At 39.7% G+C, this 125820-nt stretch overlaps 2 protein-coding genes across 2 annotated transcripts; both read left to right on the forward strand.

Moving 5' to 3' along the window:
• The first annotated feature begins 36804 nt into the window (after positions 1-36804).
• Positions 36805-40394, forward strand: LOC131976092 (mucin-2-like). The gene is made up of 2 exons (XM_059339005.1): positions 36805-40333; positions 40380-40394. The coding sequence occupies exons 1-2, from the start codon at positions 37232-37234 to the stop codon at positions 40392-40394; spliced, it is 3117 nt and encodes a 1038-aa protein (XP_059194988.1). The 5' UTR covers positions 36805-37231.
• A 115-nt stretch (positions 40395-40509) lies between these two features.
• LOC131976470 (plectin-like) lies at positions 40510-114517 on the forward strand. Its single transcript, XM_059339521.1, has 36 exons — positions 40510-42833; positions 69589-69650; positions 74158-74196; positions 75158-75247; positions 76571-76606; positions 77392-77469; positions 77573-77665; positions 79335-79501; positions 82870-82985; positions 83161-83264; positions 84826-84945; positions 86199-86294; positions 86388-86515; positions 87940-88033; positions 88617-88771; positions 88857-89169; positions 89254-89331; positions 89440-89601; positions 89689-89793; positions 89890-89985; positions 90113-90238; positions 91115-91267; positions 91369-91523; positions 91897-92023; positions 92995-93178; positions 95009-95166; positions 96005-96183; positions 96281-96419; positions 97282-97638; positions 97752-97835; positions 97955-98059; positions 98539-98637; positions 100551-103904; positions 106153-113259; positions 113453-113563; positions 113730-114517. Exons 1-34 carry the CDS (start codon positions 40556-40558, stop codon positions 112312-112314), a joined length of 15792 nt encoding a protein of 5263 aa, XP_059195504.1. The 5' UTR covers positions 40510-40555; the 3' UTR covers positions 112315-113259; positions 113453-113563; positions 113730-114517.
• The last annotated feature ends 11303 nt before the right edge of the window (positions 114518-125820 follow it).

Consider the following 125820-nt stretch of genomic DNA (forward strand, 5'->3'; position numbering starts at 1 on the left):
ACAACATTAACAGGCAACCAAATAAAATGGATCATTGGGTTTGAACATTGCTAAAAAATTTGGGATAACGTAAGTACACAACTCAACACAACGTAGGCCTATAACATAAGTTGTAGGTCTAGTCACTTTTAGACATTTGAATGCGGAAATGTTGTATATTACACCTTGAATATAATCTGATGTAACCGAACTGTAAACTTTTATTTTGCAACACATTTCTGTGTTGAATGTTTGTTTTATTGTGCAAACATGTTATGTCAGTTATTGTCACAGAAAAACCCTTGTTGCCTACAGTGAGATGATAAGATGCTCACAACTGGTAAATGTGTAATTAGCGCTAAGCTAGCTTGGTTAGGACTTACAGCGAGAGCTGTTATATCTCCCCATATGTATGTGGTCGCTCTGTGTAAGCAGCAGGCTCATCCTGGGAATTACAGCAGGGATCTGGGTGTGGCACTGGGATTCTGTTTCTCTGCGTGAACACACACACACACACACACACACGCACACACAGAGGGACACACACACACACACAGACTATGATCTTTTTCTGGGTATTTTTCTCAACACATCTCTCAAACACTCTGCATTCTATTTGTCTGTATTTAAAGACTCCATCCTAATGTCATCCTCAGAGAGAGCAGAGAGATCTATAGGTCTCTCTTTATCCTGATTGGCTGGTTTTGGGCAAAGCAGGTAGCTGTCTGACAGAGTGACCGGCTGTGCTTGTGCTTTAGTAGCTGACTGAAAAGCCAGTTTTAGGTGAAAGAGGAGGAGGAGGAGGAAGAAGAGGAGGGGTCAAGGGAGGAGCTTTGCACTGTGCTGATGCCTGCACACACACTATGTTTGTGTGTGTGTTTGTGTGTGAGACAGACTGTAAGTGTGTGCACATGGTGTATCACAGGAACCAAAACAGAGCAGAGCCCCGGTCAGCTGAGGAGGAAAGTGACCAAAGGGAGACAGCAGAGACTTGAGACACAGGAATCTACTTAGACATCAGTTCTGTCATCACTTCAGCTAAGCAGGAGGGAGGCTAAACTATTGAAGAGTCCACATTCATTATCATCATTCTGCACAAGGAGGCCAGAAAGTGACCATGGACACCCCCAGGTCTATCCAAAATGAGATCAATTCTCTTAAAGGTATTTCCATATTCTGATTTTTATATTTTTGGGGTACTTAACTGTTTGTAATGTGTAATTAACAGGCCCAACTGCAAAGAATGAGAGGGACATTTTATTGTGTCTCTATAGGAAAGCAGACAGGGAGGGGTGTCCGACACAGGCATTGTTTGAAAAGCAGCGGAAGCTCAGAATATCCCCCCAGCTCAGACACTTTTAACTCAGCTTACATTTTAAACTGGAAAACAGAATTTAGGTGGATAGCTGCTCAGGATGAAAGTAGAAAAAGAGCTCCTGTTGCCTGTGTTAGTGTGTTTATCTTCCGTCTGCTACCTTTGTGCTGTTGACAGAGAAAAGCTTGTCACCGCGTCTCAGCCTGTGTAAAGAGACAAACACTGAAGGAGTACAGCACGCTGGCATGTGAATGACGTAAACTCACATTTGCCATGCAAAACCAGCCATGCAAATTCATGTTTCTCCCCTCAATTAAAATTAGCAGTGGAATTATGCCTAATGAATGGGCACCCCGGCTATTTACCATCTGTATGTCTGCGTGAGGCAGAAAGAGATGAAGCAAGTTGTTTCAGCACTTTTTTGCATCAGTTATTTGTATTTTTTGGTTGTGTCATCACGTTCCCATAGTTACGTCTTTGCAACATGTGACCTGTCAGGTTTTACCTCTCAGAACAAGTTATGCGCAGGTGTTGCTCCACTTTGTGTTCACTAACAGGGGAATGCTAAGAATTAGATCATGACTGTAAACTGGCCTTGTGCTTTGTTACACTGATGCTCCTGATGAGGGAAGATGATGAGTAGAAAGATAAGATGGAGTTGTTAATAAAGGCAATGGGTGTAATTTACCTGTCCTTCTTAAGAAGACATTTCTCCTTAAAACCTTGTCACCTGTGTGTCCAGGTGGCTCACTGGTAGAGCTCCATTAAGGCTGAGTGTCTACCGCAGCGGACCTGGGTTCGAATACGGCCCAGAGGTCCCTTTGCTGCATGTCTTCCCCTCTGTCTGTATCTAATAAAACTAAAAATGCCAAATATATATATTAATAAAGAATAGAAATAAAAACATACATCATACATGTATCAAAACATACATCGTTTTAATGAAGATCCTAATTCTTATTTGGGATTTGTTCATAGATATGAACAGGATCTACAAACACTAAAGAGCACACTTTATCCAAAATATTACTTATAGTGTTTTGTTTTTTTTCGATGATACTATTGTATTATTATGGATTTGAATTACTTTGTGTAATCATTTATAATATTTTTTAAATACTTATAATTTTTATTTTACAAAGCAATATGGTCTTCCAAACCTTTTATGCACTAACACTGAAATTCACATCAATAATATTAATGGAGAAGCCTGCCATCCAATAATTAATGATTGATCATAGTATTTATAGGCCCAAAGCAGAACTGCTATATATGAAACATGCTTTCAACTTTCTTTCAATGAGGATGGGATTGACCATTATAAGAACAAAGGTACCAATTCAACAGTTTAAGAAAACCTTTTTGAATCTGACGTAGACTCTTTAGGAAAAAAAATAAGAACAAGTTTTGGAAGATGCTGGTGAATGAGGCCCAAGGTTAGCTGAGTGTCATTGACGTAACCTGAACGAGCTCATAGACATAGGTGTATGGTAGGCAAATGGGCAAAGCAATTCATAATTATTTGTCCGGAACAGAGCATTAAAGCACTTTTCCCCAAACGCTTACCAGTTAAGACAAACAGTAGCTCATCAGGAGAGCAATTTGAACAGAGATGTTGCCTTCTTCTTCATGTTTGAAAATGTGCAGCATGCAGAAGACACAACACCCCATGAATAGGATTATGATCTAAGCCCAGAATGAATGTAATAAATACAATTCAAGACTTCCAAATTAAGTCCCAAAATAGATCCAAAGCCAACGAAATGTGATCTGATGATATCATGAGGCCACTCCCCGGCTCTCAGGGCCTGGCAGGGGCGGTGGTGGCTGTCAGGGGTAAATAATGGTGGAGGATGGAGGTGATCAAATTGATTTCCAGTTGACAAATGAATGCTGACTTCACACACAGACCCCAGCCATCGCCTACACAGGACATGTGCTCAAATATAATTTTGAATATTGAATCACGTATTTAATTAATGACCAGTATAAGCAGCCAAACAGTATTTATGATGAAACATCAGAAGTGATTGCATTACAGAAGCTTCCCAGGTCGCATCAGTGTCTCTGTATAAATCTCTATGTAATTACAGCTGTGTCACTGTCTGACACATTCTGTCGCCGGTGTGTGTGAGTCCTCACACAGTCACACTAATAGGAAGCTATTTATTGGATCTCACCACGCTGCAAAAGTTGGACAAGGGCCTCAGGATACCTGTATAGAGAGCATCTCAATGCTCATTCATCACATCTTAATCTGCAGCGTCAAGATACTGAGAACATACACACACACACACACACACACACACACACACACACACACAGATTCATGAACACGCATACATGCACCACCACTTATTTTTTCATTATATTATTACCCTTTTTTTTTGTTTTGTTTTGTTTTGTTTTGTGTCATTAGTTTGTTGTTTATTTCTTTTCTTAGAGATCCTCATTTGGGGAATACCAGTTTGCCTTGTATATATGTTTGTCTGTTTACCCTATGTTTTTGTTATTTACTTTGTGAATATATACCTTGAAAAAAAAGGGGAAAAAAATAAAATAAAAAAATGCAAGGTACAATATTGTAAATAAAATGAAATGACTCATTATGTTTGTGAAAGTAAGAAGCCTTGCAATAAAGTATTAAAAAAAAAGATACTGAGAACATGTGATATCAGGCCTCTTCATGTATAGTACCGTTAGATAATGCAGAGTGCAAAGACAGGGTATGATTCCAGGAAGCTGTCAGATGCACAGTGTGTAATTAATGTGATCTCTCTGTGTGTCTCCTCCTCGGATCGATTTCAGTCTCAGTTGCACTTCCTGAGGGGAGATCTGAAGCCATATAAAATACCTTTGGGCTTTTCTCTGTTTTACCTCATAATAGATATCAGACAGCCACTGTATGCACCAGGATGGGAGCTATAGTATCCTTCTGTCACCCTGCACCCATTTTATGGTAAATCTATTCTAACAGCTGGTTTGAGTAGAGGGAAGAAAAGATGCAGCATTTCTGTATTAATCTCCATTCTGTCTGTTATTTTTTGGACGTTTGAGTTTATGTATTGTTTTTTTCTGAATGGTTGTGGCCTTGCATGCATAGGTGTTAGATTGAATTCCATAATACATGTTAATATGTAACCTCTAAGGTAAACTGTGTGTCAAATTAGAAATTTTTGAAAAAGTTCTGTGGCCCAGAACTGTAATGATAACAATTTTTTTTAGAATATTTATTATTTACTTTGTTAAAATCATGTCATTTTTTTCCATTAGATGGACTTTGATGACATTGAAAAGTAGTGTGGGATCATGAGAGTTGTTGTCTTCATTGCTAAATAGCCACCGCTGATGATAAAAAAAACTATCTGACATGATTTAGACAGGAATGTTGTTCACAGATGAGTATTAAAGTTCTAATAAAGTATAAATATGCATTAACAAACACTAAGGCTGCTGCTACAATGGACGTTGGCTGCTCTGTTTTCTAGAGTTCAGACACCAGATATTAGATAAAAATCAGTCCAATAATGATATGAAATGCATAAAAAACTTTTTTCATATAGCACATTTCATACAAAAAATACGCAACACAGTGTGCTTCTCAATAGACAGATGCAAGAAATAGGATGTGTCATTTTGTTTATTTTCCAAAATATAATGCAAACCGAAATTTATTTGAATGAATGTTACAAAATAAATATTTATTTTAATCATCAGAGAACAAAATAATAACCTTTGTACTCAATATGTAACCAACAGTGGCATATATTTAAATGATAAATAAAAGGCATCATGAGGGATCAGGAGCAAAGTCTTGTTAGTCAAAAACATAGTGAACACAGTGAGTTTACCGGCCATTAGTTCAATAAGAAGTACGACACCGGGGAGTGAGGAACAGGGTGAGGCTCTGAAATGTGACATGCAACCTCCTCTCCATTATTGTCTCAAGGAAATCACTTTTATTAAGCAGGAAATGCTATTTGGACTGTGGTATGTTTGTGTTGCATTCCAGAATGTTTGGAAAGAAAATTGGAAATGTAGTCAGACTTGTATTTGAACATTTGTATACCAGTCTGCTATAACACTGCAGTGTTAACTCATGCCATTAATTCTGAGCTGAACTAATTATTTGACTATGCTCCAGCTTTAAGTGGCAGACTGAAAATCTGATGATGATGATTACACAGATTACCAGCTGTTATCCAGCGTCAAAGACAATGTTATATTTACAGTTTCTGCATGAAGCTTGCTCTTTGAGTCTCTATGCCTAATCAAGTAGGGGTGCACCGATTGCAATTTTCTGGCCGATCACCGATCACCGATTTTTAAAAAGCCTGACCTGCCGATTCCGATTTTGGCCGATACCGATTTTTTTATAACTCACAGCATACACCTTCAATGTTTGAATCTTTTTATATTGAAAAACAATAACACAGCAGTATTTTTCTTTAACAAATAAAGGAAATCACAATGTCTGAGGTAGTTAATAAAATATTGAACTTAAAATAAATAGCAACAATTTACAGGACAAACTAACAAAAGAACTGCATCCATTAAGTGTTTTTTGTTCTGTACAACATACGGCCGATCGATCGGTGCACCCCTATAATCAAGTACTCTGCACACACACATATGCATATGGTCATTCATGGGGTTTCAAAAGTCAGTACATTTCCAGAAAATGTTCGAAGGAAAGTTAACCTTGGAAATTATGGGAACAATTCCATTGTAAAACTACCTTTGTATTTGCAGATAAAAAAACAATATTAGGTCTTATGGCATGTTTTGGTCAAAAGTATGCCTTTTTAGTTGAATTGTAACCATTTACTGCAGTGCACCTATACATCACATGTACACAGATCATTTGACAGCATCCCATTGTGTTCAGTAAAATTACAGCCCTGTGCATGCAAAGTGCATTCTCCCAATACATGTGCAGCCCAACACCACTGTCTGAGAGAAAGCACCACATGCTTTCATGTAAATGTTTATGACATTCCAGGTAACAGGCAGATAGTAGACTAACGAAAAGTTTATAACACCTTCTGCTAGTTTTTGCAAGCGACATGTCATCATTTGGGATGTAGCTGGTTGAGCGTGCTAATTGTGGAGTTTTAAGCTTGGAAAGTGAGGATGGGACATCAAGGAAGTCCATGAGGAGGATATGGAGGCCTGAGAGGAAAATCTTTTTTTGGGAGAGACCTTGAATATTCCTATAATTTTGCAACTGTAGTAGCCATGCAGCATGCTTCATATTATACACACAGTAATCAGTCAGAGGGAATTCCCTGACCTGTGTATAGGTATTCTGGAAGTTCCTGTCTCATTTCCCCTGTTTCTTTGCCAAAGAATTTCAGCCACTGACCTGCCTGACAGTCTGCATCCCCATTTCCCACTTGTAGTGCACACATACGTAGACACGTAGACTGTGTTTCCTTCTGTCACGCTCTGCTGCACCTCTGTTTCCTGACCTGTGGCAAAGGTGGCATTCGTACAGATTGTCATATCTGATCTGAGGTAAACAGAGAGTATGTGCTGAAGGTAGCTCAGGATTTAGGAGGGAAAGTTGGGTCCCCTAGTGTCATGATTATGTGTGAAACAATAGCATTGGAAAGTTTTCCAGTCTTCCTCTGGTTGTTTACTTCAAACCTCTCGGAGATGACTTGTCACACCATCCTGAAATTCTTGCTCTTTTTTTCTTTTGAATTGATGCTTCAAGATGGGTAAAATTTAGCCAGGAATGCGCCTTTTTAGGACGTGATCTTCCCATAATCACAGGTTTTTGTGTCAGCATTTACAGGTCTGTGTGAACTCTTTGAAGTGTCTCTCTGTGCTGCCGTCATGGTGCATTCATGTGAGCAATGAGCAGTGCCAGTAACAAACCGGCCGCTCACATTATCACCAGTTTGATGATTACAGAGAACACTGTTTGTATTCAGGACGGTTTCAGGCCTGTGTGTGCTGTCAGACATGAGGAGGCGCCACAGCATGGGGTAATGATGTAATGCATACTCATTTGACAACAGAGTGAGAAGTAGAACGTTCCCTCTGTGTGTTTACCTTGCACTGTGACATTTTATAGTGGTGTGACCAGTGTCTGATGTGCACCTGTGTGTGTGTGTGTGTGTGTGTGTGTGTGTGTGTGTGTGTGTTTTTGTCATGTGAGTGTTGAGACGTATGCCCTTAAATTTTCTAACCCTGCAGTGTTATTTTCCATCTTGTCATCATCACTAGGCTCTGGTCCTTATTCATGAAATACACACACTTACACCTTTAAGTTGAGATTTAGGATTGCAACTGATGATGTTTTTACTCTCACAGAGCTTTCACATCATCTTGTCTTTATATGATTGAATAGCCTTATTGTTAAGTCTATAAAATATGAAAAATAATGTGGCCTGACGTTGATCTGACCCAACTCCCAGCTGTACTCCACAAGTTTGACCTCAACGGCTCCAGTAGCTAGGTGTGCTATGCATCCTGTTACGCGATTAGCACACGAACAAAAGCCATGTTTCCATCAGCAAATTTCTATGCACATTTTAAAGATTTGCAATTGAAAAAGCTTGATGGAAACAGCAACATTCGTAAAAAGCGCTTGAAAATGCGCATTAAAGTTATTACGCTCGCTTGAGGTGGTTTTTGTATATAGAAAATAAAGTTAATGCGCTAAATGGGAGATGGAAATGCTTTTTGCAAATAAGTTCTGACGTAGTGAACATTTAACTCGCATGACTGATCAGCTGTTTCTGCTCCGACATGAAAGAACAATTATAGGTTGCCTAATTGAATCTAATTCCTAAAGACATATTTTCTGTAATGGGTCGCCAAAGTTCTCAGATTAGCAACTTGTTTTTTTATTTTTTTTTCTCTCTTGCTCAATCTCTTCTTCTACTGTTTTCCTTTTTGCATTATCTCTTCTTCTCCTGTTTACTGACGGATTATCCTGCAGCAATACATTACAGCTCCATCTTCTGACCAAAGTACGTTAATGCAGCTTCGTTTATTCGCTCTTAACCACTTAATGGAAACGTCCCTAATTTGCATTTTCTTTAATGCGGTATTTCAAAATAGCTTAAAATTTGATTTGACTTTAATGGAAGCACAGCTTATAGCAGCTAGTAGTAGCAGCTAGCTGGACAATTGCATGGCAACTTTTCTCTCACAGAAATACGCACTAGTCCAGAAAACAGGATATTGACTTTATTGCTTCCACCTCAGACACTTCAATATGTGCAGTAAACATCCAGATGTGTTTATAGTGATGCAGTTTTGGTTAAATTTGTGTGTGTGTTCTCTGTGTGAAAAGGACAACAAAGTTTAAAAACTCATCAGCTGCAATCTCACCATTGCTAGAAAAAAGTTGCTCAAGAGTCACTCGGATAGTTCTTGAGATCTTTCCGGACCAAAGTGGTGGATGGAATTTTGTAGAATTTTATGTTAGTCTTTCAGCTCCTTGCATCTTCTTCTTCTTCTACCAGAATTCAGCCACACTTTTATAGTGTGTAGTTTTACAGTTGGATTTGACTGAAAACATATTTTTTGAGCAGCAGCAAGGATTTTGCTGGGAGAATTCATCTAAATAGCTGTATGCTGTGTGAATATGAGTTGGACACGATGACTCAGCTGCTAGCCAAGCAGCTGGTGAAGCATGAATGAAGCAGCTGATGCTAATTATTGAATGGACTTACACTGTTCACCATATCATTAACTGTCATTTAGCTTCATATGCACTGGCAGAACAGTGCCCTCTTCCTATTTGGTGCTGTACAGCTTTCTGAGCCAAAAACACAACGCTGCAGGGTAGATGGCTCTGGATGTAACATTTCTGCAACTGCATGATTTACTAGACTAGTTAGATTACAGCAAGTAGTCTCCAGTACTTTGTAAATTACATAATTCCCACATACTGTTGTGAAATGTGCAGTTTGGCTGACTCTTTAATAGCAGCTGTTTGTTGTAAGTGCTGCCATGTTGGATCCATGTCTCACGTCTTGGATGTTGCTGATAAGAAACAGAGAGCACAAAGAGAGGAAGGAAAAGTTGCAAGAGGCTTTTGATGACTCAGGAAGTTGTAGCTGCTTTAATGGAGACTGTTGATATGACTGAAAACGTGCTGCTTGGCCTGTCTCTATGTGCTACTGTACTCCTCGCAGTGGTGGAAGTATTCAGATCTGTTACAGATATCTGATACATTATATAGATGGATCATAATTATCGATGCGTTAATGTTTATTATGTTTGGTAAGAGTTTAGCTTATTTCTTTGTATACTGCAGTGTAGTTTAGTCTATGACAGTACATAGAAATGTACAGGTGCATCTCAATTGATTAGAATATGATGGAAAAGTCAATTTCCAGTAGTTCAAGTCAAATAGCCCCAACCAAGTATTTAGTCAAATAGATGAACATACTTTTCAGAGGCCAACATTTCCAAATTAAACAAATTTAAAATTGTTTTTTGTAATATTCAAATTTTTTGAGATACTGAATTGTAGGTCTTCATTAAACATAAGCCATAATCATTATAATTAGAATAAATTAAATAAATTAAGACATGAAAGGTTTCTATATAATGGATCTATATAATGTGTTATTTCCCCTTTTTGAATTGAATTACTGACATAAATAAACTTTTTTTATGATATTCTAATTTATTGAGATGCACCTGTATGTGTTGATGATATTAAATATAAATAATCTGAATTTGCAAAGTAAATGGTAATTAAAGCTTTGAAATAAACGCAGTGGAGTAAAGAGTACAACATTCCCCACTGAACTTGCTTATTTGTGTTGAAATGTTTGTTTTACAGTAGCCCCGATAAAATCTGAGTTATCCAACATGGCTGCAGTTCTAAATTAAGACATGATGTTACTCTCACCACAAACATTTAGTCTTTGATCAGAAACAGCCAGCTGCCAAAAAAGGCAATAAACTGTTTAACAAAAGCTGTGTGTCAGAGGAATGGAATGAGACTTAGGTTCATTAAAGCTTGGCTGAGAATAAGATAAGAATTTGGGAGGACAGTTTATGATTTTCTACAGTTTGGAAGATTAACTGCTTCTAAAGGAATGATCGGCAGCAGGCCTCTTGATGTGTAAAGATAAGTCTTTATAGAGGTCGGTGTATACTTTTCTCTCAGTCTGCGTCCACGCCACTATTTGATTTTCCCACAGTTGGCTGGTAGCAGAGTCTCAGGACTTAACATAAGCTTTTTAAACTAGACATTAGTCCAGACGGGAAGTGACTCACTGACCAATCTCTTGTCTGTTTATTTATTCTAATTTCTTTATCAAAAAACGATGCAGGATCAACAAATGATTAAAAGTCTGATAGGCTACATTTCGGATAACAAGCAAATGACTCATATTGGCTAATTGGCAGCTCCCTTCTTGACTTATCATCAGATTTAAAAGTGGAAAGTTGAATCTCCTTGTGGAAAATAATCTACTTCAGTTGATGATCTACTTCCTGAGATCATAATCAAAAAGACAAAATATGTGATGTAGCATGTCCGAACCAGCCAACTGCAATGAGTCAATGACTGCATATAGCACTCATCTATTTTATTCTTACTGTACATTTTTCTCATTTTCTCATCAAATTATTTATGATTAATTATTTTTCAGACTGTGATGCAGTTGAATGTGTTAAAATGAATGTGTAAAAGTATCCAGCAGTGAGTCTACAACAGACAGGGCTTATTCAAGCTGATGTAATATAAACCATTCTCTTTTACACATTATAGAAAGTCAGAGAAACATTAAAGGGACAGTTTGTCACAAAATCCAAAAAAACAGCACGTTTTTCCTCTTACCTATCGTGCTAATTATCAATATTGTTGTTGTTTTTTTTGCTGTGAGATGCATTTGCTGTGTTGGACTTATTGCTGTAATAATTGGTCTCTTGAATATAATAGAACTAGGCGTCACTTTGCCGTAAATTTTTTAATGTCTCTTTCCAGAAATCATGTCCCGGTTACTCAAGATAATCCACAGACCTTGTTGTGATCAGTTTCCTGTATATGAAAATAAATTTTGAATGTAGATTAATAAATAGTAGGGGTTGCCACGATTCTCCAAATCCACGATTCAATTAAACTTTTGATTTTAAGGTCACAATTTTGATAACATTTTCAATTAAAAAAAAAGCCACAAGATGGCAGAAGGGTACTTTTACAACCAGAGTTTGACTTTTATTGTTTGTTTGTGATATGCACCTGAATGCACCATGGGCGACCACTTTTACAAACAAGTAGACAGTCAATCCAATAATTGTATTCACTTCAACAAAATTAAACAAAAACTAGCATATCAACAGCCTAAAAACAAAGGGGAGTTTTCTTCACTTTTGACTTCATAGATTTACTCAAAACGAAAACTTAAGGTCGGATATATTAACTTTTAAGAAACGCCTTGGTACAGACATTGGTCATTTGAAGTTGGTGGCATAATGAAAAAGTATCAGATTAGTTGTATTCATCAACAATTATTTCCCCCCTTGATCATACCCAACCCCATCAAGATATTTTATGTGTCTTGGAATACAACAAGTCTAAGAATACAACATTCATTTCAGGCAAGGGAGTAAAGTGTGATTACTATCAGAGGCCAGCTGGCTCCTGTGTGGTCTGCTCTGTGTGGTCGATGGTAGAGGATTGGGCAGGACAATAGATGGTGTGACTCTTGCTATTGTTGACTTGTGGAATAGCTCTTCCTCCTATTTTTCCTGCTCGTCCGCCGCAAGGGAATTACATTAAATTCCTCCGCTGTTTATCATATGTCAGGCTTTCTTCAGCAGCATGTTACAGCTGTTGTACAACAGAACTGTGTCCTGAATCCCCCCCACCAAGCAGTATACACTACATTCTGATATAGCTGTATTGTATGCAAAAAACAAATCCACATTCTCCCTGCTGTAACACATCAGCACTGCTTGTCAGCGGTATCTTGTTTCACACTTTTGTCCACAGTCCCTTAGGCAATTTGTACACAATTCAGGAAATTCCTGTGACATGGATATCCCAGCATCCCTGCTTGGAAATGCATCATGGGTAGTTTCCTCTCTATGTTGTTTAGCTATTTTTGGTGCTAGTAGGACCCAGGGGAAAGACCTTACAGTATAGCAGGGCTGATCCACAGCTGTGATGTGACTTAGTGTCTCCCTCATGGTGAGCATGAAGTCTGCACTACTCACTTCCTCATATGGCCACTAACTGCTCAACAAGTGAAACTTGTGTGAGGTTGTAGGTTTGGGTCCTGAGTATTGTATGTGATGATTTGAGTACCTAAAGCAAGTGGAGTGTGTGAAAAAATGCTTTCATTAAGCACATAGTCAGTGTTAGCTAAGGGAGCAGTATTGTTATGTTGGTGGTATTAGAAAAATAATGACTTAAACCTGCAGTAAGTGATACATTTGGCCACTTGAGGGCAGCACAACAAGCTGCATACACAACAGTGACATATTATTAGCAAACATTGGAGCTACACTGCACAAGTGGGAATAAGGAATGTATGGTAGAACAATCAAATAATATTAGAAGAGCTGTATTTATACAACACTTTTACCCTGGTTAGTGGACGTGAGGGACTTCAGTGTGCTGAATGGATACAACAATTAAGAAATTAATTAATTAAAAGCATACATTTGACACTGTATATACAGGACTGGCTGTTAAAGGAAATGCATTAGAAATGATGGCTTGTCCTTGTATGCTGTAGGTGTGCTGCACTGTTGATTTTTCTCAAGAAACAAGACTCAGCGCTCAACAAATGAACTTTTGGCTTTCAGATGAGGATTAGCGGGCTGATCAGAGAACACTCACAGAACAAAGAAATAAACTTTCATGTCCAATTAATTCAAACTACTGTTTGAGCAGCTTTTATTTAAATATGGAGGGAACGTCCATCCTCCGCTGACTTTCTATTTTTCAGAGGCTGTAGCGGGCTCAGTTTTAACACTAGAATACTAGTATCAAATGAAACTAGAGAACCTAAGGAATATTATGATATCTTGTCAGGAAGTGCGCTAAATAAAGTTAGGCTAAATCGTGGCGATGGAATAACCAGAATGCCCATTTCCATAGTAGACCTCTGACCTCAAGATATCTCTATGGGTTCTCCCCAGACATGCCCACTTTCTACTAATCCCATGCAGGATAAATGTTTTATTTTGCATTTTTTTAAATGGTGTATTTGACTTGTCTTCAATGAGCATCATTTTTATTCATGAGTGATGATGTTCATCCCAATAGTGGTAGACTTAGTGAGACCTTTTTAAAAAAAAATGTATACAATTAATTGTTGTGACCTTTAGTTTGTGGTTGTAAAGGTTCATGAGGCTGTGATTATCCCAGAGACCTAGAGCATTCAAATTATGCTTTTCAGAACATAAGTGCTTACCATCGAGTTGTCCAAAAATGCAATTATTGCAGAAATCTCTGCATACTGTAATTTGAAACCAATGTATGGTGTTTGTCAAGTTCTTGATGTATTAATGCGGTATTGTTTTGTCATTTTAGCACCAAATATGTGTAACAAATGGTATAATGAGACATAATGGTGCATGGGAATGGCCAATACTTTTACATTACATTACATTACATGTCATTTAGCAGACGCTTTTGTCCAAAGCGACTTACAATAAGTGCATTCAACACTACTTCCATCAATCATAATGTTCTATACCCTTACACACTCTAAACTTCAACATTTGAATAAGCTCCTAACCAAAACACAATGTTTACTCCAGATTTATAAGTATAGCAACTTCTGTGTGGTGTCTACTGTTGACAGTTGATAAAAAGCAATGGTAGTACGTTGTAACTGAAGCCTTGTCCTTGGGCCTCATTCACAGTTGTCTCTCTTGGCTCCACTTGATATCTCCACGTTGGGTTAATGTGTGTGGTGCAATGCTGCATTAAGAATATGTGTTAATCATTAACCCTAAGCACTGAACACATTCAGTCAAACACCTGCTCGACTAGACAGCTTTTACACCACATACCGCCATATACTGTAACAACAGCTGCCATTCATGCAGGATATAATTCATTGTGCACGTTTTAGTGGCTGTGATACATCCACCTGCAGCAGCTTTAACTCTGCAAGCCTGATGAATTTTAGTAGACCTAGTTAGATGGCCTGATTGCATACATAAACTATATATAACTTTGACACTCTTTCACTCACTGACACACATGCTCCTTATACAGTATATTACACAATGCATACTGGCTCAAGCATGTCACTGAGACTACAGTGTGTGGCGCTGGTCCAGTGCATTTAAATGCTGTTGCCTCTCTGGTTAGAAAAGACTTCTGTCCTCGTCATGCTTTTTTTTTTTTTTTTGCGAGAAAATTTGACACGCTATCATTAGATGGTGAAAATGTCTCTTGTTCCTCACAAAGCTGCATTGAAACCTTGCATTTAGCCTCATGAAACACCCTAATGTGACTGTAATTATTGAATTAAACATCTCATCTGTCATTCCAGCAGAAACACAGAGTGCTTGTGTCGGATTTAATTTTATCCTCTCACTCATGTTCTTTGTTCCCTTTCGATTTAACGCCCTTGTTTGCCTTTGTCGCAGCTCTGAAATTTTAGCTCGTTTTCAAACACTTCACACTCACACATACACACAAAGTATTATTATGGAGGGCGGCTCTGACCTATGAAGGGGGAGGGTGGGGGAGAGAAGCGGGGGAGTACCATTCTGTTGATCTCCACGGCGGGAGGTGTTTGAAAGAGAGGAGCGGAGAAGGAACACAGATAGTGAAAGAAAGTCAAGGATCCGGCGTGACACTCTCAGATCAAAAGGCAGAGAAGAGAGGGAGTTAGCTGTGAAGAGACGCTGTCAAGGGAAAGTCGCTGCAGCAACTTTTTTTTAAGTTCCAAAGTCCTCGACTGTAAATGTTCAGCATGGAGTCCTTCTGCTCGAGCAAAGGTAAGCCATGCTATTGTGTATACTGCAGGTGAACAGAGCTGCAGCTGAAAGCAAAGAAAGGAGGCCAAGTCAACAGGTAAAGTGATACAGGTGGAGAGCAGACAGAGAGGGAATTTCTATGCTGTGGGTGGGACTGCACATGGGTCAGACTATAAAGCAGCAGCAAACACATAGCAGGTGTCTGTGGGAATGCATGATTATCTGTACGGTTGGGTAATATGATGATATACGGTGCACTTTGAGACAACGGAAGTGTCTCAGTTGGCAGATTATGGCATACAGTTAAAGGGAAGTTATTCTTCAAGTGTCACTTTTTGTGTTGAACCAGGTAATGCTGCAAATCAATGTGCTTTATGGCAACACTGGACTCTTGATTTGTCAGGTTTTTACTGTAATTACTGAGCCGGCCTGAAAAAGACATGCTCATTTGGTTATTTTTTCAGAAAAAAAGTACTATATTTTGAGCGAAATGCCACATTTTGTGATATATTTAATACATAAACAGACCTATAAGAACAGTGACCAATGCATATTTGTGCATTGTGCATATGATGGAGGATATCATTGACAGTCACTTGTTCTGTCAGATGGGGATTTCCATTGTTGCAAATGTAACTTGGTCAGTAGTATTTTGGAATTTGATACTGTTACAGCAGCAACGACATTATGCAACCATGCAACAATGAATACATTATAATACAGCTGGGAATGTGTGTAGCCTTAAGGCATGCATATGAGAGTCCTGCTGTTCTATCTGCTGTGACAGGGAAAAGTGAGTGTTGGACAATTTTTGCTTAATTATTGCTGAAATAATTCACTCATTATTATCAACAATATAAATAATGGAGTAATTGTTTAACCCCCTCACATTCCACCCTGTTCTATAGAGAATCAGGGGTAGGGAACAGGGCTGTTCATGGGGGGACAGTAGGTCAACAGAAAATGAACGAATAATTTGTGCTCCATATTGCCTGAAGAACATTCTCGTCTCGAGAATAGATGGCATTTTACAGGAACTCAACTTTAAAAAATGTGTTTAAATGCATGTTGTCCTTCCCTCCACATAGACTCTCCATTGTCTCAGAAAAAGGTTTTGGTTGTTTATTTGATAACTTGACCAGGAATAGCTGGTGGGTTGCAGTGCATGCAGAGCCTGATGTCAGCCAGCAACAAACTGTGTGTATCCAGGAAACCTTAAACTGGAGTAAATGATTATTTATCAGACAGACTTCCCTTATAGATTAGTCTTATGTTTCCATGAACTGTAGTTGGGAGACCTACAATTTCATTAGGCCAACTCAGTTAGCTTTAACATTAACCAGGCTCTTAGCACGTAAGTAGTCCAGCAACTCTGTGGTGAAGAAAGGTCTGGAGAAGTTTTGATTAATTAGTGAGTTTCAAAAAAAGTGCTTTAAACGCAGTTTTCCACAGTTGTTGTACTGCGTGCGCTTCACTGTGTCTGTACCACCTGCAGGTTATGGTACTGTTCTACACACACAGGGAGTCTCACTTTTTTTTTTTTTTTTTTTACCATAAATGATTTTATAGGCACTTTCTCATTTTCATTAGACAGTGACAGAGAGAATGGAAGAGGGAGACAGAGGAGAAGACAGATAAAGGGACTTTTGGGCTGGATTTGAACCAGGGTCCGCCACGACTCCTTAGTGGTATGCGCGCTACCAGTGAGCCAATGGGACGTCCGAGACCACTTGTCCTAAAGAGGGAGGGTCGCTCTGTAACATTAATGATTGAAAATTAGAACTCTGCTAGTTTTCCTTTTGTGTCAAGAAGCAAAAAGTTAATTGCATCTTCCAATGTAACCATTGCACATGCACACAGAACAATTTCAATGCCGGAACGATATGTCAGACATCCCTAATATCGTGCAAAAGCACTTGGCAGAGGCCGAATGAAAGACAGAAGTTTTTCTTTTTGAAAATTCATGTGCATGATTATCCACATCTCTCTGTCTGTCTTTGATTCAGCCTCTAACAAAGTCTGTCTGCACTGATATATTTTTGTTTTTCACACGGTCTGTCCTTCTGAAAGCCATTTGATAACGTTTTCTTTCTCTTCGAGAGCCCAGGGTACTATAAACAATTTCTATTGCATTTGGGTGAACTAATACTGTAATGAACAAAACAAACATATTTTTTTTACTTGAAAATAGGTTATTATCCTGCCACAGACTGAACACAGAGATTGTAAGTCAAGCTACTATGATGCTTTTATGTGTACTGTTCTAAATGGCAGTTGGTGTCACACTTTCAAACAGATGAAAGCATTATTATGTATCTGTAAAAATCAAAAAGCATCAACACAATGATGGCACAGTATGCTGTACTTACTGTATGACTGATAATTGGTTCCTCTGAAAGTGGTGTAAAACCAGCAGAGACACTGTAAATAATGCACTACCACTTGATGTTTCTATGTACTGACTGCATTAACCTCTGATCTCATAATGCTGCATCAAAGATGGATTAAACCTTTGGAGGAGTAACTCAGTAGAGAATGGATGCTGACTGTGGCCGTGTGGTCCTACAGAGATTTACTGTCTTGTCTTCACTAGCGGCTCCCTAATTTGCCAGTTTATGTCCCTGTTTCAGCAGCCTGAGCAGGACAGTATATTACCCTGCGTCTGCTCTGCTGAGTGTGATGCTGACTCTCAGTCCAGAGCCCACAGAGGAGGGATTTTTCTCTCACTCAAAGGCCCTTTGCTGTCACACACTCTGGGATTACCGAGGAAGAATTTCCCACTGAGCTTCCATCAGGCCACAGCACGATTCAAAGACCTCCCACAGAGTGAGAAGAAGAGGTACTGTGTGTTACTGACTGAGCGTTTGGCCGGTGGAGGTTTGTCTGTCTGGCAGCGACCAGTGTTCCCAACACTTTCAGAGGCTGCATTCACTGCTGGAATGTGCTTTGCAGGGCTAGATGGCAGCGGCCACCCCCTAGTGGGTAACCAAAGAGTCTAATGCAGTTGCACATTGTTTTCTATCATTGTGGGTGTGTTTACTTTTTACTACTAATGAAATGGTTCTGATCATGGAAACTGTGTCTCGTTCACAACCCCTCTGATCATCGTCTCTGACTGCTCATCTACCTTGTAAGACTTTGTAGTACTAGGGCAGTCTGTGGCCTAGAGGTTTGTAACTGGAGAGTCGCCGGGTCGAATCCCGGTACTGACAGGTCAAGAACTGAAGTGCCCTTGAGCAAGGCACTTAACCCCCCTGCACAGCTCCCCGGGCGCAGTAATGTGCTGCCCACTGCTCCCTGCATGGTGTGTTCACTTGTGTGTGTGTGTGTAAAAAAGGTTGAATTTCCCTATTGTGGGATTTATAAAGTAATCTTCTAATTAATAAAGTAATCTTCTAGTAGATGCCCCCTTAAAGGACTGTTATGCAGGATTTCCTTAAAATCCCCAAAACAAATCAATGTATAGACACACACAATACACTCTTTTCTTTTCATTTTGATGTTGTGGGTGTCAACATTTGAACATGAAGCTACAAAAATAGCAGCCACAGTGGAGAAAAAATGTAAATATATATCGAAGAAAATTATCAAGTGGACAAAGCTTGTTAAACGATGAGTCAATCTGGACTTTGCATTTACCTTTGTTGAGCAGGGGAGGAGGGCCCAAGTTTTAATGTTGTGCTTACAGTAACAGTAAGCGACAAGTCCTGCAAAGTATGCCTTTAAACGTACATGCATGTTGCATCCGGTCTTAATTAATTGACCGAAATCACGGCTAAATCTCAGAGAATAAAACCGAAGCTTTAAGAAAAACACAATCATTGTATACATTCAGACCTTCAGTGAATATTCCCTCTATGGCCCAAAAAGCATTGTCCTTATACGCTCACCGGCATCTTTATTAGGTGAGGCCTGTACCTAATAAAGTGGTGGTGTGGTGTTCTCCTGTTTTAGCCTATCTGCTTCATGGTTAGATGTGTTGTGCTCAGAGATGGTCTTCTGCAGACCTTGGTTGTTTCTAGTGGTTATTTGAGTTACTGTTGCCTTTCTATCATCTCCAACCAGTCTGGCCTTCTCCTCTGACCTCTGGCATCAATAATATGGATATTTTCTCTTTTTCAGACCATTCTCTGTAAACCCTAGAGATGGTTGTGGTCTAGATCAGCAGAAATACAGAGTCACTAAAATGGAAGAAGTTGATTGACAAAAAAATAATATTAATTAACAGTATTATTATTAACAGTTTTTTAAATAAAAAAATGTTGGTTAAAAAAGTAATCTAAAGACATCATGTTTGGCTCTGGGAAACTGGAAATGTTTGCCCATTTTAGATCAAATTAATTTATAAATCAATAATACATGAAAATAATTGTTATGGGCATCATCACAGCAACTGTCAATTCAACTGAAAAATATTTGATATTTTTTAGAAAAATGGGTTTAGTGTATTTTTTAAAATATATATTTATATACTGTTCCATTTTCTTATCCATTTTTTTCTCATTTTGTTCGTGTAGTTTGTCTGGAATAAGACATAACCATTTAAAACAAGCTGCAGAATGTGAAGCATTTATCAACATGGGACAAAAATAATGTGCATCCATAAAAGCTTAAAAGGTGCCCACTAAAATGTTATTATCCTCACCATAGCCCATTTTATTATAACCTAATGATTCATGTAAGATGTTTACCATAAATATTCACCATAAACACTTGTGACAGTCAGCTGTTAAAAACTACCAAGCGTTAGACAGGTCCTGTTTTAGAGCAGGATATTTCCTGGATCAACGACGTCATCTGGTGATGATTTAACACAGTGTTGGTTACAGTGAAAGAAACACTATCAGGGCTAATGGCTGGTAGCTGGTATTCATATGGACACTGTGCTGGTGCTTATGTGAGGCATGTCCTGCACAGTAGCAGGCGATGTGGGTGGTAAGTGTTGGGCCACAGTGTTATGACCCCGGTGTGAAGGACAGCTGTAAAATCTGAGCCTTTCATCTGAAATAGTCACCTCACTGAAGAGCTGTGGGACATTTTTAGGATAACAGCCTTTTTTTCTGGAGCTTGAACACCGAATCTTGTTCTGTGTTGCACTTCAAGTCATTTTCTTGTAGGGTTTAGTAAAAAAAGATGGCAAATTTTAGACAAATTTATCTAGAAAATCAGATCAGGTTGTGGATAATCAGGACCAATTTTTTTTGTATATACCATAAATGAGTGTGTCGGATTTGGTGCAAAACATACTGCCTCAGGGCCTGAACTGATGGTTTTCAGAATCAATGGTGGACAGTAACTAAAGTACATTAACTTTAGGCCTTACCATGTGCTCATCACATGATGCTCTTCACTTGTGCATGCATAGTGTTTTTTAACAGTTCAGTTTTACCTTGCAGTGATAAAAATGACTATTCCTTAGAGCAGCTATTCTCAACCTTGGGGTCCCGACCCCAATTGGGGTCGCAAGATGATTTCTGGGGGTCGCCAAGTCATTTTGGAAGTCAGCTCTGTCTTCACTGTGTTAATGTATTAATGTGTTTTAGTCTTTTTTGTCATTTTGTTTCTTTTTGGGCCATTTCATGTCTTTTTTTGGTCATTTTGTGTCTTTTTTGGTCATTTTGTGTCTTTTTTTGGTCGTTTTGTGTCTTTTTTTGTCAATTTGTGGTCAATTTGAGTCCTTTTTTGCTTAATTTTATGTAATTTTTTGGTAATTTTGTTAAAAGTAACAATTAAATATAAAAATATATATACATGCACAGACAGATAGATGTTTTAGTTGTTGTCTGCTTCCTTTCAGGTTCTATGAGCAACCCATTTAATTCTGTGCATTGTGGCAGTAGTACAACAATGTGTTGACATTGAAAAGAAAAAATATGCTCAAGTACTTCTAAAAGCAACTACACAAGTATTTTAATTCTGACTTTGACAGAACAACTTTCACTTATATTGGAGTAATTTAACCAGAAGTATATGTACTTTAACTCAAGTACTGGCATTGTGTACTTTGTCCACCACTGTTCAGAACTACTTCTTTACACTAAAATATAGTGTGAATCTATCTCTAGGTCATGTTATGTTTTTTCTCAATACATTGGAACATCCCTGGTTTACATTTCTTGCACTTGCTTTGGTCCATTTTGTCCAGTAGATGGTGATATTGGCCTGTTACTTTGAGTGTGCCTCCTGGACATGTTGTTCACAACCAGTCATTTTTTTCCTGCTTAATCCTCCATGTAACAGGATTTACAAGATGAAGATCTCCTCTGTCTTTTGTGCAAAAATCACTTCAGCAGACATAAACTTACCCGAAGGTTCAGGCAGGATGATAAATGTGTAACTCCGCTCTTTGTCGGACAGCTAATAAACCCTGAGTGTTCCAGCATGTGCAAATAAATGATCCCATTTGACTGAAGTCTGTGAAACACACTCGGAAAACCAGTTTCTCTTTTGTCTGTTGTTTAACCATGCTGATTCAAGTCTGATGTGCTTTTATCATATAATACAGCTTGCTGATATTTTTATCTCCCACAGCTCTGATTGTACTCATACTTTGTCTCTCTGTCTGTTTTTCAGGTGAGTGCCTCTTCTTCTGTGGTTTCATTGTTTTCTGAGGATGAGCCGGAACATCTAAACCAATAAGTACTGCATGAACTAAAGCCTTTGTTGTTTGATGATTGAACTTTTTTTTAACCCATCAGCACATGTTTTCTTTCTGTGTTAAGAGAGTTCTCACGAATTAGAGGGTGGGGTCAAGACCTGCCCTCATAGGTCATCATTTTCCTCTCAAGTCCATCTGGAACTTCTTACACCCAGTTTGATAATCCAGTGGAGAGACTGTAACACCTGGGTGTAGCTTGGCCCCCATAATAGAGCAGGTCACGTCAATGTTTTTAGCTTAGGCACCAACTCAAGGTGTGTCCTGGAACGGATGGCCAATGGCTGACCTGGGTGCATGCTTGTGTTTGTATGTTCTGCAGTGAATTTTAAAATGGTTGATAAGAGGAGGAATGTCATCAAACGTTGCTGAAATGAACGTGCGGGCGGGTGTGTGATTGAAGGGTTGGGTGGGGGCAAACAATGCTAGCTCAGTTACTCTGAACTTTACTCATAAAGCAAAAATGCCAAGAACGTTAGTGTGCGTGTGGTCGGCAAATCTCAGTACAGTAGCAAACTTGTGTTTCCTCACATCAGGACTTCATACTGGAGGTATCTGGAACAAGTGGTGACCAGATATCTCTCTGCACTGCACACTGGTTCATATTCCTTCACCTGAGGGTGAATAATTACTCTTCCAGAGACCGTGTCACATGGGTGCTCTTACAAAGCGAGGTAGATAATTGTTAAGATGATCCAACTGGTTTGCTTTTCCCTTCAAAGGACATGCAGCTATGAAAGTAATTTGATAGTCTAATATGTCTAATTTCCCTGCAGCAGGTATTTCATGGAAGTAGTGTTCACTGGTAAGCTTCGGTTTTGCCACAAGAGTGTACTCTTGTTTCCAGTGTCTGCTGTGCCCTTGCACATGTGTAGGAGCAGCACAATGGGCCCCACAGCTTTTATTACTATATTTCATGGATTCATTACAGTAAAGCCTTTAAAATCACATACTGTGTTTTTTTTTCTAAGCATGTACCATGAAAGGAGGTTAAGAAAACATGAGTCGGCTGTTTTTTTTGGTCAAACGGTATTATCTGCAAGTATCTGCTAGAATTGGTAGAATTTTTTTAAATTATTCTTTATTTAAACGGTCAGCAGTTCATTCATACCGAACATACAGTATTATTTAGTTATTTATTTTATTTGTATTTATTTAAATGTCAGCAATTCAAGGATACTGAATATACAAGACTTTTTATTTTATTTTTATTTATTCTTTATTCACATGGTCAGCATTTGACTGAACACACAATGCTGATGTTTATTTATCTTTTTATTTTAATTGTATTTATTCTTTATTTAAATAATCAGCAGTTGACTGATACTGATCATACAATAATTTAATTTATTTTTTAAATGTATGCTTAATTCACATGGTCAGCATTTGACTCAACATGTATTTTTATTACGTTTTTTTTTAACTTTCATTTATTTTTTATTTTCTCAGTTTTCCTTTTAAGAATTGGTTGATAATGTAATAGCTGAATGTATAATGATGTTAAATATTCTTCTGCAAGTAATTTGTTTTTGAGAGCAGCCGTCTGAGTGCATATTCATATTGGTGCAAAATCCAATTAGAAATCAAAGATGAACTATATGGGCCACTATGTCAGTTGAATTTTCCCCGGTAAAAATCATTGTCCGTATCGGTCTGAAAAATCCCACATCAGTCTGGCTCTGAAAAACATAAAGTAATTCTCAGAGCTGTCAGGGGAGAAACCTGATAGTGTGTTAGCTGTAATTACCATGCTGCTTTGTCCCCACGCGGGCCACACGCCCTCAAGGAAAAACTGTTGCATACACTCTCTCCATGACTGGTACCTCTGTGGGCTTTCATACAGCCGTTCTTTTGGCCTTCTTTTTTGTGCCAGTAGTGGTAAATGACTCCACTGTATTGTTGAGTGTTGGAGCAGCTCCCGCTCACTGGTTTTTATTACAACTTGGAACGGGAAGCCACCCATTGTTTGGACTGTTTTTCTCTCTTTAAGGCAGGAGTTTTAATCGTAGGTGTCACAGTGGAAAAACAGGATGTGGAGCCAGTCCAGCAGTGCTGATAAGAACAAGCAGAAAGGAAAGCAAAATGCCATCTCCTGCAGCAGGGAAGACACTTAAATTGTGGGTGTGACCTGCCACATTAAAAGCCTGTATTAAATAAGATTATCTGTATAGTATAAATGTATCAGTCAAAATGAAACTTGATTATGTCCTTTGTGTAGGTGTTAATCATTGCTTCCAGTGTTGTACTTTGATCATGCACCTTAACAGTGAACATTGATATTTTAATAATCCAGCAGCAGGGAGGCTCGGGGTGTGGTGTATTATTTCCCAGCGTTCATGCCTTGGTCTCTTTCCAGTCTCACTGACAATGCCTTGTGTAAAATCAACAACCCTATAGGCATAATTAATATAATCACTTTAAAAATCTCACTCCACCCATGGTGTGAGGCTCTGTACCTGTGTGGGTAATTATCTCTTGTTCTTAATGTGGTGTCGCAACCACACACTCAGGATCAAGCCACAGGAGTTGTTTTGTTCTGTAGGTGCCTGACTTTGCATATTTAAGTCACATCGTTGCATGAAAGGACACGTTGGGTACATTTTGTAGTGTTTTTTATACCCCCGTAATTATACTCTGCTGCAGAGTGTCTGTGATTGTGAGCATTCCTGAAGTGTGTGAAAGTCGACCCTGACAGATATGGGATTCTTGAGGCCGATACTGATTTTAGAGGGGACAAAATTTGCACATTACTGATATGGCAATCGATATAGAGAATCTTTTTAATTTGGAATGAAAACAGAACTTTTTTATGTGGATTGTGCAATGATTTTGCACAGATAGGACTATGCAATGGTACTTTAATAAATAACCTCATTAAATAAATACTGATGAAATATTTAGTATTTTCTTTGCATATATACATACAATATCTTACTTTCAACTAATTCTAGAAATGACACCTGAGAATATTAAAAATGAAAAAATAGCTAGATAAACAAGGTCAGTTGTTGATCTTTTAAAATAATTAATACATGGAAATAAAATAGCTAACACCATTTCAATAAACAAATCACCAAGCATCGTTTGGTACTTTACGTGTTCTGTAAAATGAAGTTTTCATATAGTATGCCAATACCGATATGTCTGTACAGGCTGTCCTCATGAATGGTTTTTAGTATCTGTTATGAAAAGTAATGCACTGGAATGCATATGTATCCCACAAAATTTTGACTTGTGACAAAGCAATGTAATATTAAAAGCGGATGTGGGTCGGAAAGGTTGGTGAATGGATTAAACCCATTAGTCTTTCAAACAGGAAACTGGTGTTCGTGTCCTGTTGTTGGAAGTTGTGTCCGGAAGAAGAGTTTTTTAAGCATAACTCTGTTCTTTTTCCCATACTTAAGGATAGTGGTTTCGGTGCCTAAATTTAACCGGTTTAGAGCACAACCATGGGTACAACCATGGTTTTGGGACATAAATAAAACATAATAGGCTAAAGTTTCCCAGTTTGAACATTAAATCTTTTTTCCTTGTACTGTATTCATTTGAATGTAGGTCAAAAGGGGTTTTCAGATCATTGCATTCTGTTTTTATTAGAATTCCCTCAGCGTCCCAACTTTTTTGCAATCTGGTTTGTACAGCAGCTGGCGTCACGTGTTAGCAACATGTTGAAAACCTTGTTCGTCACATTTCATAGAAAGTCATACGAATTTCTCTGCAAAGTTTTTTATGAGAAAACTTTAGTCTGTATAAGATACAATATGGGCGGAAAAAATGGGTAGACCATAATTTGTTTTGGCTCCAGTGTGGAGTACACAACAGTTGGAATGGAATGTGTTTATGACCCATCAAGTGTTATTTCTGCACAGGGATTATTTTAAGTCACATTCATTTCTCTATGCAGGCTGATCTGTATCTGGTTCACTTCATACCTGTCTGTTCAGCAGCTGGGGCGGTGCTCTGTCCTCGCCTCTGAGCACATGGAACGACAGGATTTCAGGAAGTCACGTCTTGTTTTTGTGCATCACAAAACAGACTGCACAAGGGCACTTTGAGGCAGAGTTCTGATACTTTCTTGCAAAGAAATATCTTTCATAAATACAATTAAAAGAGCAGCAGCATGATTTGCTGTGTTTATTTCCTTTAAGAGCCCTCTGGTGGGCGGTTCAGCTCAGTGAGAAGCCACTTTATGAAAGTTGCAGATTATAATGAGGGTGAGTCACCGTTGTCTGTAACTAGACTCTAAAGCTGCGGGAGAATAGGCCGTTTCTTTCCTCAGCCACAAACACACTAAGTAAGTTTACTGCGAGTCTGTCTTTTGTGAAAGGAGCTCATGGAGTCATTTTTTTTCTCTCTACTCTGAGGACAGAAAGAATGTAACTGATTCATTCTCTCCAGATGGAGGGCTTTTATGGGAGTGAGGGTAATAAATCACCTGTCTGTGTGTGTGGGAGCATATGTGTGCGTGAGGAGTCACCTGTATTGTGTGTGTGTGTGCTATTAGAAGCTAATTGTCAGGATGCCTATCTAAAAATAAGCTCAGCCTCTTCAGGTTACAATGCAAATCCGCACATTGTGGCAGCGAGTCAGGAGTCAGGATCCTGTGTCAAGTTGTGTTGTTTGATAGCTGGTTGCCCGTGGCAGCAGCAGCAGGCCCGCGTTTCCGAGACCTCAACCATGGACGGACACATGGTATTTGCCTAACCTGTGGGCTGCGTTGCTACAGCAACCAAAGCCCAGCATGGCCACACCCATGAGTGGTTTGCAGACACTGACTCATCATACAAATATTCTTTTTTTTTTTTTTATTCCTAAAACGTGACTTTGTTACACTGTTTGGGACATGTTTTCATAGTCACTTCCTCTATTGTTCTTCTTGATACAGTTAAAGAATGAATGAGCATGCTCACTCATGGCATAAGTGTGTGTGTGTGTGTGTGTGTGTGTGTGTGTGTGTGGCACAGACGGGCTGTTCTCTGCTGGCACTGCCAGACCTGTCGCTCACTATCCAGCCATTTTATACCCTCCTCACCACAAGAGCTCCATTTTGTGACGGTCACCTTTTATTTAAGCATGACTTCAAATCTCTGGTACTTAAAGTATAGGTCACAATTTCTCAATATGGCATCATTATACTCACATGGCTGTTTGTACATTAAATTAGTTTTTTGTTTTCTTTATTAACTCCCGGGATTTGAAAAATGTGATGAATGTGTGAAGTGGGACGCAAAAAAACAAAGTCTTCAATCTGTGCAGAGATGCATCTTACAGTCATATTTTACTCACTTACTTTGTTGTATTTAGGATGTGACATTTGAACCTTTTATAAACTATTTTATTGTATTTTATTTTTAATTTCTTATTAACATTATTATTGATTTTGTTTCTTTGCTTTTGTCTATTTTAGCAAGTTATTAGTCTTAACTTTAAGTTTTTATACATAAATTATTTATTGCATTTATTTTTAATACAGGAAACTAAAAAAATATATTTTTGTAATCTATTTTCTTGTAATTATGTTTTTTAGTAATTAAAGTGTTGTTTTTATTCTAATCTATTCTCTCGTCTCTAATGTTAAACATTTTTTTGTGTCTTTTTTTGTCGTTTTAATGATTTTTCTTTCTCTGCGTTATTATAGACTTAAGCTTTGAACTGCACATGAAAGGGCCTTTACAGATTAAAATTTATTTGATTGATTGATTGATTAATTGATTGATTGATTGTAGAAGTAATTTAGAAATAAAAGACTGTAATTTTAGGAGATACTTCGAAGTTTCAGCTGAACTTAAACTGAACTTGAACGCTCTTAAATTTGGATCACATTAAAAGTAACCATTCATGGCCAGTATGGACAGGAGGAATTATTACAGCAAACGATTACTTTGTTAATACAACACTTGTATAACCATTATGCACATTGAAAGACTTTAAATCATGTGAACCTTTTCTTCAAGAAAATGCTTCTTGTGTAATATCCTCAATTAATCATCTTGTCATGTCAAGACTCCTTCAGGCAAGTATCGAGGAACGACCACAGTGTCTTTTCTACAGAACTGTCAAAATGTGTTGAAAGGAGGATTATGTTTAGGCAGGTTCAGTGGCCCACAAATTAGAGAGAACAAAGTGCTGCAGTGTTGGCCTGTAAAGCTTAGTGTTAGCCTTATCTCTCCGTCATACCCTTCAGGGTCAACTGCACTCACTGGAAACAAGCCAGAACTGATAGAGACTCAGCGGTTGTATTAGCAGTTACCTGTGATCTCACAACTAGTGTAATACATGCATGGTTGCACCAGCAGCACACTGAAAGGAAATTTGTTCTGGAGTACATGGTGGGACTGTTCTTTCTTGTCTCCAGTTCTAAGATTAACTCACACTTCTTTAACGACTTACAAAAAGCTTAATTGCTTCCCATAAAACAAGGAATAAGTATGCAAGAGACAAAGCCAGAGTTGTTGTTGGCTTTTTGTTGGATGCCTTGGTAGTGCCTTTTGCAGACCGCCTCTTAGTTCTTTGTCTTCTGTCTTTCTCTATCCAGTTTTCTCGTTCTCCCTTTTTTCCTGTGTCCACCCTTCATCTTATCTCTGTGGCTGTAATTTGCGAGGTTTCTCGAACAAGGCGCCCAGTGTGCATGTCCCAGTTGTTGTAGGAATAAAGCGTGGGCGCCTTCGGGATGTATGGGACATGGAGCAGGGTATCCGGGGCAGCAGAGGGGATGTGTCCAGCCTGGCAGGGCCCTCAGATTTATGGTTTAGATGTTCCTTTTGCATTTATGGGCCACAGATGAAAAGATTCCCTTGTTCTTTTCTCACAAACACCCTCCCTACCCCGATCGTACCCCTCCACTCCCATTCCTTCTCTCTTTTAGACCCATCTTGCATGCCATGTTGCTCCGCTGGATGGGCAGTGGGTCTCACTAGAAGGGGTAGCGGTATGGTTTAGACTGGGTGGTGAAAGCAGACAGAAGGTGTTGTTTTGTTTGGAGCCATTGAGGTCATTGTGCGATATGTTAGATCAGAGCAGCATGGACAGAGGAGATCCTCTCGGAGATCGGTTCTGGCTCAGCCCGAAGAAAGGTAAGCAGGAAATATAGATTGATCATAATATGATACAGGAAAACAAGGCGGTGAGTGAATGGTCCCCAGCATTGGTCAGTTTAAATTTATGTCATAAAGAGGTGTGGCCTCATGCTGCCCCATTATGGCGAAAAACATAATCGCTGTTCCAGTATATGTAACATGATTGACCATTGACTTTGGAAACATTCTACATTTATTCATTTTTTTTTAATAAAGCTTATTTTATTTTAAATGGTAAATAATAAAAGAAATAGTAAATTATGTAAACATATATATATATATATATATATATAAAATTAGATTTAAAAAAAAATGACAAACCTATTTTGTATTATGTGTGCACTTCCACAAAGTACTTAAAATAATAATAATAATAACAAAAGAGACCAAAATAAACTGGATCAGATATGTTGCGGTGTACTCCTTAATATATATTCAACATTTTTGCTAAACTATTATCACCATATTCCAGTCAATAACTTTGCAAAAGTAGGTGAAATTGCAACAGTGTAAAGGTAAGGTGATGTGTGCAGGAATTCTCCAAAACAAGAGCATAAGTGTGTAATAGAATCAGCACAATAATAATTTTATCTCGATTTCTCAATCGTTGGAAGCCAAAATCATAATCAAACATACAGAGAGCAACACATTTTTTCACACTTTGGAATTTGGGGAGTTAAAAAGGGAGTTGCGCATAACATGGACCCGTCTTATGCAACAACAGTTAAGCCTTTTCTACCTCTTAAATGGTGTAATACATCTCTTGCATGCTGATTCTGATCCCTGGCTGCTGTTTAGCTGAGCTGGCATACGGCTCTAATAGAAAGAACAAGCGAGTCAAGAGAGGGCTGGTTTAAATTTTCTGTCCAGACCTCACTGCTGGAACTTGTTTACAACACAAAGCGTTTTTGTAGCTGCAGATTTCCCACCAAAAGATTTCTGTTACTCTAGTCACACTGGAAAGAAACAGTCTGAGAAAGAAGAAGAAGGAAGAATTTACATTTTGCCTTTTCCAAAAGTGCTGGATAATAGATACAAAATGTTGTGAGGAATGCTTTGGCATCCTCTGCATCAATCATAGGGAACATTAACTATTATTATCCACCACTGATGCTGTTTCTAGTGGTAGCCATGGCAGATTTGTCACATTACTGCCCCTACTTTCAGTTCGTCCTCATTTACCCTGTCATGAGTGGGCCCTGTCCAAGTCTGAGAGGCTGCAGGGGGAGTTGTAATGCTGGACACCTAGAGACCCCACCACTCACACATGACAGACAGCTTGCTGGAGAGAGTGTGAGGAAGAATGAAAGGGACTTGGCAGTCTTTTTGGGTGCTCCTGCTTATTTTTGGTCAGTAAAGAGGGTGAAGGGAGGCATAATCTGTGACTTCATCTCTTTCCACTCTGGAAAAGGAGAAGTCGGTGTGATCCGTGACTCGTGGAGTGGAGAACACAAGCAAGGCTTGTCATTTTTACCTCAAACACACATCAGTTTATAGATTTTCCATGTGCATTTATGTGTATACTGCTGAGACAAAAGCCAAGAGTTGGATTTTTTTTCTCTGCTCACACAGTAGGCTATTCTACTTCTGACGTCAGTAAAGTTTTATATTTCTTACCCCAAAAATGACTCTTTCCTGACATTTTCTTTCACTTTTACACAAAGATTTCTTACTCCACAGTTGCTTTTAACAAGCCTTATATAACTCCAAAGATATTTTTAGGGCAAGGAGAGTTTGTGTTGGCAAAGCAACAATAACAGCTCCTATAGTGTCTTGATTGATTTCAGACCTTGTCTATTGTTCTTGCCCCTCAGTTCTGAACACAGCATAGAATTTTCCTCCCTCTAGTGTAATTCGCCCCTTGTTTTTACCTCAGTCATCCAAGAACAGTTGATTATTTATTTTAGCAGCAGTGTGAGGAATGCCAAAGACACCTCTCAGCCTCCTTCTGAACACAGGGCTTCTTTGTCTAAAGCCATTCTGTGGTTTAACACACTTCTGTGGGTTTGTGTTTGGCGGGAAAGTATATACAGTTTTTTGCACTGGCTTCCCCTCAAAGCATGGGACTCACTGTTCCCTGCAAGTCATCAATGTTTAACCCCACTAGATTACCCCAATTACAGCCAGAGTGGCCAGGGAGCAGTCAGTGTCAGGGGTTAATCCCTGCAGATTCATCCTTCTTGCATTTCTAAGACTGTATAAGCACTTATAGACACTCTTGTTCATGCTGTCATATGATACAAATATCAGTCAAGGTTGTCTGGGGACAGGTTTAAAGCTTCACATGCAGTCAATCATGTCAAGTGACCAAGTCATGTTTATATATAGCCCACTATCATGAAGTGGTCCCAGAGGGCTTTACGATATAATATGCGACACAGTGAGTTGGTAGGCCCATGAAAACTATGTGAAATTATTATCACATGACAAAAATCTTCTAGATATGTCTTTTTTTAAAGTTCACCCACATTTAAAGCAACATTATTTAACTATTTCATCAAAAAATAACTTTAAAAAATAGCTTCAAAATCATCGTGATGCAACAGTGACTTAATCTGGAGAATAGTGTAATTCCCGCCCTTTTTTTAGCAGGTACAGACTAGCTTGTGAAGAGGCTTTACTGCACACCACCAGCCATGTCATTGATTTTGCCAAAACAGTATCATATTTTATGTACATAATATGCTCACAGTGACAAGCTGTTGATGTTTATTATGGTAATTATCTTAATTTAGTATATTAGCACAAGATTTTCTTATTAGCGCTAAACGATTTAAACCCCAACCAACCTTATGGTGGTACAAGAAGAAAAGTCTCTTCATTGGTACTTCTCAAAGTCAAGTCCTCATACGGCTGAATTTGAGGGATACTATGTCATCAACACCTGCCAGACTGTTCCCATGTCAAGGATACTTGACCGAGGACAGAGTCCTTCTTTCTGTGAATTAAAAGTAGGACCTGTCCAATTACACAATGACTCACACCTCCACTCTTGCAAGCCCATTCCATGTGTGTGTTACACTAATGATTGGAAGGGGTCTTGCCTTGCCTCTGTAGGACCCGACTCACAAGAACCTGTCCTGTCAAGGAAGCATCCTTGTCTTTGAGAAGCACCAAGGGGATCAACAAATTCAGTAGGCTTCATCCCCTGGCGATCATGACTGTCTGTAGAAAATCTAACCAGTTGTGGAGATATTTCAGTTTGGACCAAAAGTGGTTGAGCAACCAACCGTCCACCAGACCGACATATCATCAGCATAGGATAGAATGATGAAGACATGCTCTTTTTATATACAGTATATATCAAATTTAATCAATAACATCATAATGTTTTACAAACACACTTTGCTTTATATTAAGGTCCTTAATAACCATTAATTAACAAGTAATAAGGCATTGTTCTCGCTTTAGATCCGGTAGTTGCAAAAAGTATAGATAACTTATAGTTAACTTATAATAGATGAGCAATAAAGTATATTTTAATATCAATAAGCAAACAAAATAAGATTAATAAAGGCATGGCAAAGACAATGGGTGGGTCATGGGTGTTTGTAATGCCATTATTAACACTTATATAAGCTTATAAACACACAATAATGTTAATAAGCATCTTGTAAGGACTTACAAGGGCCTTATTACTTGTTAATTAATGGTTATTACAAGGACCTTAATATAAAGTGTTACCAAACACTTTTCTGACAACTGCATCCACTTTTGGAATTTGTAGCTTTTTTGCAACAACATCCATATTTGAAGCCATATTGTCTACTGCCGTGGCAGCATATGAGTCTGGACAAACATGACAGATGTAAACTGCAACTTGGCTGCTTGGAGGAGGCTCACAACCCAGAGGGGGTAATTCTTGTTTTATGTATGTTTTTTTTTTTTATTGCAACACTTTAACTTGACTACTTCATAATTAGTTAAAGCATCAAATCATTAGTCAATTAAAATTGATTGCTGGGAAATCCTATAATTACTGTGGTGACAACCCCCGCCTCCATATAAAGCTGTTTACTACAACCTCTAACTTTAGCAGGTTCCCGGGTCAGAGGTGTTTGTGCTCTGACATGTGTCAGCTCTGTCAGGGGGCACAGCTGTCCCTCCCCAGGCTACACCCAGCCAGGTGAAAAGCTCCTCAAATGAAAATAGACTAAACTTATGCATTGCAGAATGATTTGTCACAAGTACCGAAGTGCAAGTCATGATTGGCCAGCCTTTCAAAGGAGATGTTAAAACACTTTATATATTGGTTTATCCACTCCATATGCTTTCACAAGAGGTTTCATGTTGTACTTTTAAAAATGTATGTTCATCAATGAGAATTTGTTCCAATTACTACTGCTCAGCTAGACAGCATCAGTGTGTCATCAGTGGCTGGCAGATGGCAGACTTTTCTTCTTTCAAAGCTCAATTAACTTGATATTTTAGTCATGTACGAATATAACCTGTCTATCATTCTAACTTTAGTTTCACCATAGGTTCCTTATACTGTAATCCAAGCACATACATTAGTTGGTAAGACATTCTCTGCTGACCTTTGCTTTCCCTGGAAGTAGCTTGAGTGGCTTGGGTCTGATATCAGAATTGGGGGCACGTGTGTAAGACCAATACACTCCAGGGTGGCAGGCCTTTACAGTGGGCCAGTCGCCAGCCACCATCAGTTGGTGATGACAAGTCTATTCTTGGACTTGTGGAGGTCTGAACCATGGAAGCAGAGGTGGACTCCTAACCAGGAAACTATTCAGATACTCTTCCCCAAAGTCTTATTACTCCTTTATCTGCTTCAATCAATCAAATCATGTTTCTATTTGCAGCTGTCTGCTGTTGCGCTCTGTTTATAGTCTAAATGCAATTAGACACCATTAGTTCTATAGTGAGCGTAAGTCCCGTTCCCGTCTAAGAGTCTATTCCTGATCATTTATTATGTTGCTAATGCCATCTCAAAGCTGCACACAGCTATTGTAACCACCAAGTTGCTGTAAAAAGCAGCATGTTCATTGGCGGTAGTTCATCAGGCCTGCCGATACAGTTTTTCTCTTGATGCGGGCATATTTAATATTTGGATGGCTGAAGGGACTGGGCCTCAAGCCAGAATCAGGGTCACTGTGGGGAGTTTGAAGTTCACTGAGCACTTTGTGCATAAACAGTGCATGAAATCACACTGATATGCAGCCAGGAGAGCAAAGCACCATGCATGGTGATGCCGATTACCCCAAATGAGAAAGCTTCAGGCTTGAAATTTAACACATAGTTAACTGGTGGATCATTGGGGCTGATTTACAATGTATCCATTGTGCTCTGTTTGGATTAATTCCTCAGATGTTATTTTATATACAGGTATAATAAGTAAAATATCCATGTTAAAATGTAAAAAAAGACTAGACCTATCTATATTTATAGATTTTATTGAGTACTTACATTATGCCAAATGTTTCCAACAATGTTCAAGAGAAATCTGTAATTGTAATCTGTGTCCCTGGCCTGTAAGTGGCCTCTTATTACTTTTGTGCTTGTGTCAGCGCTGTGGTTGTGTGCCAGAAGTTGTCTGGCACACAGTAAACTTTAATCCCATTTTAAAACACATTTTAATAATACACCCTTTTAGATCTTAGTTATGATATGTATATATTTTAACCAGATGAAGGATTTTAGTCATCGGACGTCTGGATCCGAAGAGAAACAAACTGAGCAAATGATAGCAGCAGTTTGGCTAGCAGTCGATGTGCTGAAATACTGATTTTTTTACCTGAAACGTCTTGATACAGTGTCTTTACCTGTTAAAATCAGCAGGTCCAGATAATTCTGCTTCCATCAAAACCTCCTGAACAATGAACACTGCAGGTATTTAACTGGGAGAAACTGCAATGAAAACAATGGTCTGTCTTCTGTTACTGTTTTGATTGAGTGACCAGAAAATTAAATGTTAAAAATGTAATCCCCAACTAGACACTCAGCAGTGTAGCATCAAATGCTCACTTAATGGGATGAGTGATACAATGCTTCAGAATCATCTTCATGTGACTTGTATACACTAACTGAAGCCCAGCTTGCAGATCCACACATGCAAATACACAACTGCCATCAACACCTCCTCTGCTTCAGTGTCAGGCAAACTGCAGCATGCAGTGATAAAACATTTGTTTCGTAATACACAGGAATGCCTCTCTTCTATAGAACATCTCAGGATCTGTTTGTTCTTCCCATGAAAACTCTTCACAGCTGCCAGTCTGAATCATTAACTTTGCTTAAGATAATATAACATCACAAAGAATGTTTTACAGCATATCTGCTATAGGTGGAGTACACGCATGGCCTGGGGCATCGCCTCTGAGTCTGACAAGATAGATGTCAAAGTTCTTGTGTGACAGGAATTGTTTTCATTAAAGCATTAGTGAAGACATAGCTGAGGTTCACAAAAACTATTTTTAACGTGAATCTTTTTGGTGATTTCTAATTTTCTTGATTGCTGATGAAAGCTTGACAACGTGCTAATGGCTTGTCTCAGGTCTTTGCAAATAAATGACAGTTCAGTCCAGCTGTCCAGGACAACAGATTTATGGTCTGCTGGGCCACTGCAGCCCTGAAAGCGGATATGTGGCTTACTCAGAACTGGCTTACTTTATTTGACTGTTGCCATGGCAAATAAAAGGAAAACAGTTTCCCGCCAGTGTTTGGATGTATAATAGTGTGTGTGTGTGTGCGTGTGTGTGGTTTCAAACAGCAGGCGGAATGCATCATTTCATCGCCAGTGCAATTGCGCAACAAGACTGCAGCATAGTACCGTGTGCTCTTCAGTATCTCCTTTTCTTTTTCAATGGGATAAGTGAGCATGTACTCCGATGGTCACTTTTCCTTCCAGTTTGACTTGGCACACTGTGAAAGGACACTCACTGACACAGAGAGACGAACTGGAGACAGATGTACAGAAGAGTGAAATGATCTAGGGATAGAAATCTGATATCATGTTCCTGGGAGTGCTGAAAAGGTTAGCTATAATGCGCAGTTCTTTATATAGTTTCGCAAGACAGATTCTTGGTTCCCAGCTAAATGGAGTCCAAATGTTAGGTGTCTGAAGCAGCAGCACAACTTTAGAGCACTTTACAGCCTGTTGCATCATTTTAATAAGGTGCAGTGGGAAATTTGCCTATGTCATTTCCTTCATTTGGCGATTTGGTGACCCTCCAAAAATCACAGACAAGAATAGAAATAAACTTAAAATCTCCCTCTGTGAGACTATATCGGCGTGGGTCATGTATTTCGCCCTTTCATATAATATATGATCCTAGAGACCAAAATACCTTTATGGTGATATGTATTTTCTCTTCAAATGTCAGCTTTACTACATTCAAAGACTGTGACATGATATCTGAAAGCCACACCTTGTGTGTAGAGTAAAAGCTCCTCAGTGATACCTGATCGGGAAACATGTAAAAGGAGACACCTTGTATTTGATAATCTACATGCACCCGATGGCCAGGGCAGGATAGATGTATGCCAACTGGTTGACTCTCTTTCTTCTAAACTAATCCCTGTTTAGAGCAGCTCATTTGCTGAGACGGTGTGTGTGTGACACGCCAAAGGGTGTGTGTTTGCCAGTGTGTGTTTAGAGGTGTGTGTGTACATTATAGGGAGGCGTGTGCTTTCGTGTGTGGGTGGGCGTCTCCGTTAAAGTTTTAGAGCTACAGAACATGTGCTCAAACACACTCCACAAGTGTGTTGCTCCATTCATTTGACTTTGCGCTTTCTTTATTTTAATCAAGTTATTGCTTTTTCTTTTCTTTGCTTCCTACTTCCTGCTCTACTATTTACTTTAGTGAGGATTTTTTTCCATGCCGGTTTTTTTCTGAGGAATAGAGGAGAGAAGGTAGGAGGAGCCAGACTGAGAAGTGTGCCTCACTCTCTCTCTCTCACACTCTCTCACACACCCTCCCTCTCTTCCATTCTGTCATTGCCATCTCGGCAGAACGGAGACTGTTCATTCCCAGCCACGCTGAATCTAAGTGGGGGGACAGCACACTTTTGACTTTGTTAAAGTCAGATTTCACAGAGGAATATACTTTTTCTTCACGATATCCAAAGGATCAGCAAGAAAACGAGGAAAAGAAAGTAAGCTGACAAGGATTTCTTCTTTTATTTTTTTATTATTGGATTGAGAAACACGTGACAGCCGGTTTTGCCACTGGATCCTTTCACACAACAAGACGTGAGATTGTCTTATTTATCTTCCTTTCATGTTGTGGTTTTCAGTTTTACTTTGAGAGCATACTGACATAAAGCACAATGGTTGCTGGAATGCTGATGCCCGTGCGGGAACTGAGGGCCATCTATGAGGTCCTCTTTAGAGATGGGGTCATGGTGGCCAAGAAGGACAAGAGGCCTCAGACCAAGCACCCTGAGATAGAAGGTGTGAGAAACCTACAAGTAATCCGTGCCATGGGGTCTCTTAAGTCTCGGGGCTTTGTGAAGGAGACATTTGCCTGGAGACATTTCTACTGGTACCTGACCAACGAGGGCATTGTTTACCTGCGTGACTACCTCCGCCTGCCCCCTGAGATTATTCCTGCATCCCTGCAGAGGGTCAGAAAGCCAACATCCACCCTGGCCATTGCCCATCGGGCTGCACGAGTCCAATCTGTGGAAGGTCCTACATCTTATGTTCCTAAACCAGGACGCAGGGGTGAAGCAGAGAGCCAAGAGTCTCTGGCCGAGCGTCAAGGCTACCGCCATAAGATGATGGGTCCCGGAGAAAAAGAGAGCTACTCTGATAGGACCCCCAGGTTTAGGGGTCGGCCAATGGCTGCAGAAGCAGTCAGGCCAAAAGCATCATGGGAAGTGGAGGAGCAGCCTCAATCTTTGTTTAGGAGGGGGAACAGAAATGAAGCAGCAATGATGGAGGAGAGCAGGGTTAAAAGAGTCTCTCGTCAGCAGCCTGATGTGAGCAATGAGAAGCCAGTAGCAATATCACAGGAGAAGGTGTTTGAGTTCCAAAGGGAGAAGGCACCAATGTCTGTCCAGAGTCAGAGAGCAGCTTTCAAACAGGATGCGCCACAGACCAGTCAGACATCAGTGTTCTCCAAAGCAGCCCTACCATTAACCGTGGCTGCTGTCGCTGAGGCTGCAGGTGCTGCAACATCAAAGATCCCAGCTGAACCCTCTACTCCCAAAACAAATAAAGAGAAGCTCAAGATTGCAGATGAAAAAGCTTCCATGAAGCCTGAAATGGTAACAAGCAAGTCATCTATCACAATGCTTGCTGTTAACGAGGTCAAAGAGGAGAAGACAAAAAAAGTAATAGTGGAGCCAATCAAATCAGAGGAGGTCAAGGCTAAAGTTATAAAAGCAAATGATAAAGCAAATCCCCAAACTGTTGTTACAATGGCTGCTACTCAAAAAACTTCCAAGCTCCTTAACGACACTGCCAGCCCTGGCCCAGTCCCTACGAAACGTGTCAATGACGATATCGAGGAAAAGACAACCAATGTGATTGTGGATCCAGTTAAATCTGCAGAGATTATGGCAACAGCTGAAAAGGCAAATCCCCAAGCAGTTATTACAATGACTGCTGCTCAGGAAACCTCCAAATTCTTTACTAACACTACCACCACCACAACCACTGTCATCACAAAACCTGCCAAGAAAGAAATCAAGGAAGAGAAGACAAAAAATGTGACAGTGGATCCAGTTAAATCTGCAGAGGCCAAGGCTACAGCTGAAGCGAAAACCGATAACTTGGAGACCCAGGCAGTTATCACAATGGCTGCTCCTCAGGAAACCTCCAAACTCCTTACTGACACTTCCACCACCACCCCTGTCATCACAAAGCCTGCCAATAAAGATATGAAGGGAGAGAAGACAGTAAAAATGATTGTGGATCCAGTTACGTCTGCAGAGGGCAAGGCTACAGCTGAATCAGCTCATAACAAGGTAAAACCTGAAGTAGTTATTACAAAGGCTGCTGCTCAGGAAACCCCCAGTGTTGTTACTGACATTACTACTGCTGCTCCCGTCATCACAAAACCTGTAAATAAAGACACTAAGAAAGAGAAGACAAAAAAGAAGATGGGTGATCCAGTTAAACCTGCAGAGGCCAAGGCCACAGCTGAAATGGTGACAGATAACATAAATCCTCAAGCAGTTAACACAATGGCTGCTGCTCAGGAAACTACTCCTCTCCCCAGTGCTACTCCTGTCATCACGGAAATTGTTAATAAAGATATTAAGGAAGAGAAGACAAAAACTGTGACGGTGGATCCAGTTAAATCTGCAAAGGTCAAGCCTACACCTGAAACAGCAACTGATGACATAAAAGCCCAGGCAGTTATCACAATGGCTGCTCCAAAGGAAACCTCCAACCTCCTTACTGACACTGCCACCACCACACCTGTCATCACAAAACCTGCCAATCAAGATGTCAAGAAAGAGAAGACAAAAAAAGGAATTGTTGATCCAGTTAAATCTGCAGAGGTCATGCCTGCATCAGAAACAGCGACTGATGACATAAAAGCCCAGGCAGTTACCACAATGGCTGCTCCAAAGGAAACCTCCAAACTTACTGACACTGCCAGCACCACCCCTGTCATCACAAAACCTGCCAATGAAGAGATCAAGGAAGAGAAGACAAAAAAGATGACGGTAGAGACAGTTAGATCTGCAGAGGCCAAACCTACAGCTGAAAAAGAAGCAGAGGCCCAGGCAGTTATCACAATGGCTGCTCCAAAGGAAACCTCCAAACTCCTTACTGACACTGCCACCACCACCCCTGTCATCACAAAACCTGCCAATCAAGATGTCAAGAAAGAGGAGACAAAAAAAGTAATTGTTGATCCCGTTAGATCTGCAGAGGTCATGCCTGCATCAGAAACAGCGACTGATGACATAAAAGCCCAGGCAGTTATCACAACGGCTGCTCCAAAGGAAACCTCCAAACTCCTTACTGACACTGCCAGCACCACCCTTGTCATCACCAAACCTGTCAATGAAGAAATCAAGGAAAAGAAGACAAAAAAGGTGACGGTAGATCCAGTTAAATTTGCAGAGGGCAAGGCCACAGCTGAAATGGTTAAAGATAACGTAAATCCTCAAGCAGTTAACACAACGGCTGCTGCTGCTCAGGAAACCTCCACTCTCCCTACTGTCACCACTGTCATCACAAAAGCTGTAAATACATATGTCAAGGAGGAGAAGACAAAAAAGATAATTGTGGATCCAGTTAAACCTGCAGAGGCCAAGGCTACAGCTGAAACAGTGAATGGTAGCATAAATCCTCAAGCAGTTAACACAATGGCTGCTGCTCAGGAAACTACTCCTCTCCCCAGTGCTACTCCTGTCATCACAGAAATTGTCAATAAAGATATTAAGGAAGAGAAGACAAAAAATGTGACGGTGGATCCAGTTAAATCTGCAAAGGTCAAGCCTACACCTGAAACAGCAACTGATGACATAAAAGCCCAGGCAGTTATCACAATGGCTGCTCCAAAGGAAACCTCCAACCTCCTTACTGACACTGCCACCACCACCCCTGTCATCACAAAACCTGCCAATCAAGATGTCAAGAAAGAGGAGACAAAAAAAGGAATTGTTGATCCAGTTAAATCTGCAGAGGTCATGCCTGCATCAGAAACAGCGACTGATGACATAAAAGCCCAGGCAGTTATCACAATGGCTGCTCCAAAGGAAACCTCCGAACTTACTGACACTGCCAGCCCCACCCCTGTCATTCCCAAACCTGTCAAAGGAGAGAAGCTTAAGAGAGCAAAGGTTAATGAGGAATCAATTAAACCTGCAGAAATGAAGATGCCAGTTGAATCCAAAATAGATGTTCAGAAGGCCAAGAAAACTGCCAAAGTAACTGTCACTCAGGAGGCCACCAAACCCCCACCCGACAGTACCACCAGCGAGCCAGAAATGTCCACTGATATAGTAAGGGAGATGTCTAAAGGTACAGTGACTCAGGAGCCCATTGATGTTAAAGTGACCTCCAAGAATATCCCAGCAAAGCCCAAAACGGATGAAACACCACAGAAAACAACACCTGAATCCTCAATACTTGAAGTTAAAACTACCATTAGTACAACTCTCGTAACAACTATAGCTACTTCTGAAGACACAAAACCTGTCAAGGGGAAAGCTACAGTAAAAGAAAAGATTACAAAAGAAGAGAAGACTGATGTAAATGTGACTCCAAATGTCAAGAAAGATGAAAAAATAGTGCCAGAAGAGGCTCCTAAAGTGTCAGTAAAGGGCATCACATTAGTACAAAAAGATACACCTAAGATCAGTGAAAATGTTGACACCACAGAGGTGGCTACGGAAACCAAACAAGTGGTTGAGGGGAGCTCTAAATCAAAAAGGAAGAAAAAGAAATCTCAAGTTGAGATATCCAAGAGTATCAATGCAGAGGGACCACCTGACTCTAACTTTGAAAAGGAAAAACCATGTGTAGACAAGCCCCCTGAGGAGGTGGGGGAAAATACCCTCCAACCCACTCCAGTAATTACCTCAGAGCCACTGACTGTGTGTTCCAGCCTAAAGACTAAGGGACCTGTCAAGGAAAATAAGACTAAAAAAGAGATTGATGGGGGAAAAATAAAGGAAGGGACACAAATAAAGAAAGTCCCTAAAATACCTAAGGACCAGAGTGTTTCTGAAGTAGATCAGATCCCAGCAGTGCCCCCAGTGGCACTCCCAGATAATGCACAAGTAAAGGTTGAGGGGAGCAGTGTCAGCAAAATAACACATGAACCATTATGCTCTGAGGACAAGTCAAATACTAAATTGCCCTGTGTGGAGCAAATTAAATCTGATGAAATCACTGTGACTAAAGTGGAAACGGTGACGGTGCAGAAATTAACTCAAGTGGAGCTCATACAGGCAAGTCCTAAACCTGAAGAGAAAAGCCCTGTGCCAGAAACTCAGAAACCCACAGTTGAGACTAAATCCCCAATAAGCACAGTGAAAGCTGCAGAGGAATCTTCAAAGGGGAAGAAGAAAGGGAAAGGCAAGAAGCAGACATCAGCATTAGACACCATAAACAAAAAACCTGAAGCACTACTCTCCACTAGCATTACATCATTGCCTGGGGACACAGTTAAAGAGAGCCATGTCACGACCTCCGAACTGACACAACTCAATGTTTCTCCAAAGATGACTCCTGAAAGAATGTGCAGTGAGGAAACCAGGCAGGCAGCAGCTGTGCTCTGTGAGGCCCCGGCAGACAAAGGGGAGGTGGAGCCAGCGCTGCTCTTTGCAGAAAAAATCAAGCGGGAGGTTCCGAAACCAAAAACATCCTCCACTGCGAGGGAAGCACCCGCAGCCGGAGAATTAGCGTCAGCAGCACCAGCGCAGGCAGCTGTAGCTCAGGCGCAGGCCAGCCCCCTCGACAAGCAAGAGGAGCCTCCCAGAGTTGCACAACATTCAGCCAGTCAGGCAGCAGAGCGCAGCACAGAGAAAAGGCTCTCTGTTTCTGAGGCCTTAAATCAAGAGCAAGAGAAGAAGAAGGACCCGGAGAAGGACACACCCTCTGCCACTGCCACACCCGCAGCTGCCCAGCCTGACCAGCTTCACCTAGGGGACACCTGTGAGTCTGCAAGCCCCGACTCAGACGAGGCCGCCATGAAGAGGAAAATTGTAGTGGTTGAAGAGATAGTTGAGGTGAAGCAGCTTATTAGTCCTGATGCAACTGGGCAGCAGTCGCCTCCTCCACCTGTGCAACTGGATGAGGAAGGAGAGGAACTGGACCTGGATGTTCTGGAAGAAATTGCCATAGAGAGAGCCCTATTGACAGCTGCACCAGAGGCCAGGGTGCAGGGAGCCTCACCTGAGCAGGACTGGGACCATTCATTGGAGGAGCCAGAGAAGAGGACATGGCCTAACTTCATTGAAGGTTCGTTTGAATCTGTGCCAATTAACCTACTTCCTACTGTCACCATTCATGTGATGTAATTGCTCTCCCATCAAGGTTCTCACCTTTCTTTGAAGTGTGGGAGGTCTTAGTTTGGGTGTTTGATGGCAGCTTTTTGTTCCTCCTTTAAATTGTAATTGCAGTATTTCATACACCAAAAGAACATTCCCATGCTGTAACTGCTTCTGGCTTTCCTTCCAAAGTGTTATTTGGGGTGATTTGATTACAGTTTATGGCTTAAAGTTACATGTTCCAGAGCCCTGGCTCGACTTTGTGATGTGGACGAGAGGCAGTCTCTCTTTAGGAATAGTATCACTAAGCTGGTGAGAAGAGTCAGTTCAGATGTGGCTGTGATCTAATTATCTGTGTGTTAAAATAGATAAAGTATCAGTAACACTGTCATAGCACTGTTTGTAGTGTATTCAAGACAGTTGTTAGATTTAACACAGGCATTATGACTCATCATCACAGGTGAAAGTTAGACTATATATAAAGCAATACTTCAGGATCAAGACATTTACTTATAATTTGCCACACTGTTGACATGCAGGGCATGTTGCAGTTGCAATGATCATACTATTAAACAACCCCAAAAGTCACACTTTTTTGGGTGGGTTAGTCCATTGTTTGGCAATAAACTGAACTGTGCACATGTGTCAGTGAGAGCAGTAATCTCTGGAGCCATCTGAGTGTTTGCCAAATGAAATTATGCAGACCTGCAATCATTCCAACAAGGTGGGGCTGTTTGCTGAGATTCAGCCTCGCCTGTTCCCTGTAGAGATAGTTGTGCGTGTGTTAAAGCCAAACGTACTTAGAAAGGGAGGTGTGGTGCTTTTGGGAGCATTACTCCTCTTTGCTCCAGTAAGACTGTGTCCTTGGCACTGGTTTCTGTTCCATGGTTGTTTTCTCAGCTCTCTTTTCGTACTGTCTTGTAGAGGAGATAAGCATGCCCCTTGCATAGCTTTATGTAATGGTATGCGTAGGGTATGGGAGGTATGTAGACAATGTGATAACTGTAGTATATGCTGGCCTCTTTTGCTGGATCTGGAAAGTAACAGATTCAGTATGGCCTGGCAAAGGTGCCATTTGATGCTGAAGTGAAACTTATGAATCATGATGCAGAAGCATGTTCATGTGACTCTAGATTTTGGGTGATGACTAATGTTTCCTAACTTTCAAAAAAGTGCAATATGTTATTTTGACAATCGTGCATTTGGGTGTACACTATAGCAAGGGCTTCACATGGGCGTTGTCTTTTGTGGGTGTGAGCAACGGACAAAGAGTCAGGAAGTTGGAATAGCTTGCTCTCAACTCACAGGGTGTGTTTGTTTGGTTCCACACGTGACAGCAGGCCTGGAATCAATTAGCAGCCGGGTTCTTTTATTCAATCTGTGGTACTCATCAGGAAAATAAGTCCCTTTTGCACTTTGATAAAAGTTAATTTATGACTTGCGTATACAGTAAACAGCACATGCAACTCATCATAAACAGAGCGTAGATTAAAGTTGTTGCTGTGATCTTTATCATCTAATAAAGCCTGAACTCTTACACTGATATTTGGAATTGTGAACATAACAAAGATTTCAATTGTGCTTTTGATTATGGAGGTCTGTGGCGTTATCAGATATGGAGACAGCAGTGCCAGTCTGTCAGATGACCAAAGTGTTTGGTGACCCACTGCTGACATCTGCTGTCCAACCATTGTCATCTGTCACAGACCAAAGCCCCAACTATAGTCAGTTCTGATAAAACTCCAAGTAATGCATATTTCACACCATGTGGTGAATAAAAATCGTTTTTTTAAGCTTTGTGATATCCAGATTTATGCACTGCTGCCAGAGAAAACTGCCTCAGATTTGCCCTCAGATACTGTAGGATGAGTAGTGTTAGATTGGACAGGGGTTTACTGAGGTACAATTTTTAGTGCTCTCATCCCACTGACTGTGGTATTCTTGGTATGTTACCTAATCAAATAGCTGTCAGCAGACTCTGCTACACCCTAGGATGTAGTTACATGCAGTTTGGTATGTCTGCTTTTGTCTTGCTACAATTTCTGTCTGTCTTTTATTGCATCAGTGAAACCAGGAAGAAGGAAAGTATTTGAAAAACCGACTTATGCCACAGAAATGTCGCTTTCAAAACAAGGGCTGTTTAAGCTGGTTTAGATTTCATGGGAACACTTTGATATTATGTGTAGCACTTTTAAATTTCTTGAATGGAGGATGCTTTGCAAGAAATGGACATGCTTGAGAGGCCATTTAAACTCTGTCCACACGTGGCACCAGAGGCAATTAGACTAAATGACATGCCAGACATGGCACTGAGGTCCTGTTTTGTTTTTTTTAATCTCTGAAATCATACCCGATGCATTCTTGTGTGATTGGCTAAATGAAGAGCTACAGTGTGCTGCAGCGTTGTGCCTTTCATTATGGTGGCACATCATTTCAATGCAATGACTCACCCAGTCCATTCTCAAATCTTCAGAGCTTGAGTTATGCGTCTGACCTTTTTGAATAGAAAAAGAAAAGAATGGGGGACATAATGAATGTTCAATCTCGAGCTTTCAAGAGCCTGTGTTGTGAGCTGTCATGTTAATCTGCTGCTGCTCAGTCTGCTGTTGACCACCACTGATGTTTTGCTCAAAACAAAGTCAATGACCTGAGCTGCCGTGCCCTATCTTTTACTGCTGACTCCGCCTTTGAAAGCGCTTTGGATATTTTATTGCACTCATAAGTGTCACAACTTGTGCCTACCTTTCATAAATTGAGACACAAACATTTTGACAATGAAGATGTACTGTTGACACAACAGTCAGTGCCAGGGCTGAAAATACAGAGTCAGAATGGAACTTGAGCGGTCGACTGTAATCCTCCAAAGCTGCGTTATTTCTGTTAAACCAGGATTTAGTTATATAAAAAGAAATCCTTAAACATTTTGTGATATCAGTTTTTTTTTTTTTTGGAAGAAGCACATGGTGTGAAGAAATGACTAGTCAGGGTAATGAGCAACTAAAACATAATCCTCTCCCATGGGCCGGCTGCGTGTGATCTTCCATCATGGAAGTTTTAGCTGCCAGTTTGAAGTGCCGCGTTGGCGAAGTGTTTGATATCAAATTTTAATAGCGGACCATTGCAACATAATGACTTGAGGCTGGACAGTGACGCAGAATCCGAAATCTGTTAAAGCAATATAACACTTCACGAACTGAAGACCAAACCCCGGAACACATTGATAGATAACATGTGGAATATATTGAGGGTTTGGCCAAGATGGTTATGATGTTAGTCATTTCCCATGATACTTGTCAGGCCGTGTTCAAGGGGCTGACTAATTCTACTTCAGTTTAGTGTGTGAGTTGGCGGAAGAGTTGCATTTTGTGAGTGTTCTGTAAAGAAAATAATGTATTTATTTGGATATAATTTGTTTTATCTTGACTCTTTTATCAAGTCAATCCTGATTCAATTGTCAGTGGCTGCCTCTTTGTTGAGGGAAACAATTTACATTTGATAAGTCAAATTTTTGCTAATCAAATCACTTTTGCTTTGTGAAACAAACTTGTATGGAGCCTATGTAAATCCAATCTTTTCCTAAGATAATCAACAAAGACCACACCTTTTGTTTACCCTGTTGTTCCCTGCAACTCTGTTATAAATACTGGCCAGCAAATAACTCACTCTAATCAGAGAAAGTCTCCAGCTTTGCTGTGAAATGATGTCTCCTCTTCACAGTGAGTAAAAATAATCTGAATCAGCTACATAAGTGGACCTCGACAACCTTTATGTCAACTAAATGCAGTGTTTTCTCTAGAGAGACCTCACCACCCGCTTAGTCAACACTGATTGTTAACCCATAACAAATTCAGCAAGGGATGGGGGACTGGGGATGTTCAGGGGGAGATAGCAGGTAGAAGTGGTGTACATCATCTGAAAGGTGAGAACCTGAAAATTTTAAATGTGTATCTTGTACATGAGCATAATTGGACCAATTGAATTCAGAAGAGTCACAGCGTTTCAGTCATACCCAATTTATGCAATTCGAAGTCTGTTTCAGGGCCCCATATGCAGTGATATTCAAGTAGAATAGGTAAAAAAAATAACACATTTGTGTCAAAAACTACATTGTGTCTGTTCCAAACGGCATGAGATTTGCATAAAGTGGGCAAGTCTGTCAAGAGGAGACTTCTGGGTACCATAGAACCCATTTTCATCCAGATATTTTAAAGTCAAAGATCAAGGGACCCCTGTGAAAATGGACATGTAATTTTTTCCCATGCCAAAATATGGCCTAAGCTGTTATTTAGTCCCCTTGGATTCGTTAGGTTGTTTCATATGATACCAGTATCTTCACTGCAGCGCTAAAACTCACCTGTGACAGCTTCTGAAAGAAAACAGCCATTGGGCCATCGTTAAAGGGGTTAGAGGAGAACAGTGTTTACAAAATGGGGCTCCAGCAGTATCTGGGTGTAGATTGAGACAAGAGGTATTCCCCTCTGGACACAATCTTCAAATACCTTTCGGCTATGTGTCTTAACATGAATGATGTGTGCATGAGGCTCTGTTAGTGAAGGATGTTCACAGAGGAATTCTCTGCGGTCCTCTGTAAAGCCCCTACATGGTTTCTCAGTATAGCTACCTTGGTTTCACACAGGGCATCCATCTATAGTGTCCATGAGAGAAGACAATCCCAGCTCTACTCTCCAGACACTCGGTGGAATTGCTTTTACGTAGAAATGGAACCAGTTGTCAACGCTACAATTGACAAAGCCATATGCATATATTAGACAGGCTATATTTAGAGAATGTTGTGCATTGCTGCAATCCCTAAAGCAATAGGGGATGGACAGTGAGAGCTAAACTCTCTTACAATCTGTCCATCACAAAACTCTGTGTGTGGCTGCATGACTTAATAATTATTCCATCAGTTGTAGCTCTAAGTTTTCATATTTTCTGACTTTGTTGCTATTTCTGTCCACTAAGTGTTCCCGCCAGTGGTTTTTTTTCCCATAATGACACTGAATTTATCCAGTTTAACCCATCTCATTTACAGTTTAAATGTCAGACATTGAGTAAACACTCTTGTTTTAAGTCATGCATCTTTTAAGGGACAGCAAAATAAGGCCTTGTCCACACAAACACGGGTATTTTTAAAAGTAGGGCTTTTCCCACATTCGTGTTTTTAATCTTGATGTGGTCAATCACAAGTCAAAGCTCCATTTTCAGCGACCTACCATAAATTGCCCTTTGTGAGTGTACAAAAGGCAAAAACACATAGAAAACGCTACATTTTAATACATTTTGTACCTGTATATGTGTGGCCTGAGCCAAAGCTACTGTGTGAATATGAGAAATGGACTTTTTAGATCTCTAAGGCTGTATCCCATCCCATCACATGTGGGATTTTGTTTCATCATCATTTAGTGAACTATGTACTGCATGGCAATGCTTCTTCTTTCGCATAAAAGTGATGAGTCTACTTTTAATGTGTTGACATTATTATGTCTAAATGATATCTCTAGCATATGTTGAAATCTGTTTTCTGGCTGAGAGCTGTGACTTAGTATCACAGAATAAACTCTCCCCCATCATCATCATCAAAGAAAAAGGGGGGGGGGGGGGGGGGGGGGGGGGGGTGCTTGTGTTTGTGGGGCTGTCTCTAGGGGGGAGTAAAGCCAAGTGTCCCGCCAGAGCTCTTCCATCAGTTTCTAACTGTGACACTGTGATCATCTGGCTCTGGTGGATATTTATAACCCTCAGTCAGCCCCAGCTCCGCTCCCCCTGGCCACCCACCCCTCTCATCGCCCCCCCCCTCGCCCCTGCCCCCTTTACCCCCTGCTCTGGTGTGTCGTCCCTCCTCCCCTGGCCACGGGAGAGAGAGAGAGAGCAGGCTGACGGATCCAAGCAGCAGGCACAGGCTGTCAAAATTCAACACAAGGGAGAAACAAGGCAGCTCAGAGCAAACAAACAGGAGCCTCTCCTGTCCGCTTCATTCCCCCCTCTGTCCAGCTCTCTTTTTCTTCGCCCTCGTCCTCCTCTTCCTCTCTATACCGTCTTATAGATGAAGATCATACCTGGTAGGTCCACAGAGTGGGGTTGCCGTGGCGTGTCTGTCTGTGTCTAACCACGTTTGTCTGTCTGGCTGCTGACCGTTTTGGCAGACGCGCTGTGTGAAGTCTTGTTGTTGTTCGGTTCACACGCTCAAACGACAGACGGACACTTTTGACAAAGAGTAACCTTCAGCTACTGCAGCACAGATTGTATTCCATATTTAAACCCGGCTACAATGTGACTCACTTGAATTATGAGTGAGGTTGGCTGCCTTCTATATTTTCTTTTATTTGATGGTATGTAGATAGAAGTGGGTGAGGGCAGGGGTTGAGGAGGGAAATGTCACCCCCCCAGGAGGTGTCTCTCATGTCAATCATGACATCTGATGGACGTCAACAAGCAGGGTGACTTATACAGAGTGTATTGTATTCCAAACCTTTTAGTCTGTGTGTGAGACAACTGTGAGTGAGATCAGATAGCCATAAAAGCTATGACCACTTGCTATAGTATCAGTGTCAAAAAGTCGGCTAAAGTGCGGTTGTTATTGTGGTTGTGTCCAAAATAAAGATAGGGACTTTTTAATTTGTAGCTTTTTATCGCAGGTCACCTTTATAATAGTAATTTTTCTGTAAAACATAAAAAAATTAAAACAGTCTTAATCTGCTGTGTCAATATATTAAATATTAATACTTTTTGAAGAGAATTGTGATAATTACAGTCTTTATAGACTTAATGTGTTAGAGCCAGACCAACATACCAGTTGGTTGAAATTATCATGGACTTATCTGTATTTATCTGTATCGGCATAGGGGTTGTTTTTTTTTTAGATGTGCACCAAAATAAAACATATAATGCAGAACATAAAGTTTGGGGTGATTTAGAAATGGTGTCACAGTGTGCTGATTTAGCTATTTATTTTCTTTTTATTTTGTATTTTCTCAGTTTTCATTCTGAGACTTGTTTGTTATAGTGCATAATAATGTTAAAAAAAAAAGTTATTTGTTAAGGCACTTCTGAGTACCTCTGCATAGCCATATTGGTGCAATTTCACTCCACAATCCACATAGAAAAGGTATATTTTTATTTAATCTCAAAATCCGCTGTATCAACCATCATATCAGTAATGGGTGATGTTTCCATCTTAAAATCTGTATCATTCTAAAAAAAAAAAATACCATATCAGATGTGCTCTAGACTGTAACAAACAAAGACACACAGGTTAGACTTGCCTTAGGATATTTATGCCTGTCATTGCTTCACTGGGTTTGACCCTGTTCTCTAGAAACGAGTAAGCTGCCAAGAATGCAGATAGAAGCCCAACCTGCGTGATAACATGAACCAGGTGTTGTAGTAAAAAGAAGTAAGTCACAGAGGTGCATGTGAAAAGACACAATCAAGTTATTTTTCTTCCTGTAAATGAATACAGACATATTTCTAAGAGATCTTTATCACAGAAAAACTTTTAAGGATTGAGAAAATACAGAACACTTTTGCTCTCATAATGCTGCCAACACATTTTATCATATGAGTTGCTCTGATTGTGTTGTATACACTAGTCAGGGAAGTGTCTGCAAACAGCTGAACAAATCAGAAGGAGCAGACCAGAAGAAGACTTTCAGTAATAGCTTCAGGGTGGGGAAAACAGCAGGAATTCCTGTTTGGGGCGTCCTTTTTTAAAGTGTCCCTGCCACACCCACACCGTCCCCCCCCCCCCCCCCTTCTCAGTAAAGGCCCACCTGTCACTGCAGCCCGGGGCTTGTCCCCTCATCCCCTCTACCTTATTTCTATCTGTCCCAACAAATGCCTTCAAGCCCCCCAGGACCTATTCTCCCCGCCCTGGTGGTTTTGGGGCACTTAGTCTCCCTGATTGTATTCTGGCGCTTGAGAAAACCCAAGAGTAAAGGTAAGAGTGTGGCATGTTGCAGAAAGAAGGTGGTGTTGTTAAGGTTCAAAAAGCAATGAGAGGAGCATCAAAGCCTTGATGAGGCTGGATGCTAGAGGGAGGTTTTTCTGTCTTACCTGCTAATGCTGAACTCTGTATCTCATTTGTTCCTTCATTATTATTGATGCTTTGATCTTGGTAACGCTTTATAATAAGGTCCTTAATAACCATTAATTAACAAGTAATACGGCATTGTTCTCGCTTTAGATCTGGTAGTTGCAAAAAGCATAGTTAACTTATAGTTAACTTATAATAGATGAGCAATATAAAGTAATATAAAGTATATTTTAATGTCAATAAGCAAACAAAATAAGATTAATAAAGGCATGGCAAAGACATAATGGGTGGGTCATGGGTGTTTTAACACTTATATAAGCTTATAAACACACAATAATGTTAATAAGCATCTTGTAAGGACTTACAAGGGCCTTATTACTTGTTAATTAATGGTTATTACAAGGACCTTAATATAAAGCGTTACCTTGATCTCTACAGGTCATGTTGCTCACTCTCACTCAGCTTCACATGTGGTATGTTTACCCTGTGCATTAGTCACGTCCATGTGTAACCTCGAAACCTGTCAGCCGTTGACCATCATGACCAGTGGAGGCTGCTCCCAGGCCTTTCCGTGCCACTTTCACAAAGTGTCTGTTCTTACTTGCAGCTGCAAAGAGATTAGCCCTCATTAGGCTCAGACTGCGTGGGAGGCCTTCTATTTGGCTCACATCGCAGTTGCCCCAAGACTGACAGTCTGACACAACCCAGTCCAGGCTCCACCAAGCCAAACTTAGCTCGCTTTGTTTTGTGGTGCTGCAGAATGGCAGATGAGGGCTGTTGTAACAACTACTTATTGGTCCCTCCCAAACCTGTCTAGTCAAGTTTGGTTTTGCATCAAAGCTGGGTGTGTTTGGCGTTCTTGCTAGAGGGTGTCCTAGTTTCCTCAATGAGATCAATAGATTTGGTTAATTTAGTACACCTGTCAGGTTGAGGCACTGCCAGTCTCCAAACTGGCTGCCAGCCTTTGAACCAACAGACGGCCAGAATATCTGTTTAATGGCAACACTTTGATGACTTTATGTTGGATTCAGCCTGATTTTCCAACAAGCTGTAAATAAACAGTAAGCTGTTTGATCCTGTGACTGTGCATTAGTCTTTGATTGCATCAGAGTTTGGTGTAGCGCTCACAAGATGCTCAGTGACTCAGTGTGACGGTTTAGCCATGTGTCTAGTGGTGTGATTCAAGTATTGTCAGTGTGTCTGCTGGTCATTAAGGTAGCTCCAAACTCAAAATACTTCCTTTCCTCCAAACTGTACTCAGCTGAAGTACTTCAGTGCATTTACTTAATTAAACTTGTGTTGTCACATATATATAGGCACCAATTTATATATATCAAAGTATGAATACTTTTGTGAGCCTTATTGGTAAAGCTGAGCAATATAACTATATTATTTTGGTTTTGTGATTTGAGACGATATTTTGGCTTAGTAAGTTTGTCTTTTAAGGGTTGCAGTACAGTAAAGTGATCCAATTTTCTGAATTCACCAGACTGTTCTACTTGCCATTACACACTTAGTCATTATATCCACATTGCTGATTATTATTTATCAACAATCTTGTTGTGCAAATATTTTGTGAAGAGATAAAAAAAAAGGTGATATTTTATTTTCTCTATATTACCCAACCCTAATGGTCCTGACTGAAATACCTAAATAACATGGATGGAATTTCATACAGACATCCATAATCCCCAGAGGATAAATCCTACTGACCTCCATCACCGCCATCATTAAGTCAGAATTTAAACGTGCCGGATTAAACCTGCTAAACTAATTATATTTTCATCAGCCTCAGCTGTGTGTTTAGTACCAACTTGCAAATGTTTGCATCAAACTGAGATGCTAAATGTGCTTGCTAAATATCAGAACATTAGCATTGTCATTGGAAGCATTTATGCAGGCACTGAGTAGGGGTGCCCCCTAGTAAAAGCATTTTTATAATCTTATCTAATCTCAGATAGCTTTATTGAAAGTAAAGTCACTGTGGTGAGCGGCTAAGTATGAGTATATATAGTATATATATATATATATATATATATATATATATATATATATATATATATATATATATATGTATATATGTTGATTTGTTAGAGTAACAAAATCAAAAATATTTTTAATAGACATTTGACAGCTTTAATGGTAAAGGCATAATGTGATGAGTACTGACTGATATTAATACTAAGATATTTTTATAAATGCATTTTCATTCATTCATCATCCTTAACTGATTATCCGCACTTGGGTCGCGGGGGCTGGTGCCGATCCCAGCTAACATTGGGTGAGAGGCGGGGTACGGGCAATTTAGAGTCACCAATTAAACCTAAGTGCATGTTTTTGGACTGTGGGAGGAAGCCGGAGTACCCGGTGAGAACACACGCTGACAACATGCAAACTCCACACAGAAGAGCCAGAGACGGGAGGCGAACTGGTGACCCTCTTGCTGTGAGGTGAGAGCGCTAAGTAGTAGTACTAAGTACAAATTGTGTGATTTTTTATATATATATATATCTATATATATATATATATTTTTTTTTTTTTTTTTGGGGGGGGCATTTTACTGCTTTTATTATATAGTGACAGATAGAAAGGGGGAGACAAAGGGGAAGACATGCAGCAAAGGGGCCTCAGGCCGGATTCGAACCCAGGTCAGCTGCAGGGAGGACACGGCCTTAATGGTACGCGCTCTACCAGTGTGAGTACCACTGGGACGCCCCAGCGATTTTATATTTTTAACACAAAATAAAACCTAGAATAAAATTGGATCACCTATTGAAGGCCCATCACTCTAATCTGTGATGACTGATATTGGCTCCATATTATCTGCTTCACAGTTGTTCGACCGACCCTGACCTGACATTATCATGTTCTATCTGCTAATGTTTTATTGTTCGAGATACTAAAGAGTTAGATGCAGCTGCCGTCCCTTGTAATGTGTCCTCTTCAGTCCAGGCCTATCGTGGGGCTTTCTGGTCTTAGCTGTCCCCTTTTCACTGGCATCCACTCTGCATGATGACAACTCCGTCCTCTAGTTAGCTCCCAAGCTAGAGCTATCACTTATTAGAGCAGTGAGAGCAGATACCACACTGCGGGGATTTCCTCCGCCTCAGCGGTGCTTCAGCTGTAAGTCAGATGCAGCACGCTGGGCTGTGCGTGCAGAGGTGGGAACAAGGATCTTAACATGCTCCTATGACCATGTTGGAATGAGGTCATCTGAAAGGTCATGAGGAAGGGGGCATGGGCGGCTGAGTGAGACTGTGTCAAATACGAGGGGCATCACTTGGCATTCTGTCGCCGCACTTTAACCTTTCATCTGTGTTTGTTTTCCCTTCCTCAGACTGCACCATAGAAGCAGATTTTCTAACTCAGACTCAAACTTTCGAACTCTGGGTTTTCCCCCAAGCTGCTAATGGGACGTTAAGTTGCTTTGCATAATTCGTTGGTAAAAAATACAGGTATACATAGCCGATATTCTTAGGCATAACGGGTTGAACAGGTGGCTCTTTTATTTAAAGAGAGCTCGCCCTCCATCCCTCTGACACAGGAGCTGAAAGTTGAGAATGTGCCAAGTCATTTTTTACAATGCTGGTAAAGTGTAACATCCATGTTAGACATGCGAAGCCTGCAAGAGCCAAACAATTGCTCTTAGAGATGAATGTTAGACACAGAGCTGTGTGGGCAGAGGTGGTTGAGCTCTGGCTCTGGCGTTGGCCTGGTTTGTGGAAAAGCCAGCATTCTTCCTGGAAACAGCCACAACTCCCCCTCTGGAGCGATCCAGAGACTTTACTGTACACCAGTGTGTGTGTGTGTGTGTGTATGTGTGTGTGTTTTTCCATGAGTGTACATAAAACAGCCTACACCACTGCGACTGCTGCTGATGAACCAGTGGGCATGAGTCATAAGAAAAACAGTGAACTTGCCTCTCAGGGGCTCGTCGAAACCCAAAGGGGCCGTGGATCCAGTTGATAAGTCCTCCGGGGACAGTAACCAAACCCTGTTGAGACAGAAAGACACATGGAGCACATACGGGACGTTCATTTAGAGCTGATATTTTATTTAAGAGCAGCAATGGGACTGTAGAAACACATCCGGTCCTGTGCTGGGAGTGTATTTATGCCCCTTGTGACCTCCATTAGGGATTTCTCAGCACTCCTCGGCCTGCATAGTATACAGTGACATCAGCAGTTTACCTAAACATGCTGATGTGTTATATGCAAGTGTCACTTCATGACTATAGTCTTTGTATGTAGTAATATAATTAATGACGACAGAAAAAAAACAGTTCTTAGTCAAATAAACAAAATGTGATTGCTGTCACATGTTAAATTTTCTTGAGTCATTTTTAATGACTTTTTTTCCAGGCTCAATCCAGCTTTCCTCCTCTCGAGAGTAATCTGTCGGCCCTGTTCAGTTGGTCCTCTCACAAAAGCAGCATTTTGACTTTAGTACAGTTTTGGTTCAAAAACTTTAATAGTTTAAAGAAATACCTTGACATTGCAGTACACAAAACTCATTCTTGCTATTATATGTCCATTCAAAAGGAAGCTATAGCCACTTAGCTTAGCATAAAAATTTGGGGTGAAACAGCTCAAATACGTCCAAAGGAAAGAAAATCTTGGCCTGGAAGAGGGTTTTTCTTGAGTGTTGTCACCATGAGGTGGCAGCCAGGGGAGACTCTGTAGACTCTGAGTCATTGTGCCCGACCAAGAAAGAGTCCTGCACGTGTTAGTCCTGGCTGTATCTTCATGTTGAACAGACATCGGAGTTCCGAGTAGTTTCAATCTTCTTATCTGATGCTCACAGGAAGAAAACAAATAGTTATTTCTTGAAAGGTCAAACTATTCCTTTAATACATCTTTTAACGTCTCAAGGAAGTGAAGTGATTTAATTTCATAAAAATAGGACCATAGTGACTAAAGTACTCCTGTCATTCTTTTTCTTCAGTTTTTCAGTTCATTTTCTGAAAAACATTTCCACAGCTATGGCAGAGTATTTGACTTCATTGCCTAGTATTCAGCTCATATCTGAAATTTCAATTTTTTAAATATCCAAACCACAGCTCTGTCCAGCTTGTTGCAAGTAAATGACGTCAATTCAATTCAGTTAAATTCCAGGCACTTTTAATACAGTACTGCAAATTCCTAAATTTGCCATCAGATTGTATTGCATATTGTGATCGGAACTTGTTATCAACAAAAGATTTATGTTTACTTCCTGCCACTAATGTTTACTGTAAAAAGATCCCTAGCATGTCATTGAAAATAGTGTCTCTGTGAGTGATTGTGGTCAGAGAGTTTCCTGTTAGGTCCTGGGTCAGAGGTCAGCGGCCTGTAAGAAGAGAACTCAGCATATTTAGGTCGCTTTCCCTTTTAACTGTGACCCAGGAACAGCCCAGCTGTGCCCTGTCGTTAATCTCCACGTGCTAAAGATGACTGACGACAGTAGGTGTGTGTGCCACATAGAGCTGACTGCTGCTCTTACAACATATACAATCATTACTCTGATCTTGACACAGTGAGAGTTTGATTGTATTCAAACTCATCAGTCCTCATGCAATTTGTATGATCTTTATGCTTTTAATGTTATATTTTATAATACCATAAGAGTATGTTGCTCCAGGGCCAAGGAACATGTCAACAGTCACAAAAACCAGCACACCCAGAGGATCCTGAGCACCTCCCTCTCACACTGCTCATGTGCGTAGAAGCTAAATATAGAAAAAAATAGTGGAGGTTAATATCGTACAACCAGAGAGTCTAGTTTTAGATTGTATGATAGTAAATATTGAACAAATACATCACTGAATAACTGTAAAGTTGATGATTAACAAACAAAAGAGCCTCTGACAATAATTAATAATTCAAAGGCCACACACTTCCTGGATGGCCTAATTTAGAGCAAGATGAATCAGACAGAGGACATGAAGATAATGTTGATTTACCTGTCTGTTATCTATTTTGCCGGTTCATGAGGGGGGCAGGGCCAACTGTTCGGCTTTCATCTGGTAGAAAGTGGTTCCTGTTTCTTTTTTAAGTCCCCTCACGCCAGCTGGCACGGTGTGTCTGCTACACAGGAGGCTCCTGGGGGACCTTATATACAGGCTCATGATGGCTGCATTATGGGATCAGGAGAGAGGGAATTATCTGCATGAGATGGGCTCGTATGGAGAAAGAAGCAGATATTTGTACAGTAAGATGTGCTGTGTAGGTGAGTGGAGAGGTGACGTGCTGTGGGGGGCCGGGTGGGGAGGAGTTAGACTCTTGTTCTGTGGTGTTTGAGCAAAGTGAAACCATAGGTTGTTGCTACTGTACTAGAGCCGTACACACAGAGAAGACTGAAGTCAGTTCAGGTTAAAATGTTTGATTGAAACGACTTATTGTAATAAAGTATTTCAGTGGATGCATCATAAAGTGAGTAGTTGCTGCTATCATCAGTATCATCAGTGCATCATTAAGATAATGGAGGGATTGGAGAAAACGTGTAAATCATGTAAACAGTATAGGATTTGGCATTTTACCTGGGATTTCCACATGTTTTATGAGGTGTGGAAAATGTGATCAGTTTTTAAGTGCACACTGATTGCTTTGAGTATATGTTTTGTTACTTTTTCAGAGTGAACATAACACAGACTCAAAACTGGTTGTGAATTTTGTGTGTTGTCTGGTTTAGACACAAAGCCTGCATGTAGCCTGATATATATAAACCCAGGGCAAATGGGTCCACAGTACAGTCCCTGCTGCTCATAAAGCTCACTGAAGCTTGAAGGTGAGTTAACTAAGTAAATATCTGAAATATAAAAGCAAGATTCATTACCTGAGGGAATTTAAACTGCACAACTTCACTTTGAGTTAACCTGCACAGCATATGCTAAGGGGACGCACATTTCTAAAAAGAACTTTTAAATTAAGGGTGGCCCTGAGAGCAGGTAAACTTAGATAACCTGAATATAGGATGGGGCTCCATCACATTGACAAGACATTCATCTGACTGCAGGTTTTCATTCATATTTACATTTAAGGAGAGATTACTATGTCTGTATATCAATAATGACCTGTATTTTTAATTACTTAATTATATAGGTAGGTGCATTTAAATAATAGACAAAATGGTGCATTTGCAGCTAATTAATCAAATCAATGCATTAAAAAAGAGGAATACTTCCTTTTCTTAGAAGTTATACCTTTAGTGACACTTAACGCCATTCCTTTAAACATTTTGTAAGATGAAGAGATGCACAGACATTTGCCTCTGGCTGCTGCAATAAATCTTAAGAAAACATACTTTCTTATGCAACGCATACATTTGAACCATCAACAAGCACCTTGGAATTTATGAATTATGACGGGGAGGCAACGTAGCTATGGGAACTGTGTTTTAAAAGTTGAGCCTTGAGGTGTGGTAACATGTCTGAAGATAATAAAATGTAGGTGTAATGTCAAAGAAATTCAGTCTTTAGATTGGCTCGTAGTATTGTCTGATTGTCAATAAGTAACTATGACAGATATGGAGTGGTCTTTATGGTCTGCATTATCTTTATTAACTGGTTTAAAGCAGCATGTCCACCCTGATAGTTATCCTTATTTACACAGTCAATGGTGTTATCTCGAAAATGTTACATGCAGGCTGGGAATCAGATATTCATACAGAACAATGCCCTTATCTTTTCCATTTCCAACATTCAGTCAATGAGAGTGTTCATGATAAACTATACATTGCATTATCGTTCTGACCATTTTGATTTTCTTAATTCTAAAATATTGCTATTGAGAGTGATAGGACATCAGTGTGTTAATATTTATATATAAGTTAAGGCAGCATTATTGGATAGACCTTGAAGCAAATGGTTTGTTCTTAGGAGGGGGAGGAGGAAAAGCTGAAGGCCGTAGTGTTGATTGTGTCTGTCACTATTAGAAAAAACGATTTGGAAAAAAACTTGGACTGACATTGCAATAATGCTATGATTTTACTCTTTTGCAAGGATATTTTGCAAACAAATATTTTTGAAGTCTGCAGAATAACATGTTTAGGATGGCATATTTTTTTAAACAAATATTGCACTCCCTGCTATTTGGATATTACAGTACTCCATAATGCATTTTTTATGAAATTGATTAATTGTGAAGCCCTAGGTTTCTTTTTTTTTAATTAAAATTAGTTCTACATTCCTAAATATTTTTGGGAGTATTTTTATTTTCAGTTATTGTAAAATTTGCTATAAATCCCTGTAGAAAAGTACTGTATTGTGATGGTATATATGGTATTTTGCTTTCCATAGCATGCTTGCTATAACATGCACTTGCATAGCAATGTTACTGGGAAAAAACTTTTTTCTTATCTCACTAATATTTAAAAAAGAAACGAAAAAACAAAGTCATACTTCTTATCTGGAAATCTTTATCCTGAGTTCATTGCTTCACAGTTGCAGAATGTACTGGGTCAGAAGTTGGGTGTGGTTGTGTTGGGGCACCATCTAGTGGTGAGAACAGTGTATTAAGTTCTGTGAGTGAGGAGAGAGACGCATATTGGGCGGAGGACGGGGTTTTCCTTTCCGTCAAATCAGTCAGTTATTGGAGACTCCTCTGTCCCTGTGTCTAAAAATACAGCCATGAGTAAGAGTCAGTCACAGCTACTGCACATGCTGCTGTATGTTTATAGCTGTTGTCATGGAAACATCACTCAGGTTCCCCTTTTTCCACATTTACAGCATATGGAAATACCATTTGTCATAATAATGGATTAACAGAACACAAGGGAAAAGAGAACCAAGAGTATCTGCTTCCAGTTTAGTGATATTCCTTATTGATTCTTATAATGAGACACTCCACTTGTCTCTGTGTTCTAAAGGTTGGAAGCAACACATTATTCACTCTTGTGACTGAAATTGAGTTACCTTTTGTGCATTTCTTTCTCTCTTTTTTCCCCTCTAGTTTAGTTTGAACTCATTATCCACAACATATCCATAAAAAAAATATAAATTTTGCTGCACTTCAACACAGATTTTTAAAAATGCTCTCTATTTGGTTTAGAACTAAAATATTTAGTTGATTAATCAGTCAATTGACAGAACATTTATTGGCTACAATTTTTTTATTCATTAACCATTAAAGCAATAATTCTAAACATTACCTTCTTACAGCGTCTGTCAGAATGTGATCTGGTTTATATAAGAGTGAGGTAACTAGGTTTTGGGGTTTACACAAGTTTCAAAAAAGTTGTAAAAAAAAAAAAAGGTAATTAAAACAGAATGCAACAGAACAAAGACAAGACATTTAGTGTTTAAACTAATATTTTTTTGTAAATATAAGCTTATACACTCATTCTGAATTTGATGCATTGTGTTTTTATGTATGTTCGACACAGCGTCTCAACTTTTTTGGAAGGAGGGTTGTATTTGGAATAAGTAAGAAACGCAGTGTTACCCTATGTATGTAAAGCAGTCTATAAACAGGACAACATATTTTTTTTACCAATCTGACCATGTAAATATTTTTTCTAATGTATTTTTTGCTATTTTTAATATTAAAATTTAGATTTGTATTTTTGTATGAGAGACAGAGCGACAAACTAACTAATTCCTAGTAAGTACACACATACCTGGCCAATAAAGATGATTCTAATTCTGAAAATGAGACAAAGTCAGCATGAATATTCTGTGTTTGTTGCAGTGCTGTGTTTCATTATGTTTTGAAGTTGGTGGTCGAAATCATACATATTTTTGAGATTTATAGCTCTGTGATTGTTGTTTTGAGTATGACAATTCAAAACAGTAACAAGCTATAAACCTGCACTTTATTTTGGCACTTTGGCACTTTTTAAACTATAAACTCTGTTCTAATTAAAAGAAAAACAACATAATTACTCTTAATACTTACATTTTACTTACTTTTTGGCAAACAAGGCTCAGTTGACTTAATAATTTGTAAGTTGACTCAGTAATTTGACGCTTGCCTTTTCACCTATAAGTGAGAGCACCTTAACTTTGTTGCTCTCACCTGCAGAGGGAGACATATGCTGTTTTAATGTTTTCCTGTGTGCCTGTCGCACTGCAGCTACATCAGCTATTTCCTCATCACAGTGTTGCATTTAAATTTGCCAAATTAAACATGAGAAACTGACACAAACCCAGATGTTGGGCTTTCCACAGAGGCTTGTAAAGCTCAGCACTGAGCTATTTTAAAACTCAGCTGCCGTGGCTAATCCAATGGCCTGTTGAGTCTGAGTTAAACTGGGTTTGCAGCCTCATCGTCAGATCTAATTCTGACAACATTATCTTGAGTCTGCTGACAGGTTCTAGATCAGGGCGGTTAATAACCGGACAGTGCATCATGGCACAGTTATGACACACATCCCTGTGAGGAGACTGAGCAAGTCTTCTAGGTTTCCCTTCACAAAATAAGATTAGAAATACACTGCATTCTACCTGATATATTAAGCACATTTAATGGCTAATTTAACACAATTATATTTAATAACATAGCCTCAGTGCTCTTATTAGCTTTGCTTGACTGAAATACAGCTGCCATAGACTGCTTATTTCCAGGAAATCTGTTTTATTTTTTTTACTTTTCTTCATTTTGATGATTTTCTCGGGAACATTAATTCATGGCACATTAAAAAAGGCTTAAAAATTAATTAAATTTGGTGTACCACATGCCAAAGTGATTGAGTCATGTGCTGAGCATCACTGCTTGGATAATACCGCGTTTGATCTTAATAAATCCTTTAAAAAGGACAGTTGCACTGCCAAGGATCTCTCCTTACATGGCGTGAGGCTCTTTTTTTCCCCCGCTCAGCTGCCTTTGTATGCTAAGCACAGCTGAAATGTGATCCAGCTTGTGCTATGATTCAGGTGGCAGCTACTCTTCTCCACCTCCTCCTACTCTCTTTACTCCTCCTTCACCTTGTCCTCCTCCTCCTCCTCTAACTGAGGTGATAATCCAGGGTGTGTTTAGGCTGCTCCTAGTTTTATCAGCATTCCTTTCCCCCCGTGGGGTGTGGTGGCCAGATATCACAGTAAATGCTCAAACTTTCTCCTGGATTGACCAGGTGAGACTAAGGGGCTTAAAGCGAGGGATCAGGAAAATGAGAGTCTAAGATGGAGAAGAGAGATAGAGCAAATCCTTTCTGCAGCTTTTTTCATCCTCTACAATGAAAGGTGTTGTCCATCCTCCCTCTGTGTAAACCCTTGGAATTGCTCTGTGGCTCAGCACTTTCAAAAACCATAATGACATATTCTTAGAATTCTTTTGTCCTCTAATGTGTTTGCTTTGTTTGGGAATGGAGTCCCCAGTGCTTAAATACAGGTTGTTCTAGCTTTAAATGGCTGCAAGCTTAACCATGTGTTTGTCGGTATTAGAGGCAGACTGTGCAACAAGCTGAACGGGCAACACAGTGTGCTTTACGTAACTGTAGTTTGATTTAAACACATTAATGCCAAAAGATAAAAGTAAAGGCTAATTTTAGCTGTCAGGTCCATATTCTCCACATATGAAATGTTCAACTGGATTAATTCTACTGTCCCTCATGCAATAGGAGCAATGCACAAGTTGATAAAGATTGATTTCCTTTGGGCGCAAAACAAAAATGGCGACAGCCAAAGGGTTTATGGGGAATGTGGTTTTCAGGACCACAAGCGCTGGTGTCGACTAAGAGCAACCCATGAAGCTGGTGGTCAGATTTGTTTATGGTAATTATACCAAACCATTTTCACAATGATACAGTATCTTGTTTTGTGACAAGACTAACAGTCTGCAGCTCTGTGAGGCTTCATGTACAGTGGAGTTTCTCTACAGTTTGAGAGAAATGATAACGTCATAGATGGATGGATGGATGGATGGATATTTCATTTTTTGATTGATTGATTTTGAGATAGATAGACAATTGATGATAGAGATATAAATGGTTTGATGGACAACTATGTAGATGGATAGACAAATAAATGGACAGACAAATTAGTTTAGCATGTTAGCATCTGCTAGTTAACAAAAAGTAGAGATGGATATTTCTTTTGATTTGCAGGTACCAAAGTAATAAACAAATAAAGATTTTGACCTGATTATGGCGCTAGATGAAAAGTCTAAAGATCACCAAAGTGGCGGGCCAACCACACAACAACTGACAATGTCATCCACCCCTAAATTCCTTGGAATAGAAAAATACAAACAGACGTTCAATATTCCAGTTTACCCAAGCTTCCTCTGAAAACACCCTGTAAGCATTCAGCTCGTAAAAAGGTGCATGTTGCAACAGTCTGTACAGTCCATACAGTCAAAATGTCTGCTGTGTAATGCAAAATCAGTGTGGTAAAGCGAACCCCAACTTCTTGTCACTTCCATGCTAAAAAATGATCAAACCTCAAACTTGTCATTTTGAAAGAAAATACTTTCTCCTCTTATTTTCACTTCGAGCTCTCTCTTTCCTCTTATAAAAAGGCCCAAAGTGTTCCATCTGGTTTTGATGAAGCCAGATGAGGGAGCAGTGTAATAAGCATGTTGAGACCTTAATGATATGTCTCCTTTTTTTTTCGTGGAAATATCTCATGACTAAGATGTTCCACACTTTCTGCATCCTCTCCTTGTACCCACTTGGGTCCGCTGCTAGTGTTTCCCATGAGGTTAAGAAATCCAGCTCTAGTAGGTGTGAGGACATGTTCCACTGCCAGAACGTCACTAAGTTCTCAGTTACCGTCTTCTGTTGCCTCTGCATCTCAGATAACCTGGAAAACCATTAGTCGACTTTTCTGCTTGATTTAATTACATTCTATTATATTCATTTGCACACTGTATATTGTTGATTAAAATCTTTTTAAATCTCTCTCATTCATTAAAGCCTAATATGTTAGAACTATTTGAATCAGATTACGCACATTTATAAGTTCAGGCTGTTTGGATAAGCCTTTCACTTCTTAAAATGAATTCTGTATTCGGTGTGAATCCTTTCCTTTTTCTCAGTTAATTGCCTGCCCACATACCACTCCTTAATTCCTTAGCTTGCCTAGACATTGTATGGAACTACAAAGGTGTGTCTCCGAAATTTGCTAACGTGGCTCAAAATGAGTCAACACTCACACACCCACACGGACACACTTACACTGACACTTTAAATACCTTCATGTTCATACAGGTCGTGATTAATTCCAGCTCTCTGGAAGAAAAAGTGCTTTTAGATGCCTGATAAAGTGTTGTCAGTCAGGGTGGGGGAATGGGATCTATTCCCACCTCAGGGCAAGAGGGGCAGGATTTAGTGGAGCGAGGACACGCCTTGCCCTCCAGCTTAGCTCTCAGCATATACTAGCCCTATAGGGGACTGTTATGGGTTGATTTAGCGAATAAAAGACCAAGGTTCTTTCGGAAAGCTAAGGAATGTTGTGCTGGAGAGCAAAAATAAGTAACTTTTAAAATAAGAAACAACACAATGTCCGTTTTATATAAAGAGAAGCTAAGGGTATACTATGCAGCATTTTCCTAAATGACAATGTTAACTTCATAGTAATCCCTCTCAATTATCACTTGACCCACTCAAAGTGTCTGATTGTGACTGTATTTGAGTGTATTTTCTCTTTTCATTTTGTTGTGTTCTGGACAATTCTGGGTGTCACTGTTCAGGCAAAAAGCAGAAATTAGCGGACATAACGGCAAAAAAAATGCAAATATTGCAAAACAAAGTTCACTTCAAAACTATTAATCTGCAACAATTTCTGCATAGTATGCCTTTGAAGTCATTAGCAACAAAAATGCACCATGCTGCTAGAGCCTCTGTTGGTCTGGTGTGAACATAGACTGTAGTCACTGTGATGTCACCCATTTGAAGCCTCAAGTTTTGCATTTTGGCCATCACCATCTTGTTTTGTGTTGTCCTCCATATTTGTTTTTAGCAACCAATGCATGCAAAGAACGGATCAGGAGCCGGAATGAGTCTACATCATCAGATAACGCTAAGTCCTGACTAGCTTGCGCAAGGGACAATTATTATTTAAAGTGAACAGCCGACTCCTTAGAGTGTCTTTTAGTTCAATTGAACACTGAACAAGACATTTCCCACCCCCAAAGCATACCCTGTTTGACTTTCTATTTTACTCTAAATTGAACCATCATTTACAAAATGAACATTATATTGAAGAAGACTTGATTTGAACCCAGCATTTGAGACCCTAAACCTATTAGGAAAATGTTTATTAAGGTAATAACTCAAGTGAGTAGGGCCATTCTTCTATTGACTTCATTGTTCAACCAGTGGAGTCACCCACTGCTGGCCATTAGGAAGAATGCAGGTTTAAGGCATTTCTACATTTGCTTCACTTTTTAGACCCTGCCTGGGTATGACCAGTAGCTTATGGTGTCTAATTTTAGCAAATATTAGCAAGCTTCACGCATATTGCTGTGTGTAATCTAACTTTACTGAGTCACTGTACTGACCTCATGGCACTTGTGTGGAACTATTAACATTTGTCACCAGTCAGCCATTGTAACTTGTTGCTACAGGTGCCACTGTTTAACCAAGGGTACATTATTGTTTTAACAGCAATTTGGCTGGTTAAACTGCCAAAAATTCCTACTTGTCATTTGGATTTAATGACCGATTTAACAATCCAAAGTGCTTTGGTTCTGCAGATTAATCAGTCATGCTAAGAATTTTCCATTGAGAAAACCCAGGGTGATAACTTTTAACAACGTTCAAGTCATGCCTGTTTTATTGCAATTGCTGTTGTGCCTGCACCTCCCTGGCAAAATCCTCTGGAGAACAGGAAGTGATGCATGTCATGTTCTCTAATTCGTAAGGATTAGATACCACAGAGCAGGAAATGTGTAGTTAGGCTGAGAAACAATAGTGACTGCGGCTGAACAACCAAAGAAAGGAGCTCTGGTTACAGTAACTAAAACTAAAGATTGTATACTGTAGAACTGGACATGTGCTTTAAAAAGGTACGGAGTAAAACACAAATGTAGGCAGAAATCAATGCTTCAATGCATGTGTGTGTTGATTTCTTAAAACAGTCAGTGTTTAAACACATATGAAAGCATGCTCAAACAGTTATAAGCGGCTGTATTTCTCAGTAATCAGTGATGTTCAGGGTGTGGTTATTCATCACTGTCTGGAATCCAAAGTAGCCCTTCCCAAAACTATCTCACCCCCATGGCTTCCCCTTTTTTTGTCACAGTGAGTAACTCTGAAATGCCTGAGGAATGCTGTGAATAAGTAATGATTAACCACGAAGATGTGTGTTTGTGTGATTTGGTCTTTTACCTACTTAGGATCTTGTTGGATGTCTTTGTTTCTTCTGGGCGTACATTGTATACTTCATTAAAGTTCTATTCAGTGCAATATAAGCTATAAAAAAAAATCAGCTCAGACTTTTATGATTTTTTTTTATTATGGTTAGTGAGTCAGCTTGTGTGTGCATTTTCTTGCGCAAACGATTAAGTGATAGTCCATGCAGGTTACCACACCTCGTCCTTCCCCGCCTCAGCGACGCACACAGCAAGAGGAAGGGGTGTGTTCACAGCCCTGCCCACCATGTCCTCCACACACTAGCACCACTAAATACACACTCGCTCATCACACACAGGGACAGGCCCAGACTTCATAGCCCACAGGCACCATTTCCTATGAAAGGAATAGAGTGAGCGGGAGAAAGAGAAGAAGGGAGAGAGAGAAAAAAAAACACAAGGAGGAAAAAGAAGGGCAGAACCCAACGAGGGAGTGTGAGGCAAGAAGGGGAGAGAAATCATAGGTTTGTGAAGTGCTGAGTGGATTGTGGCCACAGGACTGCGTACTCTGGGACGAACCGAGGACCAGAGGGACAGATAGAAGCAAGAAAGTTGCCAAGGATATTTTTTATCATTCATAGGATTATTACAAAAAGTGACAATGAACTCACAACAGCAGAGGTACAGGAATGTATCGTCTGGCAGCATGGGCAGGGACAGGATGCCCTCAGACGATGGCTATTACCAGGGGATGCTGAAGGCGATGGACGGCAGGAAAGGTACCAGTATGGTTGAGGTTAATGGGAAAGAACCTTGATCTTGATCTATTTGTTGACATATGAGTGAGAGGCCCCTGGGCAAGGACTTATGAAGAGTCTTTGATGCAATTTAGGCGTTGGAACAATGTTCAGGTTGTTGGTTTTTCTATCTGTTAGAACTTGAGGAGGATTATGCGGTGAGGCTTGATTGATTGGTAGTTTGTTGTGTAATGCATGATTTTGCACATCAGTGATCTGATTCCAAAGGTGATGGTGTCACAGGCAACCTGAATGACGTTACAATATTCTGCAGCAGTCTCATTCATAAAATGACAGACTGATTGGTCTATAGTGTCCAGTGTCTCTCCACACTGTGACTTAAAGGAGGATACTCCCCTTTTCTAATGCATCAGCAGCTTCCTCACTTCGTATTGGTCAGCAAAGCCCATTCACAGTTTTTGTTGTGTAGCATGCATGTGTTTTGGGGTGAATGAATCACTGTAGCTGCAGTCTGTTTGTCTTTAGTTGTGCTGTAGTCAGGATGAATGGTGTGCTGTATGTTCTTCCTTTTTTCAGTACCAGTTTTGTTCCTCTTTTTTTTTTTTGTCCACGGAAAAAAAATGTACGCCCTGTTTACAGTGGTATACATGACACACTGTTGTTTCTTTTCTCTTGTGTGACACACAGTACTGATAACTATTGACCAGCGGTGGACAAAGTATTCCACTTCTTAAGTTAAAGTATAAATCAAACAATGTGAAAGTTCTGTTCTGAAGTTCAGTTTTAAGTAAAAACTGCATTCAGAACCCCCCCTCAACCAAATATAAATAAATACCATCCTGTAAATGTAACTAAAGTAGTTTTCATAAAGGAAAATGACCCTATTGGTATTAATTACACTAGTATTACTCATGCATTTATGTGTATCTAGTAAGGGCGGAGCTAATTTTGGCAAGACTGTTGGACCATTTCATTGATGATATTGGCTCATTGTTGATAAGTTTGCCATTTTACAACCTGCTTACCCAGGGAGGGTTAGGGTAAAACACAACTGAAGCTACATCAGTTCAATCACACAATCTAATCTAATCCTAAACCTACCCCTACCCTGCACTGGGGAGGTGGGTTTACGAGGGTGATCATATATTTTGTGTGTAAAAAGTTAATCTGCAAAGTAACTGAAGGCTTTCAATATGGTGTCGTAGAAGCATTAAATGGAGATCCTCAAGTAAAGTGCCTTAAAGATACCATTACTTTCCACGAGGTTGATGACATTTCTTATCTATGGGCTTTAAACTCCACACCTCACTGAAACCTGTTTGTGTGTGATGACATTTGATACTTGCCACAGCCCCTATCCACCCTGCCATCACCTATAAAGAGCAACGGATGCACGGTGGTTGAAACAGGATTAGGTAACATGATGTAAACAGAAAGCAGCTTCCCAACAGGTCAAGGTGCAGCTCCTCTCGGAACCTGCTTGTATGTGTGTGTCACCAATCATCACACTTCCACTCTGGGTGACATTTTGCAAATAGAACCACAGAGGTCACATAGTAAATCTCTCTCTTGATTTAAAAGGTAAATGAGAAGGTTAAAGGTCTTTGGTGTTCATGGTAATATAGCTCCATTACACATTTGCAGAAACCCTCTTGAGAAAGTAGCCTCTGGGAGCCTACTTTGTTGAATCACAGCTCTTTGCTTTTCATTGCTGGGTGTGTCACTATAATACAGTTGGATCACTCCCTTAAAACTGATAAGACAGAGGACTTTGTGTTGCTGTCCGTAGTCCATTCGGACTTAATGTGTGAGTCAGTAAAGGTGGGTAAAAGGCAGCATGGAGGGAAGAAATTCCTAAATGTGTGTGGTTGGTTATCAGAACTTCACTTGTCATCCTGTGAAATAAAACCTGCTCACTAACCCTTAGGATGAAATGGGTTCACATAGCTGAGAACAGAGCGATCCATCCACTGTTACAGTGCCACACCTTGTGGTTTTGGAACACGGGTGTATGCAGGTTTGTTGTCTTAGTGGGAGGGTTCCTTGCCAAGATCTTGTTGTTTCTTGTTGGAAAATTGCACCCTCTAATAGTTATGCCATGCCTTGTGGTAGTCATGCAGTGTATCTTCACATTTCAAGAACGTTCGACCTTTACGATGGAATCCTTATATGAATGTTGGTGTCTAATAACACAGCCGGTGGTGGTGTCATACAGAGAGACACCACCATGCAAATACAAAGTTTCCTAAACAATGGAGGCGCATCAGCCGACGGTGAATGTTCCCTGATGCGGTCTGACTCAGGTGCAGGCGTGCACAGTCAAGAGACATTTTTTCACCCAGTGATGAATCTGTTTGTCCAACAGAAATCAAACATGTCTGGTATCTTTCCTCTTTCTCGTACTGTCTTTATGTCAAATAAATGGAGCTTTCCATTGCTACACATCCATCACATACTGTTTTCCTTTTAACTTGCAACTGAGGTTGCCAAAACTACTAATACTTTTTGAATGCCACTTGATTAAAATGATACAATATCAACATTTGATAGTTTCAAAAGTAACAAAGAGATAAAAGGGAAGAAAATTCACTTTCTGTATCACCACTATGTAAAGATTTTATCAAAGTTTTAAATTCTGGTATTGTGTCAACCCAACTTGCCGCTTAGCTGCAGCACATGTTTTTAAATGCTCTTATTTACAAAGATTGTTTTTCCTTCTCTATTTTTCAGATGAACGTGATCGAGTACAGAAAAAGACCTTCACAAAATGGGTGAACAAGCACTTGATAAAGGTAAAGACCTGTCCTTGACTTTCATTGTTTCTTATAGTACTCTTAAGGCACATTGATCACACATGCTGACAATGTCATGCACCATACAAGAGCCTGACTGATGCTGGATTTTCAAGGCTAATATGGATATTAGATAACATTCTGATATCCATATATCAGCCGATATAGTTTATATGTATGTAACATAACTGTTAAGCTCCTTTTTAAGTTATCATACATAGGGAGAATGGGCTAAATAGTTTGTTAAATTTTCAGTTTCGTGTTCCAAAATGCAAGTGTTAATTTTCTTGATTGTATTTTACTGCAGTGACTTTAAGCTCCTGTTCCATGTTGAATGACACTATAGAGTTGACACATCACTTAGAGCAGCTTTCTGTTTCTCATTCTGACTGTTTGCCACCTGATTGTAAGTCACAGTGTGTTCTTCTGGACAAATTAGGTGATCACACCTTTTCTAAATTTTAATAAGCATCTTTTTTCTGCACATCGGACAACATTTCTGATACAAATCCTACATTTCACCAGTGTCCACAAATGTCACTTTCTCTGAACTTTATGAACATGTGGTTGTCTGCTTTCTTACATAATGACCGTAGTGGATATTAAAGGGTACAATCTCCTGTTTGTGGTCCAGGTCGTAATAATACAAGCTACAAACAGCAGATGTTCTCTCAGTGAATCATTGCACTGACTTGCCTCCAGCCACAGGATGCTATGTTGACTGCTGATGTTGAGATATTATTGATTTCCATTATTTAGAGTGAAAAACATGAACTGTAATTACATGTTGGGGCTGGGCAATTAATCCAATTTTATTTTATTTTGGCTTTCAGCAATTTTGAAAACAAGATAAAACAAGAAAGATAAAGCAGTCATTGTGCTGCATTCTGTTTCATAACAATGCTCTTTTGTCTTGAGTTATAAATCAGGCGCACCCATTTCCTTTGACTGTTTAATGACTGGAAATAATTGATTATGGTTTACCAAAATGTTGTATATATTAATATGAGTTTTCAGTAGTCTGTTGCAGTGTACTAAAACATATATGATCTAATTTATTATATATCCAATTTTTTTATTTAGTATTTCTCACTAGGTTGTGAAAGTGCATGTGGCAACATGCCTAATCTTATTTATTTTGATAAAAACGTTCTAATATTATTTATTTAAATATATATTTATATATTATTTGTTTTATTTATCTTATTTTTTTACATTTATTTTTTTTTATCTGTTTTTCAGTTTAATTATATTTAAAGCTCATAATAATTCACCGCAAAGACAATTGAACAAAAACATAGAAAAAAAATAAATAAATATTAGATGCCAATAGTTTGGACTTGATTTATATTGGTGTTGGCAAGAATTTTAATGCAGTGTTAATATTTTACAATCTGCACAATTATGGGTAATCAAAACAATAATCACGGGGGATAACGTCTGTAGAAGGAAGATAATGTTTCAGCTTGCAGGAGGTTTTATGAGATAATGTCAGTTTAAATATTAAAGGACGTGACGTCCTTTAGCAGAACCACCTGATCTTTATGGCAGCAGAGTCAGATGTCTCAACAGATTTCCAGAATCCAATGCTTTGTTGTGGATTATTTTAAGTGACAGGCCATCATTATGTAAAATGTATTCCAGCCCTCACCTGTGCATTGTGGGAATTATTACCAACACCCCACCCCCCCTCAGACATGAACACACATTAGCTTGTCAGTTATTTGATGAGGAGGCTTAGCAGAGGTCCAGTCTGTCATCAGCTGAGAGACTGTGTAAACCATCCATCAGCACACATCCACTCTCACCTACCTCACTTTATTCTAAAACTACGACCTGAAAGGCCTCCAATGCATCACACAGTCAGTGAGGTAAACAGGTCAGGGTGGAGGCCCAACTCCTCACTCTGGAGTTCCTCATTAGGAATGAAAAATTAGCCCCTGTAACACAATACCCCTCCCACAAAGCAGTAAAAATATCCCTGCTTGTGCCACTTTTCTTCCAGGAAACCCCCCGATTGGCAGCAATGCGTTCACAGCCTTTGACATTAAGTGCTTCCACATTATTTGTTGGTTCACTCCACAGACACAGGGCCATTCATTCTTTTAAAATGGAACAAGAGGGGAAAAAATAAGCAGAAAGAAAGTGTTTCCTTTCCATGAATGTGAACATATTCTGCTACCACAGCATTAGAACATACTGCAGTTTCTCTTAAGTGTTCACCGTGAATGTTGGACGGTGACTCACAGACATCTGGACTCACTTAGATCCTACTGAAAAGGCAAATTCTGGTCCTGGCCCTGAGCCCATGGTGGTTAAGGCCAACGGTAGCACATGTGCTGCACAGACTCCAGGGTCTGGATGGTTACCTGCGTTCATGCCCCGGCCTAAACTGAAAGGCATGCATTGAAGCGTGGGAAGTATGGGGTTACTTCTGTGTCTTTATTATGCAATCATAATAGATATGAAGGCTAAATTATCAATAGGCAGGTAAAATTTATTTGGGATTACAAATGTTTTATTGCAGATACAAAAATAGTTTACAAACCCCAAAGATTATGTTTGCAAATCCAAAAATGTTGTTTACAAATCAATGCTGTCACTCTAATCAAGACTGGCCAATAGAGACGTGTCTTACATATTTAAATGAAGGTCCCGCCCACAAGATTTAGCTCAAGAGCGAACAAACCTTGTGGATATCCAAACGTTTTTTTACTTGCAATAAAACATTTTTTGATCACAGTCTTGATAGTTTTGCTCTCAAAACTCTTCTGTTTGATTGCATAATAGGAACAAAAAGTAGCCCAATGGGGAAGTTTTGGATATCAACATTGTTATAACTATATGTTATTATTCTGATTAAAAATGTAAATTATAACTAAGAAAAGTATCAAATAACAAGAAAAGGAGCAGCATCTCCTCCTACAGTCAACAATTCTAAATCTCATTGAAGAAAAAGGCACATAGTCGGTCAGGAAAGTGTTAACTCTGTGACCAAATGTGCAAGACTGCTCCTCTAAGGTTAAACTGAAGTTAAACTGATTTAATGGCTTAATGGTTGGCTTGACAGGGGCAGACTATAGGTTGGGTGCAGCCATGAAAAGCTGTAAAGGGCCACTGAGAGCGGTTTCCCTCGCTCAGTAAATCTTTTTTTATTCTGTGGAACGTCAGAGCGGCTGCAGAACAGAAATCTAGCAGAATCTCATGTTTGATTAGATTACAAACTACAGTAGTTGCAGATTGTTTTCAGATTATACCTCATTTAAATAAAAGGACCACATAGAGAGTTTAAAGGAAACACACAAGATGACGTAAACATTACGTTAAACCTGAAGCATGGTAATTGTTTTGTTTCCAGACAGGGGATCACAGTAATGTGGAGGGAGCGGGATAAGGGGCTGTCAGCCATGTGTGCTAATGGTTTTCACCTTGGAATGTTTACAGAGAGTTTGAGAGGACGATTTGTAGCATAACACCTATAGCTTTCAGCTGCTACAGTGTGATCACAGCCTCTTTAGCACAAAGTAATCAAGGGGTGACGATAGATGGTTTTTGAGTGCACACTAAGGAGACACACAACGAGATTAAAACAAAATTCAACATTTCAATAAAGAAAAGTTGTTAATGCTTTATATAAAGGTCCTTGTAAAAACCATTAATTAACAAGTAATAAGGCCCTTGTAAGTCCTTACAAGATGCTTATTAACATTATTGTGTGTTTATAAGCTTATATAAGTGTTAATAATGGCATTACAAACACCCATGACCCACCCATTATGTCTTTGCCATGCCTTTATTAATCTTATTTTGTTTGCTTATTGATATTAATATATACTTTATTGCTCATCTATTATAAGTTAACTATAAGTTAACTATGCTTTTTGCAACTACCAGATCTAAAGAACAATGGCTTATTACTTGTTAATTAATGGTTATTAAGGACCTTATTATAAAGCGTTACCGAAAAGTTTGATTGAAATGTTTAAAGTTGTATATAATTGTGTCAAATCTAAAAAATACCGATATTTCTATTACAGTACACAATGCAAGTTGATCAAACCACACAGCATGCTGTCTTGAGATAGTTTTAGATGTGTAGACAGTGAACCCTAGTGGTCACAGTGTTGGCTTCAGATCCACACTGTTCATGTTCACTCTGATAGGGGGAGGAGCATATCTCAGGTTTGGATAACTGTGTTGAAATTCTTGCCAACATAAATGAGCCACTGTTGTAACTTGCAAGGGAAATGTGCTTTCATTCCATTTGAGGGCCGAGGCCTCAATCCGTCGCCCCCATGACCAAACAGATGACAGATGCATGAATTGGATTCTGTCGTAGAAGGAAAAAAGTTTAATTATTCTGTCTTTCTGTCTCATATTACCATCATCTAAACTTCCATTTCATCCAAATCATTGCTCTTCATTTCATTGTCATTCATGTCTGCTTCCCTTCTCTTCTCCTTTTTTTCTACTTTGTCTGTTTCCCCATTGTTCATCCATCTGTTAGTCCAATCCTCCATCTCTCACCCAGCAGCGGAGGGCAGAGGTAGGTACTGGCAAGTCCCAGCAGGACTGTACTGAATGTGTGTGTGGTCATGGGGACTTTGCAGGGAGACCTCCCTCACTTGTTTGCACAACCTCCTATCCAAACTTCTGTTTTTTTATGGCATCACAACATCTTCCCTCACTATTTGGTTGCAAGTTCACCACACCTCAGTTTTATAGATATAAAGTATCTTAAGGGTTTTTTTTTGTCTGTTTTATGGTCCCCAGTGCATTTTTTTCTTTACCTCACTGTTTTGGCTTTACCAGCCCCATCTTTCACTTCTTCAGGGTTGACAGCTGACATTTGGCATTTGGAGAAGGAGTCAGGCTTGGCTGCTCAGGGCTATGCATTCCTGACCTGTGTAGAATTATGGTGGAGAGAACGCTCTGAGCACTGTCAAACTTATATAACACAAAATCAGTATAAAGCACTTCTGCTCCAGCTAAACGTGTTTAAAGTCATTTTTCCAAACCTATTTGCCACCTCATTAAATTTCACATTGACTGAAACACATTCTAAAATTAATTAGATACTGAATACTGATTTTGTGTTGTGCTTCATTCAGTGTTAAAACAATTTCACCACCTGCATATACATTCATGGAAAAAAATTATTAGACCATTGTTTTCTTAAATTTCTTATTAATTTTAATGCCTGATACAACTAAAGGTACAATTGTTTCATGGTTTTCTTGATAATAACCAAAAGCAATATCAAGAAAACAATGGAAAATGTCTAGATATCAGCTCTTAAATTAAACTCTTATAAGCTATTTTTGTTGTTATCATTATATTTGTCCAAACAAATGTACCTTTAGTTGTACCAGGCATTAAAATGAACACAAGATTGAAGAAAACAAGGGTGGTCTAATATTTTTTTCCTTGACTGCATAATATGGGTTCTTTGTGTTTTCTTCTTGTTTCTTGAATCCTTGTAACATGCGTTTTCCTTTGCCCCGCAGGCGCAGCGTCACGTGACAGACCTGTATGAAGACCTCCGAGATGGACATAACCTGATCTCTCTGCTGGAGGTCCTCTCTGGGGACACACTGGTAAGTATCATCATGATCTCTGATGTTTGACCTCTGCTAGGAGCAACAAATCTGCCTGAGCTCTGCATCTTTTTACCTCAACCATCTTCCAGACCAAAACACAATCCAGACTAATTATATAAGGAGCACTTACCCTGAGTAAACCTGAATAATCATCTTTGTGGCAACAAGTTCTCACCAATCAAAGCCAAGGTGTCAGTCAAAGGCTTAACCTGAACTGAACTTTGCTGAAAGAAGTCTTATTTACTGACACAAGTGATTCCTTTCTCTCTACCCCGCCTATCTATTGAACTGCTTTTCTTCTTTTTTATTCAAAAGGAATGTCTCATATAGTTCTGATTTTTTTAAGTAAGGGTTGTATAAGGTACTTATTCATACTGTTGGTATAGAGGCTAAGAAATGTCCTACTGTGGATGGGGGGCTGTGGCAAAACTTATTTAACCACCTTACACAAGCCACAACTAAAAAATTAATTAGCATTTTAACTGTACTCCATATTTAGAATATTTTCACTGCTTTACTTTGCTGTCCTGCTTAAGTTACGAAGGAGGAACTGAAGCCGTTCTACGGTCCTTTGTTCTTCACTAGACTCCTTTGACAAAAACAGTAGTTTTACCTCGCAGGACACAGGGGTTTCTGGTCTGCCACTGTTGCAATCACTTAGTTTGTTTGTGTTATTGTTTGACTTTGGTGTCTGAAAGGGGTTAATTTGGATTCCCTGAAGCCACACAATAACACAAACAAACTAAGTGATTGCGACGGCTTAACTTATATAGTTAATACACTTATATCAAGTTTATTTAGTTGTCTGTTTCCGTGTTGGTTTTTCGTCCTTCTTCTCCCATCTTGAGGTATGCTGACCTCCATCTACTGTAGGTAATACACTGACTAAGTACCTCATACAATCCTGTTTGTTCCTTTTAATGGTTGCATATCAGCGCAGGATACTTTTTACACCCTCTTTTAGATGTGTACAGAAGCTTCTCTGCTGCTGTAGTTCATGGCTCTCCTCCACCAGCTCCAGCTCTGCTCATCTTCTGAATGCCTCCATAGCCTTGACACATTAACTCCACTTTGGCACTTTGGTCTGTGTGTGTGTGTGTGTGTGTGTGTGTGTATGTGTGTGTGTGTGTGTGTGTGTGTGTGTGTGTGTGTGTGTGTGTGAACTATACTCCTATCTGATGTATGATTCTCCTTCTCTGCTCCTGCTCTTCTTCACACTCTCTGCCTCCTGTTTTCCTTCCTATAACCTCCGTCTGTGTGTGCTGATCTTTACCATCCGGCCTCTGCCTCCTCTCTTTGCACTGCTCTTGCTGGGGCTAGCCGAGGGAGAGAGACGTGGGCAGGAGCACTCGGGTGGTGAGTGGGTCGATAATTTACAGTAGACATCCTGTTTTTGTTTTTTTTTTCATTATTATTCATCCGCGCTTTTCCAGTGATTTGGCTGTGCATGGTATCCAGACGTCCATGGCGATTCAAGTGTTCTGTTGACTTTTTCCTTTCTCTCATTGACAGGCTTGCTTTAAGCATGTAGCTGCTGGATTTATTAATGTTAATGCAGACACCCATTGATAAACTTTGCCTCAAGCAATACCTTGTTTTGCAGTATTTTGATGTGTTTGTGTTTGTTTAGGAATTATTTTTATTCAGTATTGATTTACTTTTTATTTTATATTTTTCTGATTTACATTTGAAATTCAAAGGACAAACTAAACATTATGCAGAATAATTTAATCTTATCTGGCTGTCGGATGACCCATTTGATTCATACAAACCATTTTTCTGCTGAAATTAGTATTCTAAAGGGTCTATTATGTGTGGGATGGTAGTGAACAACACAACAAATAAAGCATTAACATTTTGGATCAGATATTAAGCACAGTATCTCTCTGGGGAAACTGAATATCCAAACAGAACAAACTCCTATTAAAAGATCTAAGATTCACCAGTTTTTTATCTCATTTATTCTTTCTGTTAAATGTCTTTCCATTTCATTTTCAGTTTTCCTTCCCCCAAGTTTCTCCGTTTTGGTTGGATGCTTTCTGTTCTCCTTCACCATGATAGCAACATGGATCACCTCTGACAGTCTAATGTGTATCTACTGTAACTAATCACCTATTTATCTTGTTTAACTTCCTCTTCAGCCCAGAGAGAAAGGCCGCATGAGATTCCACAAACTGCAGAATGTACAGATAGCACTGGACTTCCTCAGACACCGGCAGGTATGAGCTTTGAAAATTGGACCAAACAATTTCAATGCGATCTTGTCACATGACACCTCACTGAGTCTGTTTTCACATGATTCTGTAATCCTTGTTTTCTCAGGTCAAGCTGGTTAACATCAGAAACGACGACATAGCAGATGGGAACCCCAAGCTGACCCTGGGGTTAATATGGACCATCATCCTCCACTTCCAGGTCTCCTCATCTGTCAGTGTCGTGTTTTATCATATTATCGCTCTATACCTCTGTCTCTGGGATCTGCACCTGTCAGCTGCTATTTCCCATCTTCCTGGAACCAATCAGAATGGATTCTGCTCTTCAAAATTCCTCTCAAAAAAAGAAGAAAATTCCAATCAAAACAGGATACTTGTTGGATTGCCGTATTTCTAGAAGTATTTACAGCCATTGTAGCATACCAACACTGCCATCACAAATCTATGAACAGCATACAGAAACAAAATCAGGGTGTGTAAGTATGAGTCACACTCTCCCTGACTCCCAAGGGGAGGGTGTGTCAGGCAGAGTGTAAAACTTGTTGACATGCTACACTCCCAGCCACATCCCGTACAGCCAGGCCTTTTCCTGCTTTCCCTGCGAACGCCAAAAGCTGGCAGGCAGAAATACCCCTGCATCAGTCTAATAGACAGCACCACACCTTCTTATATCAGAGGATTCAGGTTCACAAAGTTTTGTGTGGGAAATAAAGGAGACGGTACTGTTGAAAGGAGTTTTGGTGAGGTGATCTGGTGAAGGTGCTATTGTTCCCTGTGGATACACCCAGAGTTTTTATACTTTAATAGAATAGAGGAGGAAAATAGCTGGGTTGTGGTTGCTGGTGAGTCACAGAGATCAGAGGGGAAAGGAAAATCCCCCTCTTATCACCGTCAATGTGATTATCCTTAATTAAATTAATTTACAGAGGAAAAAAAGTACAAAAAGTGCATGGAATGATTTAAATAGTTACTCCAACGCCTATATCAAAACAACCACATGTCTACATGGTTTTTATGTAGGTAATAAAAAAATAAAAACTGATAATTCCTCATTTAAAAATATGTGCAGATTTACAGGATAGAGGTATGAGAGGAGGATAACTTGAATGGTGCACATATGAGTACACATTCATTTACACACACACAAACTGGAAAAGCCAATGCCTGTGACTCATCTTTCCTACCCCCAAATTCCCCAAATGTAAAGTTATCTGGATGCCACAGCAGCATTTTCCCAGACTAGCCCAGACAGAAATCCTGCTGCATCCTGTCAGCCAAGTCAAAAGCAAAAATCGACTGAACTCCGAATAAATATGTTGACGGACAACCAGGGAAGATAGAAAAGAAGCAGTGTGTAGGATTTAGGGGAATCTGTTGGCGGAAATGGAATAAAATATGCATAATTATGTTTTCATTAGTGTACAATCACCTGAAACTAGGAATAGTTGTGTTTTTGTTAGCATAAAATAACCTTTTTTCAGAATGTACACCATGTTGTAATGTCCAGAACGGACAAACCAAAGGTTATAGAGAGGACCTTTTGATTTTTTTCCTTTTAGTGGTGTAAATTCACCTGCAGGTTCTCCTATATTCCTGGAAAGGGAGGGCTGAGCATGGGGGTATTCAGTTGGTGCAACCTCACCATTAGATGCCAATAAACCCTACACACTGGTTCCTGGTCAAGGTATCATAAAGTTATAAATGATCCAAGACTAATAATGGTATTTCTTTGGAAATTAACTGGGTGTGTTGATATCTGGTCGAAACAAATCTCTTGGTTTCCACTAATGACTAATTGACTCCACATTTTCTCAACTTCTGCACATCATCCAGCCTCCTAACATTGCATTTCTATACATCTAATGTTTCAGATCTCAGATATTCAAATCAGTGGCCAGTCAGAAGACATGACGGCCAAGGAGAAGCTGCTGCTCTGGTCTAAGACGATGACGGATGGCTACCAGAACATCCGCTGCGATAACTTCACCACCAGCTGGAGGGACGGCAAGCTCTTCAACGCTGTCATACACAAGCACTAGTGAGTAGTTGATGTATTGCAAATAATTATGTGATTAGAAAAATGACAATGCAATAAATTACATTAGCATGCTGGTCATTGTACTAGCATATAAATCATTCTTGCAGTACTTAAACTAAAGGGGAACTAAGTCAATTTTCAAAATGCACACATGTTATTTCTATGGACAGTCCAAAAATATTAGTAAACAACTCTTCCAAATCGAAAAAAGCTGTCATAAATTATAAATTCTGGAACTGCTCCTTGAACAGAGCATTGGATATACTATAGCAAGGTAATAGCATGTTTGAATTCTTAATTTATGGTGTTCCCCTTTAAAGACAAAGGCAGTACGACCATGAGCTAAATGCTTACCATGCAATGTAAAACTTTTTTTTTTAAAAAGCAAGGCTCTTTATTTGCTTCTGTAATACAACCAGCTGGGTGTTGTTATGACACATTAACGTCCACAAGTTTTGTTGAATATGGAGTGCACTGGCGCAGGAGTGGGACCTTGGCATGCTTTTTTATTACAATTCATAATGCCAGTTAAAACCTGCTCTGAAATTAAATTCCTCTCCCAGGATTGACAAGATGTATCTATTCTAGTCTAAGTCTAGATGTTATTATTGATGTCACGACTATACCATAGGTAGAAAGTGCCACTGAAATGTTACAATTGTTTCCCCAGCTGCAATGACAGCTCAGAGACCTGGAAACACTGACCACTCAGAACAGACTTGTTTTTGGTTTTTGGTTTTGTGATGGGAAAAAATATTTTAAAAAAGCAGAGAAAGATTCTGACATTGTTAATGGTGAGAAGGAGATGGGCTGATTTGGACACACAGAAAAGTCTCCTCTGTCTTGGCTTGGTAAGAAAACTACAGCCCATGACCACACACACTTCTTTGCTATTGGCTGAGGCGGCGACTCACTGGTCACCAAAGTTGAATTCCATGCAAAGATGGGATTTTACTGTGTCCCTTTCTTGGATAGAATAGAAGCTTTTGTGCATGTCTGCCTTTACTCTTCCCATAAACATGTCTTCTTTTGGCCTATTTTCTACTTTCTATACTGACAGTAAAGTTGCTTCTGCTCAAATCTGTTTTATTACCCTTCCATCAGCATGTTAGGCCTTTAGGCTAGGAATACCACTGGCAGGCGTTGGCGATGAGTAATACTGTACCACCTTAAGATGATAATTTCTCTATTAATCATGATTAGCCTTTTAGATTGTTGGGAACCTAGTATTAAAAAGTAAAATTTAAACTCCTTGCTGTTGTACACTAAATATGCTAACTCCTGCTAAGTTGTTGTGTGTGCTTACGGTAGAATTAGTGGTTAAGACGATGGCTTTGTGTGGTAGCATCCTGGGAAATGAATGTGCATTTATTTCTCAGGCTGATTTGTCAATGCAGTTCGCCATTTGTTGGTTTCTTTTAGACAAAAGGATTCTTGCAGAAGGGTCCAGAGAGCAAAAAGAAGAAAAGTGGTATCAGAAGAAAGAAAGTTAAAGTAGATCTTAAGAGCCATTATGTAGTGAAAGAAAGAGATGCCTGCAGGGGCAAGTTTCCTTGAACTTGACTGTTACCTTTTTTTCTCTCTCTGTCTTTTTTTGGAGACACCTGAGGCTGGATTAGTGCTGCCTTTCATAGCGGCCAGGGGTGTGGTGTGTGGGCGTAACAGCAGCACTCTGTTGCTGCTGCATGAAATCTGTGGCGTTACTTAGTTCGGAGGCATAGTTCAGGGCATCCTAGTGCTGAAAATGTGAATTCAAGATTGTAAAGGGTTTATGCAGAGGTGTGAAGGTTTACAAATTGAATTCACAAAGCTAAATTTAGGTTCTCTAGAAGAAACAAGGAAGCAGTGGCTTGGCTGTACCACTAGGAGGCTTTTTCATCACAGCAACCCTGAAGGATTAAGGGGATTTTCACATGATGACGGACACCTGAGAAAATGCATTGGATGGAATTAAATGCAACCATCAGGCCATGAAGCTGTAAGATCAACCCCTAAATATTTTTACTTGACACTGGACGAGGACATCAGATTTTAGGATGCTCGGTGTAAGGAAGAAGTCCAAGAAGAAGAAGGGAAGCATCGGCTTCATTGGTAGCAGGTCGGGATCCGTCAGTGATGTGGACGACCGGGTGATCATGTTGTGCGAGGATATCCCGTCAGAGGGATCCTCCCGGGACTCAGGGCGGGGTTCCCATAGCTCAGGGACCCGCTCCAGCAGTGACGAGCTGGGCCAAGGATGGAAATCTCGTAGCTTTCATGGAAGAGAGGCACAGAGCAGCTCCTCTCGGCCGACAAAGCATTACTCAGTTCGAGAAATCCGCCATGTGGAGGCTTCTCCTGTTTATGGGCAGCATGCAGGTCGTTCTCTACGCATCAGAGAAGTGTATGAAGCTGCTTCTTCTGTTGCTTTATGCACATATTCTATTTGCTTCCTGAAAATCATAATCAGTACTTTTGGAATAGACGTTGCACATTTGAATTTGTGGATTTGGTAATGCTTTTAAAACTGTTTATGATATTATACAGTTTTTCTAATACCATGCAAGGCAGGTGAGTTCCTGTGATGCAGTCAATTATGACTCTGAAGTCGTGAACTTTTGTTTCCTCTGGGAGTTAAGTTATGGGTGGCTGCCTACTTAAAATGTGTCAGCTTTGATAACGTTAGCTGCTCAATAAATTAAATTCCACCTTTAGATGCTCTGACATCTGCCAGAGAGAGTGAAACACCCAGAGGACAAAACGGCAGGTGCTCATCCATACCTGTCTGTCAGAAAGTGCAACAGATGGGCTTTTTAATAACATGTAGCCATTGGCAGAAGGAGTTAAAAAGCACAGCCATCGCCTCTAATGTATTAAGTGTTGTACCATGTAAGGGAGCAAACCTGTCCAGATTGCATTAATTCTATATGTCTGTTAATTTAGCCCTTCATTCCAGCCCATTTTTCATGTTTTAACTTTGATTCCTGAGGCTAAAATGTGACACAAAATAAGCAGATAGTAGCCACTAAACTTTAAAAAACAACTTTACAGTTGCACTTATACCATAGACTGTATAAAATAAGGGGGCGTTGCTACTATGACATCACTCTTTGTTTTGAAGCCTCAAGTTTGGCATTTTGAAGGTTTTTTTGGAGCTGCAAGTTATCAGCTACCACTAGCTAGCTAGCTTGGTTAGCACGGTGCTAAAAAAACAGCTGACTCTTCTATTCTACTAAAAGAGAGTGTCTTTTAGTAGAATAGAATACCAACATTTTTAGATGACCAATATGTTTCAAAACATGTTGTGAAAGGGGAAGAGAAAATGTCCTCTGAGGTAAACTCATCTGGACCCTGTTGGTGATTAATTGTCCATTTTTGTTTTCCCTTAGTCCCAGGCTCATCGACATGGGCAAGGTGTACCGACAGACCAATGTGGAGAACCTGGAACAGGCCTTCGGTGTGGCAGAGAGAGACTTGGGAGTGACTCGTCTACTTGACCCTGAGGGTAAGACTGACCCAACGTTGACTAATCTGAAACACAAGATTTGTTGTTCTTAAGTTTAATTTACATTTTTTGGGGTGTGGTATGCTGTATTACTTCTACAAGTTACTGACTGTAATTATTAATTATCAACATGAAATAATGAGATGGCTATAATGCAATGTGACTTTTCTTTTAGATGTCGATGTCCAACACCCTGATGAGAAGTCCATCATCACTTACGTATCATCCCTGTATGATGCCATGCCTCGGACTGATGTACATGATGGCGCCAGAAGTAACGTGAGCAGAACTTATTTTATACTATGACTCATGGTTGATGCATGGTTAGATTTCTTTGAAATGGTGTTGTATGATGTATTTATTTATTCAGTCAGTGTATTAGCTACAGTAGATGGAGTTCGACACGCCCCCAGTTTGCAGAAGCAGGCAGGAGTACCAGCATGGAAGCTAAGCAATGTGTTATGGCAGCAGCAAAATCTTTTTTTGCCACCTAAAACAAGCCTCACCTAAAAAAAAAATTACATCGTTTTAAGTGTATGCTATATTTACAATATTTTAGCTTTAGCTTGCAGTGAGAAAGCTCTTTCCTTTTTCTTCAGAGCCACCAGACTCTGTATCATTTTACCGCTTAGGACAGAGGAGTTGCTGGTCTACTGCTGCCTCGATCAGTTTGTTTGTTTGTGTTGTTGTGTGAAATTGGTGTTTACGTTAGGAACCAACAAATTTTACAAATAGAATAAGAAGGTTAGTGGTAGACCAGTAATTCCCATGTTTGGTTAAATGATGATATATCATCCAAACAATATAAAAATGTCTATCGTATATTTTTTCTCTATCGTTTCTATCATGATCATGAACAACCAGCAGCCAAACTACATAAGAGAAATATTTATACTTTATGTTCTGGTCCTTTGCTTACATTAGACATGTTTAGTAGTAACATGTGGTGATTGCATTTAGACAGTTTATTTATGAAACTAGAAAACATGCTATATCGTGATATTAGAGTTGTGAAATTATCTATATCAGGATTGATGATTTTGGCCATATTGCCCAGCCCTACTCCCTTGTTCTGCAAGGTAAAATGACTGGTGGCTTTGAAGAGAGCATAGATGATGTAACGGCTTCAGTTCTCCGTCGGGAAGTTTTCTTAGGCTCCTGCCTGCTTCTCCAAACTGTGTGCTGACCACTAGCTACTGTAGGTAACACACTGACTATTCCTTTAAGCTAAAAATATATGTAAGCTTAAGTAAGTAAATGTGTGTCAGGGTAACACAAATGTTTGCTCTAATCTGATCTGATTGAATGCTTGATCAGATTTAATCAAACCTGAACAGGCTTGTGACTCTGCTTATAAATGAGCTTTTATTAGCAGTGTGTTAATAAAGAGAAATAGAAGTCTTGTGAAACCAAGTATCACAGGAAATTACCAACCTGTGGTGTTTACGCTGTGTAAGCCAAGGGCTCCCATGTATTGTCACACATCATCTTGTTGCATTTCAAACCAAGTCCTTCAACTTCACAAAGGTGAATGCTGCGCTCACATTTCTTTAAATTAATAAGGATACAAGCTCACCCACTGACTCTGAGAGATCTGGAGAAATATGCTTCTGTCTGTCTCCCATCATTGTCCTCCTGCTCCTCCACCTCTGCCCTCTTCATCAACCCCTTCCCCACTATCTGCCCCCTTGTCTACTTACACAAGACCTGGATTGTTTGACTCCTAATTGAGTTTAGCGTGTTGTGTGGATGATCGAACATGGCGACGCAGGAGAAGAAGCACCCTCCTGTCTGTTGTTGTTAAACTCCCGACTGTCTTTTTCTGCTGCGTTGGCTGCAGGAGCTGGAGCTGCGCTGGCAGGAATACTACGAGCTGGTGACTGTTTTGCTCCAGTGGATCCGCCACCATGTCATGATCTTCGAGGAGAGAAAGTTCCCCACCAGCTATGAGGAGATAGAGGTGAGATGATACGTCTGTAGGAGAAAGATTTGTGATGAGTTTATTTGCAGTTGAGGTAAAAAAGGTTTCTCTAAATCTATGAAAACGTTCTATTTATGTTATTTATAAAAAGAAGCACAATTAAAACAATAAATGTTTGAATAATATTGTATTTTGGAAAAAAGGATTTGATTGTTAGATCAAAGAACACACTAAGGGAACAGACGCAACTGTATACAGACATATTGTTGTACTGTAGGTGGGGCAGTGTCAGATAAAATACAGCCAAAAGGCAGATAATGCTTAACCCAGTCCTGAGGTGAATGGTCGCTGTGCCACTCCCTGTCAGCGCTTCAGAACAAAAGCATAGCGTGACTTCAGTATTTTTCCTAATTCTCTTTGAACTCAAATTATGAGCAACGCAGCTTCATCAAAAGTAATGGTTTGGGTGTGTTTCTTTAAAGCAGTTTGGTCTGGTTAGAGCACAGGTCACATATTTCTTTGCTAAATACAGGCAGGAAAAGTTATTTGACTCATTAAAACTTAATTTACACCAGTCATGGGAAGCAACAAATGACACTAAAAGACAGCACCCCACTGCATACAAACTATTAGAACTGTAGCGTGATGTGTTACTGTAATGTACTTATCCTATTTAGGAAATCAGGATTTCAAATGCATTTATCCACTGCATGGCATTGTGTTTTACACAAGTACAGTCAAGGTTTCACCATTTGTTCAGTAAAGACTGATGCAGACCCATTTTAGTTAATAGCTATTTTCCTGCAAGGAATGAGATGATAATTGATAATGTTCACTAATTATTGGTTTAGTTTAACAGTTCATTGTTGCAAAATTTTTATATTATATGTAAATGATTACCAAAGTTATCATTTTAAGCATTAGATGCAACATTTTAATGGACATCTCAATAATGTTTATAGATAGTTTATTAAACAATGTTTATAGATAGTTTATAAAACAATTATCAAGTGTTTACTATCTAAATAGTGTTCATAGATGGTTTACAAAGTATTTATTAACCATTTAATAAGATATTATAATCATTATTTGAAGCTTTATAATAGCATCCAAATAATATTTATAGATAGTTTATGAATTATTTGTTGAACACTAACAAATACTTGATATACTATATAAAATGTTAAGTGTTATGAAAATGCATTTTTGAGAAGGAGTAAAACACAAATTAAAGAATTGATAAAAGGAAATCTAAATTGCCAATTTAAACTTTTTGTTTAATTTTCCTTTAGCTTCTTTGGCGCCAGTTCTTGAAGTTCAAAGAGTCAGAGCTGCCTGTGAAAGAGACGGACAAGAACCGGTCTAAACACATCTACCAGTCCTTTGAGGCAAGCTGACCCTAATTTTCTATTCTTCTGTGTTTTATCACGCTCTGTTTTGTTGAGCGATAGCTTACATATTCTGCTCTCATCTGCCAACAGAGTGCCGTGCATGCTGGTCAGGTGAAGGTCCCTCCAGGCTACCATCCCATTGATGTGGAGAAAGAATGGGGTCGACTTCATGTGGCCATCCTAGAAAGAGAACGGCTGCTCAGGATAGAGATTGAGAGGTTAGGACAGTAATGGATATACAGTACCATAATGAACCAACAAGTGCTGTTGTGTACAAGACAGGACAGTATAGAAATATATAAATCGGAATCTAATATCAGGATTTTAAAGCAACATTATGCATAATTTGTCTTTTTTTTCAGATTGAAATTCACTTGTACACTGCTGTCAAAAATATGAACAGTTGAAAATTGTTACATGATTACATTACTTATATCAAAAACTAGCAAGTCAACAACTTTGCTAACAGCCAAACAAGCAAATGCAGCAACATTTAACATAGCAAGCCAGCTAATATTACTTACTACCACCAGCAAAAACAACCTGAAACCTTCTCCTCCCCATGGTCCAAAGCTTCCATGTTCACGGTGTAAACAGCAACACTCCCTTGATTCACAGAGCTCCCAGCACTGCTCGCAACTAAAGTTAGCAGTTAGCGCTTAGCTTTTCTTTAGCTTTCTGTCCATTACAAAGTCCATAATTATGAGAGACGAGGTAAAGCAGTATGAGGACAACACAGGGAAAAAACAAAAAAAACATTTTTCTTCTTGAAATATGATCCAGTTTTTTGTGTGTGTTGATTTTAAAGCCACAATGTATTGGTAAAATTGTTAATGATGTTGTTGTAATTCAAAATGGCACCTAGGTAGTAGCCTAGCTTTAGCTTTAGGGTAATCTGTTAGCTAGCTTACCTTCCAACATCACCAAAACTGGGCTTATATGATAAAAAAAATACTTATTTGGACATCTTTTTTTCCCAACTAAAGTTGCTTCTTTATTTCACAACTCTGAATGTTATTTTACCATCATAGCTTTTCAGTTGCAGGCGTATTGCATCATTTTCCTGCTTTGGTTAACGATAGCCAAACATCTGTTTGTATCAAAACTAGAGAGATGTGATCCTCATAACTGGCCCCATAAAAAAGATATAATTAGGTCTGATGAAATCGGATGAGACATTGTAAATTGGTATGTATTAAGAGTAATGTTGCATCATGCCTGGAAAATGGGATGGCTCTGTGTCACGAGATTGTCCGGTCATCTCCCAGTCTGATAGTCTTGTTTACGGTTCTGACATGTGGAATGACTGAATGGGCAGACTGGATGTCTTTGTCATTTTCATCTCACTCTGTGCTGCGCTGGCGGAGTGTTTTCCTAAGAGGCAATGGGAATGTGAGGAGTAGTGACTTTGTCGTAGTTGGGACTGCAGTCTTTAGAAAGAATTGAGGAATGGCATTTGTGAGTGACCCTCATAAATTGGAGTATTTGCTGCAACACGGATGGCCGTAAGTTGTGATCTTTAGCGTCTAGCGCAGGTCCTCGTCCTAGAAATATCTCCTAGAAAGGAGTTGATAATAGCGGAATGGAACCACAATTTTCCAAATGTAATTTTGTTGTATTTTTCTTAATTTACCTTATCCAGACTCGAGAGGCTCCAGAGGATTGTCACGAAAGTCCAGATGGAGTCTGGTTCATGTGATGACCAACTCAGCCACCTGGAGACTCTGCTGCAGACGGTATGTCCTATTCATATCTAAAATTAGAAATACCATACTTTGGTGTGTGTTCACAAAGAAGATAAGATGAGATGATTCTTTACTAGTCCTGCAGTGGAGAATTTAAAGTGTTACTGCAGAAGAAAGAATCCACAAGATGATCATTTAGTCCATGTGTCTTTTGTTAATTTAATTGTGACCAAAGAGTTTGGGATTATACGTTTTTCCCCAAAAACATTTAAATATTTAATTGAATTCAGCAGGCAATGGTTGCTGGCATCAGCAGCATCGGTCATATGGTCATATTCCATCCAAGCACAGACTTCTTAAGCCTCTTTCACATCATTTAGTTTAACACAAAGTGACTACAAAGCATCCTTGTAATTAGACTTTGAAGAATACATTTTACTAAAGTTCTATAAAGGCCATCTTCCCATCAGATATGTAAAACTACAGAAAAATTTAAAAAATAAAATCAGAGGAATCTCTTCAGGCAGATAAATGCTGATGTGTCAATCACAAGTCTTTGTTTACCTTTCTAATGTCAGTGGAATCTGAAAAAGAAGCTAAAAATTAATATTTGTATTGGCTGTCTTCCCTTCAGGACATTCGTCTGCTGAATGCAGGGAAACCAGCTCAGCACACAGCAGAAGTGGAGAGGGAGCTGGACAAGGCAGAAAACATGGTCCGCCTGCTCTTCAACGATGTGCAGATACTCAAGGATGGGCGCCACCCTCAGGCTGAGCAGATGTACCGCAGGTGGGTGCTGTGTATATTGCATGCAAGTGAACTTTTAACATGAAATACAAAAACATTTAAAGTACTGTATTTTTTATCTCCACAGGGTTTACCGCCTCCATGAGCGCCTGGTGAACTTGCGCAGCGATTACAACCTCCGTCTGAAGTCCTCCGTGGTGACTATGACCCAGCAGACCACCCAGCAGACCATCCAGAAACCGCGGCCTGAGATGGATGATGTGACTCTTCGTTATGTCAGAGACCTCCTGGCCTGGGTGGAGGAGAACCAGGTTCGCATCGATCAAGCCGAGTGGGGCACCGATCTGCCTACTGTGGAGTCCCAGCTGGGCAGCCACAGAGGCCTGCACCAAACTGTGGAGGACTTCAAATCCAAGATTGAACGGGCCAGGGCTGACGAGGTAGTACTCTTATCAGGAGGGATCACATACTATCAGATGTTGTTCTGTTGATTTTATAAGTAACGTCTGTTTTATATCCTGCAGAACCAGCTGTCTCCTATCAGCAAGGGCTCGTATAGAGAATACATGGGTAAACTGGACCTTCAGTATGGCAAACTACTGGTAAATATGTTCATGTTTCAAAATGCACTGAATGGAAATGCTTTAATTTGTAGTTGTGGGTATTTGAGTGCCTAATTTTATTTATTTTTTTCTTATTTTTTCCTTCAGAACTCTTCTAAGTCCCGCCTGAGGAACTTGGATTCACTCCACGGCTTCGTCACCGCTGCCACAAAAGAACTGATGTGGTTAAACGACAAAGAAGAAGAGGAGGTCAACTTCGACTGGAGCGACAGGAACACCAACATGACGGCTAAGAAAGACAACTACTCGGTGTGTTTCAGAAGAAGATTTTCACACAAAATGTTTGCAGAAATGTACTAAAAGAACTCTAAATTGACTTTTTTTTTGCTTGTTCAGGGTCTCATGAGGGAGCTGGAGCTGAGGGAGAAGAAAGTCAATGATATCCAGGCTACGGGAGACAAACTTGTCAGAGATGGACATCCTGGCAAAAAGACAGTTGAGGTAATAGCTCTCGTCTCCGGAGCCGAAACTCCACATACTGAATTAAAGATAATAACTTTGGCCCAAACTAATGCACTATCATTCCGTCTGTTGCAGGCCTTCACAGCCGCCCTGCAGACTCAGTGGAGCTGGATCCTCCAGCTGTGCTGCTGTATTGAGGCTCATCTCAAAGAAAACACAGCCTACTACCAGGTATGGAACTGTGACATTTATGAAAATGAATCTGTTGAATTCTAAACAACCCTACAATAAATAGCCAATGATATTTATAGAGCAAACAATGACATTTTCTGTCCCCTGTGATGTCCTTTCCCCGCAGTTCTTTGCCGATGTGAAAGAGGCTCAGGACAAGATGAAGAAAATACAAGAGAACATGAAAAAGAAATACAGCTGTGATCGCTCCACCACAGCCACACGCCTGGAGGATCTGCTGCAGGACACTGTGGTGAGTGATCACTGCTTATGTTAATTTGTCAGCTGTGCATGCACATGGTGATCCCAGATGAGCTTCTTAACTAAATGTATGTTAATGTGATGATGATGTTGATTCAGAATTAACCCTTGTTTCTCATTCTAAAAAGGTTTGTGTGATCTCCTTTGACAAAATTGTCTATCAAAAATCTGTCTCTAAAAGTATACATTGATATTAATTTTAATTTAATTTTAATTAGTTCATTTTTTGTTTTGTTTTGACAAAACAGTAAAATGTGATTATTTTTTGTAGATTTAATGCTCAGCAATTTTTTCATAGTCTAGGATATGTCAATGATTGGCAACAACTTTTATTTTGATGCATTTTTATTTTTTTGTGCAGGATCAGATGAAATCCTTCCTAAAATTGAATTTGATTCTGTATACTAAATGGTAGGACAACAATAAAACTACAATATGAAGTCAGATTAAAAGCCTGATATAATAAAATTCATGATTTTTAGCTTTTGATTTTTTTTTTTTTAGCAATTTCACCAAAGACATTTTTGTCCTTAAGGGTCTGAGTGTCCTTATTGTGGCTACACAGTGTATTAAAGACTTATTATAGGAGCTGAGTTTGAATCTCCAAAACTGAAAAAAAGCACACTCTTGCCAAAATGTGTCATATGTCATATTATATTCGATTAGATTTTATTGTCCCCAGGGGGAAATTCATTTTCACATGAATTTGTCATGTCATATGCATTAACACAGTGGAAATAATCAAACATGTGAAAAACCAAACATGTCCTGAGTCAGCAACAAGGGTTAATACTGACCATCAGAAACTAAATTGTCATATATAATTTTTCAATTGTAATCTTGTTTGTTTTTATTTATTTTCCATCAGGAGGAGAAGGAACAGCTGAATGAATTCAAGACCCTTGCTACCGGTCTGAACAAGAGAGCCAAGTCCATCATCCAGCTGAAACCACGTAACCCCACCACCTCCATCAAAGGCAAACTGCCCATTCAGGCTGTGTGTGACTTCAAGCAGCAGGAGGTTAGTGGTTTGTTATTCACTCACAGTCCTGAGTTGCCATACATGTCAAAAAAACTTCAGTATGTAATGTGTGTATTGACCCATAATGGATTGTGTTTCAGATCACTGTCCACAAAGGAGATGAGTGCGCTCTACTCAACAACTCACAGCCCTTCAAGTGGAAGGTCCTGAACCGCTCGGGACACGAGGCAGTGGTGCCCTCCGTCTGCTTCATGGTGCCTCCAGTCAACAAGGAGGCCGTGGACGGTGTGTCCAGGTGAGAAGACAGAATCAGTCACATATATGGCAGTTGTGTATGTAAACTGAGTAATGTAGCTACTCAAACACACTTTTTTTTCTGGAACCAGCAAGGTTTATGGAAAATGTGTTGTTGTTGTTTTTTGGGGGTTTTTTTTGGGGGGGGGGGGGGGGGGGGGGGTAATGCTTCTAACTGGCAACTAATGTATGTTTCTGTCAAACAATCATTTCTCTGACACATTGCACCAAATACATAATTGGTTTAATATTCTGTATACAGCAAGATATATAACCCCTATTGTCCGTTTCCTAATTCTAAATTCTAAATTCTAATTCTAAATTCTAAATTTTAAATCCTAATTCTTGCACTATCTGTGTTCTTCTCTCTCCAGTCTGGATACAGGTTATCAGCAGATGGTGACTCTGTGGCAGACCCTCCATATCAACATGAAGAGTTTGCTGTCATGGCAGTATCTGATGAGAGACTTCACACAGATACGCTCCTGGAACATCAGCATGGTGGGCATTAATGCTTTTTATGCAACAACAAAAAAAAATAGCCATTAATCACAAGTTCACCTGTATGTGCAAGATGAAAGAACAATACAGAAACAACATACATTTACATATGGCAGCCCTGAAAGAGAGGTGGAAAAAAAATCTGTCTGAAACAGTTTTGTATCTTGAGTTTATGATATAGAATATGTGAAAATAAGGTTTTAGGATAAGGATAATATTTCTAAATCCCTTACATTTTTTGTCTGTTTGGAGAAAATTTGTTTTTGAATTGTTAAAAAAAAAGATTTTGTTAGGGTAATTTTTCTAGGTTATTTTCTTAATAAGTGAAAACAGCTTTAGCAGGTTATTTATTTATTGATTTAGTTACTTAGTTAATAATTCTCAGGATGCTTTTAGAAGTGTTTGTTGTTGTAATACTCAATTTGGCCACAAGAGGCTACAGTTCAACACTAGTTGTAAATAGGACTACAAGCCTTCACACATTTTTTTGGCTAGCTAGCTGACTAACTGCTATAGCTCACACTAACTGCAGATTATCGCCAATTAAAATACATATTTAGCCAAAGAATGACATGAAAGTAATGTTACATAACTTACTAACACATAATGTAGTGCATGGAGAAATAAAAACTCACCTGGAAGAAAACATGAATGTCTTTAGTCCAAACCAAAAGGTTCCATTAGCTGTAAATAGCTAATACAAGCTAATAAATCAATCACATTTTGGGAGGTAAGAGCTTTGTTATGTTTAATGTTTGGCATCACATTAAGTTATGGTAGGATAATTTGATAGCTCTAGAAAAAGAGTGCACTACCAGTCTTGATACAATTAACAACAAAAGCATTTTCTTCGTGCTGTAATGATTCTGTATATTTCAGTCCATGAAAAAAAGCTAAATAAGAGTATAAAGCTCTTACACAGCGGAAGTCCTGCCTCTTACCCCTACTCCATTCTTCTTCCCTCTGCGCAGTTAAAGACCATGAAACCAGAGGAGTACAGGCTGATGATGAGGAACCTGGAGCTCCACTACCAGGATTACATGCGTGACAGCCAGGACTCGCAGCTCTTTGGCCCAGATGACCGCATGCAGGTGGAGGAGGACTACACCAAGTCCACCCAGCATTTTGAAAACCTGCAGCGCTCCATGGAGAAAGGTAGAAACAATTAAAAATGTCTAAACAAAGAATGATTTGAATATTTGAATATTCGTGGATATAAAAAGGGAATATACAATTCATGAATAGGAGCTTTACATCATATAACTGTTGTTCACCTTTTAGGACTAATGGTTGTAAAACTCAAAGGTGAGTGATGTCCAGCCTGTCAAAGCTACAGCTCACCAAGTGTGTCCACGCTTTGAGCTTTGGAAGTTCAAAGATAACCATTAGAGCTAGATTAGAGTTCACTAAGAACTGCATGTTGTTTTGGCTCCCACCTTTTTCTTTTTTGCAGCTCTGCACAAAAACATATATTTTTTTAATGGGGCTAAAGTGTTTTATGCTTTGTGTCATGCAGCAGTGTCACCTAATGTGAGATTAACTGGGTATCAAATATTTGTCATATACTAGGGCTGCAGGATTTAGAAAAAAATATATTTTTATGATTATTTTGCTCGATTTAATTTTTTTTGCAATTTGATTACTGATATCGCAATTGCGATATGCATCGTTATTCTTATTTTCTTTGAAAAAATATATTAAAATGATTATGATGTGATTTCTTTTGTGAGGATCTCTACAGAGCAAAGATTTTTTTTAAATAGAACAATTTCTAGGCGGGGACATCTTGTAGTTCCACAAAACTTGAGTCAGAATCATATTTGAAGACATATTTTTCTTTTAACAAATATTGCTTCTCCTGCTATTTAGATATTACAATATTCTGTAGTGCAATCTCAATAAAATTTCAATTATTGTGCAGCCCTACTATATTTTGTATGCTATCACTGTAGTTTATATGGAGCTGCGTGTGTTTGTGTCACAACACATAAAGAGCTGCATGTATGGTCGTGCCTATGTGCACGGCAGATAATTAGTTGACCTTGCAAAAAAAGTAATTTAAGTGTGAAAAATGTTTAGAAGGACGTAGATATGAAGTGACTAAAGAAAGATGGTGCTGCCACGCAAGAAAAGATAAATTGATCAGTGTCATGTTATAACATGAAAAGTTTATTGTTATAAAATAATGTTTTGGGTTTTTTTTACATCAAAACAACATATTTCTATTTTAAAAACAAGATTTTTTTTTTTTACATTATTATGACATACAAGCATTTTGCTTTATAACAGAAAATTTGTCTTGTGAGTTTCTTATTTTTGTGAAAGTGGAACGTCACGGTTATCTCATTTTAGCATGAAACTTTTCACATCATAACAAGGTAAATAGTATATTGTTACAACAACAACATTTTCTTGTTATAACATGAGTTTGTATGTCATAATGAAATAAAAATATATGGATATAACTTGAAAACATCTTATTATAGCAATAAGGTTCCCACGTTATAATGTGATACTGATACATTTTCCTTTTTCTGGCATGGCAGCAGCTTGCTGTTGTACGTTACACATCAACACTACCAGATCATGAATGTGCCATATTATACTGTACCATAATGTGTGAAAGTATTTTTTTTATCTGTTCAGTAGATTCTGTTCAGTACATTATTGGCCCTTGAGTGTTTTAAAAAGTCTATTTCCTTTAACCAATTTAGGCCTAAAACGCCTGTAAAAATGCCTATAAAACATTTGGGCGATTTAAAAAAAAAACCTGAAGTTTTTCTGGAAATTCAACAGAAGTGTCAACGCTTCTACTAAATAATAGATTTTTCAGCCTCTGTAGCAGATAGAAATGAAATTCAAAAAGTATTTGAGAGCTTATACAAATACTACAAAACGACATATCCTCTTTCCCGGCTTTAATGGGTTAAAAACACTGAATAGTTTATTCTGCTGTTCTAAACTGATACATGTGCTGTTACACAGGTCAGAAGGACGAAACTCTATGTAAGAACTACATCTCTGAGATCAAAGACCTGCGTGTGCGTATCGAGGACTGTGAGTCCGGGACTGTGGCCCGCATACGCAAACCTCTGGAGAAGGAACCTCTGAAAGAGTGTGTTCAGAAGACAACAGACCAGAAGGTACTGTACAAAACAATGTGACCATATTAGTTAAAAATGAACACCTACTGGCCTTTATGTTCTACTCTATATTGTGTACCACAATGCTTGAATCAGCTGGGTTGCCTGCAGCCTGGATGATTCTCTCACAGGCTAATTTCCATGAGCTTGTCTTGTATTTTTGCTTGAGGGGATGAAGTGGAAACACGTATTAATATCCTCTTTGCAAAAGGATACACGTCTCAATGTAGAGAGATGTAGAGTGTTGGGCATATGTTTGAATGCTGTGGTCACTGTGTATTTTCCAGCAGAAATGTTGTACATTTTCTTGACCCTCCTGACAGTCTATATCTTGAGCTAGTTAGTTTTTATATAAGCCTGATGAGCCGAAATCTTTCAGTGCTGCAACGAATGAAATAATTGATTAGTCAATCGACAGAAAAATAATCACCTACTTTGATAATCAGTTACGTATAAAAATGTCAGAAAATACAGTTTTCAGATGCTCAAATATGTAGATTTTCTGCCTTTCTCTGTTTTATATCATATCAAAGTGAATATCCAACAAAACAATAGATTAGACTTAGAGAAACTGGGTTGGACTTTTTTTTTTTTGCTATTTTTGACATTTTTAGACCAGTCCAGAAAACAATAAGCAGATTAATTGATAGTGAAAATATATTGTTTGTTGCAACCCTAACATATTGGAAAGTTAAAAAAAAAAGGTAAGGTTCTTAGCGACCCACATGCCCTAAAGGCAAAACAAATTCATCAACATGGAGGGAAGAAGGAAAGATCAACAAGTTTGACTAGTTTTGACTCTTTACATGTTGTTAACTCTTGTTGTCTTGTTTTACAGAAAGTCCAGGTGACGCTTGAGTGTCTCAAGAAGGACCTTGATAAGGTTTCTGTGAAGACACAGGAGGTGTTGTCCTCCCCTCAGCCATCTGCCTCAGCTCCTGTCCTGCGCTCAGAGCTCGACCTCACGGTGCAGAAGTTCGATCATGCCCACATGCTCTCCTCCGTTTATCTTGACAAGTGAGTTTCCAGCCGATTACTGTTGAGAGTTTAAGAGAAAAATGCATTAATGTAGCTATGTTTTGCTACTTTATTTACATGTTGTTTCTTGCTCCAGGCTGAAGACTGTAGAAATGGTGATCCGTAACTCACAGGGGGCTGAGGGAGTTCTCAAGCAGTATGAGGACTGTCTGCGCGATGTTCACACCGTACCCAGCGACGCCAAGGAAGTCGAGTCTTACAGAACAACACTAAAGGTAAACAGCATATGATTCTGTTACTGTGTGTCTCAGGTCAGAAATACTGTTAGAGGATTAATATTGTATCATAGGAATGAGTTCTTAAACCCTGAAGTAAGTTAGCATTTTAGTTAGCATTTTAGCGCCATCCAGTCTATCCTCTCAAAGTCAATGAGGATTTTGAATGGGTTTTTGGTTAGATGCCTGAAATAAGTAACGTGTTTAACAAAAGCTGAAGAAATTTCAGCGTTTTGTTGTACGACATAAAATATGTTAGGAAATACTTTCGGAGATTTTACGTGTTTTTAAAAAAGTGGTTGCTAACAAGTGTCTAAATGAGACTACAGTGGTTGTTGGACATTAAACGTCATCACGCCGGACACAGACAACAACTCTCTCACTAGTCCCCCTTACAGCCTCTAGTCGCGTTTTTTCAATGCTCTTGCGCACTCTTGTAGATTGTAAATTATGTTAATAAACAATTTATTAGACTACAGATTTGCTAGTCTTAAGCATAATGAGTGCGACATAGAAGTCATGCGACCGTGGTGTAGTTCGCAATAGCATGACGTTAGCTTTTACTTTCGTCGGCTGCATTAAAGCTTCAAACATAATAAAAGTTCTGTTAATTTGTTAAGATTTCCCTGCTGAACAAAACGTGTAAGCATCAGAAACTTTTCTTTCCCACAAAGCTTAATCCATTTTCTGCCGTGATCCAAAATTTAATGCAAAAATCCAATAGGTGAATTCTCAATAGACCCCATGGAGATGCTAACTTCCAGTTTGGCCTACACAAATACGTCATTTCATTTGCTCTCTATGAAACCTTGTCTTGTCTCTTGAGTGATTATTCTGACTTACTAATGTATAAAATCTGCAGAAAATGCGAACTGAGGCTGAGGGCGAACAGCCAGTGTTTGACTCTCTGGAAGAAGAGCTGAAGAAGGCCTCCACCGTGAGCAACAAGATGTCCCGTGTGCACAGCGAGCGAGACGTCGAGCTGGACCACTACCGCCAGCACATGTCTAATCTTCAGGACCGCTGGAAGGCCGTGTTCACCCAAATCGACATCCGCCAGAGAGAGCTGGAGCAGCTCGGCCGCCAGCTGGGCTACTACCGCGACAGCTATGATTGGCTGATCCGCTGGATTTCTGACGCCAAGCAAAGGCAGGAGAAGATCCAGGCTGTGTCCATCACTGACAGCAAAACTCTGAAAGAGCAGCTGGCCCAGGAGAAGGTAGATCCAAAACTAAGAATACGTAGCATTTTTTATTATTATTATTATTATTATTATTATTTTCACATGAGACAATGAACTGAAGTCTTAATGTAAACCATTTTTCAAAACAGAAACTGCTGGAGGAGATCGAGAATAACAAAGACAGAGTTGATGAGTGTCAAAACTATGCTAAAGCATACATTGATACTATCAAGGCGAGTATAAAACAACACTAGTTTGCATTAATTATTGTAAATATTATAATTTGGAGCATTTATAGAAGTATTTCTGGCATAACTGATATATGGAGGGTGTCCTTTTTTTTCTCAAATAGGACTATGAACTCCAGTTGGTGGCCTACAAAGCCCATGTGGATCCTCTTGCTTCTCCCTTGAAGAAAACCAAAATGGATTCTGCTTCTGACAACATCATTCAGGAGGTGGGTTTCTTGGAACCCATCTTGGATTCAATATCGGGAAACTAGTGAATGTTTCGATAAAGGACAACTTAAAGGCACAATGAGTAGGAGTTGTCCGTCATGGCTTGTTAAGATTGATTCTTGTTTTGGAACGAGCTTTGCTTGGCAGTGTCCGCCATTTTTGTAGCTTTCTCTTGGATGCAAGTTCATGATACCAAAAAAAAATCCAGAACGCAGCAAAATGAAAAGCTTAACTTACTTAAGTACATTTTCAATGCAGGACTCTATTACTCTTGTGTTATGTGTATTACTAAAGGATCTGACTAATTCCTCCACCACTTTTCAGAAGTGATGATCGAGAAGTATTTTTTTTTTCATGAGTCCAACATTTTTTTAGGAATACGACTCATTGTGCCTTTAACCCAGAACTGATTTCCCTGTGAAAGATATTTGCATGAAGATAAAAATGACAAAGTGTTGTTTGTTTCTCCCTGTATCAGTATGTAACTCTGAGGACCCGCTACAGTGAGCTGATGACTCTGACTAGTCAGTACATCAAGTTCATCACCGACACGCAGCGCCGCCTGGAGGACGAGGAGGTGCGTGACAACTGGCTGAGGATCCCAAACAAACTAAATTCTAACATTAACCTAACCAACCAACCAAATAATCAACCAACCAACAAACGAGATTACCCGCCGATCACTGAAACGCATGCCTGCAAGCACTGTGTGTCACGCACACACATTCACACACACATTACATTAATGTACGGGTGACAAATAGTTCCTTTGCACTGGTTACGCTTGAAACTTTGGCATGCTGTAGCTGATCTTTTAGCTAGAGAAGCACATATTATATGCTCTTTAGATAGAGTGACCACATCAAGACAAAGGGTTAGTAAAAGAGCAAAAAAAGCAAAATTATAACTGTGGACAAATATGATGCATGAGGTGTGTGATTGCATTCAAGTGAATACAATATGTAAATAGATCATTCATCCAGTTACATTGAGACTATAATTCTCAAAAACTAGTCGAAAAAAATACAGCACACTGTGTTTGTATTAGCTTCTTCATCTCCATTCATTGTGTGTATTGTGACGTTTTAGATTCAAAGTGAGGGGTTCTTTTTTCACTACATTTTTCCTTTTCTTTCTTATCTGTCTGGCCACTTCATTTCCTGTGGTTAAAATCAAAGTGAAGGCTCTACATTTCAGTCTTAAACATGGTCTTCAGCTCTCCTTTTTCCCCACATTAACACAAGTTTGAAGTTTTACATTATTTTCTAACCCTAATGTTTTGTTTGTTTCTTTGCTTCTCTTAACTGCTTGCCAGTGCTTTGCCATGATGAATGCTTAACTTGTTTGAGCATTAAAGAGGTAAACTACTCACAGTGTTTCTACTGTACCGTATAATCTCCATTCCCTCTGCCATCTCTGTGTCTCTCAAACTGCATTTTGGCTTTTCATGGCTTTATTTTCTCGCTTTCAAGTCAGCCTTTTATAGAATTACAGTAACTACTATATCTGCACTGAGAGTCATTACTCTTACTCTCACTATGCACTCATTATTCTTTTAAACCCACTTTACTGCTTCCTTAAACTGCTTCCTACGGTGCTGCCTAGAGCTCTAAACTTGTTTCCAGACTTATATTGATCAGCTGAACCTGTTATCCTTGACTTTGACTTTCTTTTTCTATTCCATTTTATTGCAAATAGTGATTTAAAGAACCCCCAATGCATGGGTTAAGACAAAAACTCATGAATGGTGTGAATAATACTCTTACATGAGGCATTTATTCCTTTTTTGAAAAAAATAAATGAATAAAAATCCCACACTTGCACAAAGACAATGTACATAAAAAATAAAAAAATTATGTGAAAAAGTTTAACAGAAACACTTTAAGCAACTGAACATGGCATATCAATATTTGAATATAGATTTTAAAATAAATGTGTGGGAGATATTCTATGACATACAAGAAATTAGGAAAATTTCAGCCACTTATGCAATAAACATTCAAATGTAAACACTTTGATTAGAATTAAAGGTACATCATATGCATACAATATCACAATGATGGTGCAGTTCTAGAACAGTTAGTGCTACAGCTACAGTTGCATGCCATATGTTTTTCTTGCTGTGTTGTGAAGTGATATTTTGTTTCCATACATTAATTAATTCATCCCCATCATCCATTTTTTTCTGATTTGTCTTGTCATTAATTATTTTACTTGCATCGTGAATTTAACATCACTTTGATGAATGTGCATCTAATTTGTGTCCAGTGATTGATCTTTGACTTGATCTTTGAGCTAACTTTAACATTAACATTGCCCAGGTAATACAGTACATTAAGTTGCTCTTATTCCAGTGTGATTAGGCTGTGATTACATCAGTAATTACAATTCAAATCCACACTGTTTTGAGCTGGCTAATGTAAAGTGCTACCTTTAACATGTCATGCTTGATTGTAATCCTTTCTTTACCATTTGCTTCCACTAATGCAGAAAGCTGCAGAGAAACTCAAAGCGGAAGAGCAGAAAAAAATGGCCGAGATGCAGGCTGAGTTAGACAAACAGAAGCAGTTAGCTCAAGCTCACGCAAAGGCCATTGCCAAAGCTGAGAAAGAGGCTCAAGAGCTGAAGCTCAGAATGCAGGAAGAAGTAAACAAGAGAGAGATTGCTGCTGTAGATGCAGAAAAGCAAAAGCAGAACATCCAGCAGGAACTGCACGAGCTCAAAAACCTCTCAGAGCAGCAGATCAAGGATAAAGGTCAGCTGGTGGATGACGCTCTTCAAAGCAGGACCAAAATTGAGGAGGAAATCCGCATCATCAGGCTCCAACTTACTACAACAGTAAAACAAAAGACTACCGCTGAAACCGAGCTCAAGCAGCTTCGTGACAGAGCAGCTGAAGCTGAGAAACTGAGAAAAGCAGCTCAGGATGAAGCCGAAAAGCTCCGCAAACAAGTAAATGAAGAGACCCAGAAAAAGCGCATGGCAGAGGAGGAACTCAAGCGCAAATCTGAGGCAGAGAAAGAAGCTGCCAAACAAAAGCAAAAGGCTTTGGAAGACCTTGAAAACCTCAAGCGACAGGCAGAGGAGGCTGAAAGGCAAGTGAAGCAAGCCGAGATTGAAAAGGAAAGACAAATCCAGGTTGCTCATCAGACAGCCCTGAAGAGTGCCGCCGCTGAGCTCCAGAGCAAACACACCTCCTTTGAGCAGAAGACCTCCATGTTGGAAGAATCACTCAAACAAGAACACGGAACTGTTCTTCAGCTGCAACAAGAAGCAGCACATATCAAGAAGCAACACGAGGATGCGATAAACGCCAGAGAAGACGCTGAAAAGGAGCTTGAGAAATGGAGGCAAAAAGCCAACGAGGCCCTCCGTCTAAGACTCCAAGCTGAAGAGGAAGCTCACAAGAAGAGTCTTGCTCAAGAAGATGCTGAGAAACAAAAGGAAGAGGCTGAGCGTGAGGCTAAAAAGCGAGCCAAAGCTGAAGACTCGGCCCTGAAGCAGAAAGACATGGCTGAGAAAGAACTTGAGAGGCAGAGGAAGGTGGCCGAGAGCACCGCTCAGCAGAAACTCACCGCAGAGCAGGAGCTAATTCGACTCAAGGCAGACTTTGACAATGCAGAACAGCAGAGATCCCTCCTTGAAGATGAACTATACCGCCTGAAAAATGAAGTCATTGAAGCACAGCAACAAAGGAAACAGCTGGAGGATGAACTGGCCAAAGTGAGGAGTGAAATGGATTTACTCATACAGCTTAAGTCCAAGGCAGAAAAGGAGACCATGTCCAACACAGAGAAGAGCAAACAACTTCTTGAGGCTGAAGCTGCCAAGATGAAAGGAGTGGCTGAGGAAGCAGGCAAGCTTCGAGCCATCGCAGAGGAGGCAAAGCATCAACGGCAAGTCGCTGAAGAAGAGGCGGCTCGTCAGAGAGCCGAGGCTGAGAGGATTCTCAAAGAGAAGCTGGCTGCAATCAGCGAGGCCACTCGTCTAAAAACAGAGGCTGAAATCGCCTTGAAAGAGAAGGAGGCAGAAAACGAAAGGCTCCGGCGCCACGCTGAGGATGAGGCTTACCAGAGGAAAGCTCTTGAAGACCAGGCCAACCAGCACAAGCAAGAGATTGATGAAAAGATCATCCAGCTCAAAAAATCATCCGAGGCTGAAATGGACAGACAAAAGGCAATTGTGGATGATACACTGAAACAGAGGCGAGTTGTCGAAGAAGAAATCCGAATTCTTAAGCTCAACTTCGAAAAGGCTTCATCTGGAAAACTTGATCTGGAGCTGGAGCTGAACAAGCTGAAGAACATTGCAGAGGAAACTCAACAAAGCAAACTGAGAGCAGAGGAGGAGGCGGAGAAACTACGGAAGCTTGCCCTTGAGGAGGAGAAGAGGAGGAGGGAGGCAGAGGAAAAGGTAAAAAAGATTGCCGCCGCAGAGGAAGAAGCAGGCAGACAACGCAAGGCCGCCCAGGACGAGCTTGATCGGCTGAAAAAGAAAGCAGAAGAAGCCAGAAAGCAGAAAGAAGAGGCTGATATCGAAGCTGAAAAGCAGATTGTTGCAGCCCAACAAGCAGCCCAAAAATGCAATGCGGCCGAACATCAAGTCCAGAGTGTCCTTGCTCAACAAAAGGAAGACATCCTCATGCAAAAGAAGCTGAAGGAGGAGTACGAGAAGGCCAAGAAGCTTGCCAAAGAGGCAGAGGCAGCTAGGGAGAAGGCAGAAAAGGAGGCAGCTCTCCTTCGTCAACAAGCAGAGGATGCAGAGCGGCAAAAGGCTGCTGCTGAGCAAGAAGCGCTTAACCAAGCCAAAGCTCAGGAGGATGCTGAGAGGTTGAGAAAGGACGCTGAATTCGAAGCTGCTAAACGAGCTCAAGCAGAAGCTTCAGCACTCAAGCAGAAGCAGCAAGCCGATGCTGAAATGGCAAAGCACAAAAAACTGGCAGAGCAAACACTGAAACAGAAGTTCCAAGTCGAACAAGAGCTCACAAAGGTGAAGCTGAAGCTTGATGATACTGATAAACAGAAATCTCTCCTGGATGAAGAGCTGCAGCGCCTGAAGGACGAGGTTGATGATGCTGTCAAACAAAGAGGCCAGGTGGAGGAGGAGCTGTTCAAAGTCAAGGTTCAGATGGAGGAGCTGCTCAAACTAAAGAACAAAATTGAGGAGGAAAATCAACGTCTGCTGAAGAAAGACAAAGATAACACACAGAAACACCTGGCAGAGGAGGCTGAAAACATGAAAAGGCTTGCAGAGGATGCCGCTAGGCTAACTGTAGAATCTCAAGAGGCTGCACGCCTGAGACAGATTGCAGAAGACGACCTCAATCAGCAACGAGCTCTCGCAGAGAAGATGCTCAAAGAGAAAATGCAGGCCATACAGGAGGCATCTAAACTCAAAGCTGAGGCGGAGATGCTCCAAAGACAGAAGGACTTGGCTCAGGAGCAGGCACAAAAGCTGATGGAGGATAAGCAGCTAATGCAACAGCGTCTGGAAGAGGAAACGGAGGAATATCAGAAGTCACTTGAAGCTGAGAGGAGGAGACAATTAGAGATCGTAGCTGAAGCAGAAAAACTCAAGCTTCAGGTTTCTCAGCTCAGCGAAGCCCAGGCCAAGGCTCAAGATGAAGCTAAAAAATTCAAGAAACAGGCTGATAAGATTGCTGCACGTCTTCATGAGACTGAGATGGCCACCCAAGAAAAAATGACGGTAGTGGAAAGACTGGAATTCGAGAGACTTAATACCAGCAAAGAGGCGGATGATTTACGTAACGCAATCGCAGACCTAGAGAACGAGAAGGATAGGCTGAAAAAGGAAGCAGAAGAACTTCAAAATAAATCTAAAGAGGTATTGTGTCAAAAATGGCATAACAGAGCAGCTTATGTCATTGTTAACTCTTTCTGAGAACTAACATACTTCTTTCTTCAACTTTCCTCTATTCCTTTCTCTCAACATACTAATCATGAAACCCTATCTTTGATTTTAAATATTATTTCTTTTACAGTGCACTGTGCTCATGCAAATTACACCCTGAATGTTGCCTCATATCCTGGAATGTTTTTTTTTTTTTTTTCCTTTTTTTCAGACATCATTCAGCTTCATTTGTCTTTCAGTTGCGACTCAGCTCAAAAATAAACAATCTGTCTGAAATTATTAAAATAATGTTAATCCAATTGCAGTTTAGCCAAAATGTCTCCATGTGAGATAGAGAATTTAAGAGAGATAGTCTTGAATTTTAATACCTGCACCCACAGATTTACTAGAACTTTTAACCTCTAGGAAGATTTATGCCAGTGCTTAAAGAGCTGTAATGGAATGTTCCACTGCATTTATCAAAGATTGTCTCAAATGCCATACTTGCAGGATAAAATAAATAAATGTGAAAAAATAAAAGCATTTAAACACACCCAGTAGTAACCATGTCAAGACATATCAAAGAAAGACGCCTCAACCAAACAAGCCTCAACCCCTCCAGATATCTGTATTTCTTTTTTTTTTTTTCAGACAAACCAACACCAACACTAGTGTTTCCATTAAAGTCGATTTGAATTTTTGAGCTAATTTTTGAGCATTAAAGAAAATACGAATTAGGGATGTTTCCATCAACTGGTCTAGATCACATAAACAAAGCTGCATAAACATACTTTTGTAGGAAGATGGCAGTGTTATGTGTTAATGTAGGCTAATCTATCGGTAAACAGTAGTAGAAGAAGAGATTATGCAAGAAAGAAAACAGTAGAAGAAGAGATTGAGCAAGAGAAAAAAATAATAGAAAGAGGTTGCTAATCAGACAACTTTGGCCACCCATGAAAGAAAATATCTATTCAGGAATTAGATTCAATTGGGACTTTTCAAACTTATTCGCAAAAAATGTTTCCATCTCCTGTTTAGCATATTAACTATTTTTTGGAAAAAATACAAAAAAACACCTCAAATCACTTTTATGCACAAATTTCGAAAGTTTTTTTCTAATTTGGGTGTTTCCATCAAGCTTTTCTGGAAATTTCCAAAATGCACATTGAAATAATAAAACGCACCTAAATGGGACCATAGTTGGTATGCTCATTAGTTTTATTGATAGAATACGCTGAGGTGAAGTTGAAAAACAATGGAGTATTCCTTTATTGTTTTTCAGGGTTTAAAACTGATATTGCAGCCAGCCACCAGGGGGTGATCAGCATGTTCTGGCTTCACTTCTGGGGAGCCATCATGTCAGCCATCTTTATACAGTCTCGATTGCAACACTTTTAATAGCACAAAAAAACCTGTACAAACAAGTGAGAGCCAGCAAAATACTATTCTAATGAACACCTTTACCAATTTATCGTTATCACAGTTAAGCATAATATCATATTGGAAACTAGACTTAGTTGAATTAAGTTCATCTTAGTCCAGACCGACCGCATCAATGATTTTTCTCAACTGATTTGTAACACTTCCAGGCAGAGCACTTCTCTTATTACTACTTCTTCTTAAGTTGCAGAACCCTGAGCTTTCAGGGCCACCGTAGATTAGGAAATTTTACAAATGGGTCTGTTGTAATTGTGTTTCTGTCCAGTGTGACCTGGTGATATGCAGCGTCACCAGCAAGTTCTGACAAATACAAATATATTGTTTTGGACTGAATTTACTTAGTTTTGCAGATACATTACATAGTCACACAGTCATATGGGATTACACACACAATCTGTGATGAAGGTGATAATCAATTTCAAGGATTTGGTGCCATTTCATACTTTTAGGCAGGAATATCAAAAAGTTTGTTAAAAGGGGTACTCTTGTGACACACTGGTTGTAGATTTTTTGTAATTTAATAAGTTGAGAAGTGTCATTCTTATGGTTGATCTGGACTTAATAATGTAGGCGGAAATACAAAAAAATTTGACCAATACGACAATTTATTATCTGATATCTTGAAACAGTGATGCCAGACAAAGAGGACGTCAGTTAGGGCTTATTTTATCGCCATAAGCATAAGCAGAGTGCATTGTACAAATTGTATCCATTACAAAATAAATAAACAAAATATGTACAAAATATATGCCTTACCTGCATACCTGTTGTAACTTATTTTTTCTATGTTTATTCCTATCAGATTGCTGATGCACAGCAGAAACAAATGGAACATGAGAAGACAATGCTCCAGCAGACATTCCTGACAGAAAAAGAGATGCTTTTGAAGAAGGAGAAGCTAATTGAAGATGAGAAAAAGAGGCTGGAGAGCCAGTTTGAAGAAGAGGTCAGAAAGGCCAAAGCTCTCAAAGATGAACAGGAACGTCAGAGACGGCAGATGGAGGACGAGAAGAAGAAACTCCACGCTACCATGGATGAGGCCCTCAATAAACAAAAAGAGGCGGAGCAAGAGATGCTTAACAAGCAAAAAGAAATGCAAGAACTGGAAAGAATGAGACTCGAGCAGGAAAGGATTCTTGCCGAAGAGAACCAGAAATTGCGCGAGAAGCTGCAGCAGCTTGAGGAAGCACAGAAGAACCAACCCAAAGAAAAAGAGCTCATTTATTCAAAAACGGTTGAGACAACAAGAACCGTTTATAATGGCCAGAATGCTGGTGATGTGGTTGACAGTGTGGATAAGAAACCAGATCCCTTGTCTTTTGATGGCATACGTGAGAAGGTGCCAGCAAGCAGACTTCATGATGTTGGTCTATTACCCAAGAAAGAGTTTGACAGGCTGAAGAAAGGCAAAACCACGGTGCAAGAGCTTGGTGAGACTGAATATCTAAAGAAAATTCTCAAAGGAAAGGACTGCATTGCTGGTGTTTTGACACCATCTAATCAAAAAATGTCCATTTATCAAGCATCAAAAGAGAAGAAAATTACCCCAGGCACTGCCATGATCCTTCTTGAAGCCCAAGCAGCCACTGGTTACATTCTAGACCCAATTAAGAACCAGAAACTTTCTGTTAATGAGGCTGTCAAAGAAGGCGTGATTGGTCCTGAACTGCACAACAAAATGCTTTCAGCTGAGAGGGCAGTCGTTGGTTACAAAGATCCATACACCGGTGGGAAGATCTCTGTCTTTGAAGCTATGAAGAAGGGTCTGCTAGAACATGATCATGCCATCAGAGTACTTGAGGCTCAGCTCGCAACTGGTGGCATTGTCGATCCCAACAATAGTCACCGGGTACCCAATGAAACTGCCTACAAACAGGGTCAATATGATGCTGAAATGAACAAGATTATGGAGAAGCCTTCAGATGACACAAAGGGATACTTTGACCCCAGCACTCAGGAACCTTTGACATATTCTGAGCTGATGGCAAGATGCTCCACTGACCCTGACACCGGTCTGCTACTCCTGCCAATCACAGACAAAGCTGCTCAGTGCTCCAGCATCTACACAGAGGAGGAGACCAAAGATGTGTTCAGCAAAACCACTGTGTCTGTGCCATTTGGACGATTCCAAGGAAAGACTGTGACCATTTGGGAAATAATCAATTCAGAGTACTTCACAGAGGACCAGAAGAAGGACCTTCTCCGTCAGTACAAGACAGGCAAAATCACCATTGAAAAAATTATTAAGATTGTGATCACAGTTGCAGAAGATAAAGAGAAGAAGAATGAGATTACATTTGATGGTCTGAGAGCACCTGTCCCTGCCACTGAGCTGCTGGAGTCCAAAATCATTGATAAAGATCTCTACAATAAATTGCACAAAGGCAAAAAGACCGTCAAAGAGGTGTCCGAAATGGGGCCTGTCCACAAGGCACTGAAGGGTACAAACTGTATTGCAGGTGTAGTTATGGACTCATCCAAGGAGACAATGTCCTTCTATCAAGCTATGAAGAAAGACATGATGAGGGCAGGGCCGGCCTTACATATGCTTGAAGCCCAAGCAGGAACAGGATACGTCGTTGATCCTGTTCACAATCAGAAGTACACTGTTGATGAAGCTGTTAAGGCCGGCGTTGTTGGTCCTGAACTGCATGAAAAACTCCTGTCTGCAGAGCGTGCTGTTACAGGGTACAAAGATCCTTATACTGGAAAGACTGTATCTCTGTTCCAGGCAATGAAGAAAGATCTCATCCCTAAAGAACAAGGAATCCGATTGCTTGATGCCCAAATGGCTACAGGTGGCATCATTGATCCAGTAAAGAGCCATCATATTCCTCATGATGTGGCCTGCAAGAGAAATTACTTTGATGATGAAATGAAAGAGATTCTAAATAGCCCCACTGATGAAACAAAGTGCTTCTTTGACCCCAACACAAAAGAAAATGTGACATACTCAGAGCTCTTCAAGAGATGTGTCCCTGACAAGAAAACTGGTCTTCCACTTTTGCCTCTTTCTGACGAAGCAATCAATGCAAAGGAGGAACCATCTTACAATGAAGCCCAGACAAAAGAGGCAATGACTCAGGCAACTGTGGAGCTTGACTCTGGGCCATTTAAAGGCAGGAAGATGACCATCTGGGACATCATCAACTCAGATTATCTCACTGAGGAGCAAAGGCTTGACCTGCTCAGACAGTTTAGGTCAGGAAAGCTTACAATTGAAAAGATAATAAAGATTGTCATCACAATTGTAGATGAGAAAGAGGCCAAGAAACGAGAACAGTCCAGCTTCAAGGGACTTAGAGCTCCTGTCCCAGCAAGCTCTCTGTATGATTCCAAAATCATTGACAAGCCAACCTTTGACCAACTTCAGCAAGGCAAAACAACACCTAAACAAGTCAGTGAGAATCCCAATGTCAATAAATACCTCCAGGGATCTGATAGTATCGCTGGCATCTACCTAGAGCCAACCAAAGAGAAAGTAAGCATTTATCAGGCCATGAAGAAAAAGCTCCTCAGACAAAATACAGGGCTTTCACTTCTTGAGGCCCAGGCTGCTACTGGATTCCTTGTAGATCCAGTGAGGAACCAGTGTCTGACGGTAGACGAGGCAGTGAAGTCAGGCCTTGTTGGCCCAGAGCTACATGAAAAACTTCTCTCTGCAGAAAAAGCTGTCACTGGTTATAAAGATCCATTCACAGGCAACAAAATCTCCCTCTTTGAGGCTGTGCAAAAAGATCTCATCCCGACGGAGCATGGTATGCCTCTAATTGAGGCACAGATGGTTAGTGGAGGAATCATTGATCCTGTAAACAGCCATCGTGTCCCAAGTGATGTTGCATATCAGAAGAACATTTTCAGCAAAGAAACTGCCAAGACTCTATCTGAACCATCTGATGAAAACAAGGCATTCATCGACCCAGAAACCGACGAGAAAGCTACCTACAGACAGCTGAAAGACAGGTGCCATAAAGATCCAGAGACCGGCCTGTACATCCTTCCACTCTCAAAGCCTCAGTCTCCAACTGTTGTCGAGAAGACATACCTCTACACAGAGGAACAGACACAGAGCGACTTGACCAGCACCCAGATTGACATTCCAATTGAAGGTTTTGCTGATAAACCAATGAACCTCTGGGAAATCATGAACTCAAACTTGCTTCCAGAGACAGAGAGGCAGAAGCTCATGGATGAATATCGTGCTGGAAATATCACTAAAGAGCGGATGATCATCATTATAATTGAGATTATGGAGCAGAGAGAGATTGTCAGAAATGATAGCCCACTGTCATGTAAGACTATAAGGAGAAGGATAACTATTGAGGAGCTCTTCAGTGCCCGCATCATTGACTTGGAGACATACAACCTCCTTAAACAGGGCAAGAGGGACATTCGTGACATAATGGAGATGACCAGTGTGAAACAGTATCTCTATGGCACAGGCTGTGTCGCTGGGGTCACAACAGATTCAAGCTCCAAGTTAAGCATATACCAAGCAATGAAGAGAGGTTTTTTGAAACCAGAACTGGCCCTCAGCCTCCTAGAAGCACAAGCTGCTACAGGATTCATTGTCGATCCAATTCAAAATGAAACACTGACGGTTGACGAAGCTGTGCGTAAGGGTGTTGTTGGCCCCGAGATCCATGATAAACTTCTGTCAGCTGAGAGAGCAGTCACAGGATACAAAGATCCATACAGTGGGAAAATCATATCCCTTTTCCAGGCCATGAAAAAGGATCTTGTTCCAGAGGATTATGCTCTGAAAATGTTAGAGGCCCAAACTGCCACTGGTGGTATTATTGATCCAGAATTCCAGTTTCACCTGCCAGAAGATATTGCCATGAAAAGAGGATACATCAACAAGGAAACCAACGAGAAGTTGAGTGACAGCGTTAAAGGATTTACCGACCCAGTCAACAACGAGGACCTGTCATATGCACAGCTGATCAAGAGATGCAAGTTAGATGGCGGGTTGCGCCTCCTCTCCCTGGGTGACAAGAGGCTGATGTTTAAGGGTCTAAGAAAACAGATCACGATGGAGGAGCTGCTCCGTTCACAAATTATTGACCAGCAGACTGTCACTGAGCTGAATGAAGGTCTCATTTCAGTAGAGGAGGTTAGCAATAGACTATCAAGGTACCTTGAGGGCACAAGCTGTATTGCTGGTGTATTTCTAGAATCTTCAAAGGATCGTCTATCAATTTATCAGGCCATGAAGAAGAACATGATTAGGCCAGGCACAGCTTTTGAGCTCCTTGAGGCACAGGCATCCACAGGATATGTCATTGATCCAATCAAAAACCTTAAACTGACCGTCAGTGATGCAGTGAGAATGGGAATTGTAGGACCCGAATTCAAAGACAAGCTCCTCTCTGCTGAGCGTGCAGTGACAGGATATAGGGATCCTTATTCAGGCAAGACAATCTCCCTGTTCCAGGCTATGAAAAAGGGGCTCATCTTGAAAGATCATGGGATCCGTCTCTTGGAAGCCCAGATTGCCACTGGTGGAATCATTGACCCAGAGGAAAGTCACCGTCTGCCAGTTGAGGTGGCCTACAAACGTGGCTTCTTTGATGAGGAAATGAATGAGATCTTGACAGATCCATCTGATGACACCAAAGGCTTCTTTGATCCCAACACTGAGGAAAACCTGACCTACCTCCAGCTAATGGAGAGGTGCATCACTGATCCCGACACCGGCCTGGTGCTCCTGCTCTTGAAAGAAAAGAAGCGGGAAAGGAAGACATCTTCCAAATCCTCAGTTCGTAAACGCAGAGTTGTCATCGTAGACCCAGAGACTGGCAAAGAAATGACTGTGTATGAGGCCTACAGAAAGGGACTCATTGACCACCAAACCTACCTGGAGCTTGCTGAGCAGGAGTGTGAATGGGAAGAGATCACAATGACCTCCTCTGATGGTACTGTCAAGTCCATCATCATTGACAGGAGGTCAGGGAGACAATATGATGTTGATGATGCCCTTTCACGTGGCCTCATTGACCAGAAAGCACTTGATACATACCGATCTGGAAACTTAGCCATCACAGAATTTGCCGACATGCTTTCTGGAAATATGGGAGGCTTCCGCTCACGCTCATCTTCCTTTGGTTCCACCACTGGTTCCACCTACTCCTCTCCGATGAGCCCCATACCCTCAATTAAAGCACCTGCAGTAATGTGGAATGACCCATCAGAGGTGACTGTCCCAATTGCTGGAATACTGGACATAGACACACTGGAGAAGGTGTCTGTCACCGAGGCCATACACAGAAACCTGGTAGACAACATCTCTGGCCAAAGATTGTTGGAGGCCCAAGCCTGCACAGGTGGAATTATTGACCCCACAACTGGAGAGAGATTCCCAGTGAATGATGCTACCGAAAAAGGTCTTGTGGATAAGATCATGGTTGATCGCCTCAACCTTGCTCAAAAAGCATTCAATGGATTTGAAGACCCCAGAACTAAAGAGAAGATGTCTGCCTCCCAGGCTCTAAAGAAAGGCTGGTTGTACTATGAAGCTGGGCAGCGTTTCCTTGAGGTCCAATATCTGACTGGTGGACTCATCGAGCCAGATGTTGAGGGCAGAGTGTCACTAGATGAATCCATCAGGAAGGGCACAATCGACGCCCGCACTGCCCAGAAACTGAGAGATGCTGGTGCTTATTCTAAGTATCTAACATGTCCAAAAACCAAACTGAAAATCTCCTTCAAAGATGCCATGGACAAAAGCATGGTCGAGGAAGGATCTGGCCTAAGGCTCCTGGAGGCCTCCTCACAATCCAGCAAAGGCCTCTACAGTCCCTACAATGCTAGTAACCCTGGATCTAACTATGGCTCCCGGACTGGCTCAAGAACCGGATCCCGATCAGGCTCCAGGAGAGGCAGCATTGATGCTGGCTTCAGCACAACCTTCTCGTCCTCCTCCTTCACATCCACTTCATCTGGCTACGGCCGCAGATTCTGATTAGCTAGTCCTGTTCCTAACAATATCCCAAATGTCTAAAAACAAACAATACTAATGCACTTTACAGTTGCATTTTCTAAGGAAAAAAGGTTACAGTAACAAAGAAATTATAATTTATTTATTCTGCCCCACATCAAGATTTGCCCAGGCTATTGATTATTTTTTCATATATGATGTTAGATGTCTAAACGTGTGCCTCATATATGGAGACATAAGCATATCAAGCATTACTAGATATATAAAATATTATTAGTACTAATTTCCAGTCAGTTTATATTTTTCAAAGCAAAGCATGGCATTTTTGCTGTTTTTTAAGTGACTTTATAGTTTTCATTTTACACTTGTTAAAAAGTTGTATACTTGAGCTTTCTGAAACTAATATATACTTTATGTATGTCAAACAGAGATATTTTTCCAGTATTCCTTTAAAATCCAAGGATATTTGTCTATTTTTTAATCTTTTTCGACAGTCCTACTAAATGAGATACTGTACGTCAACGTAGTTATAATGTTTTTAACAGAAAATACATAGATGCCTTCACATTTCTGAATGTTTGTATAGAGTATGGAAAGATTTTGTGTTATGTTTTTATGTTAAATGTTAAATGTTGCCTGGGTAACTAAATAATAAACCCAGTAAGAATACACCTGTTAGGCACACATAAGAGACACTACAGGAATACAACACTGAAAAGAAATACCAGAATTAAAATTATGCAGAGCATTCAAAAACCAGTTTCACATCTGTCATTATTTTGTACTTACGCCCATTGATATTTAGTGAACATTTGCATCCTTTGGGTTCATTACACCATTCATTTACACACTCCAAGCTTTAGATTCTTTATGTTCACCATCAGTCAAGTGCTCCTGGTTAATCCCAAGATGATGTCAGACTTGATCCTGCTCTCCCATACAGACCTACATCCTGTTATTTTGGTTCTTGTAAGTTGAAATCAGTTTGTTTTCCTTTTGCTTGATTTCTTCAGTTGATTTTGATCACATCTCAGAGCCCAAAATATGACATTCATTTATGCCATTTTCCCCTACCCCGCATACTATCATTGTGATAATTACTAGTGAACTATTTCTATATTTCTGTCTATATTGACAGTTGTTTATCCTCCTGTTTTGACAGCTGCCTCACTCCCCCAGAATCCAACATATGAACAGAGATACTCAGCTGGCCGGAGCATACGATCCCCTGGATGGATTTGTGAGTCAATGTCATCCTCACACACTTCCACAGGTACAGTGTATAACTATTTAAAAAAAACATGTCATTTTCATTTCATTCGCAAAAGTTAAAGCTGTGTTTCATCAAGATTTGTTTTGCAGTTTCTATATAAGTTGTATTTTTTTCTCGCTTCATGGTTTGGTTTGTTCATTTTTGGTTATTTTTCTTTTATTTCTAGATCTGCCATTGAGTATGTCCTTTCTTCCATTGCACATCTCATTTGAAGAAAGCTGAGGCTGAATCAACCTGACACCATCTTGGGATACCTTTCTAGGAACACTCATTACATTACATTTTTCATATATTTATTACTTGAACTCTAATAGTGATATTTAAGTCGTCATATCCTGATTTTTTTTTTTTTTGAGAACACTCCTAAATCATACACGCATCTACATGTGTATTATTTCATATAAATTGGCTACTCAGTATATTTTTGTAATATCTCTGTAAATTCAGTCCTACCAAAGTGCTAAAAAGATACATTTGGAGAATTGACATGTTTTATACAACACCACATTGCATGAATGTATGTATTATATCAAGCTATCTCATCGCAGTTGACATTTTTGCCACAGATTTACTTTGCAAACTGAAAAAGCGCCCAAAGCTTTGTTTTGCTTCATTATTTTTCAGCTGCAAGTGTTTCTGTTATGTATCTCTAAAGTGTTTTACCTTTGTAAATCTTTATATTTTGTTTTCATCAAGTTTTTGATATATCATGAATTTGCCTTGCATGTTTCACTAACTTTACAATGGATTTTTTGAGGGGAAATGTTAATGTATAATACGGACAAGTGCAGATGTAGTTGTGCCGATTTTAATTTTTAGCAATATATCAATTCACAAACTAACTCGTTCGTGTTGCTTATGGGGCAGATTTAGCTTTGAATGATGTGGTGAGTGGATTCTGTTGTATGTTCTGAACATTAACACTATGTTGTAAATAAATATGATCTGAAGAGGCCCTCTTGTCATTCATCCATCAATACCCATCATCTGAATGATCTTTTTTTTTTGTTTTCTTTTCTCCTTTGAATGGAAATTAGATAGAAGAATAAACATATCCTGGATCCCCCCTCAACAGAGTTCCAAGCTAAGCCCTGAATTTGATCAAATTCTAGAAATGCCCCTACGTACACCTGACCTGTGCAGGGCTGCTGCGAGATTATTGGTCCTTTCATGGTTATTCATTTCATCAAAAATAATTTAAATGTAGATTTTATTGAGATCACATTATGTACTACTAGTGCTATATTTATTAAAAGGCAAAATATGTGTCAAAGTATTTAAACAAATACAGTACAATGTCTATTCTAAAGACTGATTTTGAAAAAAAAAAGATTATTTTTGTTTATATTTTACAGTGAAAGTGAGAAAAACTATGCAAAAATTATCATTGCCTCCAATATTATGCATCATATCGCAATTGCAATATCAGTAAAACACCACATGAGGGCACTGCAGGACTAAACTACACTCCAGGAGGCAAGTGAATTTGATTACATGTTGTTCTGAAATTGTATGTTTAAACATGCAAATGAGGCATTTTCTTATGTATTATCTTCAAATTACAGGCACAAATAGACAAAATAGAAAATAAACACCTAAATGTGTATTTCGTTTGTTTTCTTTCCACAAGTCTAAGAATCTCAAAATTAACCAATGCATAAAAACAGCTGTTTTAGCTCCACTCAAAAGCAAAAACCCTGAAACATAATTTAGATCATCATTAGAAATTGACTCCCCATTGGAAAATACTGCTATAAATGTAGATTTACACCCCATTCTTTCATACCAGATGCATACATATTTTGCTCTATGTGCCAACATTAGCCACTGGGTTTGATGGAGGACCCTGCCAACAGAAGAAACGGGGCTTTCACCTCCCAGAATTCTTCACTCAGCTCCCTTGACTACTCTGATCTGACCCTTTCCCTCCCACCTCTCCCTGCACCAGAGGCTGGGGACAGGGAGGTAAGAACACAGAAAGTGTGCAAACACTGTCATCACCATACCTTGTATACAGCAAAGAATTATTTAATGTACAGAACTGAACACAAGTACTGGTGCAAGTGTCTTTTTTCCCCCCAATGGTTTATTGCAGGATAAAGGAAATGCTTTCTTTGAATCACCAACGTCTACATCACAGGATCAGAGATATGGGTATGATAATGTATAACATTGTAATTTATTCTTCCTGACTTAACTTCTGTCTTTGACAAATTTTATCATTTGCTCAGACTCAAAAAATACAACCCCAATTACAAAAAAAGTTGGAAGGGTTTGGAAAAAGATTATAAAAACAAAATCTATTGAGTTGCAAATCTTTTATGACCTACATTAAATGAATACAGAACAAATGGGAACCTTTTATATTTATACAACATTCAAACTTGTAATTATTGTTAGACTTCTAAGTTATGTTCAATGGGTTTTCACAGTGATATATAAATATATATATATAACTATATTTGACTCATATTGTAAGAAATATTGGAATCCAATTAAGCATCACTGAAAGTGGCCACCAACAGTCAGTTAAAAAGAAAACAAACAGGCTGTGACGACAGTTGCTCAATTGTATCAGCTTCATAGACTGCTGCGTCCACCAACAACACAAAGACAGAGCTATGAATCATGAAGTGAGCACATAGTGTAAAACATCTAATTGAAACATACAGAAACAGGAAAACTAAGGTTCCAGCCCAGCAGACAGAGAGAGCAGATGCCTCTCTAATGAGATATTTTCTAAGCTCTGGTTATTTCATCCTTTGATAAAAATAATAGTTCTTGAAGGTTTTGTTTTACCTTCCTGATGTAGAACAGGTCATGACTTTGCTCTTGTGCCTGTTTTCACAATTGTCTGCTTCCTGGCGTCTGCAGTCAGAGTACCACGATAATTCCACAAATACACTGTATCACTGTAAATGTGATACACATGATACAAGGCTACTCGTAATATGACACAATAAACCTTGTGGCAGAAACAAAAATCTATCGATATATTACAAGAAAACATTACCATAACCAAATGAATAATAAGGTAATTAATAACATATGTTTGGCTTTTTAGTGCATGTTCCATTTCACTGACTATATGTTTCTGGCTCTCTGTTTCAGGAGAGACATGGAGGATTTGAGTCAATGGCAGTGTGAGTTCAGGGGTCAAATCATAGCGCTGAGACAGTGGCTGAATAGCATGGAGATGAGGCTGCCTCATCTGGACCCCAGGGTTAGTTGGATTACTGTCTGTCTGCCTTCTGTTGTCTCGCTACATTTCCCTTTCTTTCTGTTTCACCATATCTCATGTCAGAAAAGCACCCACAATGTGTTTGATCTGAACCTTCTCCACAGTAATACCTTTTCTTATTCTATTATCTTTAACATTGTAACTTCTGGTGCAAAACTTGTCACACAAGGGAGTTTACAATTAGCATCCTTCCATGCTAGTCCATGTGGACAGAAATCAGATCTCTGCTGTTTCTCTATCTCTGTCTCTCATTGCGTATGACCATCAATAACAGTTGTTCTGGAGGCTACAAAGACACTTTGTGTGTCCTTAAAGCAGAGCTAGTAGGCACAGCCGTGATTTAAGATGAATACTAATATCAGCATGCTAACATGTTCCCAATGTGAATGCTAACAAGCTAATGCTAAGCAGGTGTTATCTTTATTATGGTCACTATCGTAGTCTCTTAACTCTCTTAAGAATATAACCTACTAAAATAAAGCAAAGTATTTGAAACATTTCATTTTTACTCGAAGATGTTGCTGCTAGAATCAATTTGATCGGTACAAAACTAAGGTTTCACAACAAAATTCATTCAGCAATGTAGGTGTTGTGAGACTCAAAACACTTCTAACATTAAAACCACTTGACTTTAGTTAGTTTAAAAGAACAGGATTGGGCTTAGAAACAGTTACTTTCATATTTAACTAAATAACAACATTGACTCCCGGTTTCACACAGGACATGAACACCCGTCTCTTGGGTCAAAGTTTGTTTGACCCATCCACCACTGCCCCTGACCTTTGTGCTCTTTTGTATTATATCCTTTTCTCTCAGTGTCAGATACTGCTGTGGATGGGTTTACATTGGAGATTATGGATCAGATGCTGAGGGTGGTGACAAAGTGTCGGAAACTGATGAGTTAGGAATGAGACCGGGCTGAAAAATCACTGGGCTTCATCCCCTGGGGACCATATCTGTTTCAAATTTCACAACAAATCATCCAATAGTTTTTGAGATATTCCTGTCTGGACTGAAGTGGTGGACTAATGACAGATGTGACAGATGTGAACTAACAGACTGCTCTTAAAGATGGTTTATAGCTTGCACAGAAAGTGAGAAGAACCTGCACTGCCAGATGTTGGTTTAAACAATATTGCATGTGTAGGGAAGGAATTTGAATGTGACTCCTAATGAATTCACTGAGTTGTGTTGATTCATATAATCCACCGTCCCTATGGTGTGGGGCAATCATGCGTAACAGAGATCCTTTAGAATCTGTGCTCATGGAGAAAAATGCTGTCTAACAATTTATTTTAGATACGATTTCTTGTACCTGTGATGGAATAACTGCATGTATGAATATTCTTATTAGCGATAATAATTTTAATTGTTGTTGAAATTAATTTCTGATGTTTTTTGCCACGTAATATTTTCTGTTTACGTTCCATTTTTCTTGTGAAGGATCCTGTAAATATACCATCCTATTGCAATATCTGCTGCAACATCCTATTTTCCCTATATGGAGATAAATGCAGATTAAGATGTTGTCTCATTTTAAAACTGGCCCCTGTAAAGAATATCTGAGAATATGGATATTAGAGAGCAAGAAAAAAAGAAGAAAGAGGAGGAAAATGAACCAATGAGTCATGCTAGTCAGTATACTAACACTGAAGTTAATTGAGCATTACAAGAAAGAGGAAGGGGATAGGGGAGGTTTTTCAAAGTCCGACATACTCAGACGGACACTGAGGTGGTCCTCCTCCGCTCCTGCAGGGAGACTTCTTTAGGCCACAGGGGGACAGAGGGACTGGGGAATCAGGCTCTATTGTGCCTGGCCTGGACAGCAAGGCTCGAGAAGTGCTTGGCACTGGAGGCCCTTTGCACACATGAGCACACATGCTGAAAAGGCATTAGACTCAGATGGGAGGAAGGGGCAAGGGGGCAGAAAAAAGAAAGCATGGTGTTTTTGGTAAGAGCACTAAAATTTCACTATGGAGGCATTTATTGAACACCAACTGTAGATTTTTTCAAGCAACCATTTATACAAAGATTTGTTCAAAGATTTGTCATGATTGTGTTACCAGTTGAGTTCAAAAAAAGATGTGGTTGGAGATTTTTTTTTTTTTTAACTAATATCTCCTTAAAAAGTTCCGTAATTTTAAAACATTCTTCATCGTGTCCTATGGTCATGTCTCGATTCTCTACACTACCTGGATGATGATGGTAGTGCAGATCCATTTCGTGTCCGTCAGCTTTCAGAAAATGTGCAGAAAAACAGATAAAGTGAGAGCAGGGTACAGACACAAGGCTCTATCTGTATACATTGTGGCTTTTAGTGAAACACTGAATGAGACATTTTTAGACAATCTAAATGTTACATTTAACTTTCATGATGCTGAAGACACACCATGAAAGGGTCAAATGTCAAAAAAAAAAAAAAAAACATACAGCGCATTTTGGTCGCAATCTCTCAATCACAAGATAACTATATCAGAGCATGTCCTGCTTTATCCTCTATTTTACTCAAAATGGGACCATAATTTACAAATTGAAGAAAACTCTAAATAGGATATTGAGACTATGATGCATGGGGAACATGTTCACTGAGTTAAAAAAAATCAAGTAGGGTCCTTCTCTTATTGACTTTTATACAATCTGACTGGAGTCTCCCCCTGCTGGCAATTAGAAATAATGCAGGTTTAAGGAATTGGCTGCATTTTTCAAACCCGGAGGTTGGTGCTTGGATTTTATTGACTAAATATTGCAAATCCTTACAATGGAACAATGAAACAGTATCACTCTGTCTTATCTTGCCAGCCGTTGTTCATTGGCACTGAAAGAAATAATTCAGCTTTCAGATAAGAAACATTTATCTATTGTACAGCACCAACTGAAAACCACTCTAGCACAAAACATCAACATGTTACAGCTCCGTAGTGCAGCGAGATGGTGAGGTTATAATTTATTTAAATATCCTTAGTGAAGGGTGACTGCACCTTCTTCAGTGAGCTGTGAATCAATAACACAAAGGATCCGGAGTGTTTGATGTTTTTATTGTAATAGTAAAAATCGGTTTTGGTTGATTTAGTTATACGGCCCATTGAAGTAGACATGTTGCATTGTCCTTACTGAATGTTTGAGCCATTAATTGATTGTGTGGTTAAAAAGGGCCAAGAGACAAAATACGATCTATGTTTGAACCCGTATGACCCTTGAAGAAACCTACCGATTATGACATGAAGAGAAAAAAATTATTCAGCAGAGGACATTCTGGTTAGTTAGAAATTCTTTTTCCATGTTATATTTTGTCTCCATTTAAATAAAGCCTCTGTTTCCCTGGGGACTGACGTGTAAGATGCACAGGCATGTCTTATCACGTCAACTGCTTTGGAGAGCTTTAGTCTGACCCCCAATGAGAGTGTGTGAAATAACGGGGTGTCTTTTTATCTCTACCATGCCTTTATCAAGCTGCATCCGACCACAGACCTTTGTCATGGTAATGCTGTTAGTCTGCTGCACTGCTGGTTTCAGTCTGGGCCTGAGGGACTCGTTAGTTAGCTGCATGAATGAGGACATCCCTTAGCAGCCCCCCATATACAGACCCTTCCACAATACACAGGAGAGAGACACACACCTGCTCCTTAACACAAGGCAAGCACCGGCATATCTTAAACTGTTTTTCCTGTGATCACTGGGATATATATGACCCGCAAATTGGAGGTTGTCAAGCATGAATAATATAATCACCAATTTAAAATGAAATACCAGTCTATTTGTAAATTCATATCTTATGGAGCAGGAACAACTAAATATGAAAACAATTACACATAGACCAAGAAGTCAAATAACAAATCATCAGTTCAATAAATGTGCATGTTAGCATGATCTACAAAAAAACAACTTAAAGTTACCTTATGCTAACAACATTTTAAAAATACACTACATCGGATCATGAGATGTGTCCTTTATACATTACTACAGTACAATACAGTACTTGATATTTAATTTCTTATCACAGTTGCCACTCTACAAGGTCATTCCAGCTGCTCTGAAGCTTTCGGTTGTTTCAAATGGTCTTCTTTACCAGATGGAGTTTCCCTTTAAGGATTTATTTGAAGAAGGGCTTATTTAATAAGATCCTGTGATAGGATCAAAAGCTCCAAAACAGCTACTGAATGGAACTTGTAGTGGGAATCTTTTGTCAACTGCTGTTTCCAAGGACAAACACAAGCTCTAACCCTGATCCTGCCAACGTATTTAACATACACAGAATAAAGACTACCCCAAAAATGTACTACTGCAAAAAACAACCACCAAAATGGAGCAAAATGTAAACTTACTCCTCAAAACAGTAAAAGTTATTTTACTAGAACTACGTTTTTTATTAAATTAAAGTAATAATATAATCTAAAATGTATATATTATTTCAGTAAATGTACAGTAAATTTGTATTTTGTGTAAAAGGAAAATAGGCAGAGTATATCAGGAAATCTTTTTTGCTGCATCTGTATCTGTTTCCTATGAAATGAGTGGCCCTATAATGATAAAATAGACTCTATTCTATCATTCTAGGGCCACCCAGTCATCCACTATCTCATAGATGGTCTATTCAATAGAGCATCTATGAAATAACAAACGTTGTGGACAGTGGGTACCTCAGTTGGTAGGATTAAGGTGAGTATCAATGTTATAGATAACATGTCTTTAGATTAATGCCTGATGACTGACATAATTTAATTGGGTTAAGATGCTAATTCAATTATTAGAGAGGTTTTAAAATCGCCTAGAATCATAACCTTCTGTTTTGTGAGAGGCCTGCCATGCAATCTCCATTTAATTATTAAAATCTACTTCATCAACAATATAATAAGGTGTAGCAAGTGCTCATAACTTTCCATACCAATTGCATGCCAATGACGAAGACTCCATTGATAAGTACCTGTAAATTCAGTCGGACTTTTGAAAGCGTTTTTCTTTTTACACTGTGTCAGAATATTATGACAGTGACAAGTCAAAGTGACATCTCTTCACTTTGACATTCAAGTTAAGGTCAAAAGTTCTCCTCTCTGCTTCCCTGCCCCCCTGCTGGTGAGGCTCTTCTGGATAAAGGCTCTCTGTGTCTTAAAGGTCTCTGGTTTCCCTGGGCCTGTGGCAGATGCTGCATCCCAAATACGCCGTGTACACACAACTTACAAACAGGGCCAGGAAGAGGGGTGAGAGATCACAGCCCATTATCCTCTCCTCTCTGTCTCTGACAGCCAGCAAACAGCATCACTGCTCTCTGACGCTGTCATAACCTTTAAAGGAAAAAAGGGGGCTTGTTTTCATTGCAGTGAATCACTTATAAGACAAATGAATACTGAAGGATGCCAAGATGGCGGTAAAGTAAACTTTTAACGTTTATTCAAGACTTAAGTTGAGATTAAATACCACACCCACTTCACTGTTTTTCTCTATGCTTGGCATGTCAAATTGATTTTTATTTTATAGCACTTTAAGTAATCTCTCCCATAAGAGGTTTTTTGATTCACACACTTTATCAGGGTTAATGGCAATGTGGGGCCTCTCCCTTTATTGCCCTTCCTTCCTGTGCTCGACTGAAAATTGGACTTATGGCTGTAACCTCTCTTCCTGGGAGCAGTTGAACCAAATACAGAGCTGATGATGAGTTGAGTTCCTCCATTCCCAATGGCTAAATCCTCGTCTAACGCATGACTGTGATTTCCAGCATCCAGGCAGCGCAGCAGGGCCCGGGCAACCCAGTGGGGAAGCCCATCAGCCTTTCATCCACTTTTCTTGGAAGCAACCTCTTTTGGTGATAAATGACAGTGTGCATGCTGAATGGTGCTTCTGGTTTGACCCTTAAAAGGGACCCCCTCTTTTTTTCATTTCTCATGAAGAGGGCTAATTACCATGTGCTGTAGAGGAGCCATTGAGGTCTTATTTAATTTACAGGCAGCAGAGAGGTTGAGATAGCAGAGGTTGGGAAAAAACAAGCCTGTAAAATGAATCCTTTTTTCTCAGGTTTTTGGCACATGGGATCTGTGATCGAATTTAGGTTCCAATTGGATGCTAATTTGGAATCACATTAATTTTGGAAACTTTATTCCATGTCCCAAGCTGTGTCCACTCCATTAACGCATGCATTTTGGGAGGATAACGAGGGCTGTTTATTGAAAGATGAGCTTCCGTTCTTGCCGCCAGTAGCAGCTTATTGCATCACAGCATAGCTCGGCGTGCCAGCTGCTCTTTAACCACATCAGCTTTCGTCTTTTAAGGAACTGTGTGCTCTGTGTGCACCTAGCATGAAATGGAGAGAAGCGATTTTTGGCAAATTCATTTAATTAGTACAGAGGGGAATGGAGGATGCTGAAAGCTGGGATCAGGTGTCATGGTTTGACAACAATGTCTTCCTGGAAAAGTGGTGCCTCATCACTGCCAGCTCCTTTCAGATAAAGAAAGGGGGGACGGGGAATGTGGCCCTTACTTGCTCATTAAACAGCTTAAGACATTAGCTCTCCAAGTGACCCAAAGACACAGCTATGAGTGTGAGTTTGTGCACTTTTTTCAGTTGTCTAGGGTCAACTTAAGGTGTTCATAATGTATGCTTCCTTGGTTTTGTACCACTGTGTACATCTCCAAGATCGCAAGATCCTGGATGTCTTTTGTGGCATAACTAAGGCGAGACTGGGAACTCTTGCATCAGCACTGGAGTACTCAGGGGTTAAATAACTTGACCCCACAGGGGTCATTCTGTTCAATTCAGTCCTTCTCTCATCGGCCACAGTGACAGGCATTTTCAGTTTTCTTTTTCCTTTGCCTTTGTTTTTTTTTCCAGTATTTGCATAAATTAAGGTTGAAGGGGGATGTGGAGGGGGTCGTAACTGGGACAGTAATGTAAGGGGCTGTGGATTGCTCTGGAACCTGAAGAAGCTTCAAAGCAGAATTAATAGCCTATTTTCACCACCACCAGCATCTGATGTGGTCATTCATTGGGGACTGCTCATTGTTGCGACATCCAATTGGCCCAAAAGTCCAAAAATACACACTGTCGAATGAGTGCCAACGTGCTTCTGAAAGAATAATGGTGTGACAACACTGTGATTAAGGAATGGTTAGACAGGCACAAAAACCACTTGGTTAAGATAAAAGAAAAATCACTTCTCTGGACTATTAGGCTGTAGGACCAATTGGATGATGGAACAATGGCATGGCAGGCATTTATTGAGGTTTCTTAACATATTGAATGAATAGCCATGTGGCAAATAACAATCCATAATAGGGATGTTTTATGAGACTAGACCTGCGCTAAGAAATATTTCTAGTTTTCAGCAGTTATCTCAAATTTTAATCAGGTGCTATATGTGACAACTGGCAGAAAACACCTATATGTAATTATTCAAAATTTAACCTTTTCTAATCATTGCAGAGCCTCATCATATTCACATTCAACAGACCAAGAAAATGTGCATTTGTCACAAAATGTATTTTTTTCCTCTTTAGTCATGTTAGCAGCATGGTTCTAGGGTTGGTAATGTTGGTCCACCGCTTTTGTCCAGATTGAAACGGTGAATTAACTATTCTACAGATATTTAAGGTCCCTCAAGAAAATATTGTAATGACTGTGGGTCTAATTTGGCTTCAATTTGAATTTGCCCAATACCTTGGTTTACGACCCAGTACGGCACCTTCAAAACGAAAGACATTCCCATCAGCTGTACTTTTTGTCTGATGCTGAACAAAAATGTAAGCATGCTAACTAAGGTCTAATTTAAAATGTTGAGCATGGTAAATGTCATTGCTAAAAGATTTGCATGTTAGTATTTAGCTCAAATAACAGTTGTGTCTAAGAGCTTCAGCAGGCCCCTACCATGGTTGAAGACTATTTATAGTGTTTAACTATTACCAGTGCAGTGCCCATTCCCAATGGGCCTATTCAAAACAAGCTGATTGCTTGGCCACCAGTACTTCTGCTTGCAGTTCTCTCGAGATACGCTTATCCAAACAACTTCAAACTCGACACTGTGTTTCCTTGGGTCTTGAGCTATACACCTGTCATGACATAGTTGCTTCCCCTAGCGATGCTAGAGTAGACACCTCATTTGTAAACAGATCGCTATTTAGGACCAGGCTATGTCCTGGAACAGAAGCGTTCATTCTGAAAGTTACATCACTGTTGCTGAAAAGGATGATGTCTGAACTTGCTATAATTTAACATCACTGGTCTTTCTTTCTTCTTTTGTTCTTGAATGTAAGACGAAGAGCGAGCTGGACCCAGCATGCTGTGTGGTAGTGCAGTTAATAGGGGTCCCCACTCATACACATACACATTGTGTACATAATTCACTACTGATAAATACTGTATGTCCAGTAGATCTCTAGAGCTTGCAAACGACACTGCACTTCAATGGGTCATCAGCAATACACCTGATATATACATTTTATACAAATGGAAAAACGTGGACTTCTTAAATTTTTGTTAGATGACAGTAAAATAACAAAACTGTTTTCTTTGTTTGAACTAACAGTGTGCATTTAATTCTACAAGTACAAATCCTGCATGAAGCTACTTCAGAATATACTAAACTTAGGAATTTGTTAACAGAGTGACATCATGATCCTGTAGCCCAAACCGAATGAAAATGGACTCGGCACACGTCTCATGCTGAATAAACCAATTTGCATTGACAGGTTCAAAGAAAATTCCACTCACATGTAACACAGAAGGCACTTTACATGAGTGTAAGTAGTATTGATTTTATGATCTTTCATGAAGTGATATATGTACTTGCGCAGGGGAATGCAAGCAGCAAAGCACATGATCATTCCGTCTACTCATATCATTTCTGAAAGCACAGACTTAAGAGATTAAATACAGACAAATCACATAGTTTATGTAAAATGTAGCACAAAAATGTGAAATAAATACAATGTTAATTGAAGTCAATAGCAAGTTTTGTCCTCCTTCAGATGTCTTCTCCTTTCATCCGAACACTCAAAGAGTGACCTTGATAAGGGAGGAGGCTGTATGTTC

This window comes from Centropristis striata, chromosome 8 (genome assembly GCF_030273125.1).
Source record: "Centropristis striata isolate RG_2023a ecotype Rhode Island chromosome 8, C.striata_1.0, whole genome shotgun sequence".
In the NCBI taxonomy this organism is placed as follows: domain Eukaryota; kingdom Metazoa; phylum Chordata; class Actinopteri; order Perciformes; family Serranidae; genus Centropristis; species Centropristis striata.

Excerpts from the sequence above, each read along its gene's own strand:
- LOC131976092 (XM_059339005.1), top strand. The coding sequence starts at position 37,232 with ATGGTTGCTGGAATGCTGATGCCCGTGCGGGAACTGAGGGCCATCTAT.
- LOC131976470 (XM_059339521.1), top strand. The coding sequence starts at position 40,556 with ATGCCTGCATCAGAAACAGCGACTGATGACATAAAAGCCCAGGCAGTT. Across the intron at positions 89,170-89,253 it reads AACGGGCCAGGGCTGACGAG|AACCAGCTGTCTCCTATCAG; the intron begins GTAGTACTCTTA and ends TATATCCTGCAG. Across the intron at positions 103,905-106,152 it reads TTCAAAATAAATCTAAAGAG|ATTGCTGATGCACAGCAGAA; the intron begins GTATTGTGTCAA and ends TATTCCTATCAG.